General features: G+C 36.2%; 1 protein-coding gene and 1 long non-coding RNA gene across 3 annotated transcripts; one reads left to right on the top strand and one right to left on the bottom strand.

Moving 5' to 3' along the window:
* Nucleotides 1-13,146: 13,146 nt before the first annotated feature.
* LOC108540451 (uncharacterized) lies at nucleotides 13,147-21,584 on the bottom strand. Of its 2 annotated transcripts, none has more exons than XR_001888674.1 (5): nucleotides 21,497-21,584; nucleotides 18,065-18,160; nucleotides 17,884-17,953; nucleotides 16,261-16,329; nucleotides 13,147-14,294 (listed from the first exon to the last, which is right to left on the bottom strand). It is a non-coding gene; the product is annotated as an uncharacterized LOC108540451 (long non-coding RNA). The 2 variants fall into 2 exon arrangements; XR_001888675.1 differs by lacking the exon at nucleotides 21,497-21,584 and adding an exon at nucleotides 21,384-21,473.
* Nucleotides 21,585-21,900: 316 nt separating this feature from the next.
* On the top strand, nucleotides 21,901-80,109 carry SLC38A11 (solute carrier family 38 member 11). Its single transcript, XM_017889527.1, is given in 13 exon segments — nucleotides 21,901-22,015; nucleotides 22,481-22,595; nucleotides 24,484-24,558; nucleotides 31,544-31,678; nucleotides 32,635-32,676; nucleotides 32,679-32,699; nucleotides 38,144-38,250; nucleotides 40,270-40,349; nucleotides 61,217-61,287; nucleotides 61,921-62,082; nucleotides 65,421-65,533; nucleotides 68,379-68,510; nucleotides 77,607-80,109. Coding segments are annotated over 13 exon segments (1,443 nt in total). The 5' UTR covers nucleotides 21,901-21,919; the 3' UTR covers nucleotides 77,901-80,109.
* The last annotated feature ends 39,618 nt before the right edge of the window (nucleotides 80,110-119,727 follow it).

Raw genomic sequence — 119,727 nt, 5'->3', positions numbered from 1 at the left:
AAAAATCCTTTTTTTTTTTTTTGATTTTATAGAATTTAGAATTATTTTTCTAGGTGGCTGAAATAAAATAAAATTTTAAGTAGTTGAAATGTTAAGTAAATTGTTTTCAACAATTTGCAGATTTATGTCAGAATATGTATTATGGGATTAAGCAGATAAAATAATAATATTAAACATCAAAGTAAGAATAGTGTGAGGTGAATAATTTAAGGCAATTTCAGTTGCATCAGGTTTTTTTTTTTCTTTTCTTATGAATAAGAATGTTTTATTACTCTGTAGAGAGGTAAGTAAACTAGGAGAAATTCAAGAGGGGAAATGCAAAGCATAATAAAGTGGAATACATTGGATTTTAAAAGAATGTCTCTATTTCATTTGAGTACTGGCCAAAATATAATGGCATTTCTTGGAAGAAAAGCGTTATCAGAATTTAAAATTTCAAAAACCTGTATTAGGAAGACACATCATCACTTATGTAGTATGTAGTATTCTTGTCAACAATATTTTGTCTAAATCTAATCATGATGAAACAATCAGAAAAATCCAAATTGAGAACAACCTGTAAAAGGAATGGTCTTTGTTTGGTTACATATATACATATACTATATGTGTAAATATAGATCGCCAAAGCTGACCTTGAGAAGGAAATTCACTGAGCCATTCCTTACGAGTGTTCCCAGGAGAAATAGGAAAGTGAGAAGTCAAGTCAGTCTAAGAAGAATAAAGAGGCCAAGCCCAGCTGCATATCGGCAGTCTCACAGAGAGAGCTGCCTCAGTCCCTTGAGGGCAAGTAGATGACCTCAGAATTGTCCCATCAGTTGGTGCTTGGGAGTCACACTTTCAGCTCGTCCTTGTACTTCACGCAATCTGTGAGCCCCAGAGGCAGAGCAGGTCCTGGCTGCCTGAGGTTATTCCCTAGGAGAGAAGCAGATCTAGGTTCCCACAGCAGAGTCTCTGCTGTAACTAAATAGAAGGCTTCATTCATGATTGGATTAAGGATGGGGGAAGGGCAGGTGGCTATGAAGGTTATTACTCGGACAACAAGGACAATTTTTAAATGAGCTGTACATTAAATATTTAATTCATTGTTGTTAAATTCTGAATGTGATAATTACGTCATGTTTATGTAGAAGAATATCCATGTACTTATAAGATACATACTGAAGTATTTAGAACAAAAATGCCATGTCTAAACTTATTCTCAAATAGTTTCACAAAAAAAGTAATATTAATGTGTATGTGTGAGTATATGATGTATATACACACATACATGTATACATACGTTCAGTATGTATATGTATACATATATGTAGACTGATTAAAAAAGAGGAAAATATGAAAAAATGTAAACAAATGGTGACTCTAAGTAAAAAGATATATAGATATTTGTTGTACTATTATTTTAACCTGTATGTTTAAAATTTTTCAAAACAAATAGGAGGAGAAAAAAGTTAGCACTTGTCATGGTAACTTTTTTTCAAGAAAAGTTGTATTTAAGATCAAACCAGGTGCGGTGGTTCATGCTTGTAATCCCAGTGCTTTGGGAGGCCAAGAAAGGAGGATCGCTTGACCCCAGGAATATGAGCCCAGTCCTGATAACACAGTGAAACCTGTCGCTACAGAAAATTTAAAAATTAGCTTGGCATGGTCACCTGTAGTCCCAGCTACACAGGACGCTGAGGTGGGAGGGTCGCTTGAGCCTCCGTGGGTGAGGCTGCAGTGAGCCATGGTCATGCCACTGTACTCCAGCCTCAGTGCTTTTATAAGTGTTCTTATATAAGCAATAAGTAAATTGCTTATATAAACTCTTATATAGCTATTTATTTATTTTTTTGAGATAGGGTAGGCAATACTCTGGTAACAAACCATCCACAAATCTCAGTGAATAAAATCTTAAAATCATTGCATTATTGCATTGAAAACCCAATAAGAAATGTGGTGTAAATAAAATGAAATAAAAATGGGAAAAATGAAGTCCTTAAGATCATTATATTAGGAAAAATCATCTACTGACTTCTTGACAACCGGACTTGTTTATTCATTCATTTTACTTGTTTATTTATTTAGTTTTTGAGATAGCGTCTCTCTCTGCAGCCCAAGCTGGAGTGCACTGGCACAATCTTGGCTCACTGCAGCCTTGACCTCTGGAGCTCAAGTGATCCTCCCATTTCAGCCTCCCAAGTAGCTGGGACCACAGGGGCGCCACCTGATTAATTTTTGCATTTTATGTAGAGACAGGGTTTTATCAGGTTGCCCAATCTAGTCTCAAACTCCTGGGCTCAAGCCATTCATCCACCTGGGCCTTACAAAGTGCTGGGATTATAGGTGTGAGCCACTGCATCCAGCCAGGACTTCTGATTTCTTTACTGTTTATTAGAGGGTGGACCCTTTTCCCTCCAATCATACCTCACTTTTTAAAGCAGTGATTCTTAGCCTTTTTGATTTCAAATTTTTGGTAACCTATTTAAAGAAGAGGTTTAAGATACCCAAAATATCACCAATCAAGTCTTGAACCATCACAGTGCACATACTTCCACCATATAATTCTGTCCCAGAGTGTCTGAAAAGTATCCAAACAACTGGTCAGCTCCATGTAACTAACTGCTTCAGTGGAAATCATTATTGTCTTGACCTCATTCCTTTATGCTTAAAAAGACAAATTGCTCATATGTTCCAGAAAATATGCCATCTTTATTAGGTACCATGCAGCTCATCTCACTTGTAGCAAGTTGTACCCAGTCTACATAATTTCTATAACCTACTACTCCATCCAGCAGTTATTTTTGACCAGCATTGCTGCAGTAATATATATACTTGTTTAAAGCAGAAGTTAATCCTACACATTGGTTTTGACAATACCACTGTTTCACAGATATTTCCTGTTCTGTCTCCTTACATCCATATGGTAGGATTGTATATGCTCGTCCCCTTGTGGTGGGGTTAGGTGACCAGTTCTAGCACTTGTCACCCATAAGTGATGAGCAAAAGTGACAAACCACTTCTGGGCCAGAGTATTTAAATGTTGAGGACAAACCCACCACATTTCTTTCTTTTGCTTCCAGCACAGTGACCCATGACTTTCAAGGTGGCGGCTGATTTGTCAGATGAATTCGTGAGCGACCATAAGCAGAGATCTTCTAACGACCCATGATGGGTAGTGTGAGCAAGTATGAGCCATCTAGTGGAGCAAGATCATCACACACCGGGTCCTATTGTGGGGAGGGGTGGAGGGGAGGGATAGCATTAGGAGATATACCTAATGTAAATGACGAGTTAATGGGTGCAGCACACCAACATGGCACATGTATACATATGTAACAAACCTGCACGTTGTGCACATGTACCCTAGAACTTAAAGTATAATTAAAAAAAAAAGAGAGAGAGAAATAGTGCCTATATAGCACTGAGATTTGAGGATGGTTTGTTACCAGAGAATTGCCTACCTTATCCTGACTGCTAAATTAATCAGATTTAATAATATACCTCTGACTGGTGTTGGCTCCATCATACACCAGGGAAACAACCATTGTCTGGTACTTATATTGCTTAAACATGTAACTCAAAACCCCTGGTTTAAATGGACTCCTAAGTGCATTATGCATAATAATTGTATAATTGGCTTTTGTAAACAAGACATTGCTATAGTTCTTTACAGAATTATGTTAATATTAGATTATTCTTCATTTATCTATTCTGAGCAACTGGAAGATGAAAGATTTGCTATGAGAACACGTAAATATAGCATCATGAAAGGAAAAGAAAAAGCTCTGTTCTGTGGAAGGCATTAGTCCCGTTTGTTAGTCAAATGAAGAGAGACTATTCATTATACTTTAATCTTAAGGAATCCAAGATTGCTAAACTAATGGATAACATGTGACTAAGGAATGAATTAGTTGAACTTTATTCTATGTGCTGCCACCATGAACTGTGTAATTATAGCCAAGTCCTTTCAATGCCTTGAATGTTTTTCATGTGTGGATAAGATTATTTCAGACCTACCAGGCCTTGAAGAAGGATCAAACTCTTATCAGCCCTTTGCCTAAAATTGAAAATACCATGTTACTTGGATTATTTATTTATCCCTGCACCTTGTTTCAAAAAGGATTTTAAGTAGATGGCATATTATTATTTTATTAACACATTTTTTAAAAAACCCCATAAGAGGATTATAGAGTTTTTCTCTATCCTACTTCTCAGAGTGTTTTAAGCATACTGCAGAATTTATTCACTCATGAATTTGATACAAATTAAAGTGAAAATCTCTTCTCTAGAACCTCATAATGCTTAGAAAGCATCGTAACACGTTCAGAGAAAGAGGAAGATCAAATTTAAAGGAAGCTCTTGAGTTTCTGCCACAATGAGTTTCCCATTCTAGATATTAAAATAATAGTATGTACCCCAGATAACATAGTCAAGTTTCTGTGGATTATGACTTGATTATATGTATTTTAGATTTAGAGCATGCATAAAAAAAAATCCTTTTTCACCTAGTAGAAAAAAATTCAAAATAATGTTATGATTTTAATCTTCCATGATATGTATGTAATCTAAAATTTCAAAACATCACTGACTTTGCATTATAATTAAATATAAAAAGTGACTGACTTGAGCCAAATTGAAAAAAAAAAATTGAGACAAGGTCTCACTGTGTCACCCAAGGTGGTAAGCAGTAGTGCAAACACAGCTTGCTGCAGCATTGACCTCGTGGGCTCAAACTCTCCTCCCATCTCAGCCTGCCAGGTAGCTGAGATCACAGATACACACCACTACACCCAAAAATCTCACTATGTTGTCCAGTTTCCAAATAAATTTTAACTGCCTAATTTTAACTATTCAAAAACTAAGCAAATACCTGCAATTTGTTTCTTCTGAAAAACACGTACTAAATAAAAATCTACTATACTTATGGATTTTCAGAGGTCTTCGTAAATATTAACTCATAAATTCTTGTGGCTTTCCCAATTGTCACATGTCTCTTTTCATGAAATGTTGTGTAAATTTTACTATGGCAATACTATAGTATTGCCATAGTAAACAGAACATGAACCTCAGAATTGCCCAAATCTGAGTTCACTGACTTAATCAAGCACATACTATTAATATATAACCTTGTATAATTTATCAATTTAAACTGAAGAGCTTCATCTCCAACATTTCTAAATTATGGGTGTTATAAACAATAAATCAGGTTATTCCATTACATTTAATAACTAGCAACCCACACTGTGATAAGTGTCAGTAATGCAACAGTACAGTAATATATAGGCAAAGCACCAACCAGAAATTAAGCATCTGTTGAATTTCTCTACTTTCCTTTTCCCGCAACCAATTCCTGAATAAATGTAGGGAGAAACAGGAATGTTTTAAGAAATCTTCTTCAACTAATATGAAATAGGATATTTGAAGACTCACCCTTCTATCTTCCTAGTCTACAGTTTGTTCCACAGCTATTTTTGTGACTAAAGATACCAAAATTAGACATTACTTTTATCTCTACATTTCAAGGCAGTTGTTAAGAACTATGATTAAACTACCAAAATAAAGAAACGTAGAGGAATAATGAACATTGACTACAAACTAAACTGATTGTCACATATTCTATCTGGTGATTTGAGAGATTGCTTCTCATACACTGCAATTCAGTGAAAAAATAGCATACACAAATGATGACTTAGTAAGAAAAATTCAAACTTAAAAGGAGTTGTCAATGTGATGTGCCATGTTAGAAATGAAAAATAAAATGTGTGCCAAGGGCTAGTGAGGCATTTTCCCTTTTTTTCTCTTTTAAAAGTACTACAAAAGAGCAGTTTTTTTGGTTAAAAAATTAATCAAAATTGCTAAATCAGTGATGCTTTCAGAAGTTTCCTGTTTTTGACATCAGAGTCATATTATAATGCTCTATTTCCTGTTTCCTCGCCTAAATAGAATTTTGCTTCGGGCAATATTTTATCTGAACCTCTGTTTGTAGAAACCAGAGACATTTATTGAATTGTTTCTTGCTGGCTATTTGATCTTAACAAAGCATTTAAATGGTGCTGATGCCCTGGCTTGAGCAATGGAGCATCCCAGACTTTCAGTTAATTGCACACAGCACACATACAACTCATTTGAGTTACAGCTAAATGCAATTACAGGCCTCAGAGCTGATACATAGATCACTTCTTATTTAAAGCAATTCACCTTTGAATTGGTTAATCTTTAATTGTTTATAAAATAATAAGATGGGAAACAAAGTTGCTACCTAATATGTTAATTTCCCCAAATAAACACTTATTTGAAGGTTCATTTGTTAATCAAGAATCTGGAACTTGAAATACATTTTATGAAAGGAAATAAATTTTAGGTGATTAGGTTTTATCAAGAGCTGAAGTTTTAATAATGAACAGGGAGAGATACTGTGGCAAAACAGTAATTGAATAAAACATAAATTCAATAAAATGATATGAAAAATCAATGTTTCACGTTTATCCTGAGTCAAATATAAAGAGAATTAAATTGAGGATGACGAAATGTGGTTTCTAATCATTGTTCCACCACTATTTGACCTTGAGCAAATTGCCTGGGGGCCATATTTGGTAGACAGATGAGGCTGTATGCTTTCTTTTAAATACTTGAGAATTAGCTTAAGTGCTCTCATTTGGTAACTTGCTTAGTATTTCATAAATGCCAGGAAATTAACTCAAATCCTTTGATGAGCTGCATTTTCTGTATTTATTTGTATAAGTTCAACAAATATTTATTGAGGGTCTTCTATATGTTGGGTATGTGTCTTAGCAAAATAGTTTTAAAGTACATTATGAAAGATCTGATGCTCAATAGTATATCATCAGTGAATTGCCGATTAAAATCTAAATGAGATATCACTATATATCCACTGGATTGTCTAATATTTTAAAGTCGTCAGTATTAAATATTGAGAAAAATGTGGAGCAGCTGAAACACTCCTACATTGCTAGTGGGAGATTAAGATGGTGCAGCACTTTGTAAAGCTAAACATATACTTACTATATTACCCAACAATACCACTAAGTATTTACCAAGAGAAAACAATTGTCTACACAAAGGCTTGTACATGAATGTTCACAGCAGCTTTATTCATCAGAGCTAAAAACTGGAAACAACTCAAAAACATATAAGTAAATTGATGAGCAAATTGTGGTACATCAATTTAGTGGGATACCATCCAACAATGAAATAAATCAATGAATGGTAACACTGATTGACATGAATAATCTCAAAATCATTATCCTACATTAATGAAGCCAGATGCAAATGAATATTTAGTGTATTATTTTATTTGCATAAAAATTTATCACAGGAAAATCTAATCTATAATGGCAAAAAGTAGATTCATGGTTGTCTGAGCTAAGGGGTAGAGGAAGATTGATGGACTGCAAAGTGCAAAAGGGAACTCCTTGGGCATGATAGAAATAGTCTATATCCTGATTAGCAAGATGGTTACATGCATGTATACCTTTCTCAAAATTCATAGAACATATACTTAAAATGTGCAGTGCTGGCTGGGTGCGGTGGCTCACACCTGTAATCCCAGCACTATGGGAGGCCAAGGCGGGTGGATCACCTGAGGTCAGGAGTTCAAGACCAGCTTGGCCAACATGGTGAAACCCCATCTCTACAAAAATACAAAACTTAGCCAGGCGTTCTGGCAGGTGCCTGTAATCCCAGCTACTCAGCAGGCTGAGGCAGGAGAATCACTTGAACCCAGGAGGTGGAGGTTGCAGTGAGCAGAGATCGCACCATTACACTCTAGCCTGAGCAACAGAGAGAGACTCCATCTCAAAAATAAACAACCAAACAAATAAATAAATAAATAAAATGTGCAGTGCTTTGGTTTTCTGAAGATTTCCAGGAGCTTCGGAGGGATCAAACAACCTTTGAGGTAATGACAGGAATTTGAGTTGAGAAACCACCAGGGATATCAGAGGGATTTTTGGAACCCATGAAATCAATTCACAAGAGAAAGGGAACACTTTCATCTTTTAAGAAGTCTGCTTATAGTAATACCAGTCATGTATGAACTTGAAAGAAAGGCTTTTCCCAGACTTTCAAATGCCAGAGCTGCCAAAATCTGAGTTTGGCAAAAATGAGGAGGGCAGGGGGTCAAGGAAGAGATGCGAAGCCAACCAGCCTTCCCACTGCCCTCTCAGACCACAGGTTCCCACCTGCTTCTCTGCAAAGCCTTAATTACTAAATTGAGACCCTCTGACTCTATTGCATGGTGGTTATGGGGCCTGTTGGAAATGTCATTCAGTAGCAGGAAAACGTGTCTCCATTGAATACATTTTAAAGGGAAAAGTAAGAGAGAAAAATAAAGTAGTGTCTTAATTACACTATGTTTGCTATGCTAGTACAACTTCCAGACAAACAAGTAACACCAATCACCCTCACTCTCCTCCTCTCTGGTTCCAATCGGATTGCCTAAAAAAAAAACATCTTGACGCTTCCACCATCTCAGTCAATCAATTTCATAAAACTGCAGATGCTGGTGCTTCTTGCTTTAAAGGATGTATGTGGGGAGGGGGAGATGTTACAAATTAAAATGGTGAGGAAGGAGTTTTCAGAAGAGAAAATAGAAACTGTGCGCATGTGAATACATAAGTAGCGGTTAATAGTGTTGAGAAGCATCAGCCTTTCCTTGTTCCACTGAGCACAGTGATAAGGACCTAAATCTCCTGACATGAAATAGTAAAGCCTCAATACCACTCCATCCAAAATGGAATCCAGTCTCTGGGAAGAAAGAAGAAGAAAGGATAGATTGAGGAAATTGATAGATGGAAGGGGTGAAAAAGGAAGCTAGCAAAGAAAGAAAAATAAATTCCTAGATTTCCATCTCAGACAGATTATATTTGGGCTAGCTGGTGACATGATGAAAAAGTTTTTAAATGTTTGCACCATTTTCTGGACCCCAAATGCCACTCTCCAGAAATACTGTGTAGCCCAATTGACCAACCCAGAAGATCTGAGCTCTTCACAATATTGATCCGGGAACCCGGACTTCCTGTTTCGTGAAGGACCAGAACATGGTATCATGCATATGTATTATTAACCCTTTAATTACTAAAGACCATGTTTCTTGTGCATATTTTTATTATCACTGAAATCACTGAAGGAGTTAAGTTGTCTCCTTTGAATCTTATCAGCCGACACATCCCACAAAAAAAATGTCAGTAACTTACCAGAAAGGTAACTAGAGATAATTTGAACCAAGGCAGAACCTATAACAAATGAATAATGGAACAGTAATAATTCCAGAGTTTGCTGTGGAATAGAAAATCATTTCAAAAGAATTTCTAAGAGGAAAATATTTCTTCTAACTAGGGCATAGAAAAATATGCAAATGAAAAGTTTTTTCCCTCTAACTGAATCTAAAAGGAGTTATGGTGCCTTGATAGCCGCTGGCTATTTAAGCTAAAGGGAACAGTGTACATAGTTTATTTTCACTCTTCTCTAGCATTTAAATTCTGTGTGAGTGTGTGTATGTGCACATACGCGTGTATGCGTTAGATTCCTCTTATTTTCCCCAAAAGGCACCAACTGGTAAAATATACAGGCTTTTCAGTAGGACACGCCACCTGATTCTTACAACACACACACACACACACAAACACACAGACACTCCACACTGTCTTCTTATGGTTTAGTTTGGATTTTGCTACTGTTAAACATTTCCAATCTTTCAGTCTGTAGCTTCTTTCCTTTAGATAGTTTACATTTTATTTGCAATATGTTTTACATTATTTAATCACCATTTTTTAAGTCATTGTAGTAGGGACATTTAAGGCCAGGCCAACCTCATGCATAAAAAGATTCAGTAAAGGATTTGCTGTCCTGTGCTTCCCACCACATCTGGGTCAGGCCCCTGTGAAGCAAGGTCATGGGAAGCAAGTTCATGGGAATGTGGCTGCTGTCTGAGCTGTTCCTTTTCTAGCCCTTAGGGACATGAAGGTCCTTTTGGACACTGAGTTGAAGAAGGTAGTAGTATTTATAACAAATCTAAATGGATTCATATCATTCATACCCACACTACTTTAAAACTTCTTTTAAAAGTCAGGCTGAGTTCCTATGGCAAGTGGTCACTTTGTTCATACAGACATTTTTTAGAAAATACGTTAGGGTCTCATGTTAGTAAGAAATAGATTGCAAGAACTTTGAGAAAGGAAGACAGCTAAGGAAGGGATAAAAGAAAGATGAACTGAAATAAAAAACAAACATTTTCTGTAAATTTTTTTTAAAACATAAAGATACCAAGAAATCAAGGGGGAAACATGCCTTGTTGCATTCTTGCTTTGACTTCATTTTCTCACATGGCTGATATAGAGAAACCAACCACCAATAAGAAGGAAGCCACTTACTATGACATATTATTTTTAACTCATGAAACATTCATAGTGCTTCATATCTCAAAAATATATTTTACATCTTTGCAAATTGAGCACCTTTGCTACTGTTTGTCTAGCAATAGGCCCATGGCACCCCCAAAGTTAACAGAAGGAAAGTATGTAATAAAAGACAATATTATAAACTAAAAAATAATGAGAAATGATAATAAAACTAATCAGAATCTACCTTTGTTTGGTTCCAAACACTCCTTTCTCCTTACTATTTTATTTACCCCAATGATACATGTTTCTTTTTAATACATTTCTACTAAACACTTCTAAGATAGACAGTGTCTGTCACAGGCAGTTGAGAAGGGCCATTTGGTTTGAGCTTTCAGTGTTTGAAAAGCTTCAGATTTATGATGTTAAACCTATGAAACCACCTTTGCAAAAACTGTATCAGTAAGAAAACACTGGCAGTGGGGGAGATCCGATCTAGCCACCCAGTTTTGCCTTTACCCTTCAAGCTGTCCTTAATTATTCCTGGACTTGGGTGAAGCTAACTTTGGGAAACATTTAGTTTACAGTTTAAGTGATAATAGTCCTTCCCATAAACTCAACTGCCTTTGTAAAGCAAAGGAAAGACCACCAGGCTAAGAGAATAGAGGATCCTGAATTCTGCTAAGGTGCACACATAAAGGATAGCCAGCCATTATTCTGGAGATTACAAAATATGCAACTTCCCTAATTACTCCTGCAGATAGCATCACTAATTTAGAACCTATGATTGGCCTTTTGAGATATCTTTTAAGGATTTTTTTCATGTTTCATAACCAAAGGCCCACTTAAACCCACCAAACACTAGCTTCTGTGGCCCCACCCAGAAGCAAGTCAAGTGCACAGGAAGACCATTTCCACACCCCTATGATTGCACCCCCAGCCAATCAGCAGCAAGCACCCATTACCTCACGACCCCCATCCTTTCCCCAAAACTATCTTTGAAAAACTCCAGCCATAAAATTCTTGGAGAGATTGATTTGAATAACAACTCCATCTCCCACATAGCAATGGCTGGCCTCATGTCAATTAAACTCTTTCTTTACTGAAATGCCATGGTCTCTGTGAATTGATTTTGTTTGCTCAGCAGGCGGGAAGAACCCACAGGGCAGTTACACCTAGGGCAGCATAGATACACTAAAATTAAAACATGTCACTCTTAATCTTAAACTTATGACACATTATAACACCACCCCATTTTAAGCATTATAAATAAACATATTTTAACACATCCTTTCATTATTGTATGAATAACAGTAATATTACACTACTTTTGGGTTTAAAAACAAAGTGTTAATTTGTCAAATGGTTAGACATGTATCACAATTTTGTGTCACTCTTTTCTAAAATGTATTTTTCAAAATATTCTGGTTGCATTAGTAAATGGAGATGAGCCAGGCTTTTCTCAGTCTCTTAGAAGCCCTAGAGGCAAATGAACATCATAATTTCATTACTTAAATATTCTCCTCATGGTCCTTATTGCTGTTCACATGAAATTTACTGACACTTAACAACAAGGCTTTTTACTTGCTAATTCCTGTTTGGATTGTTTCTTCCATGTGGAACATTTTTAATGAGCAGCGGTGACTGTGTGAATCACTATGCTAGGTTCAGTGGGAAAAAAATCTTCATCAACAGCAACACAAATGTGATCCTTTCCCACAATAAGCTTACCATTCCCACAGGTGTGACCATACTTAGCTACAGCATGCAATAAAGGATTGAGTGCTGTATTTTAGAAGTAAATAAAATTACCCAAGATCAGAAAGAAAGAGACTTAAGTCAGATTCAGAGATTTGGGGAAAGTTTGCCAACCTCATATTTCTACACTATGGGCAATATTGGCTCTGGCCACAAAGTCTTTTTGGTCCCTTTGCTCCCACTTCCTGATTTTAGCACCACTGCCCTTCTTTGTGGCGAAGAGTATTTCTGGCAAACATCATGTATGAGAAGGCACTGCTGTAGCTGGGAGAGGATACACAGTCACAGTTGTCCCTAATACTTCTACTGCCAAGGTTCCACCCCACTCTGTGCCCCAGGTTGCATGTTCTTTAGTTGTCACTGTCAAGTGTACTATCTTGCCAGAATCTGGTCTTCCTGGCCAACCCATCCAAAAGGTATACAATATCCTTTCTCCAGGCCAAACTGAACTGATACAGGGATGACATAATGCAAATGGAACTTCAATAAAACAAAAGAAGAAAAGAGATCAAAATCGGTAAATGAGCTCTTACTTATTTTAGTGTAACCTTCATAGATCACATTGATTAAAAGATACTAAACGGTACCCAGTCTCCAATTTTGGTTCTTCTACCTTGTCACTTTGGGTGTGTTTTGGGCATATTTATTAGTGAGTGATAAAAGCTGATACTATTTGAAGATAATCACAGTTTGCTTACCTACTGTCTTGCATCATGTTACTTGCATTATAGCTGGCATGAAGATGTTACAGAAAAGGGGTACCAATCCAGACCCCAAGAGTTATTGGATCTTGTGCAAGAAAGAATTCAGGGTGAGCCCACAGAGTAAAGTGAAAGCAAGTTTATTAAGAAAGTAAAGGAGTAAAAGAATGGCTACTTCTTAGAGCAGCCCTGAGGGCTGCTGGTTGCCCATTTTTATGGTTATTTTTTGATGACATGCTAAACAAGGTGTGGATTATTCATGCCTCCCCTTTTTAGACCATATAGGGTAACTTTCCAATGTTGCCATGGCATCTGTAAACTGTCAGGGCCCCGGTGGGAGTGTAGCAGTGAGGACAACCAGAGGTCACTCTCATGGCCATCTTGGTTTTGGTGGGTTTTGGCTGGCTTCTTTATTGCAACCTAGTTTATCAGTGAGGTCGTTATGATCTGTATCTTGTGCCAACCTCCCATTTCATCCTGTGACTTAGAATGCCTTTACTGTCTGGGAATGCAGCCCAGTAGGTCTCAGCCTCATTTTGCTCAGCCCCTATTAAAGATGGAGTTACTCTGGTTCAAACGCCTCTGACAAAATGACTAAGCTGTAACAGTCACCTCCTCCAGCTTCTGGAGCCAGGAAATGGTACATGATCTCACAAAGAAAATATTATGAGCTGAAAAAAAGAAGGATCGAATTTTAGTTTGGATTTCCAGTAGAAATACTTTTTTCCACACCGACTTTAAAATTATATTCTCTATCACATATGCAGAGAATACAGGCAGTAAAGTGAAAGATGCTGAGAGTACACTCAAGTCAGTCAGAGCTTCAGTTTTGCTGGGTCAGTCCTCAAGTTAATGATCAAAGGCTAAGAATTCTCTGTAGGTCCCAAAGTAAACCTTTGACAGCCATGCTGACCAGACACTTAAGGATATATGGATGAGACCAACAACACAGGATACAGAGAAGGATCCATACCACATTGGAGACAGAGAGTATTATTCTAGATATGTTATCCAAGATTTCTTAGCAGTTCATTAATGAGATTAAACTAAAAATATCAGAATCCAATGATTTATAGCTTATTATATTTGCATGTAATTGTAAACCATATATATTTACCAATACAGCATTTAATGAAGCACAAGGAACTCTCCTATTACTTCCATAAGAAATTCAGTTAAAGAACTTCTTTAGGTCCTGTTCTAGAGAAATATCTAGACGGAATGAAACCTTTTTGACTATTAGATCAGTCTTGGAACCCAGTGGAGGTGTATTAATCCAGGTCAGATTTGTCCGTAAATGACAGAATGCCCCAAGTAACAGCTATTTAGGCAAAACTGAAGTTTACTGCTTTCTCATATCACCGTGAACACCCAGATCTGGAATATCCACCAGGGACCCAGACCCCCTCTGTCGTATTACTCAGGCATCTTCGACATGAAGTTTCCAACAGGTGGTTGCTTCGGAGAAAAACTCCAGCTTCAGCCATCTTCATTCATTCTGGCCAGTGAGAAGGAGCAAAAGAAAGGTAAGGTATTATTTTCCTTCTCATTAAGGACTTACAGTCCACCTGCACCTTTTTGGTCAAACTTAGCTGTATGACCACAACTAGTTACAAGTAAGGATGTACAGTTCAGTTCTCTTTCCAGGTAGCCACAGTGGAGACCAAAATCAGAGTCTCTCTCAGGGTGGAGGAAGGAAAAATAAATGTTTAAAGTCAAATAGCAGTTTCTCTTGCAGTGACCAAAATTCCCTCTATCTTACATGATTTTGGCCTAATGAAGTGTTTTTCTGTTTGGATATATCAGCAGAAAAGATCAATGAGAGCTTATTACAGGCCAAGCAAATAACTAAATACTTTAAAAATAGTATTATGGATTAAATTGTGTCTCCCTGAAAAGGTATGTTGAAGTCCTAACCCCTGCTACCTCAGAATGTGACCTTCTATGGAAACAGATGTAGGTGCATGTGTAGGTCAAGTTAAGGTGAGGCCATTAGGGTAGGCCCTAATCCAATATGATAGGTATCCTAATAAAAAAATGGAGAAGATAATTTGAACTCAGATGCAGACAAGACATGCACAGAGGGAACAGTGTGTAGAGACACAGGGAAAATGCCATGTGAAGATGGAGGATTGTAGTGTTGCATCTGCAAGCCAACCACAAGAAACTAGCAAGGATTCTCCCCTGTAGGTTTCAGAGGGAGCATGGCTCTGCTGGTGCCTTGATTTGGGACTCCTAGCCTTCAGAACTGTGAGACAATACATTTCAGTTGTTTTAAGTCACCCAGTTTATGATACTTTATTACAGCAGCTTTAGGAAACTAACAGAAGTCTAGGTCATCTCCATAATTACTAGGTAGAAGAAATAAGTTCTACTGTTCTATCGTGCTATGGTGTGGCTATAGGTAACAATTTATTATCTATGTTCAAAAAGATAGATAATAAATTTGTGTTCATAACACAAATAAATGATAAATGAGGTGATGGATATCCTAATTATCCTGATGTGATCATTAAACATTGTATACATGTACCAAATATCACTCTGCCCCTCATAAATATGTACAATTACTATGTGTCAATAATTTAAAAAATAGGTTATCTCATTTAATTCCCACAACTAGTGCTTTGAGAGAGGTGCTCTTAGTTTTCCCGTTTTACAAATAAGTACATTAAGGCTCAAAGAATAAAGCAACTTGCCAAGATATCTTGAACTTTGATTCAGACCCAGTTTTTTTTTTCTGATTCCAGAGCCTGAGCTCCCAATACACTATACTAACTAAATAACCCAAAGCACATGTCTTTAAAATCTGCATCCTTTCTCAACTTGAGTACCACAAGAGATAAATGTGAAGTGTTAAGTACATATTAGGTGAGATTAGTACCCCATAGTTCCCACATCCTACCCCATAGTTCCCCCCATCCTACCCCATAGGTAGCATGATATTGTAACCTATCATCCAAACAGGGACACTTCTGAGAATGACAAAGATGCTTGATATAGTTTGGATGTATGTCCCCATCCAAATTTCATATTGAAATGTAATCCCCGTGTTGCAGGTGGTGCCTGGTGGGAGGTGATTGGATCATGGGGGCAGATTTCTCATGAATGGTTTAGCACCATTCCCCATGGTACTGTCCTAGCCACAGTGAGTTCTCTTGAGGTCTGGTTGTTTAAAAGTGTATAGCAATTCTCTAGCTCTCTTGCTCCTGCTTTGCCTTCTGCCATGACCTTAAGCTTCCAGAGTCCTCCCAGAAGCAGATACCAGTGTTATGCTTGCTGACCTCCTGCAGAACCATGAGCCAATTAACCTCTTTCCTTTATAAATTACCCAGTCTCAGGTATTTCTTTATAGCAATGCAAGAATGGATTAATACAATGCTACTTATGATTACATTGGGACAGGAAACCTAAATGAAAACTATCTTGGGCAAACCAGGGCTTACGCACACAGTAATACTTACCTTATTGCTCAGTGCCCCATCCACGCTGACTCCTAACCAGAAATGTCACTGTAGCAGACTTGCAGAATTCTAATAATTACAGTTAGAAAACACGAAAATACCTTAATTAAGCAATAATAATAATATGGTACCACACAAATAAGGTATTATTTCATGAGTAGTATATAGAACACATAAATTACAAAAATGATGTTTAAGGTGATTAATCCTAAAAAAGATATATTTTGATTATTTAGCTGAACATATTAAAGAAGACTTTCCAACAAAGATTGAGAACTCCTACCTGCGGAAAATTTAAAAAGACGGAAAGTAAGGTCTATCTTGTTTTAAACGCTACGTATTGGTGCTCTGTTTGTTACAGCAATGAAGCCAATAACCCAACACTGTGGAGAATGTCAAGCATCCGGTTTTTCACAGAAGAACAAAAGTACTCCTCTTACAGACTCATTTCTAGGGTTGAGGAAAAAGTCACTCTTTCCTAGAGATATGGATTGAACGTTATTATCTCTAGTCTCACCCAAATTTGGACTTTAATAATATCAGAAAGGAGTCAGATTAGACATCAGGAAGAGCTTTCTAAACTTGAATGTCTGCCAAGACAGAGCCTTCTTTTATTATTTCTAAGAGAGCTAGGTACCCTTGGAAGTCACCTCGCCTGGACTGTAACCAAATAATAATGAAACATAATAATTCTACCAAGGCTTAGTATATGATCTACATAATTATATAATTTGATTAAAAGCTCAAATTAGGACTCTATATTTGTGAAGGTCCAGTTCCCACAGCCTCTGTCTGGGGCTAAGACAGACTCAATAAAACTATTTTTGCGCATGTGAATATGCACTTCAACAAACTTAATACTGTATAATCTGACTAAACTGTAGGGTTCTAAAATGTTAACTCTGTTTACCTCTGCATGGGAGGATTGTCAGTGATTTCATGTGTCTGTCTCTTTCTTTGTTGAGTTTTCTCATTGAGACTATAATATTTTGAAATTATATTAAATATTTATGAAATTAAGAAAAGTTCTTTTAAAAGATCATCAAAAATATGTATAGAATGAGCCTATATCAGTTATCTATTGGTGTATAACAAATAATGCCAAAACCTAGTGACCTAAAAAAACAAATTATCTCACATTTTTGTTGGCCCAGTCTTTGGAAGCAGTTTGGTTAAGGGGTCCTTGCTAGGGTCTTTTTTGTTTTGAGACAGAGTCTCACTCTGTCACCCAGGGTGGAGTATAGTGGCACGATCTCGGCTCACTGCAACCTCTGCCTCTGGGTTCAGGTGATTCTCTTGTCTCAGCCTCCCAAGTAGCTGGGACTACAGGCATATGCCACTGCACCCAGCTAATTTTTGTATTTTCAGTAGAGATGGGTATCACCATGTTGGCCAGGCTAATCTTGAACTCCTGACCTCAGCTGACCCGCCCGCCTCAGCCTCTCAGAGTGCTGGGATTATAGGCATAAGCCACCACAACTGGCTATTGCTGGGGTCTTTTATGAGGTTGCAGTTAGGATGCTGGCAGGGGCTGCAGTCATATGAAAACTTGACTGGGGCTGGAGGATTCTCTTTTAGTGTATCTCACTCGCTTGGTATTGGCAAGAGGCTTTACTTCCTCACCATGTGAGCCTCGCTCCATAGGTGGTTTGAATTTCGCCGTGACATAGCCGTTGGTTTCTCCCAGAGTGGTCTGAACGAGAACAAGGCAGAATTCACAATGACTTTCATGACTTAGTATCAGAATGTACACACATCACTTCTGTCATATGCTATTCATTAGAAGCAAGTTAGTAAGTCATACCTGCACTCAAAGGAAAGGGAATTAAGCTCCACTTCTTGAAGAGAGGATGCCAGAGAATTTGTGGATATATTTTAAGACCACCACAGAGCCTATCATCTACAAAAAGAAAAAAAGAACAACACATACATACAGAGACACATATAATATTAGGCTGGTGCAAAATATTAGGTTTTGCCATTACTTTAATGGCAAAAACTGCAATTACTTTTGTACCAACCTGATATATTGAAAAAAATCTTTAAAATTAAGTTATCACTGGGAGTGGAAATAACTGAACATTTAAAATTTATCCTTTTATTTTATTTTCTACTTTTAAAGAACAAAGATTTTCTTTTGTAACCAAACAGAAAGGAAAGGTTTTGACAGAGATTTGTGGTCAATGTAGTGGTGAAAATAATTGTATTAATCAATAGATTAACTTGGTCAGATTCGACATCTTTAGAATATTTATCTTTTCTGATTCATGAATAAGGTATATCTCAATTTATTTTGGCCTTCTTTAATGTATCTTGATTGTTATCTTTTTTTTTGAAGAGACTGTGTACATTTTTCTCTTTGGTTGGATTTATTTCTTAGTATTAGATATTCTCTGACACTATTACATACTTTAATTACAATATCTAGTTGTTTGCTGTTGCTGTAGAGAAATTAATATATTTTTAGTCTAATCTTATGCTAATAAGCTCTCTAAATTCTCTATTTCTAATTTTTTTCTCTTAGATTATTTTGGATTTTTCATTTTTAGATGATAAAAACAATTTTATCATCTAAAAATGATGACAGTTTTATTTTTAGCTTTCCAATTCTCATACCTCTGATTTCTCTTTTATTTCTTATTACTTTAGACTAGGAACTCCAATATCAAGTTAAAGTCACAATCATTGATTTTTTTTCACTTCTGATTAAATAGGAATGCCTCCAAAATTTCCTCATAATGAAAATATTTTGCTATCGTTTATCACTATCAGGAAGTTGTATTACATTTTTGATTTACAAAGTTTTTTTAAATCAAGAATTCAACATTATCAAGTGTTTTTCCTGAATATAGTGAAATAATAACATGGTGTTTTCTTACCTGTTAATGTTGGAAATTGTATTTATGAACTTTCTTGTTAATTAAGCCATCCTTTCATAGTTGGGCTATATTCAACTTTTTTATGATATTGCTAACTTTTTGTGAACAGATAGGTTCAACTTGCTAATAGTTTGCTTGGAATTTCTGCATCTATTTTTTTTGAGTAAAATAGGGTTATAATTTTTGCTTCCCAATGCACTTGTATCAGGATTAAGATTACTAATATTAAAACTGTAACTTCACAGAATTAAAAAAAATTTAAAAGAGAGAAGCTGGGAAAAGATACATATAAAACATATAAATGACACAGGGTTGCCACCCCAAATATATAAATTATGCTTACAAATCAATAGAAAAAATTTACAACCAAAATCAAATGGGGAAAAAAAAAAAATGAAATTCACAAAGAGAACAATGGAAATATTTAACTAGTATGTAAAATATCTTCCATCTCAATGTAAATTAGGATAATACAAATTTATACAATAATTATACACCACTTAAAAATCCAGCAGAACAATGAAACTTAAAAAATAGATTAAGTAAATCCTGGTGTTGCAGACAATGTAGAAAAACAAGAATTTCACCTCTGTTGGTAGAAGTGAAATTCATGTTATCAATTTGCAAAGCAATTTAAAAATACTTAATGAAGGCCAGGCACAGTGGCTCACACCTGTAATCTCAACACTTTGGGAGGTTGAGGAGGGTGGATCACCTGATATCAGGAGTTCAAGACCAGCCTGGCCAACATGGTGAAACCCCATCTCTACTAAAAATACAAAAACTTAGCCGAGTGTGGTGTGGGCACCTGTATTCCCAGCTACTCCTGAGGCTGAGGCAAGATAATCACTTGAACCCGGGAGGCGGAGGTTGCAGTGAGCAGAGGTTACACCGTTGCTCTCCAGCCTGGGCAACAAAACTGAAACTCCATCCGAAAAAGAAAAAAAAACTAACAAAGTTGAAAGTGTGCATCACCTACTACATAACACTTCTACATCTAGAGAAACTGTCACTTTTATGCTCCGTAAGAGTGTAAAATGAGAAACAACCTTCCTATCTTTCAGTAGGGGTAAGGCTGACTTAACTGTTAGATAAAATGAAAAAAAAAAAAGTGTATCTGCATATATCTACATCATACATGCTGAAAATAAAATGCCAGTGGAAAATAACATGTACAATATGGTACCATCTTCGTAAATGTTGAAAACACAAAAGCCAATGTTATATATTTTTTATGGCTGTAAATGAACGGATTAAAATACAAAGCATGAGTAGCAAAGATAACACTAACTTGATGAACCAATGACTCCAGGGCTGAAGGTCTATGGAAAGGAATGGAGAAGGTCAAGGGGGTTCCTATTGTGACATTATGTTTACTTTTACAATTTGAAGAAAATATGACAGCATGTTAACATTTGTTAATTTGATGGCAGAGTGTATATAAAGTTTATAAGTCTTTTGTTTTCCCACGGTTTTAATTTTTTTCATAATTATAAGTAAATATGTATGAAACAGAACCTCTTTAATTAGGTACAGTTGGCCTCCATATCCCCAGTTCTGCATCCATGCCTTAAACCAATCCCAGATCAAAAATGTAGTTAGGGCTAGGATGGATGTGTCTATACTGAACACGTACGGACTTTTTTCTTATTTCCTAGACAATACAGTATAACAACTAGTTAAATGGCATTTACATTGTATTAGGTATTAGAAATAATCTAGAGATGATTTAAAGTATGCTGGAAAATGTGCCTGGGTTACATGTAAATACTATGCCGTTTAGTATCAAGGACCTGAGCATTCCTGGATTTTCGTATCTGCAGGGGTCCCAGAACCAATCCCCTGCGGATATCAAGGGAAGGTAGAATTTGGTAAGTATGATGGCATATCATGGCTCTTACTGCCCCTGAAACTGTTGTCTCATGCATTCTGTCTCTGATATTGAATACTCTCTGGACTTGTTGCTTCATCTGTAATGTATAGGTGGTCACCGAAGATTCCTTCTAGCTCAGACACTGTAGGTGTCATCCCTTTTCCAAACCCTTGTACTCCTCTCTCCCTTTTCAAATTTCATCACCTGAATCCATTAACAGTCCACCTTCATTTTCTCTATGGCTCCTTTTTCTAAAAAGTTACCAGAAAGCGTTTGACCAAAGCATGCTCAGTAGTCAAGTTTGCTAAAACCCTAGGAAAGTTTTTTGTTTTGCTATTCATTTTCTTATGAATCTTTCCATTTCCACTTACAATAAAAGTCCCAAATTTTCACCCGTCGTCTCTGCCATTGAAAAGGTGTAGCGAGGAGGAGATGCTAATAGGGAAGATGTCCCACGGTCCCAAGGGTGCTTCTGTGCTCTTACCTGGGTTTCCGATCCAGCAAAGGCGCAGCTAATTTAGGAACGGGCTGCAACGAGGCGGTCATAACTGTGCAATCTAGGCAGGGCAGCGTGGGTGGAACAAGTTGTCCTCTGCAGCTTCAGGGAAGAGTAGCTCTCGCTCTCCCTGTTCTCTGAGGAAGGTGGGGGTGTGGAGGCGGGAGGCGGGGAGACAGGGCAGCCCGGATCAGAAACATCCTGCAGCATCTCCGCATCCGGAGGAAAACTGTATTTGGGCGAACTCCGGTGGAAAAGCGCCCCAAGCTGCCACACAGCCTAGAGATCTTGGGGCTGCAGCCCTCGCGGCCTGCCGACGGGGCAGGGGGCGCCGGTGGAACTGGCTCCCTGCAGCTCTGCGGCCGCACGCGGACCTCTGCTGTGTGCGAGGTGGCTCTGGAGGCTGGCGGGATGCGAGCCGGTACTCGGCCCCAGCATCTTCTACCTGCTCAGGACAACCACGCAGCCATGGGCTACCAGAGGCAGGACCCTGTCATCCCACTGCAGGTAAAACTAGCGACTGGGCGTTCTGAAGCCAGTTTTCCGGAAATTTCATTCACCTTGCAACAGGTCAGGTCACCTACCTTCACCTGGGCTCTTGGTTTAGCACCGCGAAAAGTTCTCTGGGAGAAAAAGTTTTGCCTTAATCTGACTTTGTTTTTTTTTTCCTTAGCAGGCACTTTAATTTCACAGAATCACATCACTAAATTCCTAACAGATCCTGTACTTAGCAGCTGGGGCAGCTGTAATCTGGAAATTTTAGGATGGAGTTAGCTTACCAAGCTCTGTTGAATTACTAGCCATTATTGTTATTCTTTATTACTGTTATCCTGGCATTATTTTATTTTCATTAGTGACATTACTTATTATTACTAGAAATATCGTGCTAGTATACTGCGTTACATATTTGTTACTTTTCTAATTTTCTGAGCTAGTATTTGCTTATAATTGCTATTTTATCTATTAAAATAGAGAGATCTAGATGACAGAGAAACCCTTGTTTCTGAACATGAGTATAAAGAGAAAACCTGTCAGTCTGCTGCTCTTTTTAATGTTGTCAACTCGATTATAGGATCTGGTATAATAGGTAAGTGTATTTTGTTTTGGTTTAAATTTTAAGTGAAAGGGCAAAATTTAAGACTCGCTATGCTGCTAGTGTTCATTAATTATTTTTAAAGAAAAAAAGACTTAAATAAGAAAATTGGTAATTTTCTTCCATAAAAGCCTTCCTTTTTTTCTAATGTAACTGTATGTGTGCGTGTCTTTTATGCTGAAGATGGGGCTGTAATTCACACTGCTTGCACAGTTAAGAGCATCTTCCACATGTGGTAGATTAAGGTGAAACTGCATATGGGTGGTGGTGAATCTTTTTTCTGTAGGCTGTGTGGTTGACTGCTAATGTTACCTAATGTATTTTTTCCACTTACTGAAGGGTCCATCATTATTTGAATCATCTTTCTTTAACCTTCTAGAAGTATAAAACTTCCAGATATTTGTAAATGTTGGAGGTGAAAAGTTTAATATGAAAACATACCAATCTTATGAAAAATTAAATTCATACATTCTTTACCTATCTATACAATGTTACATTTTAAAGTACAAAATTATTACAATGTATTAATTTTAAATATCATTTAGTCAACAATGCAAATTTGTTCATTGAAAATGCATATAACTTTCCTAGCAAAGGAACCATAATATCAGAATTAAAAGAAATAAATAGCTCANCAAAGGAACCATAATATCAGAATTAAAAGAAATAAATAGCTCAGATTTTCCCATTGTATTAGAAGCAAGGGAAATTTTCTGAAAAAAGTTAAAAGTGTATTGCATTATAGTAATAAAAGCAGCTATATTTTCAGTGGTAATTATTCTTTTTGGTACCTGAAAACACTCTATCTCAGAAAAGACAAGAAGAAAACAAAATCCTGCAAAATGCAATACTTTTTGAGAATACAAGGTTTTATAAAGTTGTGACGTTTTTGTCTCTGTCATCACCTTCTGAAAATTAAACATTTATCTGGATTGAGCTACTTTTCTTACTCTTGTTACTTTTACTTTTCACAAGTTAATATGGTTCCCGATTTTACATTTTTCTATGGATAGTCTTTTTTTTTCTCCAAATGATACATAAAATGGCATTACCTGAGATAAAGTAGAAGGAAACAGGGACAAAGGCTTGTTTACAATTTTACCTCCATGTGCAACGAAGGTATGGGCAGCTGTACTTAGAAGAATTCTAGAGCTAATTCCTCATGTGAGCATGTTAAGCTAAGCCATGTCAGCAATGCTAAACAGTACCACTGAATCCTGCTCAGCAACTTGTTTTCTTTTCTTTAAGGGAAAACTTTTCAGAGAATAAAAATTTTGGCTGGAAATATTTTAACTGTGTTTGTTTTAGATATTTTATTGTCCATAATCTGAAGTTGCCCATTTTCCCCAAAATTATAAGAAATAATTATATGTACCCTTTTCAGCATTATAAAAAATACTTTCACCTTCTCATTTTTTTTTTCCTGCATAGTAGCCCCATTTTGACTCTAGAGTCTGTCTTTCTTAATATTCCATAACCCTTCTGTGCTCCTTATTATCCACTCTGCTTTCTTGGCTAGCAGGTAAGAAAGGATTTGAGGTAATGACTTTCCACATATTCCAGGGCTATGTCACTCTTACCCTGAAGTGAACGTTATTTGTGTGAAATGGCATTTGTTTTTCATTTGCTGCTTTCTAATTCTTATTCCATCACCTCATAAACTTGCTCTCTTGACTTGTCCCTAAGCTAATAACATTTTATTCTGAAATAAGTATTAATGCCTAACATTTAATGTTAATACTGTCCTATGTGCAACTTACAAGTATGTCATATAAGTTTATAAATTGACTTTACTTATTATATGCAGAAATTGAAGGGGGGAGTTTCTGTATTTCTAGCTTTCTTGTTAATGTGAGGGGTGGGGCATTTTATGTTTTTTCAGGATTGCCTTATTCAATGAAGCAAGCTGGGTTTCCTTTGGGAATATTGCTTTTATTCTGGGTTTCATATGTTACAGGTAAAATACTATATAATTTCTTATATCTGCAACTTCAATTGTGCAATAACTACACACACACACATGCTGCAACTGAATTTCCTAGTTAATTAGAAAGTGCATCAAAGAATCCTAAAGAATTTAAGCATTTATGCCTGAGGAGATTTACTTTTCCTACTAATCCTTTAAACAGATTAGAAAAAGTAGAAGAGCATTATATATTACCAAGCCTAAATCCTTTTCATGTGCCTTTTTCACTTTATGCAGAAAGTAGTAGATGGGGAAGTCATTTTAAAGCTTCATTAAGGCTAAGAGATGACTGTGCTCTGAAAGTGCAGACAGCAGGACTTCGTGGGCAGGTGCATGTGAATGAACAACCTTATTCAGCTGTTGTTTGTAGAGGTAGAACTGAAGTTCTGGTTATCAACCAGCAGGGCTCATCAAGCCTCTCCACCTGGCTTATGCCTACCCACACGCTGCCCGCTACTATCTTTAAATGCAGCAATGTATCACATCTGTTCTGCTTCCGCTTCTTCATGTAAATAGTTCATTCACACCCACCTTTTGTCACTCTCCCATTTAAATGCAGGGTTTACAAATCATAAGCATTTCCTCTTTTTGTTGTCCTCGTCCCCGCCCTGTCATCCCACCATCTCACCTTATGACAAACACAGCATCTTTCCTCTGTCTTAGGATCACTGTGAAAGAGATGGCAATGATCAAAAACAAACACCACTCACAGGAGTTGCTGCTGTGGTGGATTAGATGCCCTTTTACCAGCTAGTGAGCGTTGCCCTGAGCCTCAAGGGGGGTCTCCTTGCCTCCATGAGGGACCAATGTGTGGTACAGTTGGAGCTCCAGTGCTCCACCACCACAGTACTTGCTGAGCTCTTTCCCCTGCCCTGTCCTCTCATTCCCTTTCTTCTGGAGTACTTCATCCACAGACTCCTTGCCCAGGAATGTCTGTCTCAGCTCTGCTTCTAGAGATCCTGCCAAGATGCCATCCCTCGTAAAACCTCAGGCTTCTAAGACCTGCCCAACACTCAGCTATTTTTTATCAGGCTGACGAAGAGACAGTAAAGCATGAAATCGTTTTCAAATTCAAAGCTAGACAGGCATTGAACTCCCTGCCTTCTTCCTACCCCCACCCTCAAGACCTAAACTGCTTCTAGTTATTACAGCTCTTTATTTATAACATAAGCACCTATAATTTTGTGCTTATTAAGAGTTGTTGGTGTTTAAAAATTGCAGTCTACTTATTGGGGCATTTTTTACACTAAAAAAAAAAAAAAATCTGATTCAAGAATTTGTCCCTGTCATTCTTAAATTTCCTGTTTCCCATCAGCACTGACAATCAATTTCCACCATAATCACCATGGTTTATTTAAATGCATTGTAAACATTTACACACATTGTAAACAGGTAGGCAGAAAAAATTTAAAAATATGAGTTCAGGACTTGAAGAGAATGAAGAGTATACTAAAGCCAATCATACTATACATGAATAAATCATAATGTGAATAACTTTTTCAACTAATGCCATATATAAACTTATAACAATAACTGTGAGAAGTCCTTTGCAAATTCACATGTTGCAAATTTACTTATTAATGAAAATTACCAACTCATAAATTTACTTGCATGATCCAAATTCTTAAATAACTGATAAAGGATGACCACATAAAATTGAAAAAAATATATAGGCTGATTCATTTTTTTTTTCTTAATTAGGCTTTTAAGAGCAGAATCTACATGTAGGGTATAATGTTGAATTTTTCTTTAGATTGGAGCTATAATTAATCAGTGGTTTGCCTCTAGAATTATTATTTTGCCTTTTCCAGCTAAATGATGGTATGTTCAGTAAAACAAGTTTTCTAAGTTGCTGTTTTCATGTTTGTGAACTGCTGGGGGAACGGGAACAAAAGAATTAAAGAAAATAATTTATAGCAAATTAATTCTTAGTTTGCTTTAAGATTTTCAAATTTGTTGATTAACGTAAATAATTTTTATTGTCTGAGCATACAAAATGATTTAAATGAGAAAAATTCCTCTGTTAAGTAATATAGATTAATTCATGAATTTTTTGAAAAGGTTGCAATAATATATTTAAAGGGACGATCAAAATATTATAGTGATTAATCTTAAAGGTTACCTAAAACTTTTAAGGGAATGTTATTTGTAGCCTGTATTTTATAAGCAGATGAAAGCATTTACACTTATTATTGACTAAATTCTTAACACATTCTTACCTTTAAGTGATCATTTTGAACTTTTATTAAATGCTCAGCGTTCTCATCCCAACTATACCCTTCTTCAGCAAGCCTTCATGCCATCTCTGAAATTGGCTGCCTCCTCTCTGTGACATAAGTATATAAATTGTATATAAATTACATAAGAATCAATGAGAATCAAGGAGGAGAATCAATGCCAACCCTGTTGCCAGTAACTTCAGACCTTGGCTAAGCCATTGTAACCACCTGAAGTCTCAATTTTCTCCTCCAAAAAAGTAAAACATGAACATCTACCTCAAAAAGATTTCACATTATGGCTGCATTATTCTCAGCATCTAGCTCATTGATTCTCCTTCTTGGCTAGTGAGCGGCTGTTCAGTTTTCCTGCCTCCAGCATCTGTCTACTTTCTGATCAGTCCTCCATACTGCTGCAAATTGTTTTTATAAAACCTCAGGCTGAACTCTGTAAACTCCCCTAATCAAAACATTCTGAGACTCTGTAAGAACAACAACAACAACAACAACAAAATATTGCATGTAAATTCCTTCATAGTTTGGCCATAGTCTGCATTTTTAGTCTCATTCCAATTATTCTAACTGCCCTCTCACTCTGTGACCGACAGTCACATGCAGACATTCTCAGTCATTATGGAGAATTCTGTTACCCAGGGAGAGAATAAGCTTTCACACCATCTTCCCATTGATAGTCCTCTTGCCTGACATTCCTTTTCTTCTCTACCTGGTGAAACCTTGTTCTTCCTTCAAGGCATTATTCAACTTTTTTTGTGAAGCAGTTTCTAATTTTAAGCAAAGGAAGTAGAATTTATTGATATGTCCTTTGTGTTTGCAGGATATTTTAAAATCTATTAATACTTCTTAGGGCTGGGCACGTGGCTCACCCCTGTAATCCCAGCACTTTGAGAAGCCGAGGCACATGGATCACTTGAGGTCAGAAATTCGAGACCAGCCTGGCCAATATGGTGAAACCCCGTCTCTACTAAAAATACAAAAATTAACTGGGCGTGGTGGCTCACATCTGTAGTCTCAGCTACTCAGGAAGCTGAGGTGGCTGAGGCAGGAGACTCTCTTGAACCCGGGAGGCAGAGGTTGCAGTGAGCTGAGATTGCGCCACTGCACTCCAGCCTGGGCAACAGAGTGAGACTCAGTCTCAACAATAAATTAATTAATTAATTAATTAATTAAAAATGTATTTATTAGGTCATTTATCACATTAAATTGGAATCCGATGGGTAAACATATAGCAATCCTACTATATTGATCATTGATTCATTCAACAAATATATACTGATCACTGGTGTGCCAGATACAGCAATGAGAAACATTAAATATACACTGATCACCGGTGTGCCAGATACAGCAATGAGAAACATTATCCCTGCCTTTTTGAAGCTCACAATATAGTCAAGCAGAAAAAAACAAAACAAAACATAATTATACTACTTCATAAAAAATACTATAATAAAAACATGTACATGAGAGAGACTGGCATTTAACCTAGCCTCAAAAGAGCAAGAATGTTCTAGGGAGGAGGAGACACTTCCTCTGCGTATTTATCACAGAAAAAAAAAAAAAAAAAAAGTGAGTTAGCAGAGAAAATGGAAGCAGATGGAAAAGTGGGAATGCAAAATGCAACTGAACAAATGGTTTAGTCTGGCCAAAGTGCAGGGTTGGTGTTTGCAAATGGAGAGAGGGGAAGTTGGAGAGGTTTGCAAAGGCAGATAGAAAGCCTCTAAGCATTACTACTTCCTGAGCTAGATGCTGAGCACAATGCAGCCATAATGTGAAATCTTTCTGAGGTAAGTGTTCACGTTTTATATAATGTGAAATCTTTCTGAGGTAGGTGTTCATATTTTACTTTGTTGGAGGAGAAAATTGAGACTTCGATAGGTTAAAATGACTTAGCCAAGGTCTGAAGTTACTGGCAACAGAGTTGAGATTTTAATTAAGCGCATGGATTCTGAGGCCAGACTACTAGGGCCTAAGTCCTGATTCTTCTTTTACTACCTCTGTAGAGATCAATTTACTTAACCTTCATGCCTCACTTTTCTCATCTGTTAAATGGTCATGATAATAGCACCTACCTCTGGTTGTTGTGAAGATTAATTAGTATTTGTAAAGTATTTGGAAAAAGACCTACCGAACAGAAAAGCATTGTGTAAGCATTTGCTAGTAGTTTATGGTTGTTATCATTATTATCTGACTCCAAATACAGTAACTTTTCCCACCGTCACATGCAGCTTGTCAAAAATAAGTAGAAATAGCGTAAGTTCCCACTCAGCTTCTATAAGACAGTAGGCATTGTGGTGGATATTTAAACACCGTAATCCTCACACTACTCTTCAAGGGTGCCATATTGCCTTACTTTACAGATCAACTCAAATCTTTCATCCAAGGTCACACAGCTAATAAATAATTTTTATCCAAAGGCATTAATGGGTCTCCCTGAAATATTTTAAGCAGAAGACACAATTAGTTTTATAGTAATCTATGGCCAGATCCACCTGGTGGAGGGAGAATGCTCCGAATGTCTTGGTAGGGAGGAGAAATCAAAGGTATCTTGGTTGGGAGCCAGATTGGTGGGTAAAAGAACTATTAGTGGGTTATTTCAGTACTCCAGACAAGAAATTATGAAGTCCAAAGCTCTACCATAAGGCAAGTTAAGATTACAGATTAGGGGCTACATTTGAATATTTCTGATGCAATCGTTAATAGACTTAGTAACCACAGGAATATAGAACGTAATGAAATAAGTTAATGATTAATAAGATAAGTCTGGGGAAATTGTCAAGTTTCTGTTGATACTAATTACAGATTGGAGAAATATGGATAGAGAATCAAATTCCAGAACCAATAACCAAATTAGAATTTATATATTTTAAAATTAAGATGTCTGTGAGATCTTCAAGGCAAAATATTTATTAGGCAGCTAGCTGTAGAAGTCTGAAGTTTTGAAGGGGGTCTGAGCTGGAAATACAAATTTAGAGGTTATTAACATCTAAATGAAAATTGCAACCACAGCATAAGTGAGATCACACTAGTACATCTTGAAGGGTGAGAAAAAAAGCCGGGCGCGGTGGCTTACGCCTGTAATCCTAGCACTTTGGGAAGCCTAGGCGGGTGGATTACCTGAGGTCAGGAGTTCGAGACCAGTCTGGCCAACGTGGCAAAACTCCGTCTCTGCTAAAAATACAAAAATTAGCCAGGCATGGTGGTGGGCACCTGCAATCCCAGCTGGTCAGGAGGCTGAGGCAGAATTGTTTGAACCCAGGAGGCGGAGGTTGCAGTGAGCCGGGATGGCGCCACTGCACTCCAGTCTGGGTGACAGAGCAAGACTCCATCTCAAAAAATAAAAAAAAAAAAGTGAGGAAAAAAATGTCCAAGAATCCAGGGCTTGAGCAGAGTGAAAGAAACTGGTGAAAAATTGAGTATAAATGACCAAAAAAGTAGGAAGAAAACCACAAGAAAGAGATGTCACAGAGGCCAAAGGAGAATGGTTGAGAAAACAAGGAATTTGGATCAACAACAACACAAAACAGTGTTCCGAAAGAGCAAATAAGAGTGAGGTCTAGTAGGTATCAACTGGATTTATCAACTTGGAGGTCACTGATGCTCTTGTTGAAAGAAGTTTCACTGACATGGGAGGGAATCAAGGGGAAACCATATTGCAAAGACTTGCATTTTAATGCATTTCCATATTACTTAATGGATAAAAATGAGAAAGAGAAAAAAGAGAACAAGTATCTCACATTATGTGTAGCTGTGTACCAAATACAACTGCAGTGTCTTTCTGTAAAAAACATTGAGTTAAATGAAAACAATGAGGGAGACTGACTTTTCATTATGTAATTTCTGTATATATCTATCTTTAACTTCAATTGAAGTTTCTTAAAATGTAAATTTTTTTTTTTTTTTTTTTTTTGAGACAGAGTCTCACTCTGTTACCAGGCTGGAGTGAAGTGGTAGGATCTCAGCTCACTGCAGCTTCTGCCTCCTGGATTCGAGTGATTCTCCTGCCTCAGCCTCCCAAGTAGCTGGGACTACAAGTGTGTGCCACCACATCTGCCTAATTTTTGTATTTTTAGTAGAGACAGGGTTTCACCATGTTGGCCAGGATGGCCTCGATCTCCTGACCTCGAGATCCACCCACCTTTGCCTCCCAAAGTGCTGGGATTACAGGTGTGAGCCACTGTGCCAGCCACAAATGTAAATTTCAACAGCAAAATTTCAGAGTCTCTCTTTCTTAACCATAATAACTATAAAATAAAGTTACTAATTTTATTATATTATAAAACAAATGCTCTGACTCTCCTAAATGTATTATTTTCTAAATGCTACCACAGCTTTAATTCTCAGTCTTCACACATTGAATACCTATGAAATATTTGATTACCTACATACCTACAATTGAGCCTCAACCTGATAATATTTGCTGCATTGGAAATATTATCAGGAAAGTAAAATGGAACACTGGCAGTCTGACTTGAGTCTGTTTTCTTTTCTGCCCTGTTCTTTGCATGGGTATGTTAAGTATATATTTACATCCTGATTGAAAAATATGTAACTGGAAACATTACTGTTTCATAAAAGGTAATGTTTTATGAAAAGAATGTTAGCCTGGCTCTGCTAATACTGTAACATTAAATTAAATGCTTCTTTAAAATTTCTCTTTTTCTCGATGGTAATTAAGTTAAAGCATGAAAAATATTTGTATTATGTGTAATCTGACATTTATTTAATTGATGTTCTTGCCATAGACTTTTCCCTCGTTTTATTGATAAAAGGAGGGGCCCTCTCTGGAACAGACACCTACCAGTCTTTGGTCAATAAAACCTTCGGCTTTCCAGGGTATATCCTTCTCTCTGTTCTTCAGTTTTTGTATCCTTTTATAGGTAAGTTGACTGTGAAGACAAATATTGCAATTATGTGCATAAGCATATGGTCATTTCTGAATAAAATACTTTTAATAGTCTTTAAAGAATATCATTATAGCAGTTGAAATCTTTTCCAAATTAAATATTTACTTCTTTAACCATTTGCTTCCTTACTTTCTGGTCCTTTTGATTTATTTTCTATTTCTTTTAAATAAAATGAGGGTTATTTTCACTGCGTTAATGTTTGGGCTTTCTGTACTTGGTAAAAAATTGAATGATCTAGAATAAAGAGTGAATAAGAGAAATAACACATTTCTTATAAGGCTTAATACTTAAAAAAAAAAAAAAAAAAAGCTAAGGATTTGTGGAAGCCATGTACTAGGCCAATGTGCTATTTAAAGTTTATACCATAATGGTGAGAATGTCAGCTAACACTTCTTAAAAAATGAAATGTTAATGTTCACCAATGGCCAAATTGACTTCATTTTAAAAAATCAGTACTATGGAAGGTATTGTTCAAACCACTAGTTCCATATGTCTCCACAGAAAGCTAAGAATATATTTCCCAAAAAAGTCTTACGCTTTCAATGGAGGGGATATTTTAGTGCCTTCAAAGTTTTCTATTATTATTCCTCACTTTATGCAGTACATATGTTCCTGAAAAGAGGTTTGGAAACTGAACTTGAACAACAAAATAAATTGCATTTTTAATAACTAGCAGAACTTGCTACTTAAAGGTATTCTGAGATGAATCAACCTGTAAAGAGAAAATCCTTTTTTAATACAAATTGATACTCTGCCATAGACCTGTTGTCCAGTTATCTTTAAAGTTGTCCAAATGGGTAATCATAATATATATTTGAAAGGAGTAGGGTAATGCCAATGTTTGGGAAGTAATAACTGATTGCTTTCAAATATTTAGGATGAAATATGTGATGGCTTATTGATGACTCTTATTTTAATTGTGTTTTTAGCGATGATAAGTTACAATATAATAGCTGGAGATACTTTGAGCAAAGTTTTCAAAGAATCCCAGGAGGTAAGTCAAAATAAAATTGTGAGGATTTAAATATATTTATTTTATATAGTTATTTATAGTTAACATGATTCATAATAATTTATAAATAAAAAATTTGAAAGTGAAATTATTGGATTACTTCAAGTATCTCACAATTTCCGTGATCCATTTTGATCTTAAAGTTCTGATCTACTTTTATACATAATTTAGTTCTTATTTAGCTGTTTGAAAAAATGTTGTTACTATTTATATACTTAGAATACTTTATATTTTAAATTTTTTATGCTTCATATCACCAGCTCTCTGGGCTAATATTTTTTCATGTACTATTTAAACTATGTGATTTCTTAAATAAGCAAGCAGGCTATTTTCCCCATTATTTGTATTAAGGTATAATTTAATAGAGTAAAATTAACCCTTTAAAATCTATATTCTGTGGCCAGGCAAGGTGGCTCACACCTATAATCCCAGCACTTTGGGAGGCAGAGGAGGGTGGATCGCTTGAGCTCAGGAGTTCAAGACCAGCCTGGGCAACATAGTGAAACCTCATCTGTACAAAAAGTGCAAACATTAGCAGGACATGGTATCTGCACCTGTGGTTCCAGCTACTTCAGAGGCTGAGGTGGGAGGATCACTTGAGCCCAGGAGGTGGAGGCTGCAGAGAGGTGTGATCATGCCAATGCCCTGCATGTTGGGCAACAGAGTGAGACCCTGTCTTGAAAAAACAAATAAACAAACAAACAAAAAAAAAAAACCAAAAACCTATATTCTGTGAGTTTTGACAAAGGCATATAGTCATCTAACCACGTCTGCAATCAAAATACAGAACAACAAGCCAGCCACAGTAGCATGCACCTGTAGTCCCAGCTACTCCAGAGACTGAAGCAGAAGGATTGCTTGAGCCCAGGAGTGTGAGCCACATACAGAGAGTCTGTCTCTAAAAATAATAAAAACAATGCAGAACAATTCCATCACTCCCTCCAGTTTCCCCCATTTCTCTTTGTTATCAAACCCTAATCTCCATCTCCCCCTGCCAACCTCCTGATGAGATTTCTCTCCCTATAGTTTTGCTTTTTTCAGAATGCCAGGTAAATGACATCATACCATATGTAGCTTTTTTGAGTCTGGCTTCTTTTATTTAGAAAGGTGTATTTGAGATTCAGCTGTGTCTTTAGATATATCAGTAGTTTGCTCTTTTTAACAAATTATTTCTGAGAAGCATTTCATTTTATGGATGTACAATAGTGTATCTATCACCCAGTTGAGGGACATTTGTGTCGTTTTCAGTTTAAGGTAATTGCAAAAAAGCCAGCGTGAACATTCTTAAGTAGACCTTTTCAACATATTGCTACAACTCCACTCCCTGTTCAACTTTTCACTATGTCATGGTTTTTAGAATAATTCAGAGATCATGTGTCTTTTTGCTTTGAAGAGCTTCTCATCCAAGCTACATAATCCCTCTTTCATTGTGACACTCTCTCTAATTGCTATTACAGTTGAGGAGATTGATGCAAAAACACCTTTCCTCTTAGTGCTTGAATCACTCATTTTAGAGACATACAAAACAAAATGAAACAAAATCTAGAGCCAGAAAGTACACCTATTCCTCACACAGGGTTTAGTGGAACTTGAGATCATGGAGACATAGCTGTCAAATCACAGACTCACTAATGATCAGCTGTGTGACCTTGAGAAGGTTAGTTGTCCTCTCCGAGTTCCAGTTTCCTCATCTCTAAATTATGAATCAGAATATCATCTGCTTCATAGAATAGTTGTGTGAAGCAAAAGAGGTGAGACAGGTAGTTCCTAGCACACAGTAGATTTACCCAGTACTGTTAGTCATTATTTTTGTTACTCTGAACCGTCTGTAGCTTCTGTGCCAGCCCCCAAACTCCAAAGCATGAATGCATAAGCTGAGGCCACATAAGTGGGTAGAATGCTAAGGGAAAGTGGTCAGACTATAATACAAGACATACGATATAATCTAAATTATGTAAATTTTCTATTTGCATATACAAGTAAGAAAAAATAAGAAAGAAATACTTCTACATATAAACTGTGGTTATCTTTTAATCATGAGATCCATGGGATTTTTGTGGGGTGTTTTCTGTGTTATTTTTCAAGGTTTTCTTAAGGGTTTTCTTTTTTTCTCTGTTTTTTGTTTTTGTTTCTGTTTTTGGTTTTTTTGAGACAGAGTCTCACTATGTCACCCAGGCTAGAGTGCAATGGCATAATTGGCTCACTGCAGTCTTGACCTCCCAGGTTCAGGTGATCCTCCCACCTCAGCCTCCCAAGTAGCTGGGATTACAGATGCACACCACCATGCCCGGTTTTGTAGAGATGGGGTTTTGCTATGTTGCCCAGGCTTGTCTTGAACTCCTGAGCTCAAACGATCTACCCACCTCAGCCTCCCAAAGTGTTGGGATTATAGGCATGAGCCATCTCACCTGGCCTCTAAGGTTTTTCAAAAGAGAATTACTATTTTAAAATATATTTTATTACTGTATTTTCCTATTCAAAAAGTAGCACCGATTTATTGGAAAAATATTAGAAAACACAGACAAGCAAAATGGAGAAAATAGAAAAGACTAATAATCTCTTCCTCTTGGGACAACCAGGTGGTAACCACCCTTTCAACCCCCTCCTGTTTTTCCTCTTCCATCCTTCCTTTTATCTTTTTAATGTATACTTTCAGAGTTTTAAGAATACATGCAATTTCAGATATTCATAAGAATAATATAACATCATACATCTTGTTCTATAACATGCTTCTTTCTCTTAGTAATATTTTAAGAACATATTCTCATATCAAAACATAAATATATAAATGCTTCACTGCAAGTTCAGTATTCTGTACAGTACCTACTGTACAGTTAAAGTGGCCATGATTAATTTAACTTTCCTTGATAGAAACATTTTGATTGTTAATTTTTATTGATTTTTAATTATACAAGCAATGTATGTATAGTACTCTTCATAAAAATAAAACATTATAGAACAGGCTAATGGTCCCTTGAAGCCCTCTTCCTGGTTATCAATTTTGTAATCATCAAAATGATTTTAAAATGTAGGTCATGTGGCAAGGAACACAACTTTATTCTTACAGCATCTTCACCCTTTTGGGGTGTGACAGTTTATGATGTTCACTCTGTTTGTATATCTTGTGAGGCATAACATTATGCCAGAGTATTTTTAGAAGCAGATGCTATAAAATTCTTACCAAAGTTCTATTTTTATTCTGAAATACATCACTAATAAATTGGCAAGTAGGCAATTGCTTATACTTTTCTCTGGTAACCAAAACCTTAGCTCTTGATATAAGTCAAAGTAACAAGAAATGTTGGTATAAAAAATAGTATGTTTACATGCTTTTAAATTTTTTCAAAAATTTTATTTTCAAAAATGTCAATTTTCACCTTTCTTTACTGTTGCTTAAACATTTAAAATGCATACTCGGTTGCATTTTTGATAGGTCCGTTTAGGTAATAGATCTCATCATTAGATCATTAGTGAAAAACATCCTTTATGCAAATGAGAGCCTCAGTTATTAGGCTCCTACCTGTTGATCATAGCGGTCTGTGTCAGCGTTTATCTAGCCCTTCACTTTCCCCAGTGAAGCAAAAGGTGTAAAGAGTAGATAGAAATAGATACACAAATAATTTGGTTCAAATTATGTTCACAACAAATATGTAAATAGTGAGTTCAGGGATTTTGGAATTGATTTTCCTGTTTTGTTTCAATTCTTAATTTTATAATGACTATTTAGTTATGGCTGAGTTCAAGTATTCCATTAATATTAATAATTAAATATTCCATTCCATATATATAATCTCTATGTACACACATACACATATATACACATCATATACATATATACACACTACACATATAGAAAATACTAATAATCTATTAACCATATATATAATATATATATGTGGTAAAAACCTATGTCATTTTGAAATTTCTTTCTTGAAACTTTCTTGTAAGTTTATTAGCCATCTAAGAAAATTAGTGTCATTGTTTAGGATAACAGCTTTTATTTTCTTACCACAATCATTCACTTATGTAAGACTGGATCTCTATAGACTTTAGACTATGCAGAAATTGATGCACAATGACTTGGTACCACTGAAGACATTGTAACAATATAATGACATGATCTCTGAGTGAAATTTAATATGAGCTCAAAATTTAAACAGTAGTGTCTTCATTGAAATAGATATATAGCTTCTTAAGTGACTATTTTAATTAGCACACCTTTAAAAATATATAAATCCTTGTATGTTTCATTTTAGGTTTAAAACTTCTGTTTATATTTGATTATACAAACAACACATATAGTTATATATGTTATATATGCTATAATATATTATATATTAATTTATATCTATATATTAATATATAATGTATATACTATATTTATAATCACACAAATATTAATTATATTATATTAATATATAATTTTCGATATATATAATTTTCTATTTGTATTTTGACCATAGCCAAGAATCTGCCACATCTACCAGCTTACAGCCAGCTTCCCTGTGACTTCTGCCCTATCCAGTATGTTGCTTCTGCCAATCAGGCGAAAACCACTTTTTTCTTTACCAAAAATTATAGAAATATATTAAATATTTTCATCTAAATCTTTATTTTTGAAATTTTGTTAAAGTATTTACCTGTCCAAGTCTCTTGGGTACAGGAAAAAAAATAAAAAATAAAAACCTTAGAAAATGCATCATCTTCCTATAGCTTACTTTCTACCTGAAGGGTTTCGTCATTAAAGGGTTTTGGGCAGGGAATGACATAATGTTTTTTACCTTAGAAAAGGAATTCTGACCAAACACCGCATGTTCTCACTCATAGGTGAGAACTGAACAATGAGATCACTTGGACTCGGGAAGGGGAACATCACACCCCGGGGCCTATCATGGGGAGGGGGGAGGGGGGAGGGATTGCATTGGGAGTTATACCTGATGTAAATGACGAGTTGATGGGTGCTGACAAGTTGATGGGTGCACCAACATGGCACAAGTATACATATGTAACAAACCTGCACGTTATGCACATGTACCCTAGAACTTAAAGTATAGTAATAATAAAAATAAAATAAAATAAAAAATAAAAGAAATAAGAAAAGGAATTCTGTAGTTTCTGGGTTAAGAGTATACTGTAAGAAGACAAAGGAAGGCAGAAGCATGAAAACTGGTAAGGAGGCTAGTAAAATAATTTCAGTGTGAAATATATAACATCATTTGAAGTATAAGTCATCCTGAAGTTTTTTTGTGTTTGTATTGTGATTTATTTTTATTTTTACATGGTTTTATGGAGAGTATTAACTCAAAATCATTGTCGTTGAGGTAGTATTTATGTTTAAGTAATGTTTATAATTAAATGCTGGGCTATTTAGTGTGTCACCAATGTGTTACTTATACCTGTAATATTTAATATTTATTGTGTTTTAGTTGATCCTGAAAACGTGTTTATTGGTCGCCACTTCATTATTGGGCTTTCCACAGTTACCTTTACTCTGCCTTTATCTTTGTACCGAAATATAGCGAAGCTTGGAAAGGTAATTTTTACATTTTAAATTGTCATAGAAAAGTACCTTGTTGCCTGCAGTAATCTACTATCTACTTGACAAAGTTCTTAATTACAGTATTCATCTTCAGTTTCTTCTAGTTTACTTAATGGTTATGCTAGAGTAAACTGTGTTCGAATCATTAGTTTGTGAGAACCGATGGTTAAATAGTTGATGAGTATGAACTAAATATATTCTTCCTTTTTCTTTTTTAAGGTAGATACCCTGATGTCAGACAACACATTTTAAATTTAGAAAATATAAATAACTATATTTAAAGCAAATCTAATTTATTGGAAAAGTGTTCCATCTTTTGTGTAGGTAGTTTAAACAATTTAAAATTAAGAAGTAACAATGAATCACTTCAATGGCTTAAAATATATTTATTTGTAAATTACAATGTCTACTGTGCTTATTTTTCATCCAGTGAATTTAATTTTCAATGTGTTGATTGGTCAATTTTTGAGAATTCTGCCAATATTTATGATTCACATTACTAAAGAGGAATACTGAACTCTTCTAATGAAAACAACTAAATAATTATTCAGTTCACTACAGATGCTCATTTGCACTTACTCTCAAGGAATATTTGTATTTTACCCAAAATATTATTGGTACTATGTCTACGTAATACCAAACATTCTGACAAGATATTTTTTTAAAGAGTTATTTATATAATATTTTATATTCTATTTTGAAAATCCAACATTTGACTGAATTTTACTTTTCACTGTGATGTTTGATGTTGTGTATCCAGTTATGAAGTTCATCCTTCCAGGTAGAGCTGAGGGTAGACATAATATTTCAGAGTATTCTGACCATCCCTAATAGCCATCCGGAAACAAACAAGTCTGTATCAAAACATGCTTTTTTTGTGCATTATATAAAATGTTTGAACTATTTTCCGTTTCACATATTCAGTGTACACATAGATGTTATCTTCTGAGCAAAGAGTGAGGCGTTCATAAAAGGAAGACTATTAACATTCTGTCATATTATTAATACCTGGGCATTTTTTCCTAAATCCCCCTTAAAAGTGTCATATTGCGTTAGCTAAATAAATCGCTTAATGAGCAAAGAAGAGTGGTTAGGAGCCCTAATCTGCAGTCAGGCTGCTTGTATCTGAGTTCCCTCTCTGCCACATTCCAGCTGTGTCACCTTGGGGATGTTGTTTAATCTCTCTCTCCCTCAGAAGATAAGCCAATTCATAATAGAAACTTCTTTCTAGTTAAAAATTAACAACTTAAAAAACAAGGTTAATGAGACTCACATAAATTACAAGCAGTTTTATATTTATTTTTTCTTATCAGAGAAAGGATCCATAATGTGCTTGTTCATTTAAAAAAATTAAGACTAGACACACAAACCTAGCATAATGAGTGCACAGGGCACAGACATACACAGACCAGTTTATATTTTAACCAGTTGACATAATGACAGAACAGACAGGAAGAAGCAAAACAGGCCTAGAAACACAGACCAAAGGGCACAACCATGTAAGAAAAGTAGAGCTGAAGAGCAGAGAGGAAAAAATAAATAAATAAAAATAAAAATAAGAAAAGGAGGGAGAGGAATGTATGTGGTGTTGAAAGAGAGTAAGACAAGTAGAAGCAGCAATTATAGATAGTAAAAAGGCACATGTCAACCCTAAAATAGGACTTGAAGAAAAAAGGAAACATAATTTCACTTTTACTTTTATAAGCTAAAATCACCAGTTTTATATGCCGTGCAGGAGCCACTAAAATTTTTCAAAGCCGTATTGCATGGTGATGACAGTCATATGTAATACTTGCTCACCTACTTGGGGTGGGTGCGGGGACCAACACTATGATCTGATAAGAAGTTACCTGCCTAAGATTATCAACACCAAGCTTCAAGAATAACCTACTAAAGAATTAGGCAGAAAAATCTATATGTAAGTTTACCCAATTAAAAACGAGAAAGACTTAACATTTAAAATAAAATAATTTCTGTCCTAAACTGGCAATATCCTTGTATTTTCTTTGACAGGTCTCCCTCATCTCTACAGGTTTAACAACTCTGATTCTTGGAATTGTAATGGCGAGGGCAATTTCATTGGGTCCACACGTGTAAGTTTTGTTGTTATATTTGTTAGTCTTTGGTTTATAGCCTTCACATAGATATTTAGAGGGCATAGATGCAGAAATATAAAGTAACCATGGTATCAGAAACATCATTTATCTTTGGTATTTGACAAAATGAGGTAAAATAATTACAGGTCACTAAACATGCATTTTCCATTTGGACCCTACAAGGCTGGTAGAATTAAACCAGGTTTACTTATTATTTTAATGGCCGAAACAATTAGAATAAGAAATAATTAGAATTAGAATAAGAAAGGAATTTTGAATAGTTGAAAAGAGAAACAAAGTTTCATTAATTTAGACTGAAATAAGAAGAATAAGGGACATAGTGGATGTTTTTATCCATTAAACAAAATGTGAACACTTTGAAAACCACCCTTTATTCTCTTCTGATTATTTTCCTTAATTATTTTGTGTTAAAATACTCCATTTGTGAACTAAAGATAAAACTGATAGTGGTATTTGTTTCTTTTACTGTTATTATTTGGTCAGGTAAAATGTTGACAAATTGGTATTAGTTCCCCCAATTTTAAAAATGTTACTCATTCATGAAATTTAAAAGTGTGTGTATTGTCAATCTAAACTACACTGTGTGTATGCTTTGCTTATACAGTACATTCTCCAGATACGGACTGGGCAGTTTATAGTCACGGTCCCAAGAAAATGCTAGAATGAAACCAGCTTAGATAGGCTTTAAACACTGAATTTGGTTTCCACAATTCACAATAAATATTAGTTGAATAAATAAATAATACATTAAGGAGTTTCCAGGGTATCTTAAATGTTTTCTCTAAGCAAGACAAAGAAAAATTAATTTAAGATGTAATATTTAACACAGTGCAAGGAATACTGGGTTTTTAATGAATGACATCTGTAAGAAAAAACATAAAAGGAAACCTAATGAATAGCCCTAATTGTTAATGCAGTGGCCAAGGTAATTTATGTTTTCTCATTGATTAATTGTTGCTCTGCAAAATTAATTCATTTTCCACTGATAGGTTTCTTAGTTTATCAGGAAAATACCAAAAAAAAAAAAAAAAAAAAAAGGCCTCAGGCTAATTGGGGAAAAGCATGAAATATCTATTAAATATCCTGTCAAAGTGCATTTGATATAGCCTTTTCTTTGAAAAGCAAATGCCTGTTTTAAAGGATTGAAGGAAAGGAGAGAAAGCATAAATATCAGTAATGTTTATATTTTTTTCTTCAAATAATTTAATCCTGATTCACAGTTGTATTGGTCATCTCAGAATAACAACAACAACAAAAAACTTAAACCAAGTAATGTTAAATGACAGAAATGTATTTTCTCAGAGTTCTGAAGGTTGGAAGTCAGAGATCTGGGTGCCAGCATGATAGGATTCTGGTGAGGGCCATCTTCCTGCCTTGTTGAGGGCAGTCTTCCTGCTGTGTTCTCACATGGCAGAGAGAGACAGCAAGATCTCAGGTGTCTCTTCTTATAAGGGCACCAGTCCCGTATTGAGGGCTCTACCCTTCCCTCATGCACTTATCTAACTCTAATTATCTCTCAAAGTCTCCCAAAGGTCTCAACTCCAAATGCCAGCGCAGTGAGAGTTAAGGCTTCAACATGTAAATTTGGAGGGACACAATTCAATTCATAGCATTAGTGTTTTTTTTGTTTTGTTTTCTTTTTACCTTTTTTTAGAGACAGCGTCTCATTCTGTCACCCAGACTGGAGTGCAATGGTGCAATCATAGCTCACTGCAACCTTGAACTCCTGGGTTCAAGCAGTCTTCCTGCCTCACCCTTCTGTGTGGCTGGGACTGCAGGCATGTGCCATCACACTCGGCTAATTTTTTCTTTTTCTTTTTTTTGTAGAGATAGAGTCTCACTATGTTGCCCAGGCCAACCTCAAACTTCTGACCTCAAACAATCCTGCCTCAGCCCCACGAAGTGCTGGGATTAACAGGTGTGAGCCACCATGCCTGGCCTACATTAGTGGTTTTGAAATGCGCCTCTTTCTCTTCAATATGGCCATTTATTCATTCACTTTAGTAAACACTTATTGAGTTTCTATTGTTTCCAGTGATTGTGTTGTGCCCTGAGAGAAAAAGCAGAGAGAGGCCTGAATTAGCACCTGCTGCCAATTATTCACAATCAACAATGGAGAAAGCGCTTATATTAAAACCAAAAAAAAAAAAAAAAAAAAGGAAGAAAAATCCATGACAGTACAAGGTGATAAGTGCAAAGCAGAAGCATGAAAGGGAAGCAGAGACAGTGCCAAAGTAGAAGGTGCTTAATGATCTATCCCCATCAGGGAAGGTTTCATGGAGGAAGAAAAATATGATCTGTGTGTTTTAAAAGATGAATTGCAATTTTTCCAGATACATAGAGGGTGTGAGTCTGTATGCATTACAGACTCAGGGAAAAGTATGTATAAAAGCACAAAAACATATACTTAATTCTACCGATATTTATTTACTGATTCTACTGATATTTATTTACTGTCTGTTACGTTGGTATTGTATTCAGCTCTGGTTCTTTTTTTTTTTTTTTTTTTTGTTTGTTTTTTTTTTCTCTTTTTTTTTTTTTTTTTTTTTTTTTTTTTTTTTTGAGACGGAGTCTCGCTCTGTCGCCCGGGCTGGAGTGCAGTGGCCGGATCTCAGCTCACTGCAAGCTCCACCTCCCGGGTTTACGCCATTCTCCTGCCTCAGCCTCCCGAGTAGCTGGGACTACAGGCGCCCGCCACCTCGCCCGGCTAATTTTTTGTATTTTTTTTTAAGTGGAGACGGGGTTTCACTGTGTTAGCCAGGATGGTCTCGACCTCCTGACCTTGTGATCCGCCCGCCTCGGCCTCCCAAAGTGCTGGGATTACAGGCTTGAGCCACCGCGCCCGGCCCAGCTCTGGTTCTTAAAGCTGAATTCACAGTAACAGAAAGCTAATAAATATATTAAACAGAGTACTATAAATGATAATTTGGGCTAAAAGTTTTAATTGTGTAAGACCAAACTGTTTTAATTGGTACTTTTATTATAAAAGTGTTTACAGGGAAAATCATTGGGTTATAATAAAAGTTCTTATAGGTTTGCTAAACGTAGTATTATGAGGCAATATTGCAGGGGAAATATAGCTAACGTAGGAAGTAAATTAATCCTCAGTTGCACCATGGGAGAACAGTGTAAAGCAATGATTCTCAACACTTGTTTCACATCAGAATCATCTGAGTAACTTTAGAAAATACTGATGCCAGAGCCCCCCACCTGTAGAGATTCTGAAGGAATTAATCTAGGGGGCAGGCAATTGGATTCATTATTTCGCTGTTGGGGATTCTATGAACAAAGATTCTAAAGCCTCTTGGTTTAAAGAGATTAAAATCATGAGTACATATTTTTAACTGATACATTGTTTCTAAAATTAAACCAGATATTTTGTTATTTTAGCTACTGTTTTGTGATTATTTTTCATGATGCATTCTCTGCTTGTTTTTTTCAGTATTTTTTATGTACAAAATATCATGTGAAATACTGTCATGAATACATAGAGAAATAAAATATCTCTGCTTTCAAGGGGCTCGCAGTTTAGTGAAGACAAAGCTATACAAATGACTATCATATAGGCAGTGTACCTTGATATAGAGAAAAAAGAAAGGGCAGTCCACTTCCTGGTGGGGCTCAATGATTTTTATGGCCAAAGAGCTATTTAGTTCTGTTGTCAACAAAATGTGGCCTACATCTGTCTGACCTTCCTCTAGTAGCGATACAATATTTTATATGAGCCTTTGAAATTTAATAACAAGGATTATTTACTTAACTCTTTCAATATTTAGATGTTAAAGAAGTATGTTTTTTAATACTGTGCCACCTTTTATGTCTGTTTGAATACTACTGCAAACAACTTCTGTTCATCCTGATTTACAATCAGGCTAATCAAATCCCAAGTTCAGGAGTTGGCATGGTAGCTAGTCAGGCAGGCTTCTTTCTGAAAATATGACAGCGATGAATGCTTGTAATCCATAAAACATGAGAAATTCAATACTCCATGTGTGGTTTTCTTCATTTTCGGTTCAGATGAATGATCAGAAAACCTGTGTTTTCTTCATAGGTCTTTTAAAGTGGTGTTTGAAAAAGATCTTTAAACCCACCATCAGAAAAGGGGAAGGTCTGTAATGGCTACTGGTATTGACCTTGTTACTATGGAAACACCATTTTAGTGGTTATGTTTTAAAAATAAAACACAATTCAGTTTTCTTTTCCATAAGTCATAGGGCCATAAATTCTGCTTTTTGATATGATTTCAAATATCTCACAGTCCAATGACTTTCAGGTTTTTTGGAAATTATGTTCAGTTTTATTGTATTTTCTAACCTTTTGCTTTCTAAAACTGAGGTGGTGAGGAAATTTAATTGCTTTTCAGAAAGTGTGCTAATATAAAATGCAGTAACAGTTCTCCCATTTTTTTTAGCTAGAATCAGAGGCATTATCACTGCTAAAAAAAAAAAGCCTTCATTTAATGCCTTATTAATATTCAATTCTTTACATTCAGAATGGAAATTATAATATGCAGTCCAAATTTACAACTATTTTCCCCTCATATGACATCTTTCTTTTAGCATTTTAATCGTGTAGTATTCTAAACAAAATTCCAAAAAGCAAGTCCATACCTTAGGCATTTATACATATAAAATGTGTCTTCCACGAAGATCTCAATGCACACTAGTTTCCTTAACCCTTATACATTCAAACCCTGAATTCTGCTGTTTTATGCTACACATAAAGAAGAAGCAGAGGGGTTTAAGAAAAGGATTTTTAAAAATGGGTAAAGACAGAGGAAGGCTACATATTTAAGGAAATAAATGATTCATTCTGACAAATATTAGCCACTGAACTTTTCTTTTAAGGGCACGGGTACGTGTGCAGGTTTGTTATATAGGTAAATTTGTATCATGGAGGTGTGTTGGATTGATTATTTCATCATCTAGGTATTAAGCATAGTATTCATTAGTTATCTTTCCTGATCTTCTTCTTTCTCCCAATTTCCACCCTCTGATAGGTCCCAGTGTGTGTTGTTCCCCTCTCTGTGTTCATGTGTTGTGATCTTTTAGCTCCCACTTATAAGTAAGAATACATGTTCTTTACTTTTCTTTTCCTGCATTAGTTTGCTAAGGATAATGGCTTCCAGCTCAATCCATGTTCCTGCAGAGGACATGATCTTTTTTATGGCTGCATAGTATTCCATGGTGTACATGTACCACATTTTCTTTATCCAGTCTGCCATTGATGGACATTTAGGTTGATTCTATGTCTTTGCTATTGTGACTAGTCCTGCAATGAACATAACACATTTACATGTTTTTATGAGAAAACAATTTATATTCTTTTGGTATATACTCAGTAATGGGATAGATGGGTCAAATGGTAGCTCTGCTTTTCAGATCTTTGAGGAATCACCACACTGTCTTCCACAATGGTTGAACTAATTTTACACTCCCACCAATGGTGTATAGTGTTACTTTTTCTCTGCAATCTTGCCAGCAGCTGTCATTTTTTTGATTTTTCCATTAATAGCCATTCTGACTGGTGTGAGATGATATGTCGTTGTGGTTTTGATTTGCATTTCTCTAATGATCATTGATGCTGAGTTTTTTTCATATGAATGTTGGTCACATGTATGTCTTTTGAAGAGTGTTCATGTCCTTTGCCTACTTTTTAATGGTTTGTTTTTTTCTTGTAAATTTGTTTAACTTCCTTATAAGATGCTATGTATTAGACCTTTGTCAGATGCATAGTTTGCAGAAATTTACTGCTATTCTATAGGTTGTCTGTTCACTTTGCTGATTGTTTCTTTTGCTGTGCAGATGCTCTTTAGGTCAAGTAGATCCTATTTGTCAATTTTTGCTTTTGTTGCAATTTCCTTTGGCATTTTCGTCATGAAATATTTGCCCATTCCTATGTCCGGAATGGTATTGCCTAGGGTGTCTTCCAGGGATTTCATAGTTTTGAGTTTTACATTTAAGTCTTTAATCTATCTTGAGTTAATTTTTGTATATGGTATAAGAAAGGGGTCCAGTTTCCATCCTCTGCATTTGGCTAGCTAGTTATCCCAGTATCATTTATTGAATAAGGAGTCCTTTCACCATTGCTTGTTTCTGTCAGATTTGTCAAAGATCAGATAGTTGTAGATGTGCAACCCTAATTCTGGGCTTTTTATTCTGTTCCATTGATCTATGTGTTTGTTTTTGTATCAGAACCATGCTGTTTTGGTTACTGTAGCCCTTTAGTGTAGTTTGAAGTTGAGTAGCGTGATGCCTCTGGTTTTGTTCTTTTTGCCTAGGATTGCCTTGGCTATTCAGGCTTTTTTTGGTCCCATGTGAATTTTAAAATAGTTTTTTCTAGTTCTGTGAAGAATGTCATTGGCAGTTTAATAGGAATAACATTGAATCTGTAAATTGCCTTGGACAATGTGACCATTTTAATGATATTGATTCTTCCTATCCATAAACATGGAATTTTTTTTCCATTTGTTTGTATCATCTCTGATTTGTGTGTGTGTGTGGCAGTTGTGAATAGGATTGCCTTCCTGATTTGGCACTCTGCTTGACTGTTGTTGGTATATAGGAGTGCTAGTGATTTTTATACATTGATTTTGTATCCTGAGGCTTTGCTGAAGTTGTTTATCGGCTTATCTTTTTTTGGCTGAGACTGTGGGGTTTTCTAGATATAGGATCATGTCATTTGCAAATAAGGATAGTTTGACTTCCTCTCTACCTATTTGCATGCCCTTTATTTCTTTCTCTTGCCTGATTGCTCTGGCCAGGACTTCCAGTACTATGTTGAATAGGAGTGGTGAGACAGGGCATCCTTATCTTATGCTGGTTTTCAAGTGGAATGCTTCCAGCTTTTGCCCATTGAGTATGATGTTGGCTGTGGTTTAGTCACAGATGGTTTTTATTATTTTGAGGTATGTTCCTTCAATTCCTAGTTTATTAAGAGTTTTTAATGTGAAGGGGTGTTGAATTTTATCAAAACTCTTTTGGTGTTTATTGAGATAATCATATCGTTTTTGTCTTTAGTTCTCTTTATGTGATGAATCACATTTACTGATTTGCATATATTGAATCAACCTTGCATCCCAGGGATAAAGCCTACTTGATTGTGGTGGATAAACATTCTGATGTGTTACTGGATTTGGTTTGTCAATATTTTGTTGAGTATTTTTGCATTGATGTTCACCAAAGATATTGGCCTGAAGTTTTTTTTGTTGATGTTGTTTCTCTGCCAGATTTTGGTATCAGGATGATGTTGGTCTCATAGAGTAAATTAGGAAGGAGTCCCTCCTCCTCAGTTTTATGGAACAGCTTCAGCAGGAAGGTACCAACTCTTCTTTGTACATCTGGTGGAATTCAGCTGTGAATGTCTCTAGTCCTGGGCTTATTTTCGTTGGTAGGCTATTTATTATTGATTCAATTTCAGAGCTCATTATTGGTCTCTTCAGGGATTCAATTTCTTCCTGGTTCAGTCTTGGGAGGGTGTATGTATCCAGGAATGTATCCATTTCTTCTAGAGTTTCTAGTTTATGTGCACGGAGGTGTTCATAATATTCTCTGATTGTTATTTTATTTCTGTGGGGTCAGTTGTAATATTCCCCTTGTCGTTTTGAATTGTATTTATTTGGATCTTCTCTCTTTTCGTCTTTATTAGTCTAGCTGGCTGGCTGTCTATTTTTTGAATTTTCAAAAAACCAGCTCCTGGATTCATTGATCTTTTGAATGTTTTTTGTGTCTCAAATCCTTCAGTTCACCTCTGATTTTGGTTATTTCTTGTCTTCTGCTAGCTTTGGGGTTAACTGTCTCGTGGTTCTTTAGTTCTTTTACTTGTAATGTTTGGTTGTTAAATTGAGGTCTAACTTTTTGATGTGGAGCCACCGAATTTTTTGATGATGTATAAATTGTCATCCTTTATGTTGCAAATGTAAACAAGCACAGAACCTTAACTGGTTGAAGCAAAAGAGAATTTACTCCCTTAACTGTAAGTTCAAGATTAGTCCTATTATTAGGATTATTAGTATGCTTGGATTTAAGAGCTCAATTAATGAAATCAGACATCGTCTCTCTTTTACCATCTCTTGCTTGTACTTCCTGTTTTGACTCTAGTTTCTGAAAGCTTTTCTCCCTGACAAGATGGTGGCAGCAATCTCAACCTACATCAATTCCAGTTCAAATCCATAGAAAGAGAAAGAATTTTCTCTTTTAAGGTACCTACAACCTCACTCACAGAATTAGTTCTGATTGGTTCTAACAAAGATATATGAGGATTATAGACCCTATCATCATGGCCTATATTGAGTTGTTTGCCTTTAGGTTACATGCCCACACCTGAATCTAGGGACAGGATGAACCCAACTAAAGCACTTGAAATAAAAATAGGGAAAAGGGTGTCCCAAAGGACAGTGATGCCAGCAGAAGGGGGAGTAGCCATTGCAGGGTGCAAACTACATATGTCCACTTCAGTGATGGGAATTTCAATCAAATGATATGGGTGGAAGCCAGGTTAGAGAAAATTAAGATATAAGTGAGTGATAGGAAAGTGAATTTGGAATATCCTTCCTCCAATTTCCCCCTTCCCTGCCCTTCTCTTCTTCTTTTATGAAGAACATCTATGAATGAAAGTAACATGGTGAAACAGTGGCTTGAGAGAGTAAGAGCTCTAAAAAAGTACCATCTTTATCATGGAATATATTGGACATGTGACATAGACTAAGCCAAAACATAGAACCCAGAGTCCTCCATGAAATGATGAAAGGCTAGATTTTTGGATACAGTTAGGGTGATCTTGGAGAGCAGTTAAAATAATAACTGTCCTTTTGAAACAATAGGATAAGAATATAAGGAGTAAATTGTGAACACATTCTAAAGATCAGTGAAGGGAATTTGAGTATTCATGCCTGATAACCTATATTTTTTCAAAGATGAGATGATTATCAGAGAGTGTGGTAAATAGGAGTAGGTTCACAACATGAATATTCTGGTTGGTTAAATTTCCTATTGGTCTCACCATAGGAAGTGAGAAGGATCTGCACATAGAAATAAAATAATAATGTATTTGTTAAATTATCTTTAGTTATATTCTGTGTGTTTTCTTCTATGTGTATTTTCTGTCTCTCACTATATTGTAAGCACTGTGAAAAGGGAGATTACATTTGCTTTGTTCACACTATATACCCATTACTCAGCAAAGTGCCTAACAAAGAATTAGAATTCAGCCAAGAATTGCTGAATCATCAATTGGATGCATGAATGAATCCATGTGCCTTCTGGTTTTAGTTCATTCAACTTGGGGATTAACTGACAAAAATTTTGAAGTAATCAGACAAGAAAACATTGTCTTGAGACAAATAAAAATTTCATACAAACACTGTCAAAGAAAATTTGCCTAAGGCTACTTTGATGCTAGTAACATTTGCTAACCAATTTGCTAAAACACCATTTGACTCCAGGCTCTGCAGCACTCACTGTTAGAACTATTGGTATGTTTTACCAGGAAGATTGCCTACATGAAAGAATGCATAGAACTATTGCTTTATCTGAGTCTACATAAAAATAGGAAAGATATTTGCAAGATAATATGTGCTCAGGGAGGATTAGTCCAGTCCCTGTGTTAGTGGAACTGGAGGAACAGCCTAGGCTGCTCAATATTAAGTACTTATTTCGCTCACCGTTAGTTATTTTATAAATGGAATCCATCCATAAATGGATGAACCTGTTCTTTGAACCAATAACATTTTATTAAATGTATAACTGATGCCAGTCACTCTTCCAGGTACTGGGACTATAAGATGAAGAAAGCACAGTCCTTGACCTCAATCCCTATAGTTTGTGGAACAAACTTATGAAAGACAATCTCAATATAATAAGTAATAGAATTATGAGTAAGTGCTGTGGAAACAGAGGAAGGACCCTTAGCCCAACCTGTGCAGGAAGGTAATATTTCAGGATAAGAAAATACGTGGCTTTTTGCTTTAAAAAATAAACAGGCATAAGTTGAGTCAAAAAGGGACATGGGGGACGGGAAGTTGGTAGGGACGGGTTAGAAGATACTGTAGGCAGAAATGTGTGTGACCCAGAGATGGGATACATATAACAGCAGATGGAGTTTGAAGTTCTAACACTAGGAAGAACTTGGAGAAGAGGGTTATTTTGCCATTGGCTGGGGGAGCTACCACATAAAAATAAAGGCCCTCATTTGATAATTTTCTCCAAAACTCTGTTTTTCACATTGTTTCTCAAATGCATTTTATCATAGTTTTAACAAGTGTCATATCTCCATATTATCTCTTTTGAAAAACTGCTGAAAGTGGTTCTGTACTTACTCAGTCTTTGTATGCTACAGTAACAAAATACCACAGACTGGGTAATTTATAAAGAATAGAAATTTGTTTGTCACGGTTCTGGAGGCTGGGAAGTCCAAGATCAAGGCACTGGCATTTGGTATCTGGTGAGAGCTTCTCTTTCTGCTCCCAAGATGACACCTTGAACTCTGCTTCCTCTGGAGGGGACAAATGCTACATCCTCCCGTGAAGGAAGGGATGGAAGAACAAAAAGAGGCTGAACTCACTTCCTCAAGCACTTTTATAAGGGTGCTAATCTCATCTATGAGGGCTCTGCCCTAATTGCCCAATTACCTCCTAAAGGCCCCACCTCTTAATATTGTTTCACTGGGGATTAAGTTTCAACCTTAATTTTAGAGGGGATGCAAACATTCAAACCATAGCACCCACTGATCCTGACTTCCCTATCACCACAAGCTATACAGCTTCTGTATTTAGAAAGTAACTAGGGTTTTGGTGATTCTGAGCTGAAAGCTGTACCAGTGCATAAAAGGAAATGAGCCTAGAGAGTTTGGCAGAGACCAAGATGAAGGAAAGCTTTACATGTGGTGGTGAGAAACTTGGATTTATTCTTTAGTTAATGGGGCATTGAAAGTTCTTATACAGGTGAGTAACTAGATCGAGTCTCAATTTTAATTGGACTTCTCTTGCAGTGGAGGCGAGGACAGATGGGAATATAAAGACCTGGAAGGAGACTATCTATAGCAAGCCAAGCATCCAGGCAAAAAGATTCCATTTGCCAGTGGAAATGATATAAGGATAAGACTGGTAATGAAGAAGAGGGGAAGCTCAAGTAATTTTAAACTGGTAAAATCAGGAGAACTTAGTGACTGATTGAATGAAGGCACTAAGGGTATAGGAGTTACCTAGGGTGATGCCAAAGTTTCCAGCTTGGAGAATTATATGGGTAGATGGCCCAGAACTCACTGCCAAAGGAGGAAAATAGAAGAGTCTGCCAGCAAACTAACACTTATTAAGTGTCTACTGGGTAAGTCACTCTTCTAGGTACTGGGGCTATTAAGACCAATATATCACACTCCTTTTCTGAAGACCTCTTACAGCTTATTAGAATGTGTGGTGGGGCAAAGGTTACATAAAAGATAACCTCAGTGGACTACTTAATAGAATTATGAATATGCTGCTAGAGAGACATACAGGGGTCTACCTTTTTTAATGTGATTTACCAGGATATGAAGGAAAGATGATCTGGAAAAAATATATAGTATATTTTAAATATATTCTCATTTTGTGGAATCCTTGTGGGAAGAGGAGTAGAAGTCACCCAACCTTTTGGAAATGCAAGTCTGGATTTTGGAGAGGATATGTGGACAAAACTGTACAGGGACTGCATATAAGGTGAAGAGAGGCACAATCCAAGTAGAACCCCAATGACAGAGAATTATGTGGACATCACATCTGAAATTACATTTATTTTTAATTTAAATTCACATGATATTTTAATTCTGTTTTGTGAAAAAGCACAACAAAGAACCAAAGCAACACCCATAATTCTCACAAGTTTTCATTATATTAAAAAAGTGAAATCCTGCCCCCTCCCACCTATACTCTGCCCTTTTAATCCAAACCCACAGAGGTAAACACAGTTAACACCAATTTTTAAGTGTTAACAGAGGAATTAGAGACCACCCAGTAGGTGACACAATAAGAATTAAAAGAGACTGGTGTCCCAAATGGCAAAAATGAAGTATTTGTGATGTTTATGGTGCCAAGCTGTGCTAGCTTTTTATGCGATTCATATTTTAAAAATTTATATTTCAGTAAAAAAAGCATAAAGTTTTATGTAAATTTTAACTAGAAATCAGTTTTTTAACAAATTTATTTTTAAGGTTTAATGAAAATTTGTTCCATTGTCTTTTTTAATTAGAAATGATTTGCTTCAAGGTTTTCTTACAGGATGTACAGAACTAATTAGAATATATACTTTTTAAATAATTTCAACTTTTATTTTATATTCAGGGGGTACATGTGTAGGTTGGTTACATGGGTTTATTGGATGACACTGAGGTTTGGAGTACAAGCGATCCAGTCACCTGTACAAATGATCCCGTCATTACTGTGGTAGTGAGCACATTACCCAATGGGTAGTTTTTCAACCTTTGCCCCTCCTTCTTTCCCCTCTTTAGTAGTCTGTGTTCCCAGTTCCAGTGTCTGTTGTTCCTATCTTTATATCCACATGTACCCAATGTTTAGCTCCTACTTATAAGTGAGAACATGTGGCATTTGCTTTTCTGTTCTTGTGTTAATTTGCTTAGGATAATGGCCTCCAGCTGCACCTATGTTGCTGCAAAGGACATGATTTCATTCTTTTTTATGGCTGCATAGGATTCCATGGTGTATATGTACCATATTTTCTTTATGTAATCCAATGTTGATGGGCACCTGGATTGATTTTACATCTTGGCTATTACAAGTACTGCTGTGGTGAACATACAAGTACATGCAACTGTTTTGTAGAGTGATTTATTTTCCTCTGGGTATGTATCCAGTAATGGAACTCCTTGGCTGAATGGTAGTTCTGTTTTAATTTATTTGAAATATCTCCAAACTGCTTTCCACCATGGCTGAACTAATTCACATTCCCACCAATAGTGTATAAGTGTTCCCTTTTCTCCACAGCCCCACTAACGTTTGTTATTTTTTATTTTTCAAGACAGGGTCTTGCTCTGTCATCCAGGCTGTAGTGCGGTGGTGCAATCATGGCTCACTGCAACTTTGACCTTCTAGGCTCAAGCAATCCTCCTACCTCAGCCCCCTAAGTAGCTGGGACTATAGGTGTGTGCCACCACGCATGGCTAATTTTTTTATTTTTGTAGAGATGGGGTCCCAGTTACATTGCCCAGGCGGGAAGCATCTGTTTTTTTGTTTGTTTGTTTGTTTTTACTTTTTAATTATAGCTATTTCTACTAGTGTGCGATGTTATCTCATTGTGGTTTTGATTTGCATTTCTCGGATAATTAGTGATGTTGAGCATTTCTTCATATGTTCATCGGCTGTTTGTATGTCTTCTTTTGAGAAATGTCTGTTCATGTCCTTTTCCCACCTTTTAATGGAGTTATTTGGTTTTTGCTTGTCGAATTAAGTTCCTTACGGATTCTGGATATTGGAACTTTGTCATATACATAGTTTGTAAATATCTTCTCTCATTCTGTAGGTTGTCTGTTTATTCTGTTGATAGTATCTTTTGCTGTGCAGAAGCTTTTTAGTTTAATTAGGTCCCACTTGTCAGTCTTTGTTTATGTTGTGATTGCTTTTGAGGACTTAGCCATAAATTCTTTGCCAAGGCCAATGTCGGGAAGGGTATTTCCTAGGTTTTCTTTAGGATTTTTATAGTTTGAGTTCTTACATTTAAATATTTAATCCATCTCAAGTTAATTTTTGTGTATGGAAAAAGGTAGGGGTCCAGTTTCATTCTTCTGCATGTGGTTAGCCAGTTATCTCAGCACCACCTATTGGATAGGGAATCCTCTCCCCATTGCTTATTTTTGCCGACTTTGTCAAAGACCAGATGGTTGTAGGTGTGTGGCTTTATTTCTGGATTCTCTATTCTGTTCCACTGGTCTATGTGTCTGTATACTAGTACGACGCTTCTTTGGTTACTGTAGCCTCATAGTATAGTTTGAAGTCAGATAATGTGATGCCTCTGGCTTTGTTCTTTTTACTCAGGGTTGTTTTAGCTAATGGGGCTTTTCTCATTCCATATGAATTTCAGAATATTTTTTTTCTAAATTTGAAAAATGATGTTGGACAGGAATAGTGTTGAATCTGTAGATTGTTTTGGGTAGTATAGTCATTTTAATGATATTGATTCTTCCAATCCAAAAGCATAGACTGGTTATCCCATTTGTGTGTGTGTGTGTGTGTGTGTGTATGTGTGTGTGTGTTTAAATGAATCAGTTTTAATATTCAGAGTGATTCCTAAGAAGAATTTTCCTGAGCAGCTTTATATATTAACGTAAACCATGGTTGTCTATAGAACAGAATCAGAATATAAGTGAGCTGAGAATGAGGAAGTGACAAGAGCTTTCACTGGATGCAGGAGCTGGCGGAAGTGGTCAGATTTGCTTGTCATTAATAGCTTGTGGTGTGACAGGCAACATGGAGCCTTTGTTTTGTGTCATCCAAAGCACTTAACTCCCAGATGTGTCTGGCTAAAAAGGCTAATACATGAGGCCCTTACAACAAAAATGCAGGCTCTGCTGGAATTGTATATTTGAAAGCGCCTCTGTTTAACTGAAAGAGGTTGGGCAGGTAGCATAGAGAGGCATGATGTTTTTTGATTCTCCTGATCCAGAGGTTGTAAGTTCTGAGGCTCTTTTTTATCAGTCTGCAGAGACTGGAGCTCCCTTTGATAGGACTTGCTTCCTAATACATTGCCTTATTGTTATTCACCTGTTCAAAATCAGGCTAAAATTTCAGAATGCAAGAATCCGAACTGAGACAATATTGCAAAATGAATTTAACTCCCCAAAGCTCTCCATCTCCTACCGCAAGCCCCATAAACACAAACGGTTTATTAAAAATATATAATGAAGCATTCGTTTAGATTTTCCAGGGTAAGGGAAGCAATTAATTTTAAAAGTGTTTGCTGTTCTAAGGCTACAAACTGCTATAAGCCAGTTCCTATTTTTGTTAGTACTAAAATATTTTGAAACACTTGAATCATTGCTGTTAAAATGATCTAAATTTTACAGTAACCTTCATTATTTGCCTAGATCTTTTTAAAGCTTTCTAAGGTATTATAAGGAATTCTGCTTCTTCTCAATGTTGTTTTTATTTGCATTTATTCAATGTATTTATTTTTCTCAAAAGAATACATTCACAGGCCAGGCAAGGGATCACACCTGTAATCTCAGCACTGTGGGAGGCCAAAGCAGAAGGATCCCTCAGACCAATGGTTCAAGACCAGCCTGGACAACATAGCAAGACCCCCACCTCTGCAAAACAAAAATAAAAAATTAAAATTAAAAATATAGCCAAGTGTGGTGACGTGCACCTCTAGTCCTAGCTTACTTGGGAGGCAGAGGCTGGCAGATCTCTTGAGGCTAGGAGTTTGAGGCTGCAGTGAGCTATGATCACACCACTGCTCTCCAGCCTGGGGTTACAGTAAGATCCTGTCTCACAAATAAAGTAAAAGAAAAGAAAAGAAAATGTATTAAACTGATTTTATAAAGTCAAAGATTACAAATGACTTTTAATGAAATAGAGTAGCCTCCTACCAAAACCTGTTTTATTTCAACCCTTTAAGCCTTATCTCTTGGCATTCACATCTCTATTTCTAAGTAATGTGATTCTAAGTGCCTTTTTTGGTGTCTCACTATTATCTTCTCTTACAGTAGATGAAGATTTAGCTCTCTCAAGCTATCCTTCCTCTTCTTACATACATGGAAAATACCACAACTTTTAAAATAAAGTTTATGTTTCTCTTCTTGTACACTTTTCCCTTTGTTTTCTCTACAAATACCACTTGATTTCAGTTTTGTGTTTATCTGGATATTCAGTTTAGCTTTTAAATTTGGTCATTTTTGTTACTTCTTTTCCAGATGCTGAAACATATAATCTATTAATTTTATTATTTTTCCTGAAAATCTCCATCCCAGAGCCTTCTGTTCTGCCCTCCATTCTAGGCAGATTGCTTTCTCACTTTGCTCCCCCACGATCCTCCTAGGACTTCCTTTTACCTCCTTTTTGTGTTGTATACCCTCTATCCATGATCCCAGCTCTTCCATTTTCTTTCCTTTCTCCTTTTGTTGGAGCATTCTCGGTCGCTTTCTGGTATCTCTGAGTCCTGCACATACAGGGGTTTTGTAAAGTGAATCACGTCTTTCTCATCATGAGCTCCCTCTACACGGCTGCAACATCTTCACTACAGAAGTATCCAGTTTCCTTTCCACAGAGTGTCTTCTCCTTGGATGTCTCTTCTTCCACTATCCTTTCCCTCATGAATTTATTCCTCTTTTAAATTTCTTTAGTAGCATTTTAGTGGGGTCTCAGAAAAGAGAAAAGATAAACTTATGTGGCCCATCTACACATGTTTAATTGGGTGTCCAAGTTTAACTTTTGATTATTAATTTGCATGGGGGTTTAATTAAAATTCAAACATTTTATTTAAAATATATTTTCTGCCTTAGGGAAGTTCCATCCTTCTCTTCCTTCCTTCCTTCCTTCCTTCCTCCCTTCCTTCCTTCCTTCCTTTCTTTTTAGACGGAGTCTAACTCTGTCACCCAGTCTGGAGTGGAGTGTAGTGGGGCACAGTCTCTGCTCATTGCAACCTCCACCTCCCAGGTTCAAGCTATTTTCCTGCCTCAGTCTCCTGAGTAGCTGGGATTACAGGTACACACCACCACGCCCAGCTAATTTTTGTATTTCTAGTAGAGACAGGATTTCACCATGTTGGTCAGGCGGATCTCAAACTCCTGACCTTGTGACCCACCTCCCTCGGTCTCCCAAAGTGCTGGGATTACAGATGTGAGCCACCACACCTGGCCTCAGAAAGTTATTTCATTTGGGCAGGGGGCATATGCTAGGCTGTAAATAGGATACCTTGCAAGGTTATATCTTGGAACATATACCCTATAGGTAAGAGGGGAGTACTGTGTATACACTGTATACTATTTCTTGATCACAGCCCTCTGTATTCACAGCTTCTGCATGTGCAGACACAACCAACTGTGGACAAAATATTGGAAAAAAAATAAAAATAACAATATGACAATAACAATGATACAAATTTTAAAATAAAGTATGACAACTATTTGCATAGAATTTACACTGTATTGGATATTGTAAGCAATCTAGAGATAATTTAAATTATATGGAAGGATGTGCTTAGGTTATATGCAAGTATTAAACCATTTTATATCAGGGACTTGAGCATCCGTGGCTTTTGATATCCATTGGAGGGTCCTGGAAACAATCCCTCCCCTGTACCAAGGGACAACTGTATATGCATGACCAATGTCATCTTCCAGCTTTTAGCTTACCTGTATATTTTTAAATGTGTATATAAATAATTTTATCATATGGATGTTTTATATTTACCTTCCATTGGTTTTATTATCTTTAACTTTATTATAATTTTTAATATTATAGGTTTTTTTGAGTTTTGAATTTCTTTTCCTCCTTCAATATTTTATTTATTTTATTTTATTTATTTTGAGGCAGGGTCTTACTCTATTGACCAAGCTAGACTGCAGTGGGGTGATCATGGCTCACTGCAGCCTCAACCTTCTGAGCTCAAGTGATTCTCCCATCATAGCTTCTCAAGTAGTTGGGTGTATAGGCACACACCATCATGCCTGGCTAATGTTTCTATTTTTTGTAGAGCCTGGATCTCCCTGTGTTGCCCAGGCCGGTCTTGAACTCAAAGCAATCCTTCTGCCTCGGCCTCCCAAAGTGCAGGGATTTCAGGCGTGAGCCATCATGCCCAGCCTCAATATTGTATTTTATTCTTTGATTTCTTTTTTTCTGTATTTTATTATATTTGAATTTAAAAATTAATTTGGGGTAAATTGATGTTTATATGATATTGAGTCTTCCCATTTGTATGTATGGATATGGTATATTTCTCCATTTATTTGTGTCTTTAAATAAAAGTTTAACGTGACATTAACATCATGCACATCTTTTAAAGTATTTAGTGTTTTTGTTGTCAATGACACTTAAAACAACATTTTATTTGGTTGTTGTTAGTGTACATCAACCCACCTGATGTTTTGTGTGTATTGAACTTGTATCCAGTAACCTTGCTGAATATGCTTATTTTCCATATGCATAATTATATTGTGTACAAATAATTTACACAATCTTTTTAATGATTACACATCACTTATTTTATTGAATTAGCTAGGAATATCAATAATATATTCTGAATGCAGTGATATTGAACATCCTATCTGATTTCATCCCTTAAGTAGAATATTTCTAACTTTTCACTTTTAAGTGTGTCATTTGCTGTAGGATTTGGTGGACATTCCTTATCCAGTAAAGGAAGTTCTATTTTATTATTAGTTTGCTCAGCATGTTTTTCAAAATAAATACTGAGTTGTATGCTTTTCTATATATTTTGAAATGGTCATAAGCTTCTTTCCTTCATTAATCTGTTAATGTGGTAAATTACACTAATATCAATATAACAGCTATTAATAAATATTGATTATAATAATATTTTGTTATTAAACTCCCCTTGCATTTATTGAAAAAAAAATTCATAGTCATAATTCCTTATCTTATAAATTGCTTGATGGCATTTGAAAACATTTTATTTCATATTTCAACATTTACATTTTAAAGTCAAAAGGTCTATAACTTTATGTTTTCATCCAGGTTGAGTTTCAGAGTTTCAGCAATCTCATAAAATATACCCAAGAACTTTCTTCTCTCTCTCTCTCTCTCTTTTTTTTTTTTTCCTGTACAACTGGTTGTATCTGGAACTCAATCGTAGGCTATTTTATAAATCACTGGAAAGCCATACCCAATATCTGTTTCCTTCTCTTTCCCTAGATTTAGACATATGCATTTTCCTATCTGTAACATCTTTTTTGGCACTTTCCATCTTATAAAACCATCATCATTATGATGAACAGAGAAAATCCAAAATTATCTCTAGGTATTGTTTCACACTCTGGGAATATACCCAAGGAACCATATGGACCTAGGGAAAAAATTTAAATGGAAGAGAAAAAATGAAAACTAAACTTCTACATTTTATTACTAATATAAGATTTAAAAAGTAGGACACCACCACAATCTGTACTGGGGTTGGGGAGTAAGAGGGAATATTTTCCAAGTGCAAAAACCATAAGAGGGAAAGCATACCATTTAAAACATATTGTAAAGTTAGAGAATCCTTAAGTTTCTACAACTGTTAGAGCTGCCTGATCTAAATCATTTTCTAAGGATCATGTACAAAATATGTATTTTTTTCACATTAACGTTGGAATTTAACAGGTTATGCTGCTTTTAATGTCAACTGCATTTAGAGTAGTGGAGGCAGCAGGTGGCAGTAGCTCCCACTCCCAAAACTGGGAATTGGAGCAAGTCTTATAACAATCCGTGGCCTACCCTTACAGGCCAGCCTTTCTGTAAAGTTTCTTTGTGTCTGTAACTGCTTGTTTCATATATGGGAAAAAAGATAACATAATGCATAAATCCCACAAAGTGTGGACAACAAACAAGATTTTTTTGTGTTTACCTTCTTTACATAGAGAATGAATAAACTTATGAAATAGATGGGTCTTCATCTTTAGAATGAATTCCTGTTTTTTATTGAAAACACCCAGTGCCTTTTCATGCTTCCTAGGAATCTCCCTGTTCCATTCTTCATGCATTGTTCTGAGTCTCACTCAAGCCTTCCCTTCCCAAGGAAGTTGACCATACTTTTAGACTTTTTGTTACCTTTATTAATAATGCTGGATAATAATATTAATACTAATGACTGTTTATTGAACACATGCTATGTGATAAACTCTCTTCCAGAAGTTTTACATATTTTATCTCATTTAATCTACACAGTGACTTAATGAGTTAGATACTACAATTATCCTCAATTTATAGATGTTGAAATTGAAGCACAGAGAAGTCATGTAACTTGCCTAAAATCACACAGCTAATAAGTGGAAAGAGGCCAGAAGAACAATGCTGTTCATCATTACTCAGGGTGTGTTAGCCAGGTACACCGATCACTGCCAATATCAAATATTTTAATTCCACTAGGATGTAGCCTGTTTCAAGCTGTTTAAAGTGCATATATTTCCAAAATACCCTTGAGAAATACATCTACAGGTGGGAATTTTAGGCCACTGTCAGATGGTACAGCCCGGAAAAAATATGGCAGTGAATAAACCAAGAAGGTAAATCTCAGCTTCTTCACTCATTATTTGTGGAAGCTTGGCAAATTATATCACCATCCAGAGCTTGATTTTCTTCATGTGTTAAATGGTGATAATAATTCTTAAGTGTTATTGTGAAAATTAAATGAGATAACACAGTAGAGTTGCTAGAAGATAGTACATCCTCAATTAGTATTAGTTCATGTTTACCTCCCTCAATAAATTTTAGTGCCAACAAAATTTTTCTTGGATAGGTTAAGCCTGAAAAAAATAAGGGCGGAATGAACAGCAGTAACTGGACATTATTAATTTTTGTATCTCCCTCAAAAAGTAGCTTAACTGGTGGGTGTATAATCAGTGCTTTCTGTTAAATTGATGAGCAAATAAACAAATTCACAAAATTACAGAGTCTGGATATTTTACATATGTAAAAATAGAATCTGTCCAAGTATTTGACATACATTTTAGAGGACTGGGGTTAAGAGATAACACTCATGCTCCTGGGAAATTTATTCATGGCTACATAAGATTAATGGGAACCCCTTATTAATTTCTGGCTTAAAGACACTCAGTTTATATTTGTGATACTATTTCTCGTTATCTGATATACTTATGCTTGAATTTATTTAATAATTTATCAAGTTAACTGATTTTCCTTCTAGACCAAAAACAGAAGATGCTTGGGTATTTGCAAAGCCCAATGCCATTCAAGCGGTCGGGGTTATGTCTTTTGGTGAGTATTTGGTTTCAAAGGCCATTTCTCAATGTGGAGTTCTCTGTTCCATGAAAAAAGTGCTGTGTTTCATATTTATGTCTGGATAGCAGATGTCCTAAGTTTTAGACTTCCTATTAGCAGCATATGATCTAGTTTGTGCCAATATAAAATTAGGCTCAAACTTTTCTCACTCATCACTGAAATTTGCTTCAATTTGAAGAAATCTATTTCTCATGCAGAAAACTCATTACAGTCATCTTGTTTCTTAACTTGGAAGACTAGCAAGTGTTATGGACTTCTTCAAACCCTTTATTATGTCCCAAATGGCAAAGGAAGCCACAGAATGAGAATGATGGTATTTAGAGTTTCCTTAAGATGGGAAGGGTCATTAGGAAAAGGAAAATGGGAGAGAAGGTTGGACTGGCCTGGTTTATATCCAGAGTGACGTGAAAAGACCATATAAGCCTGATGTGAATGGTCTGATTTCTAGAACTATTAGAAAAATTATTTGCTGACATATTAATAAATTTGTATATTTAAACTGCAGTTCATTGGCATCTAAAGTAGTACATGTCTCTGAATTTCAGAACTAAAAAAGAAAACCCTGATGCTTGCTTTAATAATGCCTTTTTTTTTTTTTTTTTATTGCAGCATTTATTTGCCACCATAACTCCTTCTTAGTTTACAGTTCTTTAGAAGAACCCACAGTAGCTAAGTGGTCCCGCCTTATCCATATGTCCATCGTGATTTCTGTATTTATCTGTATATTCTTTGCTACATGTGGATACTTGACATTTACTGGCTTCACCCAAGGTAAAGTGAGAGATTCAGTTATAGTGTTGATGTGCGTTGGTACCTGTATACCCAATGTTCTACTCCTTATTGTACAGGTATGCCCAGTGTTCTATTTTCAAGATTACTCTCTTCCACCCATTCTCTCTATCCTCCTGCCCCCTGCTGTCTATTTCCAAATTTTTACCTTTTTAAACTGCTCAATTTAGTTCTATAGCCCATACTCTCTCCTTCTACACACTGTCACTTCCCAGGACATGACTTTTGGCTGTCCTCCACTGCAGCTTCATTTTCAAAGGTAGCAGTGGCCTCCCAATCTTCAAACAACCTCGATTTGGATTCTCCTGAATCTCTCTGAATCACTTACCAAAACTGAACTTCCTTTCTTTGCTCAAATTTTCCTCCCTTAGAGGAAAAAGTATTACTATATTATCATTGTTATTCTTTCTCTCTGTTAATTTTTTTCTTTCTTTTCTTTTTCTGTACCCTCTCTAATCTCCCACTCCACTCCATCCCACACCACACAGATAAAGGTCTCAAGCATATTGTTTGCTCTTCTCTCAAACAATTTTCCAGATATTTTCATTGTTTTGACTCTAACCCAGACCTTTCTTTTTGTCTCCAACCTGCTGCCTGTAGGACATTTCTACTCAGTTGTTCTGTAATTGTTTTAATCACAAAACATTATGTTTCCCCTAAAACCAGAACTTTTCTTCCTCCCTCCAAAGATATTTCTCTTTTTTTGCATTCACCCAGGCCCAACAACTGAGCAGTCCTCTCTTCTACTTCTCTTGACCCTTACATTCAATCATCAATGTAGTATAATATTCAGGACAGTCCAGCAATAGGCTGCGATTCACATATTTCACAGCTCTTGCAGGTCTATTATCTCATTGACCTTCAAATAACCCTTTGAAGGGAAGTGGAATAACTAGTTCTACCCCCTGATTAAAACACAAAGAGATGAAGTAACTCGCTCATGCTGGCTGGTGACAAACCAGAAAACAAGTCTTCTGACTCTCAGATTCAGTTTTCTTTCCATCCTCTTTCTGCCTCCCCTATTTTGGTCAACCATGACCCTCTGAAAGTTGTCCCTTTGCCTCTAGCTCCCATTAGCTTAGTTTTCTGAAAACTTGGGTGCTCTTGGGAGGATGGCTGCCTTATTCTGAACAGAGGTTATAGATCACTATGATTTTAGGCAAATATTTCTCAGGAAATGAAGGAAGATGACTTCAAAAAATAATGATTAACAAAATTCAAATGCAGTCAAAAATATAATACATGCATGTGCCACTAGAGTGCAGTAACAAAGTGACCTTGAAAGTTCTGATAAGAATTGTGTTCCAAAGCATTGCCATGTATCACTATTGCTACATAGTTTGCCAATGCAAATGGCCTGTGGGCTCTGGTCCGTACAGCACCTTTGTTTTTAAATGCCTTTTCTGTAAGACATAAACCTTTTTTGTTAGTTATATCTTCCTGGAGCTTTTATCAGTGGTAATTGCTCAGATATAATTACATCTTTATAAAACAAAGCTGACAGATGTTTGATGTCATTTTCCCCCTAGATGTAATTGTTTAAAATATAGTTAGATTCAGGCTGCAATAAGCTGACATTGTTCCTCCAGGCCACCTCTCCTTGGGTAAATCTAGTCTAATTTGTGTATACTGCATTCTTCTTTTCTAACCTCTTTCAGTAGATAAATTTCAGCTTGTGAGGCAGTGGGAACTCAAGATTCTCCCTGACATTTCTATTGGAAAGATGGTAGGGCTCATTTTTTTTAGTGGAGGTTAGTGAACGGGGAACTTCAGTCTTTTTTTCTTAGAGTGCTGGAATCTTTTCAGTCAACCTTGAAGCAGGTTTCTGCCACCTTTGTGTTTTAATCCCCTCCTGCCCAAAAGGGATGTTTTAAAGTAATGTAGATTTGTTCTAGTTGATGGGGGGAGGGGAGAGAGCCACTTCAAGTAAATCTTGGGAAGAGACAAACTATTTAGGATATTCAGCTTTGTAATGAAAAAAAAAAAAACAGTTCCGAGGTATAGTTTTCTTCTTTTTAAATGGTGTAGTATTGAGTGACTTTGACCTAATTTTCAATTAAGTTTAATTTTAAAAAGGGAACCACAATTTTAACATCTAAGCGTGTTATATTCAGAAAATAAGCAAGCCTAAATACTCTGTTTTGGCATTAGTCATTGTTTTATTTTTATTTATTTTTTATTTCTTCCATGGACTACTGTACAGTTGTAGGTAATTGTTTTTTGATGACATGACGTCTGTGCCCTAGTTAGATCCCTGTATTTCTTCATAGGCAGCTGAGAAATATAGTCTCTAAATAAGAATTGTTTCAAGGTCTATTTAGTCCATCATCTAGTCTGGAACTTATTAAATTTAATGTTCTTTCTGGGACATAGCCATATTTTCACAGTTTTGAATCACTGCATTTACACTTGGGCTCATGAGATGCCATGAAAGGCAACATATGTTTGGAATTTCTTGCTGTGGCCCCAAGGTTGCAATGAAACCCTATAGCATGATACACAGGAAATTCAGCTCCCCAGATGTACTGGTCTACTCTTCCTTTCAGGATTGTTCTTGATCTAAGAATAGCATTTCAAAAGGAAATTTGTTTATTTTAACAGACATTTTTAAAAAATAATGAAGTCACTTACTCACCAGAAACAAAGACCAGAAACCAGTTTACAAAGCCAGTGCCCAAGAATTTAGGGAGTTGATTCTGATGTAAGAAGACAATGGATAAAGTATTTTTCAGAAGTCAGTACAAATTTGCAGCAAATCTACCAAAAACAAATAATAAGAGAAAACTATCAGTGATGGATTTACCTTCACATGGAGCATGTACTGGTTTAAATCAGTGAAAAACTACATTGTTATTGAATTCGAAAACTTATATTTAGACCTGGTCATCTATTCTCTTAATTAAATGGAATGAAGTTTATGGAGATTCACTTACAAGTCATGTGTTGCTTAATGACAGGGAAACATTCTGAGAAATGCATTGTTAGGTGATTTCCTCATCATGCAAACATCATACAGTATATTTACACAAACCTAGATGGTAGCACCTATTACACATCTAGGCTATATGGTATAGCTTATTGCTCCTAGGTTATAAACTTGTACAGCATGTTTCTGTACTGAATTATGTAGGCAACTGTAACAGAATGGAAAGTATTTATGTATCTAAACATGGAAAAAATACAGTAAACATACAGCATTGTAATCATATATGTGGGCCATTAGGTGATGCATGACTGTAATATCTAATATTTCATTTATTAAATAGTTATCTCAAACATTTAGTATCTAGTAAATGAACTTATTTTATATTATTATCTAGGAGACTTATTTGAAAATTACTGCAGAAATGATGACCTGGTAACATTTGGAAGATTTTGTTATGGAGTCACTGTCATTTTGACATACCCTATGGAATGCTTTGTGACGAGAGAGGTAAGCACGGTTCCTTCCCAACGCTTTACCCAGGTGATCTCTCTGCCACATTTAATTTAGGAAGATTTATAAATAATACAGTTTGGCAAATTCCCAAGGGCATGACAAATGGTGTAATTCATAAAATTTTCTTTTTTGACTATAAAATGTAGTCATTTATGTAGTTTAAAGATGAATTTATATTCAGATGTTTACAAGACAATTTTTCAAAAGTTGGGTTTGAAAATTAGGTTTGGTGGAGTTGGCTTATATTACCATGAGCACAAATATTTATACAACTGCATTCCAAAGTGACTGCCAACCTTTAGCAACAGCCAAACTAAACTTGTTGCTTTTAAGGCATTCTTACAAAGAAATTAAGTACCAATATTTAAAACATGTTTTACAAAACTGTCTTTTGATTAGATGTTTTATCAGTCAACATGTATTAAAGGCACTGTAGAATCTACAGATTCTAACTGGTTTTGTTATTTTTTAAAAACTAAAATATATTCCCTGGAGAACCAAAGTTCAACTGAAACTTTTAGTTTTATAGATATATTTTATTTATGTATTTATACATGTAGATGTATATATTTACAACTATACATAACATAAAATAATAATATAAATATATAGGATATTATTTACATATACATATATTGTCAAAGTCATCTCTAAATTGTGTTATATATTCCACTTGGATTTGTAGAGAAATATTTTCTGAAAGAGAATTCATTATTTGGTGTAAATTAGATAAAATGGCCATCAGGAATCCCTTATGCTGTCAGCTGAAAATCCACTCTACCAGTGAGCAGTAAAACGTGATCTGGCTTCACAGTGGGTCTTTCAGGGACCACACTGAAAAGGGCTCAGATTTAGGATCTGTTCCTAGAGGCTATTTACACAGTGCACCATGTGAAAGGGTCTAATGAGAGAAGTGAAATATCTACAGAACTTTAAATACACCAAGTAATCAGCAGGCTTCTTGAGGCAAGCCAGGGCTTACTTTAAGTCAGTCCCAGTGATAAGGAACTGACTGCACAGGGAAACAGAAGAGGGAAATGTTCAGCACTGTGTATGTCCTTTACAACTAGTACTTCTCTCCCTCACACATGTGCAACTCACAGGCCAGTTCTCTACCTTGACTATAAAGGAGAAATAGACTGAACTAATTTTGTTTTAAATTTAAGAGCCTTTTGAAACTTTACTAGCTATTGTTAGATTCAGGAAATGGTATTATTTTAGCTTCTGCCCAGTACGTAGGTTCAAATCTGATCTCTAGATCAACAAGTAAGAACAGATGATGCATTCTCACATGGTTGCTGGTAAACTCCCTACAGACGGGCTGAGTCACTTCACCTGCACAACTTCTGTCTTTAGTACTTGAAACTTGAGTTTGCTTTCCAGCTGCTGTGGCAGGAAGACAGAACTGAATCAAGATCTCTGCCACAGCAGCAAATACTCAGCAGAGGAATGGTGTCTATAACTTTCCCTTCTCTTGCTCTTTATTCTGCATGCACACACATGTACACACACAAATGTACGACTGACAAAAATATAATCAAACTGTTTCAATTCATAAAAGCACTAAAAAGGCTGTGTACCCTTAATAAATATCTCTTACTAGCTGCCTCACTAAGTGATTTTTTCACTCTCACAAGGATATCATAGAGGCATCTGTAAGAACGGATCTTAAATAAGATAATATTTGGAGAGACATTACAACTTATGTTATTAATATCACCATAAAGTTATTAACAAAGTCATGGTGGTATGTGACACATGGGAGATGTTGCATATCCAGGCAGCACTGCTTAGAGAGATGGCTTCTTTATGATACCTCAGTATCTGAACTTCTGTCATTTCCAACTCTTGTCTCACTGTTCTTTTGCACAGGGTCACTACTTATTCAGACTATCTTCTCTTTATCCTCCATAGGTATTGTTCCTGTTCTTACCTCTTTGCTCTTTTTCATGCTCTTGTCTCGGCCTGTAATTCTGCTCCAAATCCTGTGCATGTTTCAAGCCCTACCTCAAGCCAAGGTAGGTCAAGCATATTTCAGGGATGCTGTAAAGGAGATTACTCTAAGGAGACAGCTCTAGATACCTAAAGCTCCTTCTAGCCCTAAATTCTCTTTGATCTTTTTTGTCCTGTTATAAATTGATCTCTACTTGCTTTTTTAAGTTTGGTTGTATGCCTCCAAGAATTAATTCCTGAGAATAGGAATCATTTCCCTGACATTTTATCTGTGCAAACCATATCACAGTATGGGACACATTAAGTCGGTAATGTTTTATTGCTTTCCTGATCTGAGTAGTCATGAAAAATGGTGATGAACTCTTTCCCATTTTTGTTGAGAAAAGGCAAGATAAAATAGACTTAAATTGTAACAAATAGGAATTAGTTTATACAGAATTAATTTCCTGTTAGTAAAGGATATTACACATCCAGTATTAATAAGGGAAATGTGACAGCTATTTCTTAGAGGCCCTGCAAATAATCTAAATAGCATGTTTAGTTTGTTTTAGTAGTAACCTGTTGGACTCAAGAAAGAAGAATAAGATAACTTTCCAAAGTCTCTCTTATACTTGAAAGATACATGTACTGAAACATCGGTATGCCACACTATAGGTCTGTAATATAATCCACTGACTAATAGTTCAACAAAGAATACTTGTTATTGATATGTGTGTCTATATGTAAGTGCTTTGGAAAAGATAGAACATTTCTAGTGACTTGAGATTTGATTAATAGCCTTGTTGGTAGTATTTTATACATTCCTAAAGACCATTGTGAAATACTCCCTCTACAAATCCTTCATGCCTTTAAAAGTCCCTCTCAAAATAATCTGTTTATTCGGCAGGTAATTGCCAATGTGTTTTTTGGTGGGAATCTTTCGTCGGTTTTCCACATTGTTGTAACAGTGATGGTCATCACTGTAGCCACGCTTGTGTCATTGCTGATTGATTGCCTTGGGATAGTTTTAGAACTCAATGTGAGTACATTCAAAGATTTACCCCTTCACTCTAAAATTCTCTGTAAAAGACAATGATTACATTTAACATAAGATTTATTTTCCTTAACAAAAGTATCACTTTTGAAGTGGAATGAAAATATGTTTGTAATAGTAAATATTTTCAATGATGATTCTGTGCACTTTATGGAACTATATAGTTTTAAAGCAGTGGTTGTTTAGTGACCTATGAGGTTGTCACAACTGGGTAGGCAGTGCTATTGGCCTCGAGTGGGCAGGGGCCAGGGATATACATCCCACAATGTGCAGGCCTCTCACAGCAAAGAATTATCTGATCCAAAATGTCAATAGTGCTGAGGTTGAGAAACCCTGGTTTAGAGTTTATTTTTGTATATCTCATTTACTACAACACATAAATGTTACTAAAAATAGCCATAAATTAAGGTGATATGGACTTTTCTTAGCTGAAAATAATATATCTAGTGAAATTTATGAAAATATGAAAGGATTCAAGTTATATCCATTCACTTGCTATGACACAATTTCTTTTATTTAAATATTTTCTCTCTCCAGACCTTTCTTTTATAGTCTGCACTGCCATCATCCAAATAGAAGTCCTCATAATATCACAGTTGAATTAATCTCAGCTGTGTTTCAACTATCCTATATTTAAGTTCTGCTTTCAGTTTATTGGCATTTTCCTACCAGAGCAAGTATAAATTCTGTTGCTTCTACAATCTTGTCTTCTGTGTAAAACTATTTCCCATTTACTTCCCAAAAATCTATGCTCAGCTCTAGTCAGTCTTATTTTTTGGCCTGTGAATAAGCCATATCAATTCTTTCCATTATTCTTTGTCTTATCTGCTTTTATTTCCTATAACAATTATTTTCTTTCATTTCTGTCTACATTTTACAAAGACTTTAAGATCCAGTGCAACTTCTTTTTTTTTTTTTTTTTTTTGAGACGGAGTCTCGCTCTGTTGCCCAGGCTGGAGTGCTGTGGCCCGATCTCAGCTCACTGCAAGCTCCGCCTCCCGGGTTTACGCCATTCTCCTGCCTCAGCCTCCCAAGTAGCTGGGACTACGTGTGCCCACCACCTCGCCCGGCTAGTTTTTTTTGTATTTTTTAGTAGAGACGGGGTTTCACCATATTAGCCAGGATGGTTTTGATCTCCTGACCTCATGATCCGCCCGTCTCGGCCTCCCAACGTGCTGGGATTACAAGCTTGAGCCACTGCGCCCAGCCAGATCCAGTGCAACTTCTAATTCCTTTATTCACTGATCAAGTATTTATTAATTACTATGTGCCACACAATAGAATATAAGGATGAATGTGTTAAGAAAGGATCTATGCATTCTCACAAATAAACATAAAAGTTCAACTGCAATATAGGTGATGAAGACAGAGGAGGCTGGGAACGGTGGCTCACACTGTAATCTCAGCATTTTTGGAGGCCAAAGTGGATGGATTGCTTGAGCCCAGGAGTTGGAGACCAGCCTGGGCAACATAGTGAAACCCCATCTCTACAAAAAATTAGCTGTGTTTGGTGGCACGTGCCTGTAGTCCCAGCTACCTGAGAGGCTGAGGTGAGAGGATTGCTTGAGCCCAGGAGGTAGAGGTTTCAGTGAGCTGCAATGGCACCACTGCACTTCAGCCTGGGCAACAGAGTGAGACCCTGTCTCAAAAAAAAAAAAAAAAAGAAAAGAAAAGAAAAGAAGAAGAAGACAGAGGGAAGCGAATGGATTCCCAAAACACATTTTTGAGAAAAGATTGGCACAATTTGGTGACACAGATTCCATTGGGAAGACGGGAGCAGAATGACATCTTGGTTTTATTTTGTGGAACTAGAATAATTATACCATTTGCTAAGATAGGAATGGAAGTTGTTCTACCACTACAAAGTGGCTAATCTTCTCAATCCTTACAGAATTTCTCATCAGAATCACCCACCGGTTAGCATTTATTGGTCATGCACCACAGGGAGGGCAAACCTGTACAGATGGGATCCCAAGTCATCATTTACTCATTTCATTGAGAATTGAGGCATAGGTGAAGGTGTTATTGTCAATGCCCAAGTTACTATGTCATCCAGATGCCATTTTGATTTGAAATTCCATACAAAGACAGGAAGGAATTCAGTCAGGGACCCTACTGGGGACTTTCTTGTAAATGGGAAGTGAGGAGTAAGCAGTTTCCAAAACCTCAGGAGAATGGTAATTATCTATTCTACCAACAGTGGAAGGAAAGCTCATAGGAAAGTAAGCAAGTGTCAAAGGTAACTTTTACCTTCTTCCCAATTTTGCATAGGCCAAAGGCTAGATCTTTAGATGTTTTTAAAACCTGATTATATAGACACACATTAAAAATTAGAGTGCCAAATTGTCTGTTATGACCTGATAGCCCAAGACAATTACACTAGTTTTAAAGCACTTTGTAAGAATTAATAAACTCTAGGATCTCCATTCTCAGACCACCTGAGAATAAGTGTTTTCCACGTCAGTATGTCTTTTGGTGTGCATAAGAACATATTCACATCTTTACTCAACTCTTTTTTGTGTGGATACTTACAATGTCTAATAGAGCCAAATCAAGCATCATGTTTGTTAGTAACTAATACATGCTGGATCATGCAACACTTTAGAAATAACTTAAAGCATGCTGTGCTCCACTTCATAATAATAATGTGGACAGGGCGCAGTGGCTCATGCCTGTAATCCTAGCACTTTGAGAAGCTGAGGCAGGCGGATCACCTGAGGTCAGGAGTTCAAGACCTGCCTGGTCAACATGGTGAAATCCTGTCTCTACTAAAAAATAAAAAATAAAATAAATAAAAATTAGCTGGGTGTGGTGGCACATGCCGGTAGTCCCAGCCACTTGGGAGGCTAAGACAGGAGAATTGCTTGAACCCAGGAGGCAGAGGTTGCAGTGAGCCAAGATTGCGCCACTGCACTCCAGCCTGGGTAACAGAGCAATACTCCATCTTAAAAAATAAAAAATGAATAATAATAATAATGTGAGCTACCATGTATTGAGTACTTACTCTGTACCAGGTGCTTTGCAGTATCATCTCCTTTTATCTATATTAAGTTGACAGATGAAGAAACTAAGGCACTGCATGATTAAATAGTCTGAGGTCATACTAGTTAAAAGTAAAAAAATTCAGATTTGAACACAGGCATTTGGACCCTAAAGCTCACATTTTAAACCATTACACTACTCTGAGATTTCCTAAGCATAAGATTTTAAATTGTGTAAAATTCTTTTTTAATGAGCTTCACAGATGAGATGAATCAGGTCTTGCAAAGTAAGGAAATGCTACTATTTAGTATCACCAAATAATATAGAATAAAATGAATTGAGGTATATTAGTTATTAAATTAAAAAAATAGAACTTTGTTTTCCTTTTTTTTCTTGTTTGCATGGCAGTAGACAACAATGAAATATTTTTCCAAAGCAAACACACTAAGTTTTAAAGGTTTCATTGTAGAAGCAAATCAAATAAATATAAGCACTATTCTTGGTAACAAGAATCCAGCATCTTAGCACTAATGTTGCTATTGGAGAAAAGAGGCATCTGCAGTAATTGGGCCCTATGGGTTTCTACTTGCAGCAGTACAAAGAGAGAAAATGAAGCAGCTGGTGCCTGTGGCCAGCGTAACCAGCTCAACAAGCCTTATGTGTGGTTTACAGTGGAAGGAAGAAAGCAAGCCAAATGCCAGCAATGGCCCAGATAGAGAAATACAGTCTTTGGGGTGAGCAAGCCATAGTCCCAATTGCCAAAGACTTCCTGAGCAAGAGAGAGTTTCTTTTTGAAGTATTGGAGTGAATTTCATGAGTTTAGATTGATTATAAAGTAGAAATTTAAAAGACGTATAAGCATTATTTTATTTAGTTTCCAGCTTCCTTGCATCATTTGAGAAATGTCTATTCAGGTAGGAACATTCAGACACTTTTTCAATCTGTACTGGCAATAAAAATTTTCAATAGCTTCTGTCCTTTCTCTCCAGCAAACTGCAAAATGCCCTGACATCCATAGTGTTGTTATCAATTAATAAGTATTGTCCCGCGTTTATAAATTAGACTATATTTTATTGTCTTTTTAATAAGCAGTTATGATTTTACATCCTGTCAAGCAATTTCAAAAATTATTCCAAAGCCAGTGGTGTATCCCTAAGCAAGTCTAATTAAATAGAGCAAATAATCTGGACTAGTTCGTAGGGAATAGATCAGATGCAACCACACTATCGTTTTACTCCTGATCTTGACTTCTAGCAACAACCTTTAGTAAGACTGAGTTTTTAAATATCAAGAAAGTAGCTGGTATCTAAACAAGATACTCAACTGGAATCCTTCTAGTAGAAATATGAGCTATATAGTCTTTCCTCTAATTGCTACTTTCTCAACACTTAAGAATTATAACAAACAGAACACCCATTGCTTCGCACTGCCCAGCAAGTTAAGTTTGGAAGAGTACCAAAAGGCTGACTGATGACAGCTTCTTGGCAGAAGCTGGGGGCAGTTTTCATTCTGATAGTACTTTCACAATCTACAGTTCCAGATGAATTAGCCACATGTTTGTGCCTACAAAGAGGAGACTACAACACACACACACACATACACAGACACACACACATACACATATTTGTATTTGAATTACTTTTTGTTGTTTTCATAAATTGTTATTTTAAAGAAATCAGAGGGTAATACTTTTTGTTATAAATACAGACCAAGTGTTACAGTATCTTTCATAACTTAAAAAGCACTGTTAATTCCAAATATTATGATAGAATCTATGGAATCCATAATACATTTCATTCTAGTCATATAACAATTAATTGTTTATTTTTTGTGTACCTATGTAGATATTAATTTGTATTCAAGTGCTATGAATGGCAAAAGTATATTTTCCATATATTCTAAATTAGAACATGATTTTGGTATTTTTTAGTATTTTCTCATTCTTATGTCTCTTACTTTGGGAATATTTTCCATGCAGTGTGGTCCCTACTACTCTTTCTCTGGATACTTTTGTTTTGTAAAATTCAAAAGTTGTATAATTGGGATCATAGTCATAATATTTCTGGTATGGAGAGACTGCTTTGTATAAAACACACAGCAATTTTATTAACTGGTGTGAGAATATAGTTATTTTAAAGCTATTTTTAAGGTACAATTTATAATTTTACATCATCCAACTTCAAATTCACTTTGCTGTTATTTTCCCTGGAGAAAATTTACCAAAATAATGTGTCAAAAAGCTTTTAAACCATAGGTGATAGTTGCATAGGGTTTCATTATACTATTTCTTTCTACTTTTGTATATGCTTACAAATTAACTTTTAAATTTAGAAAAACATAGTTTATGAAAACTTGCATTTAGTTGTAAAGTAATATCACATTTGTTATTGATTTTATATATTAAAAACTTACATTTTATTATTTCAGAGAACAACATTGGTGAAATGCCATATTAAGGGAATGAAAACTAAAAACCACATGATCAGATTGGTGCGGTGGCTCACACCTGTAATCCCAGCACTTTGGGAGGCTAAGACAAGAGGATCACTTGAGTTCAGGAGTTCGAGACAAGCTGGGGCAACATAGTGAGACCTCGTCTCTGCAAAAAAATTAGCCAGGCATGGTAGCATGTGCCTGTAGTCTCAGCAACTCAGGATGCTGAGGTGGGAGGATTGCTTGAGCTTGGGAGGTCAAGGCTGAACTGTGATCATGCTAGTGCACTCTAGCCTAGGCAACAGAGTGAGATCCTGTCTCAAAAAATAAAATAAAATAAAAAATTTAAAAAAAGAAAAAAGAGAGAGAGAGAAAACAAAAAATACGTGATTATCTCAACTGATGCAGGAAAAGAATTTGACAAAGTTTAGCATCATTTCTTGATAGAAACTCTTTTAGCAGTTTAAAGAAAAGTCCTCAACATAATAAAGGCTATTTATGAAAAACCCACAGCTAACATCATAATTAATAGGGAACAACTGAAGGCTTTTCTACTAAGACCCAGTAAAAGGTAAGGATACCCACTCTCACCACTTCTCTTCAACATAGTACTGGAAGTACTAGCAAGAGCAATCAGACAAGAAAAAGAAATAAAAGGCTTCCAAATTGGAAAAGAAGAAGTAAAATTATTTCTATTTGCAGATGACATAATCCTATATGTAGAAAATCCCAAAGGTTCCAAAAATAGCGTTAGAACTGATTAATTCAGTAAAGTTGCAGGATACAAAACCAACATACAAAAATCAGTAGCATTTTATACACAAATAGTAACCTAGCTGAAAAGAAATCAAGAAAACAATGTCATTTATGATAGTATCAAAAAATATTCTGGAATAAATCTAACCAAAGAGGTGAAAAATTTGTATACTGAAAACTATAAAATCTTGATGAAGGAAATTGGAAAAGACACAAATAAATGGAATATATAAATAAATGGAAAGATATCCTGTGAATGGAATTAATATTGTTAAAATGGCCATAGTACCCAAAACAATATACAAATTCAACATAATTCCTATCAAAATTCTAATGGCATTCTTCACAGAAATAGAAAAAACAATCTGTATTGAAAGGAGAAATAAAGTTGAAGGCATCACACTTCCTGATTTCAAATGATATTACAAAGCTGCAGTAATCAAAACAGTATGGTACTGGCATAAAAACACAAATATAGACTGATGGAACATAAAAGAGAGCCAAGAAATAAATCCAAACATATAGGGTCAACTAATTTTCTACAAGGGCACCAAGAGGACACAATGGGGAAAGGATAGTCTTCAATAATGATGCTGGGAAAAATGGATTTCCAAATACAAAAGAGTGAAATCGGACCCTGATCTTACACTATACACAAAAATCAATTCAAAATGGATAAGATACCTTAATGTAAGGCCTGAAACTATAAAATTCCTAGAAGAGAACATAGGGTAAAATCTCCTTGATATTAGCCTTGGAAATGATTTTTTTGAATATCACACTAAAAGCTCAGACTATAAAACCAAAAATAAATAAATAGGACTACATCAAACTAAAAGACCTCTGCAGTGAAAAAACAGCAACAACAACAACAACAAATGAAAAGACAACATACAAATTGGGAAAAAAATATTTGCAAATCATCTAACTGATAAAGGGTTACTATAAAAAAGTTACAAATAATTCTAATAACTCCATAGCAGAAAAATGATTAACTGGATTAAAAAATGGGCAAAGGACCTTAGCAGATATTTCTCCAAAGAAGACATGAAAATGGCCAACAGGTATATGAAAAAGTGCTCAACATCATTAATCATCAGGAAAACACAAATTAAAACCACTAGATGATATCACTTCATAACCTTTAGGATGGCTATAATCAAAAAGAACAGAAATAACAAATGTTGACAGAAGTGTGGAGAAAAGGGAACCCTAGTACGTTGCTGGTGGGAATGTACATTGGAATATTCAATATGGGAAATAGAATAGAGGTTCCTAAAGAAATTAAAAATAGAACCACCATATGACCCAGGAATCTCTATTATGGGTATATACTCAAAAAAAATGAAATCACCACCTCATAAAGATATCTATACTCCCACATTCATTGAAGCATTATTCACAATAGTGAAGAGATGGAAACAACTTCAGTGTTCATTGATGTATCAATGGATACAGAGAATGTCATATAGATCTGTCTGTAACATGAAATATTATTCAGCCTTGAAAAAGGAGATCCTGCCATTAGCCTCAACATGGATAGACCTGAAGAACGTTAAGTGAAATAAGCTGGACACATAAAGCAAAATATTACATGATCTCTCTTATGTATGGAATATTTTTTTAAATATCTAATATATAGAGTTAGAGATAAAAGATTAAAACTGTGATTACTAGGGGCAGGAAACAAAAGGAGGAAATGTAGAGAGGTAGGTCAAAGAATTCAAAGTAGCAGATATGTAGGATTAACAAGTCTACAGATTTAATGTACAATAAGAGGGCTATAATTTATAAAATTGTATTATATTTGGGACTTTTGTTAAATAAGTAGATATTAGCTGCTCTCATCACCAAAGAAATAATTATGTGATATGATAGATATGTTAGTTCAATACAATAACCATTTTACTATCTGTATGTATTCTATGACATCACGTTATAAACCTCAAAGATACACAATAGAATTTATTTTTAAAAAACATGTTTTATGGTTTAAGAGAATATTGGTCATAAAATTTTAATGTATGTTACATTGTTAAATATACTATAAGTAAAATTTAACATAATTAGAAAAACATATTACCTAAAATGTATTAAATGTTAACATTTATATTATTTGCTAAGTTTCTATTGCGAATTAGGCCTACTCAAGGGGAAAGTCTCTTCCTTTGATATCAATAGCTGTTGGTATTTTTTATAATAGACAATTCTACCACTCATTGTTTTAAATCTGACATTCCTCCTTAGGTTGGGTTTATTCCTAGCTAATGCGGGCAAGGGTGAATGAGTTATAGTCATTTAGCTCTGCTGTCAACTTTCTCAGTAATTAATGTGCTTAGTTTTATTTGAAAGAGCATTTAGAAATGCTATTTCACATTAAATGCCTTAGGGTTATGGTTTTTCTTTCTCACACAGATAGGCACAATTTCCATACAAGCTCAGGTAAAGAAGAAAGACATCGTGGCCCCTATTCAGTTTCCCAAAATTTCCCTCTTATACACAAATGACAAATAGACCATTCATGTTTGAAGGGCATAGTGGATACACAGTAGTTTTAATGAAGAATATAAGGAAATACGATGAACTGAAAATACAGGAAATTTCAAGAGTGCCAGAAGTCAGTCCTATTATCTGCTTTATTTTCTATATTATTTTCTGACAATATTTTCTTAAGTCTGATAAACTGTTATACTATTTCATTATTTTCATTTGTAAATATGCCAGTGGAAAAGGCAACACCTATTTCTAAGTGTTTCTTAGAATTATTTTTCCTTCCTTTGTTTGATTCATCTGAACCCATCACATGTTTAACATGTGCATGAAAAACACATTTTGTAAATGCTTTTCAAAGCTGTCCGAAGAATGTTTCCATCTAGTCACATTATCTTGTTTCTTGTTTTCAACATGCAGGGTGTGCTCTGTGCAACTCCCCTCATTTTTATCATTCCATCAGCCTGTTATCTGAAACTGTCTGAAGAACCAAGGACACACTCCGATAAGATTATGTCTTATGTCATGCTTCCCATTGGTGCTGCAGTGATGGTTTTTGGATTCGTCATGGCTATTACAAATCCTCAAGACTGCACCCACGGGCAGGAAATGTTCTACTGCTTTCCTGACAATTTCTCGCTCACAAATACCTCAGAGTCTCATATTCAGCAGACAACACAACTTTCTATTGTAAATATTAGTATCTTTCAATGAGTTGACTGCTTAAAAAAATATGTATGTTTTCATAGACTTTAAAACATAACATTTACATGTTTTAGTCTGTATTTATATTATATAAAATTAGTATTTTGGCATTTTTCAAGACTTGGCTTTCATGACTCTTTAGTGCAATATCAAAGATAAAGAAAAGAAAAATTGAATGTATTTCACCTTTAACTGGAACAAAATAAGTGTTTTGTTCTAATGACTGCACTACACTAATGCTGATTGAAGAAGGGAGAGTGAAGCCTTTAGCATTTTCTGCCATCCCCCTTTTATTTAATATGCAAACCAGTATATTGTGTTCCAAAATAAGTAGGTGATTGTGGGTTGGAATTTTGTGTAGATGTCTTTTAGTCGGGGAGGGGGGGCATTTTATTTGTCCTTAAAAATCTGTGGAACTGAAGAGAAGGGAAACCCAAAACTATTGAAATGAAGACATATCCAAGAGCAAAGAGAACTCCATTATCGTTTCAGCAGCATCCCTTATTCAAAGGGAAGTGGGTCCCTGGAGAAATGAGCACAGACCTCTCCTTGTGAGGAAGCCTGAATCATAAACTGGCTGTGAGGAGCAAGGTGAGTGAAGGATCAAAATCACCTCCCATCCTCTGCTGCTGTGGGAATACAACGGTAGCGCCATTCTAAAACAGAAAAAAAAAAAAAAAGTTTTCTGTGGCGAGAACCTAAGAGACTGGTGATATGGACCTGTTGAATTTTCAGTGCTGTCAGGAATATACAATGGGAAGCTGAACTTTGAAACTAGAAACGTGTAAGAAGAATCAGGGCTACCGAAGAAGCTTTCTCAGTCCACTGGGGGTTCCTCAGAGAGATTTCTGGGAGCTCTTGTTGACTGGGTCTTTGGGAGCAGATAGTGAGATGGAGTTTATCATAAGTAATGGGAGAGAGGGGAAAGCAGGATTGGTAGGGAGAGGTAGAACTGCAAGGCAGGCTGACCTCAGCCAACTCCACAGGGAAGCTGGTGCGTACATGACCCATCAGAGTTGTCCCTCTTCGGGGGTAATAACCCGGTTTTGATACTGCTGCCTCCATCAGTCATTGAATGTGAGCATCTGGAGAAGGGTGAGTTCTTGGGCTAGGCAGCTTTTTGCAGCAGAGCAAACCCTAAAGGAACTGAGAGCTGGAGGTGGTCTACTGATAGCTTGGTCACTACATGCTTCCTTACAGGGGTATCTGGGACACACAGCTGTGCCCACCACAGATGCCCTCAGTTTACCGAGGATTTTAAAATGATTTTTTAATGAGGATTTTGTGTCTTTGTATCTATGACAGTCTTTAAAAAGTAACATGAAAATTTGGGGCCATCTGGATGACTTCCTTATATAGAGTATCACCTAAGATTTCCATTTCATTTGTATTCCAACCAGGTTTTCCATCTGTGGTACTATATTAATTGTTACCCAATAACAAGAAACTATCACAAGCAGAGTTAATACATATATGATAAGTTCATACAAATCAAATGCAAAAAACCTACAGGAAGTGTGTAAAGGGTAGGTTCATAGTAGTTTGAATAAAGTGGCAAGAGCTGAGTCATTGTGTGACTCATAGTGAGAAAGGCCTATTGAACACAAAGGAGGATGCATTTTAGCAGGTAGAACCATGCTCAGGGTTTTAGTGGTGATTTGTTTTTTCAATAAAATATTATCCTTGCCACTAAATTAATTTAAATTCTGTTGAGTAACTTTTCTGTATTTAACTTATAAATTTGTTTTTTATAGTTAAGGGTCATAGTATAAGCAGTTTGTGCCTGTTTTTAGATTGGTACGTGTTTAGGTAAAGTATAATAAAAATGCTTTCATTCCATGTAAGAAATGAGGAAATGTAAGCAAGTTTTGCCACAGTCTGTCCTTACATTGCTCCAGACTGACAAACACTGACCTACATAGTTATTAAATAAAGTCATGAGGGATGAGATCTCTAAACATGTACAAAGAAAAGTATGTCAAGGATAACATAATTTAGCACGTAACCATCTCTTATCTTGTACTTCAGTGTTGCTTCATACTCTTCAAGTAGATGAAAGCTCCTGGTAGGAAGGGAGCGCAGCATTAGTACCTAATAAATATGTATTGGTTTGTTTGTTTTTAATCAACTGTAGAACAAGACTGCTTATGACCCAGTTATTAGCTGCATGGATTACCGACATCTTTCCAATTATAATTGAATAAATCCTGGGAACTCACATTTATTTTGCAAGAATACTTGTATGCTTATTTTGCCACCATGCATAACTACAAGAACCCCACCCCCCATCTATTTTCTGCCTCAGTTCAATAAGAGATTCCCCTGAAAATCTTTCCATCCCTGCCACTTGTTGCCCCTAACAAAGCAACTTGAAGGTTTTAAACCAGTTTTTGAAGCTGTCACTACACTTAAATGTATAAAGTGCTTCTTAACTTTCAAAAGGTGGTGGTAGGCAGGAACCATATCTTTACACACAAATGAGAAAATCTAGCAATACACTTCCTTTAAGGATATAAGTTGGATAGCATCTGTGTAATTTAGAAATTGAGTCATTGTTCACTTATTATAGAGTCTTTATTATCAACACTAACTTGAACCATCTTCAAATATCAGAATGGGTAAACTGTCTATGACCATACCACCCTGAACACACCAGATCTCATCTGATCTTGGAAGCTGAGCATGGTCTGGCCTGGTTAATACTTGGATGGGAGAACAGGTAAACTGCCTTGCCTGGACTATTTCCAGTGACGCCAAACAATAATTGTTGCCTCTTGTCTTTCTTAAACGGAGACTGCATCCATTTTACCAAACTAAGAAGTTTTCAGTTAGTCCTCTGCTGAAGTCATACTATATACATCTACTTAATTAAAGATATATTTATTGAACAGAACAGGTCTCCTCCTGGTTTATGTGCTGTAGCCTTGCTTAGGAAAGGAATTATACCCTGTCTTTTAATTAGGGGTGGCTATTGACTGGAGCAAGTGTTGTCGGGTTGTCCAAGAGTGGCCCAAGCATGAATCAATGAGTGACCATGAGTGAACTCATGGTCACTCATCAGTGAGGGTACCCGTGAATGCTTTACTAACTGTGGCAAGGATAATAATTTGCTACCTCAATAGAATCAGTGCTCTTAAGAATTTATGCTTATTCTAAAAAATGTGTAAAGAATTTGCCATGATAGCAGAGCAAGTATGTAGAGTGGACCAGAGATGCTGTGAGCTAGAGAACACATAGACCAGGAGAGAAAAAAAAGAGCCCAGTCTTTGTCTAGAGTAGTGGCTTTTAAACTTGAACATGTGTTGGAATCACCCAGAGGCCTTGTTGAAACACAGATTGCTGGGCTTCACTCCCACAGTTTTTGATTCAGTACTTGGAGTGGGGCCTCAGAATTTGTATTTCTGAAAAGTTTCCAGGTGATGCTGCTGCTGCTGCTGCTGGCTCAGGGATCACGTTTGAAAAAGGTTGGAAGTTGGACATAAGAAAGTGCTAGATGGAGCCATTTATTTAGAGGCTGGGACACAATACAAGCAAGATGTAGGAATACCATGCTAGATCTCAGGGAAGAAAATGAGACTGGAGATGTAGGAGGGAGAGCAATTGGTACATATTAAATGTGTTATACTTTGCCTCTTTGAAAAATCATTTAGAGACACAGTGAGAAGAGGAGAAACCAAGACAATGATATTAGTGAAGAGCAATGACAAAGGACATGGGAGGAGAATGAACACGGGAGAAAATAGAGATTACAATCCAAAATCAACACACCTATGCTGGTTAAGCTACAGGCCTGGTTCTGAGCCTGCCAGCACTCAGGGAAGGTTGTCTGAACTTTATGGCTACCATTATGAGAAGGAAGAAAATATATCAGTTTCTCAAAAGAACATCAAGTTTCCCAAGGACTAAACTCTCAGCAGAATGGCTTACTTGGAAAATTACATAGGGAACATGAGTAAAACTGGGTTATGAACGATAACATCATTCAGATAAAGAATTTATGTGGTTGTCTTTTATAAGACACTTTTTCATTCCATTAATCTTTGCTCATTGATAATAAAGATTATGAATACATTTAGCTTTGGCATTTTTATGATAGTATTCATGTATGGTAATATGTAAATGCTCCATTAAAACAAAAACAAACAAAAAACCAGATTTATTCTGTTCTTCATTTCTAACTCTCACTTGATTCTGGTCCTTACCAAATGATATGATTTGGCTGTGTCCCCACCCAAATCTCATCTTGAACTGTAGCTTCCATAATTGCCATGTGTTGTGGGAGGGACCCAGTGGGAGATAATTGAATCACGGGGGCAGATTCCCCCATACTGCTCTCATGGTAGTGAATAAGACTGACAAGAGCTGATGGTTTTATCAGGGGTTTCTGCTTTCACTTGGCTCTCATTCTTCTCTCTTGTCTGCCACCATGTAAGACATGCCTTTCATCTTCTGCCATGATTGTGGGGCCTCCCCAGCCACATAGAACCATAATGTGAGTCCATTAAACCTCTTTTTCTTTATAAATTAGCCAATCTCGGGCGTGTATTACCAACAGCATGAAAATGGACTAATACGCTAACTCACACACTAACTAATGCTATGGCCGCTTACCTGAGCACACTGCCTTCAGACTCCTCCTGCCAAGATAATTTATGTATCACTTCAAGAATCTTCTTATTAAACAAATGCTTTGATAACTAATGCTTTCTGACCACTTGCTTGCTCAAAAGCTTTCCATGAAACTCTTATGCTTATAGAATGATGTACTCGCTCCGCAGTCTCTACTCAAAGCTTTTCTAACATGTCCTCAACATGCTATTTTGGTCTTATCACTCACGACTGCAGGAAGGAACAATTTATTCTAACGTAACTAAAACATTTCTTTACCCTAAAAATGCTCTGTACACCTTTAACTTTTACCCCTGAATTCTTATCATTCTTTCATCTGAAATGTCCAATACTCCCATCAAAATTCTATCAATACTCCTGTCATTCCTGACAATTCTAACTGCAAATTAGTTCTTCCTGCTCTGGAATTCTTGTAGTACTGTTATACGAAGGAACCTTGTCTGGCCAATCAGTCTAAAAATTCCTGGAGAACAAAGAGTGTGTCTTAAAGCCTCTTTTTATTCTTCATAGCCTATAGTGTGGCACCTTGGAATGTAGTAAATGTAGCAAACACTTAAGTATTTGATGTGAGATTTATGGTATAAAAGAGAAGACGGTTAATTGCACCTCTAGCCACACAAATTATTTTATTGGATATTTTCAGCTATAATGATTCTCATTCAGTAAAGTAGCAATGTGACGTGATCATTCATCCAACAAGCCAGCTTAGATAATTAAATTCGGTTATTTGTTTTTCTTTACTATGCATAGACCCTTCAGAGAAGTTACTTGAAATATTCTTAAAACCACTCAAGTACACACCAGTCTGCACATATTTTTTTCACTTTTCTGTCACTAAATAAACATGTACCTGTAGTTGTCTTAATTATAAGCTCCTTGACACCTGAGACAATGTCATAGTTTTATTTTTTGCCAGTGTATGCTCATATGTCTTATTTAAGATGCTTGATAAACATTTAATGACTTGAATTTATCTAATTTATGTGTATTTAATCCCTTTTAATTTATACCCTAGCAGGAAAACCTATATTAATCCCCTTCACTTAATATTATTTCAAAAGAAACAAAGGGTCAAAACTTTAAACCCAAATGCATTTATTGTTTAGGTACAATCATCACCTTGCTTAACTTCAGCAGACAGCTCAGTAATTTAATATAGCGCTGAGAAGAGGCAGTTTAAAAACAATTTAAGAGAAACACCTCAAGCTATATCTCAGCTTGCAGTTTAAATTTTCAAAGACTTTGGAAACATATTTCCAAGCCCCAGTGGCAGTGATATATTTGTCATTTTCAAAATTTTGTTTTGCCAGAGGATAGCAAGGCCAGTTCCAGAAAAAGGAATTCAGTTCGGGCTTCTTATAGTCAAGTCCCATCACATAACAACATTGTTCTTTAAATCTTTAGGTGCTGGAAGATAAAACGATGAAGTATCTTCTAAGAAAAAGGAAAAATTATTTTATTTCAGGAAGGCAGTCTTTGAGTGATTCATAACTTTTCTAACAAAATTTAGCCTTCTTGTAAAGTCTTAAGAATTGTCTAAGCTACAGTTTTTAACTACTGTGTCCCTACGTGAATGACGTAGAGTGGAAATTGAGTAATATGACCTTGGGTTTTACGTGCTCTATGTCTCAAAGCATTTCAAAATAAATTTAGATTTTTTTTTTAAAGCTATAAATATAGACGAGGGAAAGGAAATAAGCTTAAACATTTAGAAAAACAGGGCTTAGAAAATCCTAGGACTTTGTAGGGGCTACTCAATTGTACAAACATAGTGGGAGATGTTCCATATTCTAGAAGACAGCCTGACCTTTCAAAGTAGACATTTCTTAAAAGAAAATAAGCAATTTAAAAAAATGTTAGCTTCAGGTGCAGAGTTTCCTAGGAGCAAGCAATTTTATATGTGAAACGTAAATGTCAGCTGTGGACATGTCCCTTCCACAATTCAAAGCCTACTCCATAGTTCCTGCAAATTCTTCGGGCTTTCTTTCTCATATGTCCTTATGCTGCCATAAACCATTACTCTTTTGTTCCGTATCTGTAAAGCTCCATAATATTTTAGATGCAAAACACAATCCTTTCATCATTTCCATGAAAATCCATTTACATCATGCAGTGTGTAAATGTTTTGATACTGTTGTTGCATCTCTTGAAGATTTAGAATGGTTGCAAGGAAGGGTCATATCCCAGAGAAAGGCCTTCCACCAGTTCTCAGACATCCCTGTCTGAGCTCCTCCTCTCCTCCTCTCATGTTGCATCTCCTTCTCCGAATTAACAAGGAATATTTCCCTCTAACTTCCTCAGGGAGGTCCCAGCACCTCCAGACTTCTAGGAGACCCACTATACCCCCTCAAAAAACAAACAAACAAAAACCTTTACCCCACACCTTATCATTGTTTTAATCCCAACACAAATGCTAATCACTTTCTAAAAAAAAAAATCACAGCTCGGCACGGTGGCTGACGCTTGTAATCCCAACACTTTGGGAGGCTGAGGCAGGTGGATCACCTGAGGTCAGGAGTTTGAGACCAGCCTGGCCAACATGGTGAAACGTGATCTCTACTAAAAATACAAAAATTAGCCGGGCGTGGTGGCAGGCGCCTGTAATCCCAGGTACTCAGGAGGCTGAGGCAGGAGAATCCCTTGAACCCCAGAGACAGAGGTTTTGGTGAGCTGAGATCGTGCCACTGCACTCCAGCCTGGGCGACAGAGTGAGACTCCATCTCAAAAATAAATAAATAAATAAATAAACAAACAAATCACATGGAAGCTATCAATACAAATATGTTTTCCATTCCCTTACACGTATGTACTCTGTCGTTTATATTCTGAATTACATTTCTGGTCACTTTGTTCTCCGTGAAAAGAGAAGCCCAGAAAAGTTCTGCCTTGCATAAAACTAAAACTTGGGTTAATGGCTTTAAATAGAAACCGTCCCATCCAGTTGGGTAACAGGGTTGACCAGCTCCCACTGTGGTTTCCCGATGCAGTGAAGCCACGTGGCTTAAAGCTGTGCTCTGACAGATCTATTGAGCTTATCTTTAGCCAGTGTTATTTTTCACCCCAACACTGTACTGTTCTCCAAACAACAGCTGTGTGTCTGCCTACTTCGTTTGCCCTCTGGATAAATCTAGCCTTTTAGAATTAGATTAGAGCAGGCCCAGCTGTAGTGGGTGGATAATCATCTGCTTTATGAGTGAGGGGAATTTGAAAAGCCTACATGTTTTCTCAAATATCATCTATGGAATGATACTATGGTGTCTGACACATTGTTGATGGCTTTTTAGTATTCAAAGTAGGAACATCCATTAACACTGGAGCATAATTAGAGGATCTAGATGAAGAATTAGAAAGTGTAATTCTAAGAGAATGAGAATGCCGCCCTCCCAACTTCTCTCTACTTTCCTAAATTCCGGTAGAGTATAAGATTCTGTCCAAATACCTCCTACTCTAAGAGGTTTCCCAGCCTTCAACAGCAGACGATAACTTTTCTTCCTCTGTAACCTGTAAGTGTATGTCTTGCTAGAAGGAGTCATCCATTATAAATAAGAACTTTCTAACAATTAGAGCTGACCAGTGTTGGTACAAACTACTCTGGGTCTTAATGAACCCTCTGTTCCTGGAACAAATTAAACAAAGTTTTGACAAACAATTGCCCGCAATGTGCTGGATAAGAATTGAACTTGATGATTTTTAAGTTCTCCTCTCATGCTGAGTTTCTAGGTACTGCCTTGTGTTTTCTGTTGAAATAAAATACAGCTGTTATGGAACACCCTTAATATTTACTTTTGCATGTCTTTTATAGAGAGAGGCCACTCATTTCTTTTCCATGTTGAGACCACCTTGTACAAAATAAGTGTTCAAGAAAATAGATGGATTGGACAACGCCAGATGATTTTTGAAGGGGTCTTAAGAAAGGGAAGGGAGGACAACCTGGAGACAATAAAGCAGATATACAGCAGTGCCATGAAGCACCAGATTTCCAGCATTTAGGACCCCAGGAAGCATGGGATTTCACAGGGAGCTAGAGACACCCTACAACAACTTCATGTTTATTTTACCACTGGGCCTATCCATGTGCTAGAATTTTTGTTGCCACTGCTGAGAAGCATGCAAGACTTGCTCTTATTCTCTTCCTCCTTGTCATAATTCCTGCTTTCTTCCTTAAGGAAAGGATCATTTGCAGGAAACGTTAAAGAAACTGTTTAACAATTGTGGCAAATAGATCTGCAAATTCTGTAATTGCTCCATTTGAATGGAGAAGGTTTACTAAATGCAGAATGAACCCTAACCACAGATAAAAACAAATGCATCCAACCCACAACTGGGTGCACAAATGTGCGGCATCTACTGGTGATTAAGAGCTTGGAGGTGGTTGTACTGCTTTATCCCAAAAAGTATAGTCTGTGGACCAAAAGTATTGGCATGACCTGGGGTCTTTTTAAAAATACAGAATCTCAAGCCTTGCCTCAAACCTACTGAACCAGAATCTGCATCTTAATAGGAGCCACAGGTCACTCATGTGCACAGTCAAGTTTGAGAAGCACTAGCATAAAAGAGACCTTGTCCCTCGGGAGCAGGACCTATCAGAATCAGCTAGGAAACAGTTAAATAAGCAGTCACTTATTGGAGAGTCTATTACGCCCACACTGGGGCTTTTGTCACGCATGAGAATGAGGGGTAACCTTTCAGGAACCTGGGGAAGAAAAAAGGTTCTTGGCTATAACACTTAAGCCCATTTGTATCTGTTCTACCTGTATTCATGTGGTCAAAAACATTTTTTTCCAATTTAGCCAGGCAGAGTGGCATGCACTTGTGGTCCCAGCTACTCAGGAGGCTGAAGTGGAAGGATTGCTTGAGGCCAGGAGTTTGAGATCAGCTTGGGCAACATTATGAACCATGCCCCACCCCATCTCTACAAAAAAGTATTCAAAAATTAGCTGAGTGTGGTGGCTCAAGCCTGTGGGCCTAGCTACTCACGAGGGTGAGGCAGTAGGAACACCTGAGCCTGAGAGACTGAGCCTGCAATGAGCTGTGATCACACCACTGCACTCCAGCTTTGACAACAGAGCAAGACCTTATCTCAAAAAGATAAAATAAAACTTTTTTTTGCCATCATTGCCTAAAATTGAAACACACCATCCATACCTTTTATTTAGGTCACACTGGCAAATTCTTTTTAACTATGGTAGAAATAATGCTACAAATGAAGAAAGCTTAAAGACAACCTGTTGATTTCTAGTTTGTATTTTAAAAACCCTAATGAATAAGTCAGTTAGAAAGTTTTCAGGATGGGAATATGCTTTGAATTTAGAGTAGTCATATCTGTTATCAAACAAATAGGAGATGGGCTGTGGACAGGGTAATCATTGCAATAAACATTTAAAGCCTGAATATACTACTTACTTTGAATGCAAAAAGAGGATAATTTAATAGTTAAATATATGAGAGTCACAAAAATTACTCTAAAATTTATGTTGCTTCTAGATTAAGTGGTTGACTAAATATAAAATATTCAATATCATAAGACATACTCTCCAAGTTGACTGAAAAGCCACTTAAAATACATTTTGACTTTAATAATAATGAACATGCAATTATTTTGGTGACATTAATAGCTTAATAAAAAATATAATCTATTTATAAGCAAGCAGTAACTGCATCACATAATTTAATTTAAATTTAGTGAGGTTCTGGTGTTCAGGGAAAGGGGAATATTCCTCATTCTAACCTCAAGAACTTTTGATAATAAGGGGAATCACAACAAAAATGTCCTTAAAAAAGAGAAAATCCTGCCTTTTGCAAACGTGGATAAACCTGGAGAACATTATGCTAAGTGAAATGAGCCAGACACAGAAAGACAAATACTGCATGATCTCACTTATATGTAGAATCCAAAAACTCATAAAAGTCAAGAGTAGAATGGTGATTGCCAGGGGCTGGGAGGGGTGTGTTGGCAAAAATGTTGGTCAAAGGGTAAAAAGTTTCAGTTATGCAGGATAAATAAGTTTTAGAGATCTAATGTATACCATACTGGCTATAGTTCATATCAGATTGTATACTAGAAATTTGCTAAGAGACCTTAAGTATTTTCACTAACATGAAAAACAAAAAATAAGTAACTATCTGAGGTAATAAATACGTTAATTAGCTCAATTATGGTAATTATTTCACAATATATACAGACATGAAAATGTCTTGCTGTTCATCTTAAATATATAACATTTTTGTTTGTCAATTGTGCCTGAATAAAGCTGGGGGAAAAGGAAGTAAGCCCAAAGAAGTTACATCTAGATGAAGGCCAGTTGGTTTCCTAAGTCCCGATTGTGACAGAACATGAGATCCAAAGTTCCAAGGCTGAATCTGAATTTCGTCACTGTTTATGTAAGCAAACGATATGAGCTTTTTGATCTTCCTTTCCTCATCTTTAAAGTGAAGAAATTATCATATGCTAGGTTTCTGTGAGAGTTTTTCTTATGTTTATTGATCATTTGAATTATTTTATATACTGTATTTTACTTATTTTCTCCCAGTGGGTCTTGGTTTTTTCCTTGATGAATTAATAGTATTATGCCATTATGAATAATTTAATATTAATTAAAATAAATTTTGTATTTGTCTTTTAATTTTATTTTTTACTTAATGAAGTTTTCATTTTACATGGTCAAATTTTTTTTTATCTAAGAGCTTTTAGTAATTTTGTAAAAGTCATTTTCAACTCGAGTAGATATTTTACACTTATTGTCTCCTATTTTTTAATTAATCACAGTTTATGTTTGTCTTATTTTATTAAAAATTATAAAATGCACATTATAAGTAAAACATAATAACATAAATATTAAAAAGTTAGCACACTTCATATTTTGGTTTATTACCCTACAGTCATTTTTCTATGCATATTGTCACTAGATTGAGGTAATACTATATAGAGGTTTTGGGTCCATTTTTTGACTATCATATTACGAGCATTTCCTCTGCCATTAAAATTCTTCAAGGCAGACCTGATTTTTAACAGCTGCAGAACATTCCACTTTTCCTATGTTCCATAATCATTTTGCTATTGTTCTGTTTTTAGGGTATTCCTCATTTGTGTTATAAATAAACTTAATGAACATTCTTTCATGTGAATCTTTTTACCATATTTCATGTTATTCTTAATACAATTTTTTAAAATAGAATTACTGAATTAGAGAATATAAAAATTTTAAGGCTCTTCCTTTTTTGTGCTGTAAACTCAAAATCGAGGTAAACTATACTAATTTAAAATGTCACTAGTATACATGAAGGTCCATTTGCCACACATCAACAGTGAATATTACCATCCAAAAATATTAAGTATCAGGCAAGATCTGTTCCAAATGGATTTAAAGCATAATGTTTTGACTCTGTATTCCTAGAGACATACTTTAAGGGGGAAAAGGACCTTTTTTAAAACAACAAAAACAAACACCATTTTCTGTAACCTTATTGTTGGCACCTGTGGTGTTGTAGGCATTGTATTCCATGGTTGCTACGTGAGCATATGGTTCAAGGCAAAGGAGTAATTATAATGGTGTCCTTAAAAATCAAGATTTTGGACATGGCATAAAGGAGATGCAGATATAACATCAATAAATTTTGTAGGCTGTGCGAGATGGCCCGTGCCTGTAATTGCAACACTTTGGGAGGCTGAGGCAGGCGGGTCACTTCAGCCCAGGAGTTCAAGACCATCCTGGGCACCATGGCAAAAACCCATCTCCACAAAAAATACAAAAACTAGCCAGGTGTAGTGGCATGCACCTGCAGTGCCAGCTACTCAGGAGGCTGAGGTGGGAGGATCCTTTGAGCCCAGGAGGTTGAGGCTTCAGTGAGCAGTGATTACACTACTTCACTCAAGTCTGAGTGATGGAGAAAGACCCTCCTCAAAAATAAATAAATAAATATATAAAATACATACATAACATTTGGTAAAATTCCTGTCATCTTAAAATTGAACAGGAAATATGCGTATGAATTCAAAAATGTTTTATCTCCAAAAATTTAAAAAACATATTTCCTTGTTCTATAAACTGCAATGACTGAGAAACAATGACCAATGCATAATACAATGAACACAGCAATGCCAATATTGTGGTCTCCAAATGCCTTTCCCACTGAAAAGAACCAGGGCTCTTTGGAGAAGTGGTTCCTTGTAGGAGTGGGACAGAAAAGTTACAAGATAAAAATGGAGCATCATTCGGTGGTAGAAAACAAAGAGGCAGAAGTATCGAAATTACTTGCAAGTCATCTTGGAGCGGTCTGTTTCCATTAGTCAAAGATGGGACAATATGAGCATCAATCAGAATAGTAACACTAGTGGTCTAAAATACAATTTGTATATGTTTTTAAAACAAAACAACAACAAAAACTTATTCATTATCCTTGGAGAATTCCAAGGAGCCAATGCATTATTTGAAAACTGGTGGCTGGGCGCAGTGGCTCACGCCTGTAATCCCAGCACTTTAGGAGGCTAAGGCCAGTGGATCACCTGAGGTCAGGAGTTGAAGACTAGCCTGGCCAACATGGTGAAACCCTGTCTCAACTTAAAATACAAAAAAAAATTTAGCTGGGCGTGAGGGCAGGCGCCTGTAATCCCAGCTACTTCAGGAGGCTGAGGCAGGAGAATTGCTTGAACCGGTGAGTCGGAGGTTGCAGTGAGCCGAGTTCTCACCACTGCACTCCAGCCTGGGTGACAAGAGCGAAACTCTGTCTCAAAAAAAAAAGAAAACCGGTAAAAGGGTGAAAATCAAGCATTTTTGTAGGCTTTCTTCTAAAAGTTCTACTGCTGGGTAACCAAAGAATTCATGGGAGAAATTTCTCTTTATTAAAATATTCTGGATAATAAATGCAAAGAGAATGATAGAATTAAAATATCATCATTGTATGACCCTCTAATGAAATATAAATCTAAGCAATGATCACCAATAGCTCCTAACATCAGCAAAATAAAAAACTTGATAGCATTTGTCATCAAAGGAAGATTGCGACTCCACCTATGTAGGAATGTAAAAAGAAAAAATCAAACTTGAATTATCAAGCCTCTAAATCTAACTTCCAATCTGTAAGAGATAAAGAAGGGAAACTATAGATTAAAAGAGACTCAAAAGACATGTTGATCAATTACAATGTATGAATCTTCTTTAGATCCTGATTACAACAAACAAGTTGAGTGACAGAGTGAAACAATGAGAAAATGTAAATACTGATAGAACCTTTGAAGATAATAAATAATTATTTAAATTTTTATGTGTGAAAATGATATTGTGATTATGTTTTGTGAAGGATCCCATCTTTTATGCACACTGAAATATGTATAGGTGAAATTATACCTGAGATTTGCTTCAAAATAATCTAGCAAGTAACAAGGGAAGCAGATGAGGGTATAAATTAAACAAGATTGTCCATAAGGTGATAATTGTTGAAACTTGGGGATAGGGACACAGCATATTATTATTAAACTATTCTCTTTCTTTTTGTATATGTTTAAAGTTTTCCATAATATATATCTTTTAAAGAATGAAACATTTTGGAGTATCTTTTAAGAGGGAGGAAGAGGGATTGAGTCTAATTACAACCTTCCAGGGAAGAAATTGCATAGTCTGCCCCTTTTGGAACGTTAAAGAAAATGTGTGAATTCATAATCTTCTGGTCATTATGCAAGAAATGTTCTCCTTGAACCAGCATCTGTGCCAACTTCATAAAGAATATTATCATTAAGAGGACAGCATAGCTCTTGCAACCCAAGTGATACTTATTTTCTTGGGCACAAAAATGAAACAGAATACCAGGAACTCTCAAAACTCAACAATAAGAAAACAACCTGATTTTAAAATGGGCCAAACACCATAACAGACACCTCAACAACAAAGGTATACAGATAGCAAGTAAACATGTGAAAAGATGATCTATATCATATGTAATCAGAAAAAGGCAAATTAAAACAACATTGAGATACCACGATGCACCTATTATAATGCTCTAATCTAGAACACTGATAACACCAATTGCTGGTGAGGATGTGGAGCAATAGAAACGTTCATTAATTGCTGGTGGGAATGCAAAATGGTACAGCCATTTTGGAAAACAGTGTGGTGGTTTCTTATAAAAATAAATATACTCTTACCATATGACTCAGCAATTGTGATCCTTAATAATATATTTACCCAAAGGAATTGAAAACTATGTCCATACAGAAATCTGCACACAAGTGTTTGTAGTCGATTTATTCACGACTGCCAAAGCTTGGAAGCAACCAAGATGTCCATTACAGGTGCATGGATTAATAAACTGTGGTTCATCCAGACAATGGAATATTATTCAAGGCTAAAAAGAAATGAGCTATCAAGCCGTGAAAAGACATGGAGGAAACGTAATTGCAAATTATTAAGTGAAAGAAGACAATCTAAAAAGCTTATATACTCTATGATTTCAAGAATATGCCATCTGGAAAAGGCAAAAGTATGGAGATAATAAAAAGAGCAATGGTTGCCAAGGGTTATTGGGAAGGGAGTGATGAGTAGGTGGAGCTCAGAGGACTCTTGAGGCAGTGAAACTGCTCTGCATGATACCATAATGATGAATTTTTTTTTTACACTTGTTGAAACCCATAGACTGCACAAAAGTAAGTATATATGATCTGTGAGTAGTTATGATGTGTCGGTGTGAGTTTATCAATTATAACAAATGTACCACTCTGACTGGTAACGTTGAAAGTTGGGAAGACCATACATATGTGGGGTCATGAAGTATGTGAGAAAACTCTGTACCTTTCTCCTAAGTTTATCATGACCCCAAAACTGCTCTAAAACATTTATCTTAAAAGATGAAATGGAAGTAAAATACCATCATTGAGGGTTTTCCTTTGTTTGCTTTCTGTTGTTTATTTTTTAATATTAAAATAGAGTATTCTAGAATTTAGAAAAGAAAGCTTATCATGTAACTCTATTGAAGACTTATAATTATTACCTGCTGTGAACTAAAAAAAAAAAAATAGTTTGCTAGCATAAAAATATGACTAAAAGACATACAATGTGCAAATGGGGCACCCAAGTGCAAGGAGTGAATACAAGTCTCTCCATCATGGGTTCCTTCTGATATTTACTGTGGACAAGTTTCTGTGTAATCACAATGGCAAGAGAGCTCCCTTCAACATCACACAGGGAGAATCACTATCTTTTTTTTTTCACTTTTCATCTCAGCAGCACCCATTCCTGGCGCTGTTTGCAAAACAGTATCCTCAGGATGCACTAACATACATGACTCATTTAGGATCACGGAATCAAAAGTTGAAAGATTCTAAGGCTCTGAATCTCTCACAGTGAGAGAAGATTTCAACATACAAATTATATAGTGTTGAGGTAATTTGCAAGTACACAGTCTCACATTCTTCAGTAAACTTGGCACAGGTTTAAAGTCTTAAACCATCTGTTCTTGGATGGCTTCATTTTATTTCTCTTGGAGGCAGCTGGCCTCTCCTTTGGCCTTGACCCACAGGTCAATGTTCTTTCTTGCTCAGCCTACCATCATCCCAGGCCTCCTCTGAGTTTCACTTCCACAGATTTCCTAGGCCCTTAGAGAGCCAGGGTCCTTTCCAGGCTGGAGCCCAAGTCAAGTTCACTGCACTCAAATGGAAACTGTTCTAGTAGTTTCAAATGTGAGCTGAGAGTTTTCCGATCAACCTTCCTCTGGAGCCTGGGCAACAACACAGTTTACCTCAGCTAAACAACCTCCCATGATAAATGTGTTTTGGGTTTCTCTTATGTTTCCCCTTTCCTTCCTTGTACTTCAGAATTTTACAGAACTTGTAGTCTCCTCTTCTTTATACTTCTGATCACATACACCTGAGGATTCCCCACCAGCAGCTCACATTCCAAACTGGAATCACAGTTTCGTTGAAAATGCCCAACCTCTCAGTGCACCATTAGACCTGTTAACTTGGCCTCAATGTTGAATCCTTACCATAGACCTTTCAGCTCAGTAAAACATGGAGAATCATCTTTCTAAACTTAAATGCAGATTTGTGACAGTTGTGTGTGCATATTCCTGGTACCCACCCTGATCTCCTGGGGTCCCCTCTTCAGAGGACTGGCCTTGAGCTGCCTTCTGAGTGCTGACCTTCTGCACTTGTACTCTTTACAGAGAAGCAGAAGTGCCTGAGACACTACATTCCTGGGGAAACCCATAGCCAAGTACTGACTTGTGTGGGAGTTTAACAGTCTTTGCCTCAAAGAGGGACAAATCTGAGACGTAATATATATTCCCTGTGGAATCACTGTGAGGCTGAGAATCTACCTGAAATGTCTCCCATTTGTCTTCTTTTGCCTTCTCAGTCCTAATTCTTCAGCCAAGAGTACATCCTGAATAAATCACAAATATTAACACATGAATTCTTATCTCAGAGTCAGCTTCTCAGTAACTCAACCTAAGAGTCCATGCCGTCAAAATACCAACATGTAATTACAGTCAATGCCTGGATTCTGCAAAACTGATCATTCTAGATTTAGCGAACTTTAGGAGAGAAAGTTTGTACCTCCATTCTAGACAAAAGAAATATATAGAGATAAAATTATCCCACTGTATTTTTTTATATTGTATTTTCTTTGATGATAGCTTTTTAAGAAAACTTGCATTCAATTTTCACATTTTTAAAGAATCAAAGTTGACTGTTTTTTAGTATAAATTTTCAAGAAAAGAAGGATTAACTTTTCCATAAAATTAGTACCTGAATACCAGTATCTAACCTATAATTAAAGTTTTTCATGTTACAAACATGTTTTCAGGTACATGAAAATAATAATTAATGAACATTTTTTGGTGAGTAAATTTGCCTTTACTTTTATAATTTTTTCCCAGAATTATAAACATTCGCATATTGTACACTTTTATACTATGTATAAAAATCTGGAAGGAAATATGCAAAAAATTATATGGTGAGGCCTGTTTTTCCTATTTTCTATTTTGAGATTTCATGAAAAATATACTATATTCATAATGACAAATTGGTAAATACAATATAGATAATATAATCAAGTGAAATAGAAATGTTTAAAAAGCCAAAACTTTCTAAAATAAGTGAGCTCACATAATTTGTATAGATATTCAAGATATCTCCTACACTAGCTCATTAAAAAAAGTTCTGGATTCTGGATGTTTATATTTAAAAATTACATACTATGTATCTTCCACCTAGTAGATTGCCTAATACTGAAGCATAATTCATATTTGCTAAATAAATGATTTTATGATAGAGAATTATAGAAGAAAAACAACTTTTATTTAGCTTTGTGTTCATTAGCTGATTAAGCAAAATATTCAATAAGCATCACTAGGATATGAGGCAGAGGTTTTTGGTGCTCATATTACACGTAGAATTTCAAAATTCATATTTACACGTAAAAAAAATCTAAGCAAAAAGGAGTATCTACTTACATAAGCAGATTGAACATTAAACAGAAGATATAAAAGTTTAATATTAGCCATCCTTAAATGCAAACATCAGTACGTCAATGATCTGTTTGAGATTTACATTTATTGTCATAATCTGGTTATCATTTTACATGTTTGGTCACTGCTTACAATATATAGCACAGTTCCAATGAAAGCCTTTAGTCTAGAAGTTGCTTTACACACTGTTGAGTACTTCTGATTTTATTTTCAGACATCTCATGCTTCAAATGTGAGCTACTCTTAACCCATTGGAAAGAACATGGAGATTTTTAGCTAATTTAAGAAATAGAGGACTTCTACTAGGAAAAGAGTTATGTTCTCAGATCAACACTAGATATAAAATGAGGTTGTTAGCCAGGCATAGTGGCATGTGCTGCAGTCTCAGCTACTTGGGACACTGAGGCAGAAGGGTAGCTTGGACTCAAGAGTTCAAGGCTGTGGTGAGCTATGATTGTACCACACCACTCCAGCCTAGGCATCAGGGTGAGACCCTGTCTTGAAAAATAAAAATAAGCTTAGTGTTGAGGTAGGAATTTCAGTCATTTGTCAGAAGAATGTTCCCCATTATCCTTTTAATTTTTTTCAAATAAATATGTGACATCTCAATATCAATGTTCAAAAAAATTAAAACATCTAAAATAGCAAAATGTCACCAAACCTTAGCTTCCGTTCACTTTTCATTTTGTAATCATTGTCAGAGCACATTTTTTGATCAGCTGTTCTGTATTGTAATAGCAAAACCATAGGAAGAGTCATAATTTTCAGTAACACAAATTAGACATCATATAAGCTTTACAGAAAAAAAAAAAAAAAGGATGATTTAACATTAGATAGGTTACCATGGCAAGACTCTAGATAGTCTGTCTCAGGGGGTCCGAACAATAAAATAATTGTCAGTGTGTAGTGGACCCCTGTGGATTCAGGCTCAACTGTGACATTCCTTAAAGATCTGTTGAGTTGCATGAGCTTGTGATTATTCATTGAAGAAAGATTTTGTAGCATCTACAAAATTTGACCTCTGCAACTTTAACTTTATGGAAAAAGTTAGACAAACTTATTTTCCAGGCAATGATTTAAAAAGGACAAATATTTATGAGGTACTAGATTGTAACATCTTAAAATGCAAGGTGCAATAAAACACATGAGGTTTTTCTTCACCTAAGAGGTATTTTTACTTGTCTCAGATTAAAAAAACATAGTTTAATACACATGGACGTTACTGAGATATTTGAAGGGATAGTAAACCTTTTATAGCACATATAATTAATGATGTCTTACATGAAGTCAAAGCAAGAAGTCAGTGTGAATGACCTTTGAACTGAAAAAAGACAGGCTGAAATGTCTTCAGTAATTATTTTGGCTGCATAAAATCTGAATCAATAAAAGAGATTCCAAAGTTCTTTTACAGAACCCATAGGACTCAATATATTTTGTATTCAATAAAGTCTTGGGCAAAATTATGACAAATCATTTGTATTACAATACGAAAACTTTTAACATTGTGGTCCTCATGCATAGCTCACCTTTGCCACTTTCGTGAAGGAATTACAAATCAAACACTTTTTCTTGGGTTATTTTAGTAATTTTGACTGGGTATACATAGTCTATGAGAAAAATATAAAGTTTTTTCCTAAGATATTTTAATATGCTTCTTATTTAGCAGTTGATAAATATTCCTTATATTTTTATATCAATTGATCTTCATTTTGTATTTCTTAGAAATATGAATAAATGCAGCTAGATGAGCCAGAGACAGTGCCAGGCTTTTCACTGTCCATTATTTCTTAATCACACATACGAAACATCTAAGATATTCTTGCTAGTTAAGAGTAGCAGTTTGGTTGAAATCCTAGCATGATTCATTGCCATAGGCATAACACGTAAATCACCCAAGGCACTGAAACTTTCTCCCAGCATGTTGAGGCTTTCTAGCTTTTGCCATTTGTTCAAATATAAGCAAGTAAGTTGTGAAATTTAGCTCATCTGTGTCAATGGCCAGTTTCCTTTGCTCTATATCCTATCAGTTAGAGATTCACCCCAGCTGACTCTTCCAACTCCAGTCCTAGTACTGCCCTTTGTTGTTCTGGCTGCCCAGCAAACTTTTCCACAACAGGCCAAAACAAATAGGACCATTGACAGATATTACAAAACGGCAGTTACTCTGCCAGCAGATGAACTGAGTCTAACATAAGCCTGGAGCTCTCTGCTGCCAAAGGGTCAGTGCTCTTCTCATAAACAAAAGGTGTACTATAATTTCAGGATGATTTTTCTGACTCATTTATAGATCTTGCCCAAGGCCTAAGTATAAGAGAGGTAAAGACAATGTCTCTCCAATAGGAGATGGACTGGTAAATAAATGATTGCCCAGCCTCATCAGGATATCAACAGCCCTCCAAACACACCTGGCTACACCTGTCCAGTAAAAACCCACTGGACAGTACTTTTAAGTAAAATATACTTTGCCAACTAAAAATGGGAAACCATCAGAGGACTCTGAGAAAAAGAGCTGTGGTTTCAAAAAATTATTCTAGCTGCTCTGAAGAACATTGGCTGAAGAGGACCAAGAATGAGAGTGAGGGGATGAGTCCAGAGGCCGTTGGTATACGGAAAACAAGATGGTGGCTTGGTTTAGAGTGCTGGCATATAGATTATGCCTAGAAGAAACAATGTTTCATGTTAGAAGAGTTATATGAAGACCTTCTTTGTGGCTAAAATGACATAGCAGAGCTGGTTACTAAGGCTACTTCTAGTACCCCCAGATACAACTATGTCATCTGTATGCCTATTAGCTAAACTCTCTGTGCCTCAACTTCCTCTTCCATAGAATGGGCAGATAGAAATGCGTGAGATCGTTTTGAGAATTAAAAGCATTAATACATGGAAAGCTATTAGAAAAGAGTTTTACACATACAAATTATGAAAAAATGCCAGCTATTATTATTAACTTTCCATTCTCTATGTTACAAAGTTTCAGATGAGAGGGCACAAATCAGTCTGTCATGATTTACCTTAAATTATTAAGGTATAATGTAAAAAGAAGGTAATAAGAAGACATCCTTGTTTTACCCCATTGGTAAATATCATATATGATGAGCCATTCCTTCTGCTTATTCTGGTCTTACAGCACCATGAATGCCTCTATTTAACATAACTCCATTTCACTCACTGCTGATTTCTGCCCACACAGTCATAATACAGAAAGGGTCTTTAAAGGACACAGACAAGAATTTGTTATACCAACAGCTTTTATTTTCTTTCAGGGAGAAGTCAGGGTATTCCTTCCTTTCTCTCTTTGGAATCTCCAAGGAATCTCTGATGGTGCCCATGTCTCCTCTTCATGTTTCCACTCCTGCTAGGCAGCACGCCTCCCCGCAACCTCTTGTTCTCAGTAATCACTGGGCCGCCCCCATCATGGTTCTGGTTCTCACCTGAGTCCAGTTTGTGGTTTCTGGTAACCACACATTCATCTGATATCCTTCCATTCCAAGAGAAATTAGACCTCTGGACTGCTTCACTCACACAGAATTTCTGAGTTCCTAATGTATGTCTGGGTTGTTCCCAGTTTCACTTCTCTGTTTTTCATCATCTGAGTGATCAATTCTCCATATTTAATTCCTCCTCTTTGAAAGGCTAAGGGTGATTTCTATTTTCCTGGTTAGACATTAAATGCTATTTGGAGAGTTATATTTGTACTGCTGATAATATTTGTAGAGTTGATCAAGTGAAACACATTGGCAAAGATCAGGGCCCACCATTTACAACATTACATAAACAGCTAGAAGCAAGAAATCTGTTTTGAGTACTTTATCTACCATAAATTTTCAAAATAATTTTAAATAATGTTTAAAGTTTTGTTATGAAGATAATAGCTGCTTATATTTTTTTAAAAAATAAGGAAGTTTGAAAAATAAGACTTTAATTACTATTAATATAACTCTCCTATATCGTTCTTGTGCACATCACAGTAGTGTTGGGACATGGGGGGAAGATGCAATATTTACATTTACACTAACTAAATTTCACCCTATTAAATGAGCCGTTTAAGATCACAGGGTCACCAATTTAACACTGAATCAAGATCACAGAACTTGAGAGAGGTGGGAAGAAGGCAATGGGGATTTATTAATCAAGACTCATTTGACCCCTCTTCTATTAACAATGGCAGGGACAGTTACTAAAGAGGAAGACACCAGCTTTGTAATCTGGGAGCTTTCTGCTAGCATGGAACAAGAAAAGACAGAGGCAGAAAGCGAAAGAGAGAAGATGACCCCAGGGGCAGAATGGATGTACTCCTCTGAAATACACTGAGGCATCCAACTCCATTATTCCACTCTAATTCCTGAATAATTTCTCCCCAAAGACACATCTCTTGAGCTATTTCTTCTTATCCAGGAGCACAGAGCACTGATTGTCCTCTGCCTATGAAAAAACCAGGATGCTACTCATGTGACTAATTAAATCTTGCAAAATTAATTATACTCTTTATGGTAATTGAAAAGGCCTCAAAAAATATAAACCAAATGTTACAGGATCATCCAGTTTGAAATAACTTATCTCAAAAGATATAAAACATTCCGGAATTAGAAAAAAAATTAGAGTTTATCACATCTATCATTTAGCCAACCAAAAAGGTCTATATGCCAAACTAACAATAACTATGAATTCGCCTCTAAAAATCATCATTAAAATGCATTTCTTGATTTCTTGTCATTACTTGCTTTCTTGTTAGTCCGTATCCATTGTATCACCTCCAGATTCCAGGAAAGAATCAGATGACAGCCTTGTCCTCAAAGGAAAGAACTATCCTGAGTTGTACAAAGACTGTAGACAGCCTTGACTTCTGTACTGACGGCCAAAGAAAAGTGAAGTAAACTCACTGCCCTGCTGGTGAGGACGAGTTGGCAGCTCTCTCTTAACGAGTGAAATCCAAGGTCAAATATTTCTGTAGCTTCTAGTTGCATCAGCCTCACTCCCATGGAGCAGATTTGGAGAGTTTCATTTAAAAAAAAATTTTAATTAACAATATATTTTACAAATGTCTACTGTAGGTTGTTCAGAATCAGAGTATATTATAAAAGTCTATCTCAGTTGGAAGTTAATAATAAGATCGGGTGCGGTGGCTCACGTCTGTAATCCCAGCACTTTGGAAGGCCAAGGTGGGTGGATCACCTGAGGTCAGGAGTTCAAGACTAGCCTGGCCAACATGATGAAACCTTGTTTTTACAAAAATACAAAAATTAGCTAAGCATGATGGTGGGTGACTATAATCCCAGCTACTTGGGAGGCTGAGGCAGGAGAATCGTTTGAACCCGGGGACAGAGGTTGCAGTGAGCCGAGATTGTGCCATTGCATTCCAGCCTGGGTGACAGAGAGAGACTTCCTTTCAAAAAAATAAAAATAAAATAATAAAACATCAAAAAGTATTACAAAATTATAAGCAAATTAACAAACACAAAGTTGAGAAAATATATACAGGCATATGGTATAGAGTGTTAGAAATGTGTAAAAGAATCTACTTTCATTATATTACTCATGTATCTGAAAAAAAAATTATTTGAATGGTTTCCATCTTAATTCCTAAACAAGACATATCTCTTGAGCTCTCTTATCCATGAGCACAGAGCAGTTTGCACACTGTGTATGAGGACATTGCACACTGTGTATAAGGATACTAAGATGTTACCCTCATGACTTTAATTAAATTTTGTCAAAAATTAATTATAGTCAACCCTTGAACAACATGAGTTTGAACCGCATGGGTTCACTTATACATAGATTTTTTCTGCCTCCATACTTCTTAGATAGCAAGACCAAGCCCTCCTCTTCTTCCTCCTCCTGTGGCTCCTCAGTGTGAAGACAATGAGGATGAAGAACTTCTTGATGATCTACTTCACCTTAATGCACAGTAAATATATTTTATTTTCCTTATTTTTTCAAGAGCATTTTCTTTTCTCTAGCTTATTTTATTCCAAGAACAGAGTATATAATGCATATAACATACAAAATATGTGTTAATTGATTGTTATCAGTAGGGCTTCTGATCAATAGTAACCTATTAGTAGTTAGGTTCTAGAAGAATTAAAAGTTACACATTGATTTTTGACTACACAGTGGGTCAGCACTCCTAATCCCTGCATTGCTCAAAAGTCAACTGTATACCAAATAATATTCTCCACTGGAAGGGTCTTTTATCTTTTTAATCTCTCCTTTCCTTCTCTCTCCTCTTTCATCCCACTCTCTTCCTTTTCCACCTCATCTTTCTTCTTCATATTTCTTTACTTAGCATAAATCTGGTCCTTAACACTCACTCAAGTTTCTACTCCACTCCTGGAGTAGAGTCTTTTCACCCAAGAAGAATTTCTGGACTGAAGAGAGTGCAGCAGCTCTCAGTATCATCAATGTCAGTTTCCTCATGTGTGAAATGGTGACAATAAGGACTTCCTAGTAGGTATTGGGGTGAGGATTAGAGATTATATATATAGGATGTTCAGTATGGTCTTGACGTGTTAGGAATGCACAATTAAATATAGCTGCTGTTATAATTGGTTGGTTGCTGGACTAGGAATTGAAGGAGTTGAATTTCAATAGGTAAATATTAAATTAACAGAAATTAATAGGAAATTTAGTGTGTGTTGAGGAAATTTTGCATAGTTTAGCAAGACTGCCATCCATAATAAAAAAAAAAAGTGGTAAAGCTAGAGAGGTAGGTTGGAATTGGGGGATAAGGTGTGTGTTGGCAGTGGGGAAAGAGAGAGCCATGTCAAGGGGTTTGGATGCCATCCAGCAGAAAGTGTGGAACCAGTGAAGGTTTGAATGTAGGGTCAAGTGAGAGCTGTGCTTTATTCGGAGGCCACTCTGGCAGCGGCATATAGGATGCTTGGGAGCTAGAGAGAAACCAAAGCAAGGACAGAAGAAGAGAGGGAGCTAATTTATATCCAAGCAAAACATAATAAAAGGCTGAAGTATGATAGTAGCAACAGAACTGAAAAGAGAGATGATTCAGGAGTCATTTTTGAAGCATTAATTACAAAATTCGGCATCCAATAGATATAGGAAGTCAGGAAAAAATGCTGCCAACGTAGTGACCTAAACTTTGAGTTTAATGGCATCATTTCTCAGGGTGGAGTGCGGACAACAGGCAAAGGAGAAAGAAGACCTCATAAAAAATGTGAAAGGAAAGAATGGAGAGGGAATTTGACAAGAGGGAAGAGATGGAAAAATACTGGGAATGGAAATGATGATTAATATAAAATAAAAATGGTTACATTCTATGGGGTTGTTTAACCCATAAAAGGAATTTTCTCAGGTAAATTAACAAATCTGTAAAACCTAGATGACTAATCCAGGGTATGTACTAATTTGGCTGTGTGGGAGGCACTGCCAATGTACACTTTAGGACATTTATTTGCTCTTGCAATTACATTAGCATAGAAATAGTCAGAAAATATGCAAAAATGTTTCTGAAGGAAATTCCCACTCCTTAGTTTTTCTGCTCTGATTAAGATACAAAATTATCCATCCGGAAATATTTGGGCACAGTTCACCCTTCCTCAAGGCAGAAGGATGAGTTAACTTACCTCTTGGTGCCCCTTGCAATGCTCAGATCGTGTGACCAAGGGCTCTGGGCTCAGTTTCAGCAGTTAACAGTCACAGTGGAAACCCAACACTAAAGCAGGATGGAGAATCACTGCTAGAATCAAGGTACTTTGTCACTTTGAGAACAGAGTAAGGAACATAAACAGTGTATTGACAAAGTTGTTTGCTTATCATTTTCAGCACCAGACATTTAAAACTGGGCAGGAAACACCTTTGAAAAATGATAATCCCAAAAGTCTAGAATTAATAGAGTGGTTTCATCTGCATTTTTGGTCATTTGGATTTTTGGCACCAAATTATCGAATGCATTCTCAGGGTGACAAAGAGGAACAATTAAATTCTAGAATTTTTCTTTTTTTGTTTTTTGTTTTTTGAGACGGAGTCTCGCACTGTCTCCCAGGCTGGTGTGCAGTGGCGTGATCTCGGCTCGCTACAACCTCTGCCTCCCAGGTTCAAGCAATTCTCCTGCCTCAGCCTCCTGAGTAGCTGGGATTACAGGTGCCTGCCACCACGTCCGGCTAATTTTTTGTATTTTTAGTAGAGACGGAATTTAACTATGTTGGCCAGGCTGGTCTCAAACTCCCGACCTCATGATCCACCCTCCTCGGCTTCTCAAAGTGCTGGGATCACAGGTGTGAGCCACTGCATCTGGCCTAGAATCTTATTTTCAAATAATTATTCTTAAAATGCCTTTAGGGAAAGCTTTTATACAAATACTTTTTTTTAGTAATTAATCAGTATTATTTCAAATAAAATATTTCAGCAAAATGTCCACTCATTTTAAGCCTCAGAAAACTCTTTTTAAAATGTTATATGTTTTCTTTCAGTACTTTGGTTTAACTTACACACAATAATTTCTCCCCTAAATGAAGTCACAAGGATTTATTATAGCAATTAATTTTGTACTTGTTCTGCCTAAGGCACTCAATTAGCATGGATGTAAAAAGACACAATTTTATTATGCTAAATTATCTCACATATGATATGTGATTAGGACTAAATAGTGTTAGAAGTCAAAGTGGCTATAAATAAATTCATATTAGAGGACTGAATGAATGAACATCATGTTTTTCTTATCTTTTGGAATTTTATTACCTGTGAAGTTGCAAGATCCCATGAGCATATGACATCTTAGAAGCAGTAAAAGTGCTAAGTTGGGGATATAAGGATATTCATAAATAGCCTTATAATAGTGAAGGCCTCTTAGTGGTGCATCCTCACATTGGCAGCTATCTGAAATAACACTAACCAGTTCTCTTTCCTCCTTCAGCTTCATGGAAGTACTCTGCTAAGTCCTTAAGTCTCACTCTGAGATTTCCGACAGCTGAAGTAATAATGTCTTAAATGTGTATAATGTATATAGGACTTTCCTTGTAGAGTTCACTGGCATAAGTACCAATGAAGGAAATAGTATATATCTGTTATAGTATATCCATAGTCTATAACCACATTCCCATAACCAAATATTTTATAGACTTTGAAAGTAAGGGTTAAGTCAAGGTCATGCAGTTAGAAATTAATTTTTTTAACACTAAGTCTAGTGTTCCATTTATTACCTTATTTTTATTAACTTAGAAGGCACACTCAGCATGTATTATAATGTTAAAGTTTGCAAAACACAGGTTAGTGTCTGAATCAAGATACCATGTCTTCCAAGCAGCTTGCTTAATTTGCTCAGAACCTAATGCCAACTTAAAAGAATTCAAAGAACTTGGATTAGGTTGCTTTTAATAGTTCCCATTATGACCTACTAAATTAAATTACAAATTGAAATGCAGCTGAAATAACTCTGTAACTAGTGTTTTCTTTTTTTTTCTTTTTCCTTTTTTTTTTTGTGTGTGTGACAGACTTTCTCTGTCACCCAGGCTGGAGCGCAGTGGCACAATCGCGGCTCACTGCAACTTCTGCCTCCCGGATTCAAGCGATTCCCCCGCCTCAGCCTCTTGAGTAGCTGGGACTACAGACGCCTGCCACCACGCTGGGATAATTTTTGTATTTTTAGTAGAGACGGGGTTTCACCATGTTGGTCAGGCTAGTCTCGAACTGCTGACCTCAAGTGATCCACCCACCTTGGCCTCCCAAAGTGCTGGGATTACAGGCATGAGCCACGGCGCCTGGCCAACTAGTGTTTTTATGGCTGATGAACAGCCTTCAGCTTAGCATGGAGACTCACGCCTATAACCCCAGTGCTTTGAGAGGTTGAGGCAGGAGGATCGTTTGTGCCCAGGAGTTCAAGACCAGCCTGGGCAACATAGCAAGATCCCTGTCTCTACAAAATAAAATAAAATAATTAAGCCAGACATGGTGGGGTGTGCCTATAGTGCCAGCTACTTGGGAGGATAAGGCAGGAGATTTGCTTAAGGTTGAGGCTGCTATCTCAAAAAGAAAAAAAAAAGAAAAAAAAAGCTTTCAATGTCTAACACCCATATCTGGAACATTTATTTTCGAACATGAGTTCCATTTGCCAAATTCTAAGGAGATATTTTTAAGGCTAAAACTTTGTGTGTGGGATTTTCTTTTCTTCTTTTGAGACAGTCTCACTCTGTGGCCCAGGTGGGAGTGCAGTGGCGCGATCTCAGCTCACTGCAACCTCTGCCACCCGGGTTCAAGTGATTATCCTGCCTCAGCCTCCGCAGCAGCTGGGATTAAAGCACCTGCCACGGCACCTGGCTAATTTTTGCTTTTTCAGTAGAAATGGGGTTTCACCATCTTGGCCAGGCTGATCTTGAACTCCTGACCTCGTGATCTACCCGCTTCTACCTCCCAAAGTGCTGGGATTACAGGCTTGAGCCACCGTGCCTGGCCTGGTTTTTTCTTAAGAAAATCACAGCACCAAGATCAGAGAAGCATGGGATATGGATGGGATTCCAATTAGTGCTATTCCAATTAGCGTCTATTTCAATTAGTGCTATTGATCTTTGCCACATGCCAGAGTCTGTGCTAGGCCCCTTCATGAACATTATAACATTTAATTATCCCTGAACATGGTGGGATAGACATGGCAACCCCAGCTTCACAAATGATGAAATTTCAGGATTATGAGACTTTTTGATATTTTGTCCAGAAGCTTAGTAGCAAAATAAATTGTTGTTACCATCTTACATAGAAACTCAAGGATAAGCTAGCATATCATGCAATTTTAACATTGATCATGAATGGGTCAATGCATTTATAAATTAGGCTGACATTAGCAAAATAACTTATGTTTGAATAAAATAGAACTTTGGCTGGGCTGTGGCAATGGAATAGGTTGTGGAATTTCATTTATATACTGTATAACCATTTATTAAGGTAAATACTACTTGTAACTACAAACAATGTAAATATAAGAAAATGGTAGGAAAACTTTAATTAGATTTATTTGAAATCTGTCAATATTCACTTATTTTAATTTGATTCTGGGTCTCCATGATGCTATGGTAGAAATCAATAATGATTATTATTACAGCAAACATGTATATTGTACTTACTACATGCCATATACATCCTATATGTTCACTCATTTAGTACTCACAATAACAATTTGATTTATGAGTTATTATTATTCCCATTTTAGAGATGAGAAAATTACAGCACAGAGAGGTTAAGGAAACTTCCAAATTTACACAACTAGCAAGTGACACAAAACCCAAGCAGTCTTCCTCCTGAACAGAGGTCTTTTAACCCTACTCTATATGTCATATATTTTGGACTTCTTACAGTCTAGTTCAATGACCTATGAGGTAATATGTGATTTTCATAGTTGTGCTTCGACACTGCAGTTCCAAATTGCTAGTCCTGAACTCAGAATTGGAGAACCAAATTACTTTCAATTAAATTCAACACATATTTATTGAGTGTCTGTCATTTACCAGAAAATCTTCTTAATGCTAAGGATTGATCAGGTACCCCTGTGCCACTGAAATGGCAGAAGATAGAGAGAAAACAAACAAACAAACAAACAAACAAACAAACAAACAAACAAAGAAAACCTTTCGCCTGGATTCTCCATGAAGCAGAGTCTAGACAAAGGCTGAATTAAGTGAAAGTGGTTCATTTAGAAGTCTGATCTCAGTAAACAGGAGTTAGGGATGGGGGAGTGAAAGAAAACCATGACGGAAACAATCAATGGACGCAATAAGCCAGCCACCCCTCTGGTTGACTAGGTGTTCTATCTATCCCCTGGGACACTTTGTGAAAAACTTTCCTGATTACCTGTCTGAATTCATCTCCTGCGCCTTTTTTGTTCCAAGCAGACACAATTCCTACCTTTAAGCCTTTGAACTTGTGATTTTTCTCTGCCTAAAATGGTCTCCCTCCAGATACAGGATGATTAACTCCTTTCATTTCTTAAGATTTTTCTCAAAAGTGATGTTCTCAGTGAGGTCTTTATCCCATCAAGAATGGCACAACTCCCCACAACACTTCCAATGGCCCTTCCCTCCTTTATTCTTCAACTTGGCATTTATCACTTTCTAATATTTTCCTTAACTCTATTGCCTATTGCTTGCCTCTGCCACTAGCATGCAAGCACCTGAAACTGTGGCAAGCACATAAAATCTGCTCAGTAAGATTTTGTTGAGTGAAAAAATAAACAAATGGTTTCAGAGGCATCCATATGCCTTTGGGGTAGTTATGACAATTACAACAAAGATCTGAAAAGTAAAACATTCAGTTTTGACAACAGACTGTAATTTTGAGTTCATAGATAGTCAGTAAGCTTCTGTATCAGAATGTTTTGAAACAAAACATTTTCTAAGTTTATTTCTGATTAATATATTAAGAACAATGCCAAACAAATTGAATGGCAGGGTTTCATTATAGACCACAGAGAAAAGGAAATCCATGATCTCACATCAGCAAGTTATTTCAAAGAGGAATAAGGAGCAGAAAGTCTTTCCCTTTCAGGAGAGGTGATATTGGGAAGTAAAAAGAGAGGCAGAGAAAACAGCCTTTCAGATATATCTTATATTCTGCCTATACTCATCAGGGTTAAAATCATGGGAGGATGGAATACTAGGTTGAGGAAGGAGCCAAAAATGGAAAATTTTTGTCCCATGTTCCACTTGGTATCTTGGGAGTATGTTACCATGAAATAAACTTCACACTGATACAGGGAGAGAAAGGAGGATTATAACAGTGGGGATTCAGTGAAGGGATGTGGTTAAACACAGTGCGGAGGCAGTGAAGGGATGTGGAGGCAGTGAAGGGATGTGGTTCCTCCTCCAGCAGGATTTGTGACTCCACAAAGCCTGCACATAGCATAAAAGGGACCCAAAAATTCCTGTCTATAACAAGCAGGCACTGCTAGTATTTCAAAAATTAGCTGGGTGCTTACCCAACATGGTTGCAAGATGAGGCCAAAGTCCTCCTATAGCTAAAGATTTCCAAAAGGGCCCCAAACTTAGGAGCAAGGGGGAGACACACCAGAAGAAATGCAGGATCTGTAGTGAAAACTAGGATTAAGTAAGATAGGAGGTAGTTATGGAAAAACAATTAGGTTCTGACCTAAGATGAACATACCACAATTTCCTAGCCATAGATTTCATTCATACACACCAGCAAAACACTCAAGAACCGAACTAGCGTGAGCACAAATTAATAGACATCAACAGTTGCAAATCCATGAGCTGGATCTGCACAAAGACCATCATGAGGCACTCACTCCTCCAATGAGAATCTTATGCTTTCCATCGAGTTGCCCTCTTATAAGGGAGGCAGGAACAGGACAAAGTCCTAATAATGAGTTGAATTTGGAATTGACTAAATGTTTACTCAATAGAATTTGCTTAACTAGAAAGAAACTGTCTAAACTTAAGAAATTGATATACCTTGAACTGGAAAATTGAAATTTTAACCCTTACCCCAATTAACCCCTGTATTAGTCAGGGTTCTCTAGAGGGACAGAACTCATGGAATACATATATACACATATATATATGCATTATATATATAATATATATTATAACAGTGGGGAGGTAGTGAAGGGATGTGGCTCTGTAGAGGGACAGAACTCATAGAATACATATATATGTTATATATACGTTATATATAAAATATATGATAACAATGGGGAGGCAGTGAGGGGATGTGGTGTACATATATATATAAAGGAGAGTTTATTAAGTATTAACTCACATGATCACAAGGTCCCTCAATAGGCCATATGCAGGCTGAGGAACAAGGAGAGCCAGTCTGAGTTCCAAAACTGAAGAATTTGGAGTCCAATGTTTGAAGGCAGGAAGCATCCAGCACAGGAGAAAGATGTAGGCTGGGAGGCTAGGCCGGTGTCTCCTTTTCACATTTTTGTCTGCTTATATTCTAGCCACACTGGCAGCTGATTAGATTGTGGTCACCCAGATTAAGGGTGGGTCTGTCTTTCCCAGTCAAGTGACTCAAATGTTAATCTCCTTTGTCAACACCCTCACAGACACACCCAGGATCAATACTTTGCATCCTTCAAGCCAATCAAGTTTACACTCAGTATTAACCATCACAAGTCCACCAGTTGTCAACCCATACACATCTTCTGAGATCATACATAATCTTCAAATAAAGACAATAATAAGGTCATAATTATGGCTAACATAATACAACTATCCTTTGAGCAACCGGAAACGCACCAATCCCCAACACAAATACTATTACATAAAGTTAACAATGCTCAAATGCTGACGTGAAGTCAGTAAATCTTATGTCCCATGATAAAAGAGAAAGGAAATAAAATGAAGATATTTTCCTAGTACAACTGTATACATGCACAAACACGTTTTTAACAAAAGAAGGAGGAAATACTCATGACAGTTACAGTCCTCGTTTCTGCAGCTGGTCATGTGGTTGTAGCTGGTATTGATGAGTACCTTCTTCCACTACCCATTCTGTATTCCCTTTGCCTTAAGCAAGCATCTTAGCTGGTAGTAGGTCATGTTTTTGTTGTTGTTGTTGTTTGTTTGTTTTTTTCCTGGTGGAGTGACACAAATCTTCTTTCTTGAAGGGTCTGGGTCATCTGTAGTCCTGCCTGGATTGGGCTGTTGTAGTTTCCCATTGATCTTAATGACAGGGCATGGTAAAACTAAGAGACACCCTAATGAATCTGCTATATTCCATGCAGACTCTTCCTTACCTCTATTGTAGAGTAGTAGACTGATTTCATCTTGATAGTCTGGGTCAATCACCCCTGCCAACATTGTAATTCCCTTCTTAGCCTGTTGACTTAAAGGTAGAAGGAGCCAAAAGTGTCCAGTGGTAATCTTAACTTCCAGTTTAATGGAATCATAATTGTGTCTTCTGGTGGCAGCATTCCTCCCTCTGGAACTAAGATCGCTAGACCAGCAGAACATAATGTCACGGGAACAGGAAGCAAACATTTTGCTAGTGGATCACTAGGAGTGATGGTGAGTGGTGCCACTTCCACTCTCCCACTGGCTGAATTATCAACAAAATTGGATTAGTTATAGATAAATAAAAATCCACACATTCTTTGCACATCTGTATAATGAGTGAATTTTCTACCCCGCAACTATAGCATGAACATTACCACTTAAGTCTAGCATAAACAGTTACAGATTAAAGTACTGTGATCCATTCCAGACCAACCTAACTGATTGAGTCCTCATGTGCTACTTCACATTGATTAATACAGGAACAGAACAATTTCTACTAGAATCTACTAGTCTGAGAAAAGATATATAGACAGAAAAAAAAATAAGCTTTTATAGTGACTGAAATGTTGGCTGTCAACATAATCAGATGTATATTAAATACAAAAACATAGATATAGGAAAAAAATACACATAGCTTACTTTCTTCTTCCATGGTTCCTAATAAATTTAGTACAGACTTTTCTCCATATTAATCATTCAGTCAACCAATACTCAAAGTAGGAACTGATACCCTGAAGCATTTCCAAATGGAACACTAACCAAACATATTGCCATGTGACTTTAGGTAAAAAGAATGAATCAGGACATCTCTTAATAAATGTAATACTTTTGAATGAAAATGTAATACTTCTTCCTTTAATTTAATGTTATTTTTTTTCTTTAACTGTGTGTTTGTCTGGGAAAGACTAGTTCCATATAATCTATAACAGGATCTCAGTTTTTGCATTGGTCATGTAATGAAGGAATTTAGTACAGCTGTTGGTGAATCTAATTACTATTTTTGAAATAAAAATAAGGAGTTATATCCTGTTGTTGTTTTTGTTTGACAGTCACTGATAGAGTTTCCTGTCTAAGCAACTAAGCTAATGTCATAGCAATTACTTAAATGAAAGGTTGGAGTATAAGACTCACTGGGGAAGATGGTCATGAAGACCTATTAACTAACAAAAAACAACTACTCTATCCATCTTACAAAAATTCTCTACACAACAAACAGGCAAGAATTATTAAAATACCGTTTGGCAAAATTTGGTCTAGGTATTCCAGTCATTTGAAATACTGTAACTGGTTTCAATGTATACACCAAAATTAAAGACATTCTATGAGAAACCCAAAGGTAAAGTAAGAAAAAGACATATTTTGTTGTTTTTTCCATGTGCAATTTACTAAAAATGGTTAATTTGCCCCATTAAAATAATTTATAAAAATTTTCTTCTCACTGCTAATACTATTCTCTGCCTGTTGTTCCTAGTCACTGCATTGTATGCTTAATCATTGATATTTGTTCCCTTTCTTCTAGTACCAGTTCTCACTTACCCGATTACAGTTGCTCCTAAATTGTAGTACATCATACCCAAAAAACATATTCTCTGTGGTTTCTTTAATGTAAAAATGTCTAGAAGTGAAATCAAATATTAGTGCTAGCAATGAATTCACTAATTGGAAAATACTCTTGCAAGGTCAAGGCAAGTAAGGAAATAAATAATCAAGAAATAGATCTGGTGGCTTTTATGTTCAAACAGAGTAATAATTAACTGGTTGATTTAGAGAATTATAATCTTTTCATCTCATTTAACATTACAGAAATTTCTAAGACCAAGAGCAAGGTAATCAACAAATTTCAGTGAAGTGTTTCCTTTAAGATTGTAAAATTAATAGCCCAAAAGCAAAGTTAAACAGTCATTGTGTTGGAGTATAATTCCAAAGTTAAAATTATTAATTACAATCAAGTTATTAAAAGTTAGGTATGAAAACTAAACTGAATTTCATTACGTTTTTGATAATGTATCATTTTCAAAAAGTTGAAAAATTGACTAAAACAAATGTAGAATAAACATGTGTCAAAGATCTATTTAGCTCACTAATGAGGGAAACAGAATGTTAAACCTGGCTCCAAGGGCAGAAATACCACCAACAACCACCACTAGTCTAGATATCAAAAACTTGTTCTTTTCAGTGGTTATAAAATATTTTCCAATTGACTTAAGGTCACAACTATACAAACGACAACAAATCCCCAGAGATTATTTTTGAAAACAAAAGAAGACTAGTCTCGTTTTATCTTGACATATGATTGTAGTACAAAGTGTTAATTAACCTCCTTGCTAAGGTTGGCACATCTAGAGCCGTATAATGTTGAACAACTACCCAGTCTAGAAAATTAACTTCAGTGAAAATTTCATAAAGAACCTCAAATTACATTTTTAATAGATTTATTATTCAAAGTTTTTCAAAATTGCTCTTGTTGGCTATTTTGGTCCGAATCTAGGAAACCAAACCCAAGATACTCATCTCAACAGATTTTACCTATAGTATCTATAAATTTGAGTATACTGTTTTCTGCTCAAGGTCCCTAAAATACAGTGAAGTTCCTGGCCTGTTAAGAAGTAATGGTATTTATAGCCTATAAGATCTCAAATGCATATTAGTGACCATTTTTCTGGGACTGTTCTATGGGCATAGGTTTCACCTACGTAGTGCAACCTTTGTTCCTTCATGGTGGTCTTGTCAGAACTGATGAAAGAAGATTTATTCTCATATATGTCACTTCCAAGAATGGTCTTGGTTGCACAATCAGTTTGTCTATGTCCTGGTAAAAGAAGGACAGATTTTATTGACCCTGTGCAATTAACTATATTGCCATAACAAAAGATCAGAAAGACTCAGGAAAGTATTCTGTTCCTCAATTCTGAAGCCTCAGGGAAAATAAGTTGCCATTTAAAGAGTGTTTCGGCCGGGCGCGGTGGCTCAAGCCTGTAATCCCAGCACTTTGGGAGGCCGAGACGTGGCGGATCACGAGGCTCACGAGCATCGAGAGCGCATCCTGGCTAAGCACGGTGAAGACCCCGTCTCCATACTAAAAATACAAAAACCTACCGGGGGCGAGGTGGGCGGGCGGGCCTGTACCGTCGCCAGCCACTCGGGAGGGCTGAGGCAGGAGAATGGCATAAACCCCCGGGAGGTGGAGCTTGCAGTGAGGCTGAGATGCCTGGCCAGCTGCACTCCAGCCTGGGGCGACAGAGCGAGACCTCCGTCTCAAAAAAAAAAAAAAAAAAAAAAAAAAAAAAAAGAGTGTTTCATTTTCATTTGCAAAAGTATAGTCTACTATATCAAGAGTTAAGGAGAGATTCAGAAAAAATGTGGGAGAGGTTTCTAATATACCCATTAGAAAAAAGAACACTAAACATAATAACAACAATTAGATTTTCCTACACTTTAAATCTTAGGTATTAGGTCAGCAGTTTGCTTTCATGAGGTTGTCTGCAGGACTAAAAGGAGAGTACCTAAAATCCTGACTCAGTCTCCTAGTACTCTCTGACAGTTGTCTAAGTGGTGACACTTAAGATCCACATTCTATACCCAGATTCTGTATCTTGAAGTATCAGTAGTTAAGAGTATAATCAATGAAATATTTTCATTAATAACATAAGTATAACATAATTACATTCATGGTATTTAGGGAAGGTAGAGATGCTCTTTGATATGCCAACTATTCCCATCGGATTTTACAGTAGTGTGCAGCTATTTAAGAAATATAGAATATAACCTATAACTCAATTATTTACATCTTCCTGTTTTATGAAGTAAAAGGAAAAAATTTTGGAATTGGCCATGGCCCTGGGAATTTCCAAAAATGGTTTAGATATAAAATATATATTGAAAATAATACTTCTTACATTGTAGGATCTGACCTTAGGTAGGTCAAATCATAAGACTTATCAGTAGATATTTGGTCACTTACAAAAGACTCATAGATGCCTGAGAACTGTGAATGGTTTTGATTGGCTACCTATTAATCAAAGTGGCAATAAAATATTTAAATTAGAAGTCAGGAAATTTTATTTTGTTTGTGAATAATCAAGGATATGAAAAAAACACACTACCACAAATTATTAAAAATTATTAAGGTGAGACAGAATCCCTGTTCTGTGAGCAGACTACACAGAATAACTTTTTACTACCTCTTGGTAAGAGCAGATGGAATTCTCTAAGACTTACTTGCAATTTTAAGAGAGAGTAAACCAAATTCTAGTTTTACATAAATGTAATATTTGACAGAGGCTCATTCATAAGCAGCTACTTTAAAAATTATCTTATGAATAGCACCATCAAACCTGAACAAATTTGCCAAAAATTTAACACATTATAATTCTTCTTTTTGGACTTATCATTTGCAGGGAATTATAAACCAAAGCAACTAAAATTCACTTTCTACAAACCTTCTGCAATTGTCTGTATCTATTCACATTTTTTTTTTTACTTTCTTCTTTCATACTTTAGAACAGGCACACATTTTACCTTAGGATAATACTACTTTCCCCTCTCCTTTTATCAACTAAAACATATTCCATTACCTTGATTTACAATCATAGCACCCTGCCACAGTTGCTTTTAGTAACATTTCAATCGCCAATATGAATTTTAACCATAACCAAAGTAACCAGCTTCCACTTCACAGAGATAATGGAGATATAGATAATTGAGACATTTTCCTCAGACCCAAGCAATTTAGCAGATTATCAAAAATCATAATCAAATATAACATGACTTTATACATGCATTCTTTTTGTATTTTCTTAAAGTAACAGAAAGGAATATGCATGTTAGCATGAACCAAAAATACAGTTTCTCTTTAGTGAACAAAAAATATTGGCCTTTGTTTCAGTATTCTGTATTACTTAGAAATTATCTAAGTATCCAGTAACATCCACCAACTAATTAGATTTCATGCTAATTCCAGCTCTCAAAGTTAACTAAGGGGCTTGAAAATGGTTTAAACTGATACATTACAGAAGATACTTAGTTTTATTTTTAAAAAGATTGTCAGAATTGTAATTCAATTTACATGATTGTTATTTTTTCTCAAATTATTTTTTTCATAAATTACGTGAGAATAATGTTAGCTTATCTAATCAAGAAACAGTACAAGAAGTGTGGAAATCCAGATTAACTAATCTTTTCATCAAAAACAAACCCAAGTCTTAAATGAAAAAACAAATAAATAAATATGTTTTATTACACTTCATACAGGTAAAAGATATATTGCTGTATTTTAAAGCTAAAATGTTTAAAAGTCTAATGTTTTTTCATAGCTTGACCTTAATTAAGTAAACTTGATTCTAAAATTGAAAGGTTTCTGATTGGCCAGTTTCTGTAGGAAGGGCTTTTTGCTTCAGAGTCTAGATCTCTTAAAGGCTTAGAACCTTAGTTTCTTTATTTTCCAGAAATTCTGGAAATTTGAGATTTATGTAAGTGCTTATCCCTAATAAATAAAAATCGAGCTCTGTTATTTTAAAAGACATTGTAACAAATATTTAATACCTTTCAGAGATACAGAAATATTCTACACTCAGTCAATGAGAGTCAGTCTTTTCACTATCACAGACACATGGAAAGCCTGCATACAAATATAAAACATGTATCAAAAATTTATTTAACTTGTTAATAAGGAAACTGCAATATAATAAACATGATTTCAAGAGCAAGCACACATGAAGAGGTACTAAAGAAAAGAAGGGCCGGGCACACTGGTAGACCTAGCACTTTCAGAGGTCAAAGTGGAAGGATCCCTTGAGCTCAGAAGTTCGAGTCCAGCTTGGACAACATAGTGAGACCTCGTCTTTACAAAAAACAAACAAAAGTTAGCCGGACATGGTGGTACATGCCTGTAGTCCTAGCTACTTGAGAGGATGAGGAGGGAGTATCACTTGAGCCCAGGAGGTTGAGGCTGCAGTGAGCCATGATCACACCACTGCACTCCAGCCTGGGCAACAGGGCCAAACCCTGCCTTGAAAAAAAGAAAAAGAGCTGGGCACAGTGGCTTCTGCCTGTAACCCCAGCACTTGGGAGGCCAAGGCAGGTGGATCACCTAAAGTCAGGAGTTTGAGACCAGCCTGGCCAACATGTGGTGAAACCTCATTTCTACTAAAAATACAAAAATTAGCTGGGTGTGGCGGCAGGCACCCGTAATCCCAGCTACTAGGGAGGCTGAGGCAGGAGAATCACTTGAACCTGGGAGGCGGAGATTGCAGTGAACCGAGATTGCTCCACTGCACTCCAGCCTGGGCAACAAGAGTGAAACGCTTCACACAAAAAAAAAAAAAAAAAAAAAAAAAAAAAAAAAAAGAAAATAAGAATGTTGGAGTAAGATTGCTAGGTTAGATATAAAACTGATTTATGTCCTATAGGGAAATCAAATAATAATCTTAGAGCAATCTTTTGTACTACACAAATCCTTTGCATCTCTACCCAATGAAAACCCACAAATTAACATGTAACTTCACAGCACAGGTTCTAATCAATAGTAAATAGTATATCAAACAAAGGGGCATTCTCCCACAGTTAAACTACCTTTAAGTGGACCTGTTAGACAAAGTTCCCATATGATACTGAAAGGACACATGGTCCTTTTGCTTCATTTCCAATGTGTGAGTAATTTTTCGTAACAACGTTTAAAGTTGGGATTCTTAATAAACATGAGAGTTCCTATGTCTTCAACTAATCCAAATAATAAAACTTAATTAGATGTTTATCTGTGACAAAATTCATATTATTTTTCAAAAGTTCATATTTAAGCTAAACTTCAGTTGTTGTCAGATACCAACATGAAGTTCCTTAAAATCCTGGAGGTCGAGGATAAATTTGATCATAAGGTTAGAGAGGGATCAAATTGATATGAGTAGTATTGGGCTTCAGGGGGCAGACAGCATTCTAAAAATCAATACTAAAAGACATTTTTTTTTTTCCACATGGTAATGTAGGGCATAATTTGAGTCTAAATGGAACTCAGGAATGCCCAGACATGTCTGAAGAACTAATTAGGTAGACCACAGGAGTTGACTCCTGAGTTCTAGGGTAGAAGGAATTTTGAACAGAAGCTGAAGGAGTTTGAGAAATACAAGGATTAAAAGCCCGTTGGTGTAGCACACAGCCTGACCTCAGGATATTGAAGACTCCAGGAATGGGCACCTCTCTAGTATCTTGAGGACTTACAGCTGTGAGAGCACCAGTGATAAGCTTCTGTAACCCAGAGAGATGTGTGCTTATGGTGCAGCCCTGCAGCAATAGTAGTGAAGAGCTCTTGCCTTCAAGTAACTGAGAGCGAATAGAACCGAGTAACATAAGAAGACTATCCATGAGCTCAAATTAAGCAATTTTACCTTTAATCCCAAGATCTCCAGGAAAAATATGAGAAATACAAATCCTTGTTATATTGTGAGAAATACAAATGCTTGTATTTCTCAACACTTGAGGGGCTATAGCCACTGCATTAGCAAAGAAGAACATGAGTCCACAAAATATGGATTTTCAACACTGCATAACCGTTTGTACCCAAAGGTAGACAGTCTAATGAAAGAGGCAGCTATTGAGAGAAAAAAATCGGTTGAATGATTTCTGATATTTTAGAATAAAAAGCAAACTTACTGGTGTGCATTTAGAAATCTAAGCTTTTCTTTTAATTTATGACCTATGCAGAACTATTAGCACATTGATAGATTTTGTGTTTTGTTTTGGAGAGTATTTATTAAATGTTTTAAACAAATAAAACAATAGTAGCTTATAGGGGGCATTTAATTATATCTCCTTTTCCTCACCTTTGGTCAGAACATTTAATAAAAGGGAATAGGAACCAAAAAATGATGTTTGGAGTTGCCCAGGTGATAAAATAGGTTAGAGTGTTATTATTGTTTTTTTTCTGGGTTCATAATTAGGTGAGTGGATGGAAGGGACATTCCTCAAAACGGGGTGAAAGCATTCTGTGAAGATGCTCCAATTCAGAGGATTGTTCAAATGTTTCATGTTCTTAATTTGGAAAGTAATTTCTGGGAGATGATTGTTCTCAGGTATTGGGCCTGCCGTGAAGGATGAGGATCCTCTCCTAACCGTCCGTCCTTACCGCCTCACCACAATATTCTCTGTGCTCTGGGTTATGAGGTTGACGTGGTTTGGTTCTGTGTCCCCATCCAAATCTCCCATCCAAGTACTAACCAGGTCTGCCCCTGCTTAGGTTCTGAGATCAGATGAGAACAGTCGCTTTCAGTGTGGTATGGCCCTAGACACAAACCTCATCTAGAATTGTAATCCCCATGTATCAGGGGAGGGACCTGATGGGAGGTGATTGGATCATGGGGGTGGATTTTCCCCATGCTCTTCTCATGACAGGGAGTGAGTTTCATGAGATCTGATGGTTTAAAAGTGTGGCATGTCCCCATTTGCTCCCTCTCTCTCCTGCGGCCATGTAAGACTTGCCTTGCTTCCCATTCAGCTTCTGCCATGATTGTAATTTTCCTGAGGTATCCCCAAGCCATGCAGAACTGTGAGTCAATTAAACCTCTTTTCTTTATAAATTACCCAGTCTCAGGTAGTTCTTTATAGTAGTGTGAAAACAGACTAATACAGTGGTTTTACAGTTATCTTATTATTATCATTTCCTCTGGCCACCAATTCAACCCCTAACACACATGCACATATACAACATATGCATACAAATATCTGTTACAAATAAATTACATCTTCATAATTTTACACTCAACACTCCTTATCCATAAATGACATATTCAGAGCTGTTGAATTCATTAAAACATTAGTGTGGAAGATTCCAAATGTTTCATATTTTCCTCAAACCTCTCTCAACCACAAAGAAGTTGTTGGGTTTGAACACCAATCAACCCCTTTCCCAGTCCAGCCTCCCTGATTCAACCTTGTTTCTGCTACTCCCACAAAAAATTTTGAGAGAAAAAACAAGTAAATGTTTAGCTACACTCCATTTTCTTTTCTTTTCTTTTCTT

Source organism: Rhinopithecus bieti, unplaced genomic scaffold (genome assembly GCF_001698545.2).
Source record: "Rhinopithecus bieti isolate Rb0 unplaced genomic scaffold, ASM169854v2 scaffold_19603, whole genome shotgun sequence".
In the NCBI taxonomy this organism is placed as follows: domain Eukaryota; kingdom Metazoa; phylum Chordata; class Mammalia; order Primates; family Cercopithecidae; genus Rhinopithecus; species Rhinopithecus bieti.
The sequence above is the reverse complement of the archived record's forward strand: the minus strand, read 5'-3'. Positions and strand labels throughout refer to the sequence as shown.